The 113,481-nt window shown below is 31.6% G+C and overlaps 5 protein-coding genes across 17 annotated transcripts; 3 read left to right on the forward strand and 2 right to left on the reverse strand.

The window, feature by feature from the left end:
• Nucleotides 1-276: 276 nt before the first annotated feature.
• LOC134722203 (kinesin-like protein KIF28) lies at nt 277-76,004 on the reverse strand. 12 transcript variants are annotated; one of them, XM_063585799.1, is made up of 29 exons: nt 75,837-75,996; nt 71,779-71,817; nt 71,329-71,405; nt 70,574-70,590; nt 69,175-69,197; nt 60,582-60,709; nt 43,380-43,458; nt 36,226-36,292; nt 34,781-34,967; nt 33,810-34,063; nt 33,204-33,304; nt 32,531-32,681; nt 31,156-31,231; nt 30,592-30,692; nt 27,805-27,919; nt 27,420-27,501; nt 26,043-26,188; nt 24,743-24,889; nt 24,287-24,446; nt 23,113-23,133; nt 19,509-19,596; nt 18,909-19,202; nt 17,513-17,788; nt 14,186-14,353; nt 13,625-13,753; nt 13,014-13,064; nt 10,719-10,799; nt 9,150-9,191; nt 277-2,377 (listed from the first exon to the last, which is right to left on the reverse strand). In XM_063585799.1, the coding sequence occupies exons 1-29, from the start codon at nt 75,848-75,850 to the stop codon at nt 2,285-2,287; spliced, it is 3,207 nt and encodes a 1,068-aa protein (XP_063441869.1). In that variant the 5' UTR covers nt 75,851-75,996; the 3' UTR covers nt 277-2,284. The 12 variants fall into 12 exon arrangements, with proteins under 12 accessions (XP_063441869.1, XP_063441866.1, XP_063441872.1 ...); XM_063585796.1 differs by lacking the exons at nt 9,150-9,191; nt 10,719-10,799; nt 13,014-13,064 and adding exons at nt 6,830-6,964; nt 7,409-7,582 and having other exon boundaries at nt 75,837-76,004; XM_063585802.1 differs by lacking the exon at nt 13,014-13,064.
• A 5,258-nt stretch (nt 76,005-81,262) lies between these two features.
• LOC134722205 (isonocardicin synthase-like) lies at nt 81,263-83,497 on the forward strand. Of its 2 annotated transcripts, none has more exons than XM_063585809.1 (2): nt 81,263-81,371; nt 81,965-83,497. In XM_063585809.1, the coding sequence occupies exon 2, from the start codon at nt 82,166-82,168 to the stop codon at nt 83,378-83,380; it is 1,215 nt and encodes a 404-aa protein (XP_063441879.1). In that variant the 5' UTR covers nt 81,263-81,371; nt 81,965-82,165; the 3' UTR covers nt 83,381-83,497. The 2 variants fall into 2 exon arrangements, with proteins under 2 accessions (XP_063441879.1, XP_063441880.1); XM_063585810.1 differs by having other exon boundaries at nt 81,264-81,371; nt 81,971-83,497.
• A 2,452-nt stretch (nt 83,498-85,949) lies between these two features.
• On the forward strand, nt 85,950-87,756 carry LOC134723125 (short-chain collagen C4-like; the record flags this gene model as incomplete). The annotated part of the gene is made up of 3 exons (XM_063586765.1): nt 85,950-86,142; nt 86,622-86,693; nt 87,236-87,756. Coding segments are annotated over 3 exons (729 nt in total), but the record flags the coding sequence as incomplete, so codon positions are not given.
• A 1,368-nt stretch (nt 87,757-89,124) lies between these two features.
• Nucleotides 89,125-101,463, reverse strand: LOC134722207 (neuroguidin-like). The gene is made up of 14 exons (XM_063585811.1): nt 101,321-101,463; nt 99,754-99,836; nt 98,838-98,962; nt 98,078-98,215; nt 96,522-96,606; nt 96,182-96,234; nt 95,564-95,666; nt 94,054-94,178; nt 93,534-93,589; nt 93,207-93,255; nt 92,371-92,466; nt 90,887-90,925; nt 90,113-90,134; nt 89,125-89,191 (listed from the first exon to the last, which is right to left on the reverse strand). Exons 3-14 carry the CDS (start codon nt 98,958-98,960, stop codon nt 89,169-89,171), a joined length of 912 nt encoding a protein of 303 aa, XP_063441881.1. The 5' UTR covers nt 98,961-98,962; nt 99,754-99,836; nt 101,321-101,463; the 3' UTR covers nt 89,125-89,168.
• Nucleotides 101,457-107,167, forward strand: LOC134722208 (uncharacterized). The gene is made up of 5 exons (XM_063585812.1): nt 101,457-101,804; nt 102,339-102,472; nt 102,811-102,948; nt 104,581-104,693; nt 105,542-107,167. Coding segments are annotated over exons 1-5 (690 nt in total). The 5' UTR covers nt 101,457-101,802; the 3' UTR covers nt 105,845-107,167.
• The last annotated feature ends 6,314 nt before the right edge of the window (nt 107,168-113,481 follow it).

Raw genomic sequence — 113,481 nt, forward strand, 5'->3', positions numbered from 1 at the left:
TGTAAGTTTGAATGTCTTTATGTGGACATTGATTTTTAAAAAGACCTGAACCACCCTGACCTACTATCCTGCAAAGACACTTCTAATTCAAATACTTTCAACACAGTTACAGATCAATGCTCTTCAACTTCGTACTTGTTTGGCTTTATAAATATTTTGATATGAGCGTCACTGATGAGTCTTATGTAGACGAAACGCGTGTTTGGCGTACTAAATTATAATCCTGTTACCTTTGATATCTATTCGGTCCCTATTTACATACAAGACTAACTCTAAAAGAATTGTAACATTTTATTGTATGAAAATAGTATACAAGAAAATAATAGAGTCTGAATAAACATCATTCATAATATATCACAGATCTTTATATCAACAAGTTATGTTAAATGATTTCATACATTTATACATGGCTTTCTGTGGACGGATCATGTAAATCAACAAGATATGTATGGTTTCATACATTAAAAAATGGCGTTTAAAATTCTGGGGACAGATCATGTATATAAATTTAACAAACAGTAACAAAATACAACATATGAATACAGTTTGGATGGAATATCTAAGCTTGTTTTTATGCGAAAATTGTTTCTGTCTTTTCAAGATACCGGAGATAGTTCTTTTATGAAAAAAAAAGTGTTGCCTTTGTTCATTACTTTTCTCAAGACAACTTGATGGGAAAACACATAAAACAGTTATCAAAATCTGTATCAAAAATTATAAAAAAAGTGTTTTAATTATTTTCAAAATATCAAATAAATGTTTGGAATTTTCTCTGATGTTTTAATTTAAGGTGTGGTAACAACTATTCCTTTTCGAGGTTTTAACAAGTTTTACAATTGTTTTGTTTTTCTCAATGATTTGTATACCCTAACATTTTAACAATAAAACAAGATGGTGAATAAAAGTTACAACAAACATTTCAAATGTGTGTATGTATGTGTGTGTGTGTGTTAATGAAATTTAAGACAAATGTAAACAAGAAGGAAACAATAACAATGACAAATTGCAAAAAAGGAGGTAAATATAAGTAAACAATATCTGATTTGAAATACATGGGCCAAAAAGCACCATCTAGATAAAACAAGGAAAATTGCACACATTATACAATAAAATGGCACATATTTATGCTTTTGTAGTGGATAGGAATATTAACACTAGGCTATCGAAATTGTGCTTTTATTAGATTCATTTGTAGTAATTCATCCAGGATTTGTCCTAGCTCATTTATAAACAAAAATTAATTAACTAAATGACAAATAGATTATTTTTCAATTCTTTTTTAAATGGCTAAGACGATATTTTCTTCTCAAAAAATATTTTGAATATAATTATGTCATACATAAAAATCATGCATTCATTCAGAGATCTTTGTGTTAGATACTATTCAAACGTGGCATATTTACATAGTAAACAGGATTTTGTGGAAATTATACTTCAATTATTCTTTTAAATTTTTAAAGTTATTTCCAATTGATTTTGACTACAAAAGCATAACCAAGCCTTAAGAGTATATTTTTGATTACAAAATAAGTATATTGCAAACTGAATATAATGCTTGATATGTGTACACTTAAACTAATATTCTACAACATTTGTAATGTTAGGAAATTCTGAAAATTTTCAAGACAAAAATATTAATTTTCATGTACAAGTTTTATTTTTGAAATTAAGTCCTGTTTTATCAAACAGATGTTTTATGGTTATGTTGACACATAAACTGACCATTCAAGATGTATAATGAATAAAGAAAAGCAAAATATGTCTCAAATGAAAAGATCATCAGTTAAGATTATTATCAGATTAATAAAATATGTTAGTTTCAAGAAATAATAGAACAATAGAATTACAAATAGACAATTGGTATTTTACATTACAGAGTATTTTTTCACAGAATGACATATGTAATAAACATTGTTGACTGTATTTAAAGACTGTAGTTGACCTCTAAAGCTTTTGTACATTTTAAGGTACAACCTCAAATCTTTATATTAAAAATAGTATAGGGTGAAAGTGTGTATTAATTTCCATATTTTGTAAGGATTCAGGGAACTAAAATGACAGTTTTTAAACCTCCCTCTACCATACAAAAATAAATACATGCATGAAAGTAATAAATAGAAAATATATAAAACATATAAAACATATTAATTCATATGAATTATAATACATGTATGTAGCTATTCATAACTCCATATTATATTCATATAAGTCTTTTTAGCAAATAATTTAATTGTAATCAGAAAATGAGAATTATTTTCTGAATCTATAGTTGCCATAGTAACAGTTATTGTAAAGTACAAGCAGAACTCCCATCCTTTGGTTTTCCGTCAGCAGAATTGATCCTTCTTTTCTGTTTATCTTTATTTCCATTGGTACTCTATAAAAAAATAATAGGAAAACTTCTATAAATAATATTCATATATACATACATTAGCTGGTACCATTTTTTACTTTGAATGAAATTTCATTTAAAAGCAGAAATTCAATTGATAAATCTTTAAAACTGCATAAAAAAATGATAAGTATTGATAATCTTTTAAATCTTGTGTATTGTTTAAGAGGATGAAATAACTCCAGTTTATTTGATCTGATGAAAAAGTCATTTAATAATACCAATAAAGTTCGTAATAACTAGATGAAAATATCAAATTTCATACTTTTACTTATAGAACAAAACAATTTGAATCCTTATATTAAAGCTCCTAAGGCATTCTACTACTGTAAATAATTGAGTTATAATTAATGATTGTTGTTTCTCACCTGGACATAAAATACATGCAAATACAAGAAGAACTAGAGGCTCTAAAGAGCCTGTGTCGCTCACCTTGGTCTATGTGCATATTAAACAAAGGACACAAATGGATTCATGACAAAATTGTATTTTGGTGATGGTGATGTGTTTGAAGTTCTTACTTTACTGAACGATTTTGCTTCTTACAATTATATCTATCATGAACTTTGCCCATTAGTAACAGAGAACTATATTTGGTAAAAATTTACATAAATTTACCAAATTAATGAAAATTGTTAAAAATTGACTATAAAGGGCAATAACTCCTTCAGGGGTCAATTGACCATTTAGGTCATGTTGACTTATTTGTAGATCTTACTTTGCTGAACATTATTGCTGTTTACAGTTTATCTCTATCTATAATAATATTCAAGATAATAACCAAAAACAGCAAAATTTCCTCAAAATTACCAATTCAGGGGCAGCAACCCAACAACCGATTGACCGATTCATCTGAAAATTTCAGGGCAGATAGATCTTGACCTGATAAACATTTTTATCCCATGTCAGATTTCCTCGAAATGCTTTGGTTTTTGAGTTATAAGCCAAAAACTGCATTTTACCCCTTTGTTCTATTTTTAGCCGTGGCGGCCATCTTGGTTGGTTGACCAGGTCACGCCACACATTTTTTAAACTAGATACCCCAAAGATGAATGTGGCCAAGTTTGGATTAATTTGGCCAAGTAGTTTCAGAGGAGAAGATTTTTGTAAAAGATTACTTTAATTAACGAAAAATGGTTAAAAATTGACTATAAAGGGCAATAACTCCTAAACGGGTCAACTGACCATTTTGGTCATGTTGACTTATTTGTAGATCTTACTTTGCTGAACATTATTGCTGTTTACAGTTTATCTCTAACTATAATAATATTCAAGATAATAACCAAAAACAGCAAAATTTCTTTCAAAATTACCAATTCAGGGGCAGCAACCCAACAACCGATTGACCGATTCATCTGAAAATTTCAGGGCAGATAGATCTTGACCTGATAAACATTTTTACATCATGTCAGATTTGCTCTAAATGCTTTGGTTTTTGAGTTATAAGCCAAAAACTGCATTTTACCCCTATGTTCTATTTTTAGCCGTGGCGGCCATCTTGGTTGGTTGACCGGGTCACGCCACACAATTTTTAAACTAGATACCCCAATGATGATTGTGGCCAAGTTTGGTACAATTTGGCCCAGTAGTTTCAGAGGAGAAGATTTTTGTAAAAGTTAACAACGACGACGGACGCCGGACGACGGACGACGACGGACGCCGGACGCAAAGTGATGGGAAAAGCTCACTTGGCCCTTCGGGCCAGGTGAGCTAAAAATACACTAAAGCATGCATTAGTAAACTAGGAATAACAAAAAGTGCAGAAATTATATACTGAAGACAATTTTTAATAGATCAGTTTTATCATACAAATAACTTCTTCATGTAGATGTACCTGTTGATTACATTGTTTCTCTTGAAGTGTGAAGCAATGCAAAGTAAACAATTCATTACTATATAACTGTTCCTACCTTGAAAATGCTGTAGTATTTCATTTTAAGATTATTTCCTTAATAATATGCATTTTTATTAATATGAGGCAGGAATTACTTGTGAATGGGGACGAAGTCTATAATTTTTTTAATCAACAATGTTATAAAGAGAAACGGAAATACCCTAACGTTTCCAATTTTGGTTCTGTTGTTCGGGATTCTAGTTGTGACGTTATTTAAGTTATGACGTCATATTCAATGTAAACAAAGAAATGCTCTCATCAGATTACGTTTTTTAATAACAAACATTTTTTTTAAAATGAATAAGTATAAGTTCCTTTCTTGATAAATATACATGTTATTCAAAGTCTCATGAAAACAAGACCGGAAACGGAAGTAGATTTAATAAATTTCATTATGAATTCAGACCCTTTAGGAACTACTACAAAACGTGAAGCATTAACATCCCAGTTTTCCACTTGCATTGTGTACTGTTAGATTACTTCAGATTATTTTACTTATGTTTTTCTTCCAACATAAAGATCTTTGTGTCAGACTATTTTTTTTAGATTGAATTTTAAAAAAGTATGTTCGTGTCTGGGTCAACATTTTGAACAATTTACAAGGTATTTTGCAAGATTCGTGGAGTTCTGTCTCAACCTTTTACATAAAAAGAAAATGATATTAGCAATAAAGCATGGGAAAAGATTGGTAAAAAGTCCCTAGACAAAAGTATAAGCCAATTCATTCCTCTCTTTTATTACCTAGACTTAATTATAACTGTTTAGTTTAATGTTGATAAATATCTTTATACATACTTCAGAGATGTTTTAAGCTATAGATAAATTACTCAACTGCCCTGGTCACACTGACCACTATGCTTTGTTTCTTTTGAGATATCTTAATATGGCCCTGGACATGGTCACTTGTGGACAATTATGTTTTGACATCACCAAAACAAAAACGCAGTGATCACAAGTACTCTAAATATTGGACAGTTTAAATATTAGTTTATAATTGTTCTAATATATTTATGTATTATTCGGAATGCTAAGAAATTTGTTTCAATTGCAAGGTAAGATCAGACAGAGGAGGGACGAAAGATACCAAAGGGACAGTCAAACTCATAAATCTAAAACAAACTGACAACGCCATGGCTAAAAATGAAAAAGACAAACAGAAAAACAATAGTACACATGACACAACATAGAAAACTAAAGAATAAACAACACGAACCCCACCAAAAACTAGGGGTGATCTCAGGTGCTCCGGAAGGGTAAGTTCAGACAAATTAGACATTGACAATATCATTAGATACAAACTTCTAACACATTGATAATAACTTCAATCAATTCTAACAGTCTACGATTTTCTATGATATCTAGAAAAATATAATTTAACATGTTGCTGTTTACATACATGTAAAAAAAAAAGTGTGGAAACTATCACATTTTTCATTATATGAATATTGCTGGAGAGTATTTAATGTTGTTTAATATTATAAGTTAAAGACACCAAGGCAGCAAAATTACAATATAAACCCTTGTAATGAATGTCAAAGCTGGGATATTGCAGTCGACAATCACATCAATGCATGTCATGTGTGGTTATTTAAAATCTAATTCTATTGATGGGGAAAAAAAGAATGACAAATTATATTAGCACAGTTTGATTTTTCCAAGCTTTAACCCAAAAATGCATTTGCAGTGACTACGGAAGCTCAAGATATGGTATATAAGAAATAGAATATTCAATGATAATAAAAAAAAACGTTAATATGGGCTTAATTTTGTATCTATGTTATACAACCATGGCTCTAACGCCTTACTGAAGATTCCCATACATGTTTTACTTTCTTTAAAATGTCAGAATCATAACTGTTTTCAAACCTTTTCCTTTTAATGCATTAAACTATGTATCTTCATAATTTGTTTTTTGTCATCTGATTCATCTTATTATGTATTGTTTATAATAACTGTTATAGTTGTTCCATTTACCTGGCTAGACATTATCTCTATTTTGACCATTCCCCTGTCTATCTTTGGTGAAAATTGTTGTTCAAATAAGAGTCAATTAAACATATCAATTAAGAGGAGTTTATTTTCCAAAATCTGACACAACTGTATCCATTAAAATTTGGACAAAATTCACAAATAATCTAGTTTAAAAGTCAGTGCAGTTAATGAAATTGTATAGTGTGTCAGCAAAATAATACTAAACAAATTCATTCTCTATCAGATAATATCAAAAATCAAAGGGCTTGTGAAAAAGAAGTATACCATGTTGCCTGTCTACACAAATTAAGCAACACTCTGTATTGAAATAAAATGGATGGAAAACAAAACTGGAAAAACAAATAACTTATTTAACAAAATGCTTTGCAAGAAATTAAATACATTTTTTTAAATGATGGCATGTGCAGACAAAGGGTGTCACCATTCATAATGTCAAAATAGCGGGACACTGAACTACATGTCTACTTAATTAAAATGTGTGGAAAACAAAATCTGACATAAGGGAGTGCAGACAAAATGAATAGCTACCATTTTTGAAAGTAAGAACTCACAACACTCTCTGAGGATTTGTATCGTCTGTGACTATCATTTCTTCCTTTGTTTAAGGCAGATTTATTTAACCCCATGAAGGGTGCAAGGTCAACTGAGGCCAAGGAATCAGCATCACCGTACTGATCAAAATCCGGCTGCATTCAAAAATAAAATGTATTACTTATCATTGTACAACTCATCCAGGAAAGGGGGAAAATATGTAAATGCAATTTGCTATCTATGCTTTCTGAGATTCGTTTAAAAATCATGTATCAAGAATATATAAGACAAATAAAACAAAACAAAAATGAAACAAACAAAGAAAGAAAGAAAAGAAGAAAAAAACAAATATTATAGCGACTTATGTGTCTAATTTTATGTACCTTTGTAGGCAACAATTTATTTCTTTCCATTTTACAAAATTACAACAAAACTACATGTGATATTATACATCACATTGATTTACAAACTTTCATGCAACTTCACAACATGTGGCCAAACAAACATTCAAAAGAATCAGACAAGGAAGAAACTTAAGTTTAAAACAACCAATCAAAATCAAGATAACAAACAAAGCAGACACAACCTAGTTGCCTTACTTGATTCTGATGTCCATTAGAAAGGGGTAAATCCCTGTAGTGGTGATTAGCAACCATATGATAAGAAACAACGCCATTATTTTTATCAGCCTCAGCTGCTAAAACAGGCTCATCCTCACCAAATATATACAAGCTGACTAGATCATCTTCATTGTGAGAGTTATGTTTCTTTCCCTGGAATAAAATGATGTGTAGGATGATGGTTTTAGTGGGTCACATGCTTTATTAGGTCTCATGATATTATATTAGGACACATGATGTTATATTAGGACACATGCTATATGTCATTGTTATGTGTTGGGGTATACAAGTTCTAATAATATGGTTAAGAGTGGATGATATTTTTGAAATGATGGAAAGTACATATACCAAACTCCTAGTTGGAACATAAAACCATTTATAATCTCCAGAAATCTATTTCTCAGTTTTTTTAAACATATTTTGTGCTGTAAATTGTCATTAGAACTTAGCAGCTCAATTATTTGATAGGAATAAAAGCATCCTTATACAAAAGATGTTCAATATGTTAGACTCTACATTGCCAAAAGTATAGAAAGGTATATGTAGAAAAAAAATGGAATTTCATCAAGCAAAATATTAGATTAAAACTAATTAATTTATTCATTCACATGCAAACCTTATTAATTATTAGTAGATAAAAACATTAAACTACTTTCTTCTACACAAAAAACATTCTAAAGAAACAAAAATTCTGTTAGATTGTTCTTAGAATTAAAGTTGACAAAGAAGTTAGAAATTTAAAAGACACTTTCAGTTGGAGTATGACTAAATAAATACTCTTCTGTAATATATCATGTATAATAATCATTTTAAATTACTGCAAGAAATAAATGTATCATTTTTCAATTTCAGTTTTTTTTTTAAAGATTTTTTTTGGACAGATTTAATTTGGAAAAGAGACTTTTCTGTTTCCACATAATTTTAATGTTAATATGCACTTTCAATCATAACAAAATTAATGACATGACATTAACCAGCCTTATCTTACTCAGTGTCTCTTGTCACCTTTTTCTACCCAAATATTCCTCCAGATTACATATTTATCTTTATTTCCTCCTTTCCTATCCCAAGAATTCATCCAGATATCCTATCAGTTCTTCCACTTTTCCCCACCCCCAAGAATCCACCGGAATAATCATACTACTTCTGGTTAAATATTTATTCATGAGCATTTTTATTTTTTGGTGAATTGGGGAAATCTTGCATCTTTACGAATTTTCGTAACCAACAAATTAGTATCAATCTGTAGAATTTTCTTTTCTAATCTTAGGGTAAACTTTAAACAAACGAAATTGATTACAGTGATCGCAGAAAAAATAATTTTTAAAGCTTATATATACCAAATTCAGGATACATCATTCAGATTGATTCAGAATGACAGATTAATCTTTGCTTGTGTTTAGGTATAGAGAGAAAAGGGCACAATATATTTAATTATAGAATTTACAACACTGGGATAATAAATCAGAGAGAGAGTTGTCAGTTCTTAACAAAATATTCAAATGATAAAAAAATCAAAGGGGTATGAAAGTCTAACATGAACTAACGTGCAACAGTCATACAAAATGTCAAATACGTAAAGATAAAACAAATAACTGATTAGACTGATTAAACAAATAACTGATTAGACTGATTAAACAAACAACTGATAAGACTGATTAATGCAAGGCTGAGAAAAGATGAAATATGTTATAAAGTCATTAGTAATATTGGTTCTTACTCCATTTTGTGAATCTCGCACAAATTTTTGACCCTGCAAAACCTGAAAATTGGAAAGTTAGATTGAGAGATTAATAGAAAGACAAAAATTGTGATATCTAATATAATAAAGCAATATATGATTAACACCAATTCTGTTGAGAAAGTGTACTTACTATTAATATATCAAAACATTCCATTTTATTGAAAAGTTAAACAATATTTGTTAAACTGATAAAAATACATCACACTGAGTTAAAAATGTCCCAGACAAAATGAGAAATGTTTAAAGGACCCTTTCTACGAATTAGGCATATCCAAAATCTGTAATAGCTTTAGCTACTTTTGTTTATAGCAAACACTCTTTTATACATAGTGCTCTCTGACTAAAACAGAGATACCAAAGGGACATTGAAACTCAATAGTCAAAAATAATCTAGCTATTGCATGGTAAAAATAAGAAAGAGACCAACAGACAAATAACAGAATACAAAACATAACATAGAAAACTAAAAAGTGTGCAACAAAAACAAGAACTGGTCACTAAAAACCTGGGTTGATCTCAGTTGATCCTGAAGTTAGCTGATTAGGCCTTCAAACTCATTAATGTTTTGATTTACAAGTTTGCCCATGTGAAATGTTTGCATGTTTGACATACTAAATTATAGCCTGGTATCTATGATGAGTGTTTTTTTTTAATACAGAATATTCTAGCACATACTCAATTCATTAAACAGCAAATAGTAATTTTAAATAAACAAAAAGAGATGTGTTGTATCATGTTCATTAGACAACTTTCAATTAACACAAATATTTACAGAAGGAATTAGCTAAATTAAATAAGATTGACCCTGTTACTACATCCAATCATTCAACAATAATATGAAATCAAGTATAAAGGTACCTTATAGACCCAATAAACACAAGACTTTGTTAACTGAAATGTCACAACAAAACATACGACACATTGTGTGGACCCAGTTTACCAAGTGTGATGACAGAAATTCATTTCACAACATTAAAATAACAACATTAGTGTTAAACATTATAATCTGTTCTTCTGTATATCAGGCAAAATAGGTTTTGTTTTCTAAATTCTAATCTAAAGGTTAAAATACAACTTTCTCAAACAGAGGCTAATATAAAACTGTGTAAAAGTCATCTGTATATATCATTCCCCAATCACAGCAACTATAAACACACTGTTAATATAGTTATTATCACAAACCATTGGAATATAAGCTGTTTACCTCAAATATTAAGATTGAAATTAAACCTGTGGTATAAACTAAACCAGGACAAATAAATCAGTCAATGGACTTAGTTTAACCAGGACAAAAACATCCAATCTGTGTCCACACTGAATCAGGTTTAGTATGATTGTAAGAACTTATATATATACTAGTACATGTATACCTTTATCAAAGGGAGATAATTTTTGAAAATTACAAATCTAGTTTCTATCAGTGTCTAAAAGCATTATTATGAGCTCAGGGGTGAAGCAAGCAAAAGAAAACAATGGTTTGTGATTTTGATTTAGCTGCCATTAGTATGCACAGGAGAACAGTGGTATAAACACACTAAGACATACTAAATGTGACAAATCAGTTGTCTGTCTCGATAATTTCTCCGCTTGTCTCAGCTGAGGACTAGTTTTTGATACATGCAACATCTAAAAATCAAATAATAATAGAAATGTATACTGCACAAATGAATGTGTACTCATTATCATTACCAGGGTTACAATTTTCATGGATTTTTTGTTAACTTTTAAAATAACCTAAAACTTTCAAAAAATAAAAGTACAAATTTTACATATTTTCATGTATTTTACATATCCATGTTAAATTTTAAAATGGTAACCTTGAAAAATTTATGAATCAACAGTTTCATATAAATAGACTATAAAAAATCCCAACAAAAAAGTTATTGATAATTGAAAAGTCTCATTTAACATTTAAGGAAACACATTATATAAAACACTATTAACAATATCTTACAACTATATCAACATTATTTACAAAAGTAAACTACATTAGTCTTCAGGATTTTATTGTTGAAAAATTTCTTTAACTGTCTAATAAAATATTTCATGTATGGGAAAATATGTGCTTTTCCTTGTTAGCATTTTAAACACAAAAACGTTAGAAAAATTAGAAAAAATTGATTGCTGTAGGATTGCCTAGAAAGGGTTAAATAAAGTAACAAAAAAAGTAAATTAGTTCACAGAATCAGATATGGTGCAAAATTATAAAGGACTTTTCATTGTGAATTTCTCTTAGAGTTTGGTATTTCTGTCATTTTAATTTGTCATGAACATACAAATTAGTAATTAATTATTATATAATTACATCAAAATAGGACTTTGAAATCATGGTGACAAATATCAAGATGACAGAGTGAAATTTGAACAGTTAATCCCTTTAAAATTCACTGTCCACAAATTACAAGGAATCTAATTGGATATGACAGTGATAATCCAAGAGACATAGACACAATATTTTTACAATATTTGTACAATTCTCATTTTCTGATTATCAATCTCATCCTGAATAGCGATTATCTTTGATCAATGTAATAAGAATGTAACTGGTAAGGAAACATCATTCAGGGAAACAAGAAAAAAGTAAAATCACAAAAATACTGAACTCAGAGGAAAATCAATACGGAAAGTCCATAATCACATGGCAATATCAAATAACAAAACGCATCAAAAACGAATAGACAAGAACTGTCATATTCCTGACTTGGTACAGGCATTTTCAAATGTAGAAAATGGTGGATTAAACCTGGTTCTATAGCGCTAAAAAGATGACAGGCCCATGAATCAGTTGGATCAAATTAAGATAGTGTTGTTCAGGGAATGTATCAAATTATCAAACTAACACTGTGTGCTTCTTTATATCTACCCATAATCAAGGACAATATATGTATTTTCTAACTACATCATGCATTTATTATAAGTATGTAGGAATACTTTGGATTCATTATTATTCGTTGGATACCAATTTTCGTGGATTTCGTGGGCACAGTCAAACCACCAAATTAAATATTCAACGAATGATAATTTTTCTATAGATTTGTATGAAGACTTCAGCAAAACCACAAAATTAAATATCCATGAATATGCAAGTTTTTCTTGATCCATGAAAATTGGTACCCACGAAAATAAATGAATCCACAGTAAATAATTTGTGAAAGTCCATTTATTTTAAGATACCAGTATTTAGTTGTGCATGCCTATTATCTTATAATGTCAGAAACATTAGAGTACACACAAAACCTTATTAATGATCACAAAGATATTGAGGGTCTATCAGGGATAGTTCTGAATACTTCAAAACCATGTTTTGTCAGAAATCAACAAAGATGGGAAAACTATAATTTGCAGTAAAAGGTTTATGAAATGCTTGGGGAAAGTATGCTCTATCATAAGGCAGTACTAAGTATATAGAACAAAATACAAGGAAAAAATTACATTCTTTATTATGTATTATATGCACTATTCACTGACACATTATTTATGGGGGAAAGATCATTATATGTATGGTAAATCTGCGCTTTTCCTAGGTAGCATTGAAATACATGGAATAATCTTGTTGCTCTGTTCACTAATATCATTTATTATACTTCATTGGGAAACTATGTTTTTTTACATAAGCTTAAAAACTATCATAATCAAACTATGAAATGAAAAAAAAATTAAAATCAACATCACAATACTGTATTCTTTCCCTCACTTTTTCAAAAATAAAAAAAATGTAATGAAATAAAATCATGTTGAACATATAAATACATCAACAAATATTGTATGGGTATTTGATAGATTCCCTGACAAACCCTCTCTATGTTAAACTGATGCCATTAAACCTCAAACCAATCTTACATTTGGATTATTAGATGTTTTGTCTTTAGATGATTGTTGTAAGCGAAGAACCTGTAACACAACTCATGTCTACATGGAACATTTAAAACATTACACATTGTTTTCATTCATCTATTTGTTATTTTATCATTTGGAAACATAGCATTTTCAAGAATGTAACTTCTATACAATATGTTGGGAATGGCATACACTAGTGATATTTTATTTTTTTCTCTCCTATAAATGATTGATATCTAAGGTCCAAAAGAGAAAAGTTCTAGATATACTACAGCTGAATAAAAAAAGATTTATTTCATATCAATTTGTATTCATTTCTGAAATAAAAATTGTGAGTTTACACAATTATTGTTTAAGAATATTTAACAAATGGGAGATAACTATTACAAAATAAGACCCAAAATACAAGATAGATGGCTGTTAAACATCCAGAGCTAAATTTTCAGGATGAAACAGAAGTATGAACCATACCTCGTGTATCTAGAGCCATGTTTTGATCACACTAGTTCAAAAATTATAATCATTTGATTTTCATTAACAATAGAAAGGTCAATGATCTCATAAAAACCTTGTATTGCTAGCTGTTTGATTTGCAGATAAAGTTTTATAATTACCGAGTTGAGAAGCTGTACTCTGGTTCTTAATCGGGTACCAGTACTATAGGCTACTGCTGATACCGTTCGGTAAAAAGGCTCAAATTGTTTCTCTTCCTCTGGCTTGTTTTTCCAGTCTTCACATATTTGCTAAGAACACACAATAAATGATGTATATAATTTGTGTAATATTCAAACAATTGATAGATATACTGATGCATGGTTATACACTGATTATTCATATGATTGTTTACACTTAATTCTTTATATTCTCAAATTTTCTCTAGAAGAAAGAACTTTCTAAGCAAACAAATCTTCATTAAGATTTTATTTTGTTATTTTGGGCCAAATCATACTTCTGTCACTACACTTTTTTTTATCTTACTTCATTATCTTTGTTATGAAAATTCATGACAACATACCGGGGTAATTTAGAATAAACTTGAATGACATATACCCCACACCTCTGTTTATTCATATAGATTTTGTTAGTATGTAAGACTATTGTTTACACAATATAAAATGTGTTAAAAACCTATTTTGTACCTAAACAAAAACATTCAAATTTCTGTTTATTAATACCTGCATTCTTCTTTCCTTCTGTTGAAGTCGCTCATATTTGCGTTGTAGAAGTACCACTTCTGTTTTCAGATGAGACTGATCAGACATAGTCTCAGCACTAAATATAGTATTCCTCCGTACAGAATTCTGAGGATTACCATGCTCCATAGAGTCCATCTGTCGTAATTCCTGAAGACAAAAATAATACTCATTCTTTGGTTCTTAAAAGAATTTACAAACTTTTAAGATTTCAGATATATGCATTGATAAGCCCAAACCCTGTATTGATTTTGTTTGTGTAATGTGTGTAAAAAAAAAATATTTTTAAAAGAAACTTGATTCATTCATGTTGCTGCTAGAATCAAAAAAAAAATTTCATGTAAAAAAAATCAATAATTCTCATTATTAAACTCTTTACATTGTGAGCAATGACTTTTTCAAAGTTCCTACATGGTATGATTTTTTTTTCAAAACTGTACATTGTGTGCAATACTTTTTCAAAGTTTCTACATTGTGTGCAATTATAAACATTGTGTGTAATAATCATAAACATTCATTAAATCTCACTTCATTTAGTGTATAAATATTTTACTTTTCTTAACAGGATGGTTAAGATGCAATAAAATAAAACTGACTGTTAAATCAGCAATTATTTACAAGTTTACATTATAAGTTATGCATTTCATTCATCTTTAACAGTACTATAAACCCACAATCTTAAAACACACCAAGGATTATTTATTTTACAAATCCACTCATTAATTGCAGCAGTTTTGGTAAGTTATTGGTAGTTGCTGTTAGTTATTCACAACTGATAACGACCAAGGAGGATTTAAAGATTAACATGAGGTGTGTGAAGACATCTTTCTTTGATGCTGGGTTACTGTCTAATTGACATACATGAACATTTATATTAAATCTACTTTCATAATCGTAAGTAAATTATTCCATAAGTTGAATCCAAAGGAGCCTCTTTGACCAGTATAATGTTGAAATTCAGAAATTTTGGGATTTTGGGAAAATATGAAAATATGAAATTTGGAAATTTGGGAAAATATGAAAATATGAAATTCAGAAATTAGGGAAATTTGGGAAAATATTAAAATATGAAATTCAGAAATTTCAAATTTAGATATTTTCCCAAATACATTTTTTGTGTAATGTCAATACAGAAATTATTCAATCAGAAATTTAACATAAAATTGTTGTATTGTACAGGAATTAAACATATTGGAGATAAAACACAGAAGGAGTTATCTAACAGTAAGATTACATACACTAGTGATGCAATATAATGGCTGTGAAGTAAGAAAAAAGAAATTAAAGTGCAAAAATCGAAACACAATAGAATGACCAAGCTAACTTTTACATAATAATAAAAAATAGAAAGGACAGTTGGTGTCACAGATAAAACAGTAAAACCGATATCAATAATTCATCCATTTAAAATGTTACAGAGAACTCTCCCTTTATCACTTATGAGGTATGATTATCAATGAGACAACTCTCCACCTTCAAGTTCAATTGATATGCAACAAAAGGGCACTATACATTGTTGAACAATGAGAAAAACCCATATCATATAGTCAAGTCTTTTGGGGAAAAAGGGAAATAATTAAGGCCCTGTTTTATAGATTTCACAACTGTTACAAGTGTGTTGTGATATGTCTCCAATCGAGACAGTTGAATTTCAATATAAAAAGTGTGAGGCTTGCTGAGCTTAAAGCAAGAAAATATGACAATATAATTAAATTTCTACCAATAATTTGCTGAGAACAGATTATGTCTCAATAGTGAGGAGAAATATTTGTTTCTTAAACAGATCAAGCAATGTGAAAATAGCACAAAAATTGAAGAAGGTTATTTAAAAAAAACAACAAAATTCTCGAAAAGAGGTTGGTTGTAGGTCAAGGCCTCCAAAATTTTGAAAAGAGCAGAATTTAATCTTTTGCAATAGAAAAAAAATTGGGAAGATCTACAGATTTCCTTCAAGGACCACCAGTGAAAAAAGATTTCAAAAAAAGTCTGAAATAAGCAAGACTGATATCATAAATACTTTTTAAAATCTGGGTAGCAAATGTTCACTTATTCATAGAAGTAATATTGTTTCTACTTTGTTTATGAAAAGGGAGAAAAAAACGGCAGGGCAAAATATTTTGTCACTTAAAGCAGTCAGACATTTATATTGAAGTCCTTCCTGATCATTTAGCTATAAATCTTGGTTGAAGCATTCAGTGAAGCAGTTTATAAATAAATGTTTAATGCACGACAGTGTGTACACACAAACTAAAAAAAGCTTGCCAATTGTCTCATCTCCTGAAAACATACACAAGTGCAAAAGTTATTTTATTACTTATTCACTAGTCAAGAGATTTGTATACCTACATTATTTTCACAATGCCCTTTGCTTTGATAGGTATTTTTATTTTCATATCATTCATGTACAATTACTGTTTGTTCAATCTTATTATTTTTACCCAAAAAACACACTAAATAAACCAGCAGTCAATGATTTAAAATTTTAAAGAAATCCCATTTCATTTAAACTTATGAAACAGAAATGAAAATTATTTATTTTTCCACCTTTAAAATTTCCCTGATTAGTATTTAAAAAAATTATATATGTCACCACTCCATTGCTATATAACCACACACACTATTTCAGCAAGCAAACAGTGATTGACAAATTTAAAGAAATCCCATTTTATTAACTTATTAACCAGAAATCCAAATTATATATTCCCCTTATTTATATGCTAGCACTCCATTGTTATGTAACCACAATCATCAACCAGTGCCCAATTATGTTACCTCGTATTTTAACTGGGAAGGATTTTCCTTATGTATATGATTCAGATCCTGTAAATTCATGGTAAAACTTCTAATAGATCATCTCCCTTTGATTTCCATATCAGGTGGAATGTACATTCATTTCACTGTTATTTTCTTGTATCTATTATTTCTGTCATTTTCTAATATCTATTTGTCTTCTCTTGTTTTTTCAATGTTTGTAGGGGAAGTAACACATAAATATGTCTCACACCAACAGTGTAATTTGTTTCCTACAGATGCATTTGGCCCATATCACAATATCAAATTAAAAGAAGAAAATCTCTCTGTTCCCTTGCCTACTTGTTAGCTTCCCTCCTGTCCTTAATTGTAAATTAGGTATGTAAAAAAACAACATTATTTGGTTGTAGTGGCTGTATATATTTTACATTAATATTATATTTTGTGTTTAAAAGACCCTTTTGCTAAATGTTTATGGTATATTTATAAATTTACAATGTATAATTCTATCTAACAAGAATAAAAATTTGATTACCAAATTTTGTATAATATACTTACTCTGGTTGTGAGCTTGAGAAGTTTGGGGTCAGGAACTGTGTCTTCTTGTGTCCCATAAACATGAAAACAAATCGATTTAGTCTCAAAAAATTCTAAATGTTTCTTCTTTAACTTAGTTATTTGAATGACTTTAAAATGTTTGAACTCTGGAGTCAATGTATTTTTCATTGTAGGTGTTTCCACACTGTCTCCCTTACTTTCCACTTTGACAGAATATTTTACATTGATTCCTTTAGAAAAACGAACTTTGTTGATCTCGGCCTTGTTGACTGTCACCTACAAACAGAAAAACATAAATATTGGCCATAACATTATACACATTGTAAACTAAATATGAAAAGTACAATGAGATATTGAATAGAAGCCTCCGACTGGGTGCAGGAGTTTCTCGCTACACTGAAGACCCATTGGTGGCCTTCAGCTGTTGTCTGCTCTATGGTCAGGTTGTTGTGCTTTGACACATTCCCCATTTCCTTTCTAAATTTTACATTGTAAATTGAATAATTATAATAATGTACACATTGTAAACTAAATTATGACAATGTACACATTGTAAACTAAATTATGACAATGTACACATTGTAAACTAAATTATGACAATGTACACATTATACTTAATAGACAACTTTTGAGTTGGATGCATTTCTGTCAAAAACTCTGGTTTTAGTGAACATCATTTGTGCGTTTAGGGGCATAGACACTTCCATTCCAATGTCGAGCGAGTGGTGTATGAATTATTCGGCAAATTGAATTATCAAAATTGACAATCAACACTACTGTCATTAGGGAATTGTCAATAAGTACCTACAGAACAACCCTTATTTCTAGTTTATCCTGCACAATGACGATCACTAAGACGCATGATGAACGTTAATAGTGCAGGGATACAGGCAATTCCCTCTATCTGGTAAATGAGGTCATAAAGGCGTGTATAATGGACGAGTTTTTTCCAGTGACGGATGAACTGGAAAGTGGTCTAATTATGATAACTTACACATAAGATTAAGAGATGAAGATTATCACATATCAATATAAAGTAACTACAACTGGGTCTCAATATAATGGATTTTAAGCAACTATCATACAAGTGAGAGGTTTAGCTAGCTATAAAACCAGGTTTAATTTCTATTTTCTACATTTGAATATGCCTATACCAAGTTAGGAATACTTGTCGTCAGTTTTGAATTTTCCTCAGAGTTCAGTTGTTTTTTAATTTTACTATTTTCTTCATTTCTATTAAAATGTGTCCCATTTCTTTTTAATAGACAAGATGATTCAGACCTTGAGATATATGGTATAAACACGTCTATAATAGAAACTGGATTTCCTCTTGAAGTCTTTTAGTTGATTTTATTTTATTGGGTTGCTGTCTAAATCTCCTTTCATTTATTATTACCTTAAAATTATACGGTTTACTCAAGAGATCTTTTGGATCTTCTACAAATGATTCTTCATCTAATGGCTTCCCATTGGCTGCACAGGGGGTCACATGAACATATAAATAACCTTCTTCTTGACCTTTATAGTCTGTTATCAACACTTTGTCGTCAAAATCTAAAGCATAACAAAGTGATTGTAAGAACACATTAGCAGTCCCTATTAGTACGTCTTCTGTCGGCTCCCAGAATGGATCTTCTTCTTTGGGTACTTTAGATACATCTTCTCCATCCAAGAAACGCTGATATAACTCCTGTAAATGTTAAAACATACAAATAAGTAGGTATACATTTCTTTTGTAGATATAAAGATTTGGCTTGGAAGTTTGACTATTTCTAGTGTAACTAATTACAAACAGGATATCATATCCTTTTTTTGTATGATGATGCTGTTTTAAAAGAAAGAATATTTAAATACCATCCATGTAAGCTTATCCATCATTTTATTTTTATTTAGGTCATCCATTTAACATCGTGATTAGGTATTTGAATATTGTTTTTATCAGTAATAACATTGAATTTGTAAAGTTGTAGAATTACCCTGAACACATGGCACATACCTGTATCAAATATCTCCTGTTCATAAATTTACCACGTTCCCATAACCAAGTGTTACCATTCAATAAATTCTTCATTTTTACCATCACTCTGAATAACAAAATAACAATGAACCTAAATCACTACATTGTATTGAATTCTAAATATAAAGACATTCTTGGGATCCATACATATATGCAAAAAAACTTTATTTCAAATGTTTGAAGATGCCAAAATGACTAAAAACAGTTGGTTAGAGCAAGTTAACTTAAATTTTTGTTAGAACTGGGTAATCAATATAAATTATCATATTGCATTATCATCTGATTATCTGTAAAAGACTGTATGATTATCTCTTAAAATGTTTTTAGGGTACAAGTTTTTTTAGATGCCCCATTTAATCATATCTCTACAAAAACAAATACTGCAGCAGCACATTTACACAAATACAGATATAGTGTCTATCTTTTAGTCATCAGTGTCATTGTGTTTTTCTTTTTTCAATGGAAATTAATTTCTACACAATGTACATTGTGAAACATGTTACATATGTTAAATTTCAAGCTTTTTCATGTAAAAACTGTGTCTTCCATCCTCTCCATTATACTTAATATCAAATTGAACAAAAATTTATGATAAAGCATGATGCATTTCTTTATTTTCTAAGGATATATATATATAATATGTATGTAAAATTATATATTCAAGCATCTTAAACATTTCTGTACTAAATATAATTTCTAACAATAAGAATGATAAATTTCATTTTTAAACCTATATTTTAACTAAAATTATTCATAATGCATATATACGAAACTGTATGTGTATAACAACAATCAAGATTCAAATAAACCAGTGAACTAAATAAGGAAAGCATGCAACTACATAAACAGATTCACATATTGCACAACCATTTAAATAAGGGTCATGTTTTCATTCTAATATAATTTCATTCCTTTTTTACCTCCACAAAATGTTGTAGCAACTGAAACTATATCACGATATATCTGTAATTATTAGGTAAACAGACTCTTTTATATCAGTAAACATGCAGGCCAGGCCGTTAGTTCTCTCATTTGAATTGTTTTACATTGTCATATCGGGGCCTTTTATAGCTGACTATGTGGTATGCTCATGCTCATTTTTGAAGGCCGTATAGTGACCTATAGTTCTTAATGTCTGTATCAATTGGTCTCTTGTGGACAGTTGTCTCATTGGCAATCATACCACATTTTCTTTTTTATATATAGTGACCATTCTTGTATATTTTTCAAGAATTAAGAGAATAAAATTTTTAACCATCACAAAGATTTCAAATTATCTAAAATATAACAATAAGAAGATGTGGTATGACTGTCAATGAGACAATTCTTCATTAGAGACCATAAAAAGTACAAAAGGCCTTTTGGCATTGTTATAGTTTTTAAGGAATGAACATATATTAATATTCCACATTGTGATATAATTTTAGATTCTTATCTGTCAGATTTAGAAAAGGAAAGAGTACAAGGCTGGTTGTGCTCTTTCCTTTTCCAAAAATGATATTGGTGCTAACTAGATATCATTGAGATGGAAGCCATCTCTGTGGGCCCCGCTGTCAATAACGTGGGGTAATAGTGATAGTACTATTTCATAGTATAATAGTGATATGACTGCATGATGTGAACTAATTGTTGACTACTCTAAGGAGTCTCATGTGTGATTTCAATCTAAGATTTTAAGTTAAAACTGATAAATATTCTCATCTTACTTTCATAGTATAATAGTGATATGACTGCATGATGTGAACTAATTGTTGACTACTCTAAGGTGACTTCTGGATGTATGGATTGATGTTTGAACAATATGTTTAAAGGTGCTGCCCAATTGATATTTGTCACATATTTTTAGAATTATGCCTTCAATATATTATGACCCACCAAGTATAAAGTATGAAATATTAACGGTTCTCGAGAGGTAGAGCGGACACAATTTGTTAAGAACAACAAACGGATGGACAGACTGACAGACTGACCTTAGACCTAGGATGCATACATTATGACACATTCTCTGGTGTTGCTTTATATATATGTTAAGTTGAAAATGTTTGTCAGGTATAAAGTATGAAATAATAACAGCTGTCCTCTCAAAATATAGTGTGGATCAAATTTGTTAGCGATGGACAGATCAACAGACAGACAGACAGACCTTTGACCTAGGAAGTGGTACATACATCATGACACACCCTCTGGTGTTGGTTAAAATGGATGTCAAGTATAATATTTGAAATCATAATGGTTCTCAAGATATAGAGCGGACACAATCTTCACCACAGGACACAGGATTGTCAACTGAAACCAAAGTTTTTTTGACGTTGACCTTTGACCTAGGAAGTTGTACATACATCATGACACGCCCTCTGGTGGTGGTTAAAATGGATGTCAAGTATAAACTTTGAAATCATAACGGTTATCTAGATTTGGAGCGGACACAATCCCACAGGATACGGGGTTGTCAACTCTAAACCAAAGTTTTTGACCTTGACCTTTGACCTAGGAAGTTGAACATACATCATGACACGCCCTCTGGTGGTTGTTAAAATGGATGTCAAGTATAAACTTTGAAATCATAACCGTTATCTAGATTTGGAGCGGACACAATCCCACAGGACATGGGGTTGTCAACTCTAAACCAAAGTTTTTGACCTTGACCTTTGACCTAGGAAGTTGTACATACATCATGACACGCCCTCTGGTGGTTGTTGAAATGGATGTCAAGTATAAACTTTGAAATCATAACGGTTATCTAGATATGGAGCGGACACGATCTTCACCACAGGACAGGGGGTTGTCAACTAAAACCAAATTTTTTGACCGTGACCTTTGACCTAGAAAGTTGTACATACAACATGACACACCCTCTGGTGTTGGTTGATAATCATGTTAAGTATTAAGTATGAAATCATAATGGTTCTCTAGATATGGAGCGGACACGAAAGTGTTACGGACGGACGGACGGACGGACGGACGGACGGACAGACAGACTGATCACTATAGGGCGACCCGCCTTAGTCGGCGAGGCCCTAATTAAGAAAAACAATGATTACAACACAAAAATTGCACAACAAATATAACGAAATCAAGTAAACATTAAATACTAATTCTAAATGTATATAAGAGATTTAATCCAAATAAAATGGTTAAAGACTTCCTCTAAATTCTAAAGAATACACATGAAAACACACAACATGTATTTTACAGCATGTAACACTTAGAAGATGGCTGTGCTATCTCCAATGATTGATTGATTGTTTACCACTTTATACAAGAAACAAGTTAACAGAATATTAAAAGGCACTAGCCCATTGAGTTCAGCTATTTTTTGTTTGATTAGGGAGGCAGGAAGGGGTAGGTTCTGCCTAATGACATGTTAAACTAATAATTTAACCATATAAAAGCAATCACGTCTATAAAACAAGAAAAACACATTGTCTAAACTGAAAATATATTCTTATTATGAAGTAAACACATCTTATAAATAAACACTGAATCCTGTTTGCCAAAATGTGAAATAATATTGTATAAGATGTATTTAATATATAATAAATTATTGTTCACACAAAAATATTTTCTAAACAGAGTTATATACCTGACATTTTGATCAGCATTCCTTTTGTTTTAATAATATAAAGAAAAATAGTAAATAAACAATATTGGTATATAAAAGTGGAATGAGAAAATAATAAATTGGGAATGAGTCCAAGAGAGACACAAAAGATGCCTGGACTGCATTTAACATTATAAAGGGACATAACTCAAGAACTGTAACAGTGACACTGCCAAAATTTGTACCTGAGATCTGAGCTCTGTGCTAATAAACATTGTTAATTGTTAATAAGTTTCATAGCATTTAGTTGAGGCAAACTTTAGTTAGAAGGGAAACGAAAAATTCAGCAATTTTTCAATTTGTAAAAGGACATAACTCTAGAACTGTAAAAAGATGCGCCATAAAAATTTGAAAATGATCTGTGTTTTGTGGTAATTAAGATTGTGCTTATGTTTCATAACATTTAGGTCGAGCAAACTAAAGTTAGAGAACAGAAACAAATATCTCAGTATTTGTTTCAATTTTGTAAAGGGGTAAAACTCTGGAACAGTAAAAGTGACGCCACAAAATTTCAATTTTGATCTGTTTTTTTTTGGTAATTAGCATTGCGCATAAGTTTTATAACATTTGGTTGATGCAATCTCAGTTAGAGAACGGAAATTTAAAGTATAACAATTTTTCCATTTGTTAAGGATCATAACCTCTAAAAGTGTAAAAGTGACACCACAAAAATTCAAACTTGATCTATGTTTTGTAGTAATAAGAAAGTTTCATAATATTTGGTTGAGGCAAACTAAAGTTAGAGAATGGAAACCAATTTTGGGACGCACATACATACGTACAGACGGACAAGGTTAAATAATATAAATGCCCACTCCGCTACAGCGGGGGCATAAAAAAGCATATTGACTATTTATTTTGGTTTTTTTAATCAAGGCATATGACTTTTGAGTTAATGATTTTTCAGTTCACATCCAAATAAATACTTCAATGATCAGAAGTTAATGTTGCCCTAGCTTACAAAAAAAAGAAATTTTATACTTTTTAAAGAGAGAAAATTTCAATACAACAATAAATTTGTGAGTTCATACAGTGAAGTTATGAAATAAATAATACTTAAAAGAAAAATCTAATTTGGTTGATGAATCAAAGATAAGATTAAATTATTTGTTCAGTAGAAAAGTTTCATTTCATGACTGTCTATCGTTGTACTTACTTTGTGCCTTGGTTATTAGATAGATCTGATCCATCTGTAGCTGCCGTGGCGATCAACACCACTTCAAATGATTTATGTTTATCTAATTCCTCTGACACAGCATTCACTTCTGATACCATAGGTAGAATTTCTAATACTTGTTCTTGGGCAATTTGTTGATCTGAAGAAAAAATCAAAGCACTCTTAGTGCTAAAAGACATTTGATACTAAACTCAACAGTTATGAAGCATTTTACCCCGTTTTCTATATTAGTGCAGACAATAAAACATTATATCAAAGGTATACACACTTGTTGTCACTTAAAAGAAACCTCTTGACCTGCAAATATTTTTCTGAGAAAATTCCATTAGAATTTGTATGTAAACTAAGGACAGTACTGCTGACAAGAGCAAAGATTTTAAACTCATTAGCAATTTCCTAGTTCTGAGCAAATTCCTAAGTAATATATAAACCAACCTTTGGTCAGTCCAGCTGATCCAGTAGCAAATCCTTTAACCTGAGCAATTTCCTTCTGAGCAAATTCCCAAGTGATTTCTGTCGGCAGATCGTCTCCAGCTTCACTCTTCTTCATTGGGTTGATGAACACATACATATGATTGGAACCTTAAAAAAAAAAATCAAATTCTTTTACATTATTACCCTGTGCATTTTTGTGTGATGTTTTGGCTTAAGTAGAAACACATGATATTCTTAAGAACCCTGTATTTTTTTGCTATACACTGTTTTCAGTTTTATTTTCATGTCACCAGAATTTGTTATTCTAACCAAAACTTGTTTATTGAAATGACAACAGTTATCTCCCCTGAAACTATAAACTCCTTTTCATCTGTATCACCTATGCATTTGAGGATACCTTATTAATGTAATGTGAAGATACCCTGATTTTTACAAGACAAAAATGTACAGTTATTTTATGTATTATTGTCATTTTGTTTATTTTCTTTGGTTACATCTTCTGACATCAGACTCAGACTTCTCTTGAACTGAATTTTAATGTGCGTATTGTTATGTGTTTACTTTTCTGCATTGGCTAGAGGTATAAGGGGAGGGTTGAGATCTCATAAACATGTTTAACCCCGCAGCATTTTTGCGCCTGTCCCAAGTCAGGAGCCTCTGACCTTTGTTAGTCTTGTATTATTTTAACTTTTAGTTTCTTGTGTACAATTTGGAGTTTAGTATGGCATTCATTATCACTGAACTAGTATATATATTTGTTTAGGGGCCAGCTGAAGGACACCTCCAGGTGCGGGAATTTCTCGCTGCATTGAAGACCTGTTGGTGGCCTTCTGCTGTTGTCTGCTCTATGTTCGGGTTGTTGTCTCTTTGACACATTCCCCATTTCCATTCAAAATTTAACAGTTAAATTTTTCAAATCAGCAAACCTCACAAGAAATTAGTCAACTAGAAAAACAGTCATCCCTCTTGAATCTTTCTCTGAGTCGAACAACCTGCTCCTGTACTCCTATGTTCTTGTATAACAGAGAATCACCAATAGCAGTTTAAAGTCTTTGGTATGAGGCAATCATAGATAAAACACATTCAATGCTTACACAAATTAGGTAATTTGCCTATGGTAGATATAGTTGAAGTATACAATATACTTCATAACTTGTATTAAATCTTTACAGCAAAAACTTTTTTTTATTTAGGAAATAATGTCAGTACCAAAGCAAGGACAACCAGATGGATGTCTTTACAACATCCATGTTTCTTGCCTCTTCATGGTTTATCTCAGTGTTAGACCCTGCATACTTACCAAACAGAACTCGGTCTTTATGACATAAAACTTTTTTTCCCTGTAGTGGTATACCATTGACCTTCGTTTTTGAGCCTGTACCAGCCACTGACTCTACTTCCACAGTTCCATTACTGTTATATATCACAGAATGCTGCTTTTGTATACTGAAATGAAAATCAAATAATTTGATGGTAACAGTATCAATTGGTTGGTATTATTATACAGTTATTAAACTCATAGATGCAGAGAGATATTTGTGATATAAGTTCCATTTATTGTTAGAAAATGTACATAGATGTGTTTTGTTTGTAAACAAGATAAAATCATAGATATCGAGCCATATATCAAGTAAAAACGTTGGTAAAATAGGTTAAAACAATTTAACACTATTAAATATTATAATAGATTCTAACATGAATCCTTCAAATGCTTTGAGTACACACCCGTGGTAAAATATGAATATATTGCATTGGCTGTTCTGATCGTACTCCCACGTCACATATTTTTTTATGAATGAAGTACCCAACGTCATAGAATGATGACGTAATAATTTAAGCATTTTAAGGGGAAAATACACGCTTCTGATACCGAAAATCATCACAACAAGGAAACGTAAACAAACGATGCTAAAATGTGGTATAAGCCCATTTTTTTTATACATAGAAGACATATAAGTAAATTATCATTAAAATTCATCCAAATCTATCTAAATACATTATTGTAAATAGTTTGAGCATGTCACTTATTCTGTTTGCTCCGTTCTTTTACACCAATCTAAAAGTGTGTTAATTTGTGGGAATGGCAAATATTTGCCTCCACCTAGAGCGCTTCGATCCAAAAGAATTGCCGTATTTGTCCTATTAGAATAGAAATAATTCATGGGGGCTTGAATATATCTAGATTTGACCAAGGGTTGTCCCTTTAAGCTGATATTTTACCCCTTGCTATTGCTCAGGGTAAAATCATGATATATTCAAGCCCCCATGAATTATTTCTTAAATATCTCATGGTTTATGACAATATGGATATATGGATGAAATATTTGCCACTGGAAATAATGCAAACAAAAAATAAAGAAAATACAGAAAATCATAATCTTGGCTCTTAATTGTTATGTCCTGAGGTATGTGATAAACTCTTACTTAAATGACCAGCAAATAATAGATAATAAGAATCTTTTGTTACACAACACATATGATACAACTTCAGAAGCTTTTATCTTATGCCTTGAAATAACACAGGATATAACTCAAACATTGACATTTATCTTAATTCACTAAGATATATAGTGGGACAATAACAACCTCTGGCTGTTGACACTTTCCTTAATCCACAAAGACAGATGCTCGGATCAGGCCTGATAAAGGGAAAATAACCTTGACCTTTGACCATTACCTTAAACCACTAAGACATATACTAGGTACAGGTTTAGCATCTTTCCGTCCTATTGTAGTCTCTTTCTGAGACAGGAAATAACCTTGACCTTTGATACTAACCTTAAACCACTAAGACATATACTAGGTACAGGTTTAGCATCTTTCCGTCCTATTGTAGTCTCTTTCTGAGACAGGAAATAACCTTGACCTTTGACACTAACCTTAAACCACTAAGACATATACTAGGTACAGGTTTAGCATCTTTCCGTCCTATTGTAGTCTCTTTCTGAGACAGGAAATAACCTTGACCTTTGACACTAACCTTAAACCACTAAGACATATACTAGGTACAGGTTTAGCATCTTTTCTTCCTATTGTAGTCTCTTTCTGAGACAGGAAATGACATATGACCCCAGATAACATAGGATCCTCGTTTAGATTGATCAGATGTGGTTCCTTAGCCTTCCTAGCAGATGTATTGTCTGTGATGTTCTCTGTCTCAGTTCTCGCTACTGCTAGCTGTAATTATAACAATAATAATTTGTAATAATTTTAATTTATTTTTGATTTCATGAGGAATATAATTGTGAAACATTAGAAAATTCCAGATTAGGACTATGACAACCAATTGTTAACATGCTTTCTTCCCATGAGGAAGGTGTACATATTTTCCAAAAGTAAGGCAGTATATATAATGACAAAAATGTAGTGAATGTGACTTTTTATTGAATTTACCTGAGCAATACCACATGTGAAGGAACTGCCTACTATACTACTTTTATATGGTTTGTGTTCCACATGTGAAGGAACTGCCTTCTATACTACTTTTATATGGTTTGTGTTCCACATGTGAAGGAACTGCCTACTATACTACTTTTATATGGTTTGTGTTCCACATGTGAAGGAACTGCCTTCTATACTACTTTTATATGGTTTGTGTTCCACATGTGAAGGAACTGCCTACTATACTACTTTTATATGGTTTGTGTTCCACATGTGAAGGAACTGCCTTCTATACTACTTTTATATGGTTTGTGTTCCACATGTGAAGGAACTGCCTACTATACTACTTTTATATGGTTTGTGTTCCACATGTGAAGGAACTGCCTACTATACTACTTTTATATGGTTTGTGTTCCACATGTGAAGGAACTGCCTTCTATACTACTTTTATATGGTTTGTGTTCCACATGTGAAGGAACTGCCTTCTATACTACTTTTATATGGTTTGTGTTCCACATGTGAAGGAACTGCCTTCTATACTACTTTTATATGGTTTGTGTTCCACATGTGAAGGAACTGCCTTCTATACTACTTTTATATGGTTTGTGTTCCACATGTGAAGGAACTGCCTTCTATACTACTTTTATATGGTTTGTGTTCCACATGTGAAGGAACTGCCTACTATACTACTTTTATATGGTTTGTGTTCCACATGTGAAGGAACTGCCTTCTATACTACTTTTATATGGTTTGTGTTCCACATGTGAAGGAACTGCCTTCTATACTACTTTTATATGGTTTGTGTTCCACATGTGAAGGAACTGCCTTCTATACTACTTTTATATGGTTTGTGTTCCACATGTGAAGGAACTGCCTACTATACTACTTTTATATGGTTTGTGTTCCACATGTGAAGGAACTGCCTTCTATACTACTTTTATATGGTTTGTGTTCCACATGTGAAGGAACTGCCTACTATACTACTTTTATATGGTTTGTGTTCCACATGTGAAGGAACTGCCTTCTATACTACTTTTATATGGTTTGTGTTCCACATGTGAAGGAACTGCCTTCTATACTACTTTTATATGGTTTGTGTTCCACATGTGAAGGAACTGCCTTCTATACTACTTTTATATGGTTTGTGTTCCACATGTGAAGGAACTGCCTTCTATACTACTTTTATATGGTTTGTGTTCCACATGTGAAGGAACTGCCTTCTATACTACTTTTATATGGTTTGTGTTCCACATGTGAAGGAACTGCCTTCTATACTACTTTTATATGGTTTGTGTTCCACATGTGAAGGAACTGCCTACTATACTACTTTTATATGGTTTGTGTTCCACATGTGAAGGAACTGCCTTCTATACTACTTTTATATGGTTTGTGTTCCACATGTGAAGGAACTGCCTACTATACTACTTTTATATGGTTTGTGTTCCACATGTGAAGGAACTGCCTTCTATACTACTTTTATATGGTTTGTGTTCCACATGTGAAGGAACTGCCTTCTATACTACTTTTATATGGTTTGTGTTCCACATGTGAAGGAACTGCCTACTATACTACTTTTATATGGTTTGTGTTCCACATGTGAAGGAACTGCCTTCTATACTACTTTTATATGGTTTGTGTTCCACATGTGAAGGAACTGCCTTCTATACTACTTTTATATGGTTTGTGTTCCACATGTGAAGGAACTGCCTTCTATACTACTTTTATATGGTTTGTGTTCCACATGTGAAGGAACTGCCTACTATACTACTTTTATATGGTTTGTGTTCCACATGTGAAGGAACTGCCTACTATACTACTTTTATATGGTTTGTGTTCCACATGTGAAGGAACTGCCTACTATACTACTTTTATATGGTTTGTGTTCCACATGTGAAGGAACTGCCTTCTATACTACTTTTATATGGTTTGTGTTCCACATGTGAAGGAACTGCCTTCTATACTACTTTTATATGGTTTGTGTTCCACATGTGAAGGAACTGCCTTCTATACTACTTTTATATGGTTTGTGTTCCACATGTGAAGGAACTGCCTTCTATACTACTTTTATATGGTTTGTGTTCCACATGTGAAGGAACTGCCTACTATACTACTTTTATATGGTTTGTGTTCCACATGTGAAGGAACTGCCTTCTATACTACTTTTATATGGTTTGTGTTCCACATGTGAAGGAACTGCCTACTATACTACTTTTATATGGTTTGTGTTCCACATGTGAAGGAACTGCCTACTATACTACTTTTATATGGTTTGTGTTACACATGTGAAGGAACTGCCTTCTATACTACTTTTACACGGTTTGTGTTGCTCAATTCCTAGTTTTGTGTGTAGTATTTTGTGATTTGTTTTTTTCATTAATGGATTTGTTTTTTGTTTTTTCATCAATCTGGTTTTTTCATTGTCACCTTGGTATTTTATCCCTGTTTCAGTGAATAGGTGCTGTACTAACCTGTTCTTCCCAGCTCTGTGTATTTTGTGCCAACATTTCCTGGTTAGCAAATAACTGTGCTCGGATTTCTTCTTCCATTTGTTTTCTCATTTTTTCCACTTCTGTTAAATAAAGACTCAAATATGATGTTTTTCCTCCTTGTATACAAAAAAGTTCTAATCTCAACAAAACATAAATGTGCACAAGCTAGGATAACAATTTGAAATGCTAGTTGCACATAAAAGGGTGCTGGGGATCAAAATGAATATTATTTTGGGAGCTGTTCTCTGTTAAAACTATCCAATAATAATTAAGGCTACATATATCTGTACATTGAAAATTGTGTCACACTATGGATTAAAAATAAATACAGTGACCTATAGTTTCCGTGTAATTTTGGTCTCTTGTGGAGAGTGGTCTCATTGGCAATCATACCGTATCTTCTTTTTTTATATTCATCAAATTAAATTTCTACCTTTTTGACACATCTTACAAGTTAGCTTTAAATGTGTTTTGTGTATCATTAAGACAGAAACCTAAAAATACGAAAAATAAAATTAAGAAGTCATATTGTGGTAATCTTACCCTCAGGTGTCATCCCCATATCATGTCCAATAAGACCACCTCCTTCCATAGACTTCTTTAATCTCTCATTTTCTTCCTGCAAATAATTTGTTTATTCCTTTATTATATGTTGACAACCCCCTTAATTTACCATAAAACGATGCTAGTTATAGTACATTTCAATAGATACAATGAGCTAAAAAAGTTTGAACGCTACATTAAACAATACTTTACTCTAAAAAAAAATTTATTCCAAGCTTAAGCTTTCAATGTGTAGGCAATAATTCAAAAGTTATTTTGAAAATAGTATGAATATATTTTCCTATATGAAAATTATATATAAACATTTTACCATTCTAATGTCATCTTATAATCATTAGGCCAGGATTTTTTAATTTGTTGGTTTACGGATCCGCCGACCCGATTTTGCCAATTTCCAAAATAAAAATAAAATCGAATTTTCAGGCTTTTTTTTATTCTCGCCGACCCTAACAAATGCATTATCCCTGAAAAATAATTAAAATATCCTTTTTTATAAAATGAAATGCATTAATCACTAACAGAAGTGATGACACTTTCTGTTGTTGTTCTAAAAATAGACAAATCAATTATTAATGACCTTGAAATGTCGTTTGCACAAATAATTTTGCGGAACGAAACCTGTGTTTAAAACCAATTAAACAATAAGTTCGTTTCCCTTATTTGTCACCAGTCCGTAAGATGCATGTTCTCATATAAATAGACTTGTCCAAATGTGGACAGGTGGCAGTTCAAGACATCAAGTTAAAATACTGAATTTTAACAAATCATTTGATATTTTCTTGTTTAAAAGATAATGAAAAAATATCGTCCATTTGGATAAAAAACGGGAATGCATGACAACAGATTATTTAACCTGATATTCTTGTTTTTCCAGTGGACGAGTCTATTACGTTTTTGACACGTGTGTTAAAACTTATTTACGTACGACGTTTTTACTTTTTTTTTCTTTATCAGTTTTCACCAAGTTTTGTCAAATAACTGACGTGAATCTGTTTTTCTTGTGAAATGACGATTTAATTTCGTCTTTGTCAGTGTACCCCCCCTTTTTTTACGGGAAATTATTAGACAATGTCATGCGATGTAATGTTTACAGCTGAGCAATTATATTTCATCAAACTAAAATTTAAGAACGATGATAAATAGTATGACAAACAAATTAGAAAGGTGAAATATATTTTTATTTTGCATATCAGTTTTCTGTCTTGAAAGATCTTTTTTTTTCTTTTTTTTTCCGACCGACCGACTCGACTTTTTTATGGAGAAAATCCGTAAACCAACAAATTAAAAAACCGTGGCCTTACACAAAAAAATAAATATCATCTCTCTACTGAACCTCAAGCAATATAAACATTACCTTAAGTTCCCTGATGAGTTTATCCATAGGATTTTCATTTATAACAGCTTTGTTTTTAATCTTTTTTGCTCTGTCAGCATATCGTAACGTAGAAAGTGTTTCATCATAATTAATATCAGCAGGCGATAATGCAGCTATCATTATTGTTTTACTGAAATATAAAAATAATAGTTTAATACAAAACTCGACCATTATTGCTATCAAAATATCATCACTTATGGTCCTGCATATAACTAATTTAACCTATAATACTTATATTTTGACATTACAAATGTTAATAGTTATAAAAAGATCACAGTGGTATGAGTGCCAATGGGACAAGTCTCAACAGCCAAGTCACAATTAGTAAAAAGTAAACCATTATAGGTCAAAGAACAGCCTTCAAAACACGCATTCTGAAACTTCTTGTTAGGACTTATACTAGAAATATATGAGCACCAACTGATAATAGTTATCAAAGGTACCAGGATTATAATTAAGTACGCCAGACACGCGTTTCGTCTACATAAGACTCATCAGTGACGCTCATATAAATTGATAAATTATTCTTAGAAAACATTGTCATTTTATTGTTGAACATGTTTTTTACATTTAATTAGTTTTTTAAGTTAATAAAAGTGAAAATTATCTCCCTTTTACTAAGAAATTATTGTTGAGGATTATCTTCCCTTACCTGTTACCACCTAAGGCATTCTGTAAAAGTTTGGTTAATACTGAATCTCTATAAGGAACTACTATTTTCTTCTTTGTCCCCATTGATAAGTCTGCTAAAGCCTGAAATAAATTGTTCCAAAAAATTTATAACTGACTAATAGTTTACAGAACGTTTTAACATGTAACACACAAAAAAAGACGAAAAGACATCAGAGGGACATTCAAACTTATAAGTCGAAAATAAACTGACAACAACATGGCTAAAAAATATGGGCATCACATTAGCATGACTAGAATTCTTATTGTAATACAATGATTTTTTTTCAAGTTTCTAGTCATTCTATTATATGATGTTTAGTCTTCCTTTTTTTTGTAACTGTACTATAATTCAACCACTAAATTGAAAAGTTTACATGGTATGCTCTAACCCTAACCTATACTTTATATTGCATATATAAGAAGTATGTTTTGGCATTATTTGGATTATTTGGATTATTTGGATTATTTGGATTATTTGGATTATTTGGATTATTTGGATTATTTGGATTATTTGGGTTGTTTGGGTGCTGTCTCATTTATTATAATGTAATAATTTTTTCGAATGATATTGAAAACTATTACATACAGAAATAACATTTCCCAGCGCTGACAGTGATTTGTTGATATTAGCCCCCTCCTTCAGTCTGTCCCCCACGGCACCAGTACTATCAGCTCTCTCAGATCCTGCTAAATCAACAAGGTTCATCACACTACTTTTCTTTGTTTCTGATCCTGAATCTGAATCTTTGATGATCTGGTCAAAGGTTATCGTTACTACAGTATGGGCTCTACTGCTGGTGGCATTCATATTGGTAGATGCCACAGTTCTACTGGCAGTACCTAGAATACAATTAGTTTATATCATGTTACTGCAATGATGTCATAACTGCTAATGCAACTTATAAATGTTAATATAACATTCTTAGTGGCAGTTTTGTAAATGAATATTCTATAATTTTACAGTGTTGGTTGGCACTACAGCTTGTGGCATTCATATTTATCTATACCATATTCTAACTGGCAGTAAGTGTAAACACAGTGGCAGCTATTTAGTAGTCCTTATTCATATTTGCAAGTCACTGGTAACTGTCAGACTGGCATTAACAGTTAATAAATATATCTAATAACTAGATTGTAATTTTCATATTTATTGATTCCAAAGTCCTATAACAGGACTATAAAGTTAGTTTTAATTGTAACATATTTATTGATTCCAAAGTCCTATAACAGGACTATAAAGTTAGTTTTAATTGTAACATATTTCAACATTTTAATGCATTTCTTTATTACTGTTGAGTTATATTAGTTTTTCACCATTTTCAAATGTGTGGTTTAAGAGTATGGACTATACACTTAAGGTTTTGCTCATATTGAAGGCTGAACAGTGACCTATAATTGTACAAATCCATGTCAATTTGATACTGTTTTATATATGACTTATTGGCCAACATACCACAACTCCTTATTTTGCATTCATAATAAATTAAGAATGCTAAAAATCAAAATAACCATAACAGCTTCAACTTGACTCAACCTGCAATTTTTTTCACCAATTACCTTGTTCCATTCTTTTTTCTATTTCCTTATAACTCCCCACAGGGACCTTTTTTAAATTTTCTACATAAAAGTATCCCATTTTAGGATTTTGTCTGACTTGGAGGCCACCTTTGGGGTTATCTTTAGACAGGAGATCTCTAACTTGTTCATTATATATTTCCAACATGGAAAATGTTATTTCAAATCTCTGAAAAAGAAAAATAGGTTTCAGATTAGTAATGTAAGTTAACATACCCTTTTCTGTATATCATAACAAAATCTCATTTATAGACAATTTATTTTTACATTCATTAGTCTTATTCCCTACTTTTCTTGACATTGAGGTAGTTTAGAGATAGAAAATTGACTCCTGTCTGCTGAAGACCTTCTGCTCATCAATGAATTAGGGTCTTGTTCTAAAAATAATTATGTGCATGTTTATTGCTATTGTTGTGTACTGCATCATTGACATATGCCCACATCTCCTTTGGCTTCTAAGGTGTCATTGACATATGCCCACATCTCCTTTGGCTTCTATGGTGTCATTGACATATGCCCACATCTCCTTTGGCTTCTATGGTGTCATTGACATATGCCCACATCTCCTTTGGCTTCTATGGTGTCATTGACATATGCCCACATCTCCTTTGGCTTCTATGGTGTCATTGACATATGCCCACATCTCCTTTGGCTTCTATGGTGTCATTGACATATGCCCACATCTCCTTTGGCTTCTATGGTGTCATTGACATATGCCCACATCTCCTTTGGCTTCTATGGTGTCATTGACATATGCCCACATCTCCTTTGGCTTCTATGGTGTCATTGACATATGCCCACATCTCCTTTGGCTTCTATGGTGTCATTGACATATGCCCACATCTCCTTTGGCTTCTATGGTGTAGATAATATTGAATAACTACTTTCAGAAAGACAATTTTACTCTAGTAACAAATTCTAGTTATCAAGGACAATAAGTGGACTGTTCACAGTGGCGGATCCAGAACTTTTCCTAAGGGGGGGCCCGCCGACTGACCTAAGGGGGGGGGGGCGCTCCAGTCATGCGTCAATGATTCCCTATGTAATCAACCAAATTTTTCCCACAAAAGGGGGGGCCCGGCCCCCCAGGATCCGCCTATGGTTCATTTTTATTTTTTACAATTTCTTGTTTATTAAAGGTCTACTCATTGTAATACACCTTCCGGCAACAGTCACGGTGAGGATTAACAATAAAAGCACGGTTCATATGATAGGTTGTTATTTCCTACTAATGAGTATTTCATTTTTTCCCTATTGTCTTTTGTGCATCTTTGTCAATTCCTATCTTCTCCAACGGAATGTTTATTTTGACAACTATTGTCTGGTGACATACGTACATCTATTATTAATTTCCTTTTTAAAACATATTTAAAGGAATATTGATTTTGGTGAGATTTTTATTTCTCCAGACTATAAATTATACAAACCCTATTAGTATCACTATTGTTTTCTACTGTTTGGAATAATTCATCACAAGTTATTGGCACTATCCCCCTGAAATATAAAACATTAATGTAGACAGACAGAAAATTTCATTTTTAGTGTCACATACAAATATAAAATGATATCATACATCATTATACAAGTAAATTCCTAGAACACAGATGCCCCTTGAACTATCATTTTCTATGTTCATATGACCGTGAAATTGGGGGAAAACTCTAATTTGGGATTAAAATTAGAAAGATTATATCATGTACTAAGTTTCAAGTTGATTGGTCTTCAACTTCATCAAAAACTACCTGAACTCAAAACTTTAACCTGAAGAGGGACAGATGGACAAATGAACGGATGGACAAATCATCAAACTGATGCACAGACCAGAAAACGAAATGCTCCTCTACTATCTTAGGTGGGGCATAAAAATTTAAAAAAAAATCTAAATTGAAGATGAAATATCAGTACATAACCACAACTGACTGATAAGATTCTTTCAATTAAAGATTTATTTTAAACATTCGTTAAGACTGAATACATAATGAAGAGTAATTGTTTAAGTTACAGCATCATGATAATTGTAGCAATCAATTAGGATATCAAACAGAATATTAATTGGACTTTATATGATAAGATTTACTATTTAAGGATGTTTCTATTTTCGTAAGCCTATGTTTTAATCTTATCAAACATCTTAGTGTACAAGGGTTGGATAACTCACTTGTCCTGTAAATAGAACAATAACAATAACAAGAAGGTGCCAATAAAACATATTCAGAAATCTTAGTAATTTTGCTACAGCTCATCAAAGTAAATGTTGGCATAAATTTTTGAGCATACCATTTTGTATCTGAGTTTTCATTAACCTTTCTGAAAAGGGACAAGGTTTTGTTAACACCCTGTTGAATATTTGACTTTTGTAGCTATATTTTTTTACTCTTGTAAAATATCTGTGTAAATACTAGAATTCCGATACATGTTTCAAAACTTAACTGTTTCAGGTTTCAGAGAAAACTTTTTATAGTAAACAGATTTAATTAAAATTCAATACAAGACAATTTAAATATTTAATTAAACATTAGATTTGTTTAAATTCACTTAATCAAAATTTAGATTATGTGATCTAATTCAAACAAAAAAGACTTTGGTGGGGTTTGTGTTGTTTATTCTTTAGTTTTCTATGTTGTGTCATGTGTAATATTGTTTGTCTGTTTGTCTTTTTCATTTTTAGCCATACCATTGTCAGTTTATTTTAGATTTATGAGTTTGACTGTCCCTTTGGTATCTTTTTTCCCTCTTTTACAAGAAACAAAACATAGCAGCTGGAAATTGTTCATCATGCTGTTTATTTACTTGCTATGACAATTTAATTAAAATTTCCAAATAACATCTTAGTTTATAACATGTTGTTGTCATTTTTTCAAAAATATGTCTAAATACTAACACAATAAAGTGTACTAGAAAAATCAAAATAATGTTTGTTTTCAATTTATAAGTTCTAATATCTCTTTGCTTAAAATTCTTCTTTTCATTATTACTCATTAAATTAATATGTATAGATAAGTCCATTTCATCCTCTCTGTTTTTTAAACATGTTAATTAAGAGACAACACATATGTATGTGGTGTAGGATTAAATAAGGCTTAACAAATCATTTCCATGTGAAGCAGGATCTTCTTACCCTTCCAGAGCACCTTAGACCCCCCCCCCCCCCCACACACACACACACACATCAAAAACGGATGGACAAGATCTGTCATATTCTAAGATGTCGTGTTTTGTTCACTGGGTTGTCTTTTCTTCTAATTTTTTTTTCTTTTCTTTGGTGTATTCCATAGCTTTCTATTTCAGATACAGATTTTGAGACATTTCAAACAATCCATTATGTAACCTTGTGGTATTGAACATTATACTTAATGACATCAGAATTTGATGGCAGTATTTTTTTATATTCTCTAATCGAAGACATGATGTAATATTTATCTAAGATAGTTTACTCAGATCTTACTAGATGACACTGGTATAGATGATAAATGTTTTAATCAACATGATATTAACATCAATGTAATTATTGATAAATGTACACAAGTATTACATGACGTCAGCATTTTAATCCACCAGTTTCCTAATGTAAGATCCTAAGTTACCATTGACTAGAGTAAATATGTTGTAACATTGTCACTCAACAGACAATTATAGTCCTGAGTTAGTTTTACATTAATTATTCAGTCAATATTTAACATGAACAATAGCTAATATATATATAGCTTGAATTACAAAGAGTTTGCAGTAGAAGTATTGAAATAGTTTTTATAATCTATAGTATATCTCTTAGGTTAACTTTTACTTGATATTTCCAATTTATATAAATCTCTAGAAAATGGTAATAGTTTTGTGTAGTCTTATGTAGACGAGTCTTATGTAGACGAAACGCGCGTCTGGCGTATAAAATTATAATCCTGGTACTTTTGATAACTATTTACACCACTGGGTCAATGCCACTGCTGGTGGACGTTTCGTCCCCGAGGGTATCACCAGCCCAGTAGTCAGCACTTCGGTGTTGACATGAATATCAATTATATGGTCATTTTTATAAATTTTCTGTTTACAAAACTTTGAATTATTCGAAAAACTAAGGATTTTCTTACCCCAGGAGTAGATTACCTTAGCCGTATTTGGCACAACTTTTTGGAATTTTGGGTCCTCAATGCTCTTCAACTTTGTATTTGTTTGGCTTTTTAACTATTTTGATCTGAGCGTCACTGATGAGTCTTATGTAGACGAAACGCGCGTCTGGCGTATAAAATTATAATCCTGGTACTTTTGATAACTATTTACACCACTGGGTCAATGCCACTGCTGGTGGACGTTTCGTCCCCGAGGGTATCACCAGCCCAGTAGTCAGCACTTCGGTGTTGACATGAATATCAATTATATGGGCATTTTTATAAATTTTCTGTTTACAAAACTTTGAATTATTCGAAAAACTAAGGATTTTCTTACCCCAGGAGTAGATTACCTTAGCCGTATTTGGCACAACTTTTTGGAATTTTGGGTCCTCAATGCTCTTCAACTTTGTATTTGTTTGGCTTTTTAACTATTTTGATCTGAGCGTCACTAATGAGTCTTATGTAGACGAAACGCGCGTCTGGCGTATAAAATTATAATCCTGGTACTTTTGATAACTATTTGTGAATTTGCTGTTGTTAACTTGATAGAGTTACTGACTTTGACTGTTATATTTCCTCAGTTGTAATGATCATAGAATGATACTTATTACCCTACTTATATTTATCATGATTAAAACCAAGGGTACCACATGTGGTGCACGATCTGTTTACCAATTTCCTTAAGACCTTAGGGATTCAGTTGGGTTTGTGTTGCTTATAGTCGTTAATTTTCTATTTATAGTGTCTTATTGACTGATGTTAGTCTTTTTGTTGTTATTTTTTGACAAGTTTTGTATCTATATATAAATTTGTTTGTCAATATGTCAAAATCATAACTAATGAATTGATATAGCATGAAAATTTAAAGACACATTGTACCATTAAATACTTTAGATTAATTTTCTTATGAGTATTACTTATGATTACATTGTATATTGTAATATCAAAGAACTTTTAATAAACTTGTTATCGACAAAAATAATAGCTAATTTTTGTGAAAATCATGTTTTTTATATAAATTTATTCATCTTATTAATAATATAAACTAGGAGCAGTGCAATATCAATGATGTGCAAGATGATAGATAAGACATAAATTTTCAAATAACTTAAAAACATGAACAAATAATAAAAAAATAATTACATATTTTAATTGTCTATGGGGATACAATTGACATATTACATAAATATGTTTTTACCGGTATAATCACTACTTCAATATTTTTGACAAACAAAGGTACGATCTTCATGACCTTGGGTATTAAAAATTAATTGTCTTAATTGCAATATAAAAATTCATAAGTAGTTTATATTCATAATGTACATAATTGTTTTAAATAACTATAGTTAGAAAGCACATATTAAATTATTTATAGAATTCAAAATGTTAACAAATTGTTAAAGAATAAAATTTCAATGAATAATTTAGAAGGCTCCATTATGTTGATCATCAAATTAAAAATAAATGGAACAGAATTCCCTTAATAGTCTATGCTATTGAATTTTCTATAGTTATAACAAAATATTGTTTAAACTAAATTGAAACATTTGGAAAGGTAAATTTCTTTAGAAAACTGTTTACAAAATAAATCACACTTTTGAATGAAAATTTTAAGACAAATAATCTTCCGGAGCACTTGAGATCATCTCCAATTTTTGGTGGGGTTCGTGTTGTTTAGTCTTTAATTTTCTATGTTGTGTCATGTGTACTATTGTTTGTCTGTTTGTCTTTTTATTTTAATCCATGGCGTTGTCAGTTTATTTATGAGTTTGACTGTCCCTCTTGTATCGTGTCCTATTTTTTAACACTACATGTCCAACTTGGTTATACTAAACTTGTTATATGAAACATATGATCAATCATAGTGAATACTATTTTAATTATTTTGGTTTATTTTATTATTACTATTTCCATTAGTTATCAATATTAATATAATTTAAAGTAATCAGAAATTGCATGATTACTGATAAGTTCAGATTATATTTTAAAATGTAATTGATAACAGCTAATTACCACTATCTCTGATGATGATGATGCCTGGTCATGAATAATAGTTATCAAAGGTACCAAGATTATTATTTAGTACCCCAGACGCGCATTTCGTCTACATAAGACTCATCAGTGAAGCTCATATCAAAATATTTATAAAGCCAAACAAGTACAAAGTTGAAGAGCATTGAGGATCCAAAATTCCAAAAAACTTGTGCTAAATACTACTAAGGTAATCTATGCCTGGAATAAAAAAAAACTTAGTTTTTCAAAAGTTTCAAAGTTTGGTAAACAGGAAATTTATAAAAATGACCAAATTATTGATATTCATGTCAACACCGAAGTGTTGACTACTGGGCTGGTGATACCCTCGGGGACGAAACGTCCACCAGCAGTGGCATCGACCCAGTGGTGTAAATAGTTATCAAAGGTACCAGGATTATAAATTAGTATGCCAGACGCCTGTTTTTCAAAAATTTCAAAGTTATCATTGTATATGCATGGAAAGCCATGTTCTATCAAAATTAGAAGGGATTAAAACACTGATTTCCCATTGGACAAGAAGTGGTGAGTATGTTCTAATATAGAAATGTAAGGTCTTTAAGCTTTTATGTTGAAATTCAATGTCAAATTTACCTGTTAGGTCCATACCCCACCATCAAGTAAGACTTCCCTGATCCAGTCTGTCCATAGGCAAACAATGTTAAAATTCAATGTCAAATTTACCTGTTAGGTCCATACCCCACCATCGAGTAAGACTTCCCTGACCCAGTCTGTCTATAGGCAAACAATGTTAAAATTCAATGTAAAATTTACCTGTTAGGTCCATATCCCACCATTGAGTAAGACTTCCCTGACCCAGTCTGTCCATAGGCAAACAATGTTAAAATTCAATGTCAAATTTACCTGTTAGGTCCATACCCCACCATCGAGTAAGACTTCCCTGACCCAGTCTGTCTATAGGCAAACAATGTTAAAATTCAATGTAAAATTTACCTGTTAGGTCCATATCCCACCATTGAGTAAGACTTCCCTGACCCAGTCTGTCCATAGGCAAACAATGTTAAAATTCAATGTCAAATTTACCTGTTAGGTCCATATCCCACCATGGAGTAAGACTTCCCTGAACCAGTCTGTCCATAGGCAAACAATGTTAAAATTCAATGTCAAATTTACCTGTTAGGTCCATACCCCACCATGGAGTAAGACTTCCCTGATCCAGTCTGTCCATAGACAAACAATGTTAAAATTCAATGTCAAATTTACCTGTCAGGTCCATATCCCACCATCGAGTAAGACTTCCCTGACCTAGTCTGTCCATAGGCAAACAATGTTAAAATTCAATGTCAAATTTACCTGTTAGGTCCATAACCCACCATCGAGTAAGACTTCCCTGACCCTGTCTGTCCATAGGCAAACAATGTTAAAATTCAATGTCAAATTTACCTGTTAGGTCCATACCCCACCATGGAGTAAGACTTCCCTGACCCTGTCTGTCCATAGACAAACAATGTTAAAATTCAATGTCAAATTTACCTGTCAGGTCCATATCCCACCATCGAGTAAGACTTCCCTGACCCAGTCTGTCCATAGGCAAACAATGTTAAAATTCAATGTCAAATTTACCTGTTAGGTCCATAACCCACCATCGAGTAAGACTTCCCTGACCCTGTCTGTCCATAGGCAAACAACGTTAAAATTCAATGTCAAATTTACCTGTTAGGCCCATACCCCACCATTGAATAAGACTTCCCTGACCCTGTCTGTCCATAGGCAAACAATGTTAAAATTCAATGTCAAATTTACCTATTAGGTCCATATCCCACCATCAAGTAAGACTTCCCTGACCCTGTCTGTCCATAGGCAAGCAATGTTAAAATTCAATGTCAAATTTACCTGTTAGGTCCATAACCCACCATCGAGTAAGACTTCCCTGACCCTGTCTGTCCATAGGCAAACAATGTTAAAATTCAATGTCAAATTTACCTGACCCTGTCTGTCCATAGGCAAACAATGTTAAAATTCAATGTCAAATTTACCTGTTAGGTCCATATCCCACCATCGAGTAAGACTTCCCTGACCCAGTCTGTCCTTAGGCAAACAATGTTAAAATTCAATGTCAAATTTACCTGTTAGGTCCATACCCCACCATCGAGTAAGACTTCCCTGACCCAGTCTGTCCATAGGCAAACAATGTTAAAATTCAATGTCAAATTTACCTGTTAGGTCCATATCCCACCATCGAATAAGACTTCCCTGACCCAGTCTGTCCATAGGCAAACAATGTTAAAATTCAATGCAAATTTACCTGTTAGGTCCATATCCCACCATTGAGTAAGACTTCCCTGACCCAGTCTGTCCATAGGCAAACAATGTTAAAATTCAATGCAAATTTACCTGTTAGGTCCATATCCCACCATTGAGTAAGACTTCCCTGACCCAGTCTGTCCATAGGCAAACAATGTTAAAATTCAATGCAAATTTACCTGTTAGGTCCATATCCCACCATTGAGTAAGACTTCCCTGACCCAGTCTGTCCATAGGCAAACAATGAACAGTTGTAACCTACAAAACAACAAATAAATCTTTATTTTATGTATCACATGAATAAACAAAAAAGAGGAGTACTTTTAGACCTCATTTCTAGTACCCATGGGAGAGCATATTGAACTAAACAAAATTGAAAACAACACCTTTATAGTTTCTTGCGTCCGAAGCGCTTTTCTGATTTACCTTCATCAGGAACACTCAGAGCCAAACATTTAAAATCCGAGGGATGTATAAGTACCGAAACCGTTGAAGAGCTGTATGTCAAAAATACCTAAAGTAAATAGCCAAATTCATCTAAAGTCAACTTGGCATGAGGGAGTTGAAACCTTAGTTCCTTAATAATTTCAAAATAGTTTTGATCATGTTAAGAAAATGTAGGTCAAAGTGACCACCTTTAGTTTGGAGTCGGTGGTTCTTCCCCATATGATTTATTACTACAAATTAAATTTGAGAATGAAATTTTATGTTTTTGATTTTTTCAGAATGTACTTATCTAAACTCTGACCAGCAATTAATTGTATAATGCAGACACTGTAGGTCTTCCTGAGATTTTTGCATGAAGGGAGAATTTGTTAAATTCTCCAGATTAAATTCATGTAATAAAGTAACCCAAAGTTACATGACAGCATATTTATAAGATTCAGAGACATACATATATACACATATGTATATATGTCTCTGTAAGATTTAAGAAACTGAACCTAATGAATTATAGCATTGGCTATCAAGTCTTGACAAACAGATATACTTAACAACACAAAATACCTATTAATTGTCTGTTTTGTTCACACACTAATGTGACAACATAATAGATTTGTATGTTAGAGGTTTAGCTAGCTATAAACCAGGTTTAATTCACCAATCTTCTACATAAGAAAATGCCTTTGCCAAGTCAGGAATATGACAGTTGCTATCCATTCGCTTGATGTGTTTGAGCTTTTGATTTTGCCATTTGATTAGGTACTTTCAGTTTGAATTTTCCTCAGAGTTTGGTATATTTTTTTATCTTACTTTTTGCAGCATCTCATTCTACAGACATATATTTATGACTCTGATCAGTTGAGAGATACTATCATTAATTGGAGACTAATATTGTCTCAATTGTTTATTTCTTACAATGGAAAGGTTATTCCTTTGTTTCATTTGCTTTATTCTTTCTCTCAAACAACTTCATGTTCATATGACAATAAATATATTAGAAACTTTCAATGGAAAATAGTGCTACTGTTGATAGCATCCAAACCTTCAAAAGCAAATTCTACTTAAGGGCATACAATACAGTTACAGGGGGAGGTAATGACGTTGATAACGTAAAATGTTATTTTCACGATGTCAAACTGTGACATATTGGGAAAAGATGCATTTTTCGACTGATTTCTATCATTCAAACTGATTTAATTTGAAAACGAGTTCATGGACCCCTATTTTTCAAAACAGCAATTTGTTTCATTTTGCAGGGAGATTATGTGACCCAAATTTTATAAAACTGTAAATAGAGGATTTTTTTTAATTTTGATTAACATGCAGAAAAAAATGACATATTTTCCTAAATTCATGAACATTTGATGAATATGAGTTACTTCTGAATAAAAAATGCATTTTTTTTTATGATACTTATAAAATACATAAATTACCTATTATTTAACAAAAAACATTTTGTGTTTATCTTTTATAACAAAAAAGTTATGTCTTTCTTTAAATGAAATTACGGCCACAAATCTGAATTTTGAGCAAATATACAAAATTTCGACCTTATTTTACTCAAAAAGTAGCACATGAAGGTATATTTTTTATTACATATTTGATTTAATCAGGTAAAAAATAGCCTATATGCAAATTTTCACGAAACTTGTAAATACAGGATCAAAACTGTATCGTATGCCCTTAAAACAGACTACTGGTAACCTTACATTATTTTTTGTCTTTATCTTTGGAAGTACTCAGCTTTGAAAACCCTTTGATTGGAAATTTCATAATAGGTATCAGTCTGTACTATGTATTAGTAACAGGAGTGTTTAGATGTAATACCACAAAATCATGGTACGTCACATCCGGTTGTATACAAAAATAGGTAAGAAAAAAATATTCCCTTCGAATTTGACAGTTGTAGGTAATTAATTCTTCATTTTAATGCAGTAAAAGATTTCTGTGTCATAAACATATGTCTTGGGTATTTCAAAGCACCCTTATTTTTTTATTTGGGATTTCTATAGAATATTTTGTAATCTTGAGGTAACATGGTGACTGAACCTTGTACACAGATAAAATAAGGGGAGAAATTTGATTGCTTAACTTCCAGTGATGGTTATTTTCTTATATGCAATGAAATGTTATGTGAATTTTTTTCTATAGTACTGGACAGGATAAAACTTTACTCATGCCAAGTATTTCTTTATTTGAAACAAAGATAAATTCTACACTGCAAATTTAACAAAGACTAATAGGGGGAAATCAATGGTTGTATCACACCTCTATTGCATTGAGTTTAGTTAAAGGTAAATTCAGCCTGTCAGATACATAAAATGTTGTTTTAAAACACTGCTGAACAAAAAAAACAAGTCCTGACAAGGTTCTGAATCTGGGACAGATATGGTTAAACAACACACATATAATATCATCCCATCTGTACCATGTAAGGACATATTATCTTAAATTATCTATATCAGCATGTTATTAGACAAATATATATTATCAACAATGTTTTTGTTTGACTTAATTTACAAAAGTGTAAAATTAACATAAACTCAGTTAACTCAGACATTGATCATCATATCATGGCTAATGTATCTGCAGAAGATGCACAGACTTTTTCTGTTTGTGAATTTTGTAAAGAATCTTCTGAAATTAAATGGAAGTGTATCAACTGTAATTTGTTTCTCTGTAAACTTTGTAATTCTAGAATTCATACAAATATTGCACTATTAAAAGACCATATAGCTATTAATCTGGAAGACTGTGGCAGTGATTATGATTTCGAAACCAGTCGTAAATTGGACTTATTCAAACAATGTTGTACAATACACAGTGAAGAGAAATGTGTATTATATTGTAATGACTGTGATAGGTCTGTGTGTTCTGATTGTATGATTCAAGATCATAAAAATCATGATTATCATGATTTTTGTAAAATGAATCATGTTTATGATAACAAACTGAAAATGATTAAGGATATGAAACAAGAAATTAAATCCGGCATTCTGTTTTTCCAAAGTAAGGAGGAAAACCTGGAACAGGCTTTAGCTGATGGAAACAAACAATATACAGAAAACAGAGAGAAAATAATAGAAATCAAAGAGAAAACTATAGAATTTAAAGATGATGTTGTAAAGTATGCCGATGGCCTTTTATCAGATCTAGACAAGCAGTGGATACCCACAGAGGACACTATTAAGAAGGAATTGGACTCTGTGAAACAAAGAAAAGATGGATTGGAGGAGAGGAATAGTCAGTTGGAACAATCACTGAAATCCCATTATGCTATTGATATTTTTGTAACCAGTAATTGTCTAGATAAATCAATGCCAGATAAAACTTTTGCACCTATAGAATTATATCAAAGAAAATTCATACCAGGAAAATGTACATATCAACCAATCAGTGTTCTCTTTGGATCTGTTTTCAAAGTTCCAGATTTTCAATTGGTGCAAAGCTACCATACAAATTTGGATGTCTGCAGTAACTTTATAAAGTGTGAGGACAATACTGCCTTCATAGGAAGTTTTGGAAGGAAATTTTTACAGAAAGTTCCAGTAGAGAAGGACAGAATGAAGCAAGAACATGGTGAAAAAGAAGTAAAACTACCATTGTTTGACATGACATTGATGGACAATGGAGATATACTGATATCATCCATGGAACAGGATTTAAAACTGTATACCAAAGATGGTCAAATGAAGACTTATAAGTGTTTCTCTACTTTATATACACTAGGCGTTCATGTAAATAAACAAAATGAAATATTTGTAGGATTAGGTGAATCAGGAGATATGACAAATCCTACAGAAGATAGTGTCAGAAAAGTTGTTCAGATAAACAAGAAAGGAATTCAGCTACACACTTATGATTATGGTACAGACAATAAGAGGCTGTTCACATGGCCAACCAGAATCTGTACTAACAATCAATACATATATGTAGTAGATTATATAGGTGTTTTAGATTATCTAAGTTATATTTGGCATCGATCAGGGAGAGTGGTGGTAATAGATAAAGGGGGACAACTCCAAGGGATTTATAATAGTAGTTTTAAAAAGTTTCATCCCAGTGATATAGCAGTCACCTCTACAGATATGGTGATAGTTACTGACTCGATCAATCATGCTCTACATGTATTAAGTCCTACAGGAGAGTTAATTGTTTGTAAGGTAGTCAAAGATATAGGTATAAACCAGCCTTACAGTATAAGTATGGGTAAGGATGACGAAATATGGATTGCAACTTGGAACTCAAAGATTCATGCTTTAAAACTGAGATATTGATCATGTTGATAGTTCTGTAAATTTTAATTTAAAAAATTTGGCAAAACTTTGTTTTCTTGTTTTACTCATACTTTGAAAACAAGGACATGTACCATACTAAGAAGTTGAAAGTTAAAAAAACAGGATTCATGCTTTAAAGCTGACATACTAAATGTTATCAGTAAAAATCTTTAATGTAATACTTTTTGTTTTATTTATGTTTTGTAAATACCAACAAAACAAATCTTGAACCAATCCCCCCTAAAATTAACCAGCTTTTATCATTTAGCCTATTTCATTACTTTTCTTATTCTTAAACTGAGAGATAATCAGATGAGTTGTTTTTCTTTTTTCAATTTGACGCTTTTGTTGTTCTTATATACTGTGGATTCATTTATTTTCGTGGGTATCAATTTTCGTGGATTGCTGAAAACTTGCATAATCATGGATATTTGATTTCATGGTTTTGTAGATCTGTGTAAAGAAAGCCTATTGAAAATAGGATATTCGTTGAACATTGGAATTCATGGTCCACCTTTACCCACAAAACCCACGAAAATTGGTATCCAACGAATAATAATGAATCAACAGTACATCATACCAAAAGAAGAATGATAGATATCACAATAACAAAAGGAATCAACTGAAAATGTGTCCATGGGACTACAATGATTTCCCTGCTTGAATATAATGTTATAAAGGCATGTTGCTACAGGTTATTCTTCATGTAATTATTCATTCTAAATGAAGTATGTATGTGATACATCCTCTGAAGCATTTTTACTCTAAGTTAGATTTGTTAGGGCATAGAAAACATTTTAAACTGAACTCCAACAAACAAAGGAAAATGAAATGTTCATATTTAATGTCAACAAAGGCATTACAGCGGTATACTTCTGTTCAATAGTCACAAATCAACTAACAGAAAACAAATACAGGACACAAACCAAAACTGGGGTAAACACATTAATTATAAGAGGAGAACAACAGAACAGAAACATTGAACTGTAAAAAAAACAAACGAACACATTAACTATAAGAGGAAAACAACAGAACAGAACATTGAACTGTAACAAAAACAAACGCATAGAAAGGGACTAGTTGATGACATAACACTTTTAATGACAGTTGATGTGGGCACATTGAGATGTCTAAGGATTCTGAGTAACATTAATTGTATGCTGAAGAACCACTTCTTAGGAGGAGCGGCAGAGTGTAATCTCCATTTCACGAAAAAACAAACTTTCCCATATCTTGAAACATTGATCACTTATTTCCATAAAAACAAAATTCACACAGACAAAGTGATCTAATCCTAATGTCCTGAAAGAGGTACTCCTACCTCCCACTTCTAGTGTTTAAAGAACAAAAAGATAATTTCGACAAAAGTACATCAGGTGATATTTTGTTGTTAGGTTGCAGAATTTGACATTGAATCATTCTTTTAACATATAAATAAATGATGATAACCAATATTATCAAATCAGATTATCACAACCTATATACCTTTAATCATTATATATGTATGAGGTCAAGGCAGTATGATCTCATGATCATAATATATATTTATTCCATAATGTCTTTACATGAAATCTTTAACATGTCAAGTTTGATCCTATTAAACATGTTAAAAGAAGGTTAATGAATACCCCTTTAAGATAATTGAATGCTATGATAATTTGCATTAACCATAAAATTATAGTTACTGACTCGACCAACCATGCTCTACATGTATTAAGTCCTACAGGGGAGTTAATTGTTTGTAAGGTAGTCACAGATATAGGTATAACCAAGCCTTTCAGAATTAGTATTAGTAAGGATGATAAAATATGGATTGAAACTTGGAACTTGGAACTCAAATTATCATGCTTTAAAACTGAGATATTGACAGTTCTGTATATTGTAAGAACAAAAACTTACTGTTATCTGTTTTACTCATACTTTGAGAAAAAAAGCAAGCAAATATGTAGTATCCAAAAATAAACATTTTCTAATGATTTTGTGAAATATTTAGTTGGACTTTAACATCATTATTCATGCTTTGAAGCTTACATAATATAAGTTTGATATATTTATTTATTTGGAAATTAGTATTCATTATCACTGAACTAGTATATATATTTGTTTAGGGGCGGGAATTTCTCGCTACATTGAAGACCTGCTGGTGACCTTCTGCTGTTGTTTTTTTATTTGGTCGGGTTGTTGTCTCTTTGACACATTCCCCATTTCCATTCTCATATATATACTTAACATTTTTAAAAATTATTAAATTATTAAATAGTTATCAAAAGTACTGTGAAAGTACTTTTATTCGTGGGGTACCAATTTTCGTGGTTTTTTGTGGATGACTGTATCCACGAATTTAAGTGTCCAACGAAATAAAACAACCATTGAGCAAATCAAGAAATGGGGAGATCCCCATCGGTAGGTTTGATTACTGATATGATCTAGAGAATATATTGAATAACGCCAAATCTAAGAATTCTTTAATAGCAGTCGTAGAACAACAACAGCATGCATGATTATACCCATTTAATCTTTAATACCTAAACTGTACAACTTTTGATCTTTTACTTCTCTCAAAAATATTTCAAATAAGTCAAATTTCCAGTATTGATATGCTAGTATGATAAAGTGCTCATTTAATATCATTGTAGTTCTCGTACATATGGGAAATTATAATTTCATACTTGGTTTGATTTGGTAAGAATTATTTGTCAATTCAAGAAAAGTTTATAGCATTAATTTTGTTTATGTTACTGTTTTCTTTAGGTGACATGTTTATGGCCTAATTAACACCTTCAATGGTCTTTAATCTGTTGATCACTTTATCATGGGTTAATTAGTGTTATCACTTCAATTTACAGGATCAATGTTTACTTTGCAATTTCCTTAATCCAGACTATTTGTAACCTGGATTTAATTTCATTTATTTTTTATTTTTAAAAAACTAAAATCCACGAATTTAAAAACCCATGAACATGTAAATTTTCCTCAAACCATAAAAATTGATACCCACGAATTAAAGTACTTTCACAGTACCAGGATTATAATTTAGTACGCCAGATGCGCATTTCGTCTTCATTAGACTCATCAGTTCCTGAGTTAGGACACAACATGTAATTTCAAACACAACGTCAACATGTCAACAGCAGACTTTCAATTACAAACACATATCAACAGCAGATAACTGGGCAAACTAGTCAACATTTGGAGTGGAACAGGTAGATACTATATGACTTAATCATTCATGTATAAATAGGATCATAAGGGCCAAGAATCTAGAACAGTTTGTTCTTCTGTTATGCTGTTACACCCAGTCCATGGTGTGAGGAGGGTTGAGTGCTCACACATGACTTTAACACTGCCACTTTCAGTATTGTGCCAGTCTCATGTCAGGAGCCTGTAATTCAGTAGCTTTTGTTGGTTCATGTCTGCATTGTAATTGTTTAATTGTATTAAGTCCATTAGTTTTCTTATTAGATTTGTATTTCATATTTGATGGCTGACTTTTAATGCTGGATTTACAAGGTATGAGACTATGGGTTTTCTCATTATTAATGGCCATATGATGACCTTCATCAATTCACTTCATTTGAACTCGGGTTTATTATAAAGTTGTTTCATTGGAAATCATAACATCACCTTATGTTTACCTAAATATTATCTTTGGACTTTATCATCATTTCACTTTGTACAACTTTATATAAGTATGAATAGGCCATAACAATGTAAATCCTAAGTTATTCAATTTGGACAGGGATTTAATAAAATGATTTTATTTTTGATTTTGTGTTTGAACGCCTCTTTTAAGCTTACTGTAGCCATATTGGCATAACTTTTTGGAATTTTGGGTACTCAATGCTCTTCAACTTTGTACTTGTTTGGCTTTTTAACTGTTTTGATCTGAGCGTCACTGATGAGTCTTATATAGACGAAACATGTGTCTGGCGTATTAAATTATAATCCTGGTACCTTTGATAACTATTAAGCACCACTTCAACATAATTAATGTAGTCATTCATCTGATGCTTTAATGATATCATATTCAGAAGATTGAGAGTTTTGACTTTTTTTTTTTAAAGTTTCCTGAATTTCTATGATTACAATTGAAACAAATCTAAAATGGACACATAAAAAAACAGAAACTATTAACCTAGCATGGCCTTAAATTATCTATATCAGACTTTTACTAATCAAATTTATAATTTTGACAATTTATGTTTCAAATTCACTATACCACTCATGGATAGATGATGGCCAACTTTTCTGATTCTTTACACAAAGCACAGACTGTTTCCATTTGTCAATTTTGTGAGGAATCTTCTATTGAATGGAAATGTATTAACTGTAATTTATTTCTGTGTCAACTTTGTAATTCACGGATTCATTCAAAAATAACATTGTCAAATAAACATCATGTTATTAATCTGTCAGACTGTGGCAGTGAAGATGCTGTAGAAGCCAGTCGTAAAGTGGACTTAGATAAACTGACCTGTACACTACATAGTGAACAGAAATGTGTATTGTATTGTAAAAACTGTGAAAGGTCAGTGTGTTCTGATTGTTTGGTCAAAGATCATAAAAATCATGATTTTTGTAAACTGGATAAAGTTTATGATGAGAAACTGAAAATAATAAAAGATACACGTCACAAAATTGAATCAGACATTCCTCATTTCAGGGAGAAGGAAGAAGATTTGCAAAAGATGCTGACTGAAGGAAATAAACAATATTCAGAAAATAGACAGAAAATTATAAAAATTAAAGATAACATTGTAAAATATGCTGATGGTCTTTTATCAGATCTAGATAAACAGTGGAAACCCACAGAGGACCAAATCAATACAGAGTTAACCTCTGTGCGACAAAGAAAAGATGGACTAGAGCAGAGGAAAAGTCAGCTGGACCAAACTCTAAGTTCTTCATCTGCTTCTGGTATTTTTATTACCAGTAATTCTCTAGACAAATCAATGCTAGATAAAACAGTTAAAAATATAGAAATAAAGAGAAGGAAATTCATACCAGGAAGACTATCAAACAAACCTACCAGTGATCTTTTTGGAAAGCTTTATGACATTCCAATTTTACAACTTGTTCAAAACTATAAACTTGAAACTCCTTTCCCAGGTTCTGATTTTAAATTAATAAAGTGTGATGAAAATGATGCTTTCATGGGAAATATCAGTGTCTTACTAAACATAACATTAGAGAAAGACAAATTCACAATCAAAAGAAGAGTAGAATTGCCCGTATATGACATGACATTGATGGACAATGGAGATTTATTGATATCTTCAATGAAACAGGATTTAAAACTTTATACCCAAGATGGTCAACTGAAGACTTATAAGTCATTTGCTCCATTAGATACATTAGGTATTCATGTCAGTAAACAAAATGAAATATTTGTAGGATTAAGTGATGATTCAGGATATAGGATTACAAATGACAATGAAGGAAAAGTTGTACAGATAAACCAGAAGGGAGTCATACTACATACCTATGAGTATGATACAGACAATCAGAGGCTGTTCACATGGCCAGCCAAAATCTGTTCTAACAATAAATACATATATGTAGTAGACTACTTAAATTACGTAAATTATGTTTTTGATGGTCAAGCCAGAGTGGTAGGGATAAATAAAGGGGGACAGCTCAAATGGATTTATAATGGTAGTTTTGATAAGTTTTATCCCAGTGATATAGCAGTAACCTCTACAGATATGGTGATAGTTACTGACTCAATCAATCATGCTCTACATGTATTAAGTCCTACAGGGGAGTTAATTATATGTAAGGTAGTTACAGATATAGGTATTATCCGCCCTTACAGTCTTAGTATTGATAAAAACAATAAACTGTGGATTAGGACTTTGAACTCTGATATGATTCATGCTTTAAAGCTAACATAAAGTTAGCCATACATATACATTTTGTACTTAAAATCTTATCAATAAAAAAGTATAATAAATAATTTGGTCACTGTGTTTTATTTATATTTGAAAACTCAAACTAAGCAAATTTAGATACCCAAAATGAACTAAAAGTTTTATTTTCTAGTCATTTGTAAAAAATAATAATATGTAGCTTTTTTCTAACTTGATGGTTTTAAATGTACAGTAAACAACATTCTGTATCATACCAAATGATAACACTTCATAAATTTCAAGCAACGCTTTTATAGATCTACATTCTTTAGAATTGCTAAAGCCGAAACATTTGGAAGCACATACATGTATTTAAACATTTGTAGAAAAGTTTCTTTCGTAGCAATCTAAATATGATTCTATTTTAATGTTTATATGAAAATGAAAAACTATTTTACCAGGGTAAGCAAAGAAAACCATCAGCTGATGAAAGATAGAAAAACAATGAAAAGAAAAAAGAAAATAAAGAAATGGTGAATGTGTCTGTTGGACACAGATGATGCCCTAACTTGATTAATATCATAAAGGAATGTATACTACCCAAATTAGATCTTGATCTATAATATTTAAAGTATTGTGTATAAGTTTTATAACATTTTGTAAAGGAAAACTAAAGTTAGGGAACAGAAAAAAAATTAGGGATGTATGGACAGACATATGCTATGAAAGAAACTTTTGTACAAATTTATACATAGATATAGGAAGATGTGGTGTGAGTGCCAATGAGACAACTCTCCATCCAAATAACAATTAAAAAAAGAAAATCATTATAGGTCAATGTACAGCCTAACTCAGTATCACAAAATTTTGAATAATAAAACTCCAGAGTATTTAAGAGACTTATTACCTGATTCAGTAGGCACTAGGCATGATCATAATACAAGACAGAGAAATAATATTTCACAAGTCAACACACGGACCCGTTTATATTCTGAATATTTCATCCCTGCAACAACAAAACTATGGAACACTCTTAACTTAAACATAAGAAAATGTGAATCTCTATCATTATTCATAAACAAATTAGTACCCAAAATAGTAAGATCCCAGCGTATTATTATATAGGACATCGTTTTGGTCAAATTCTTCATGCTCGCTTAAGAATGGATTCAAGTTCATTGAATTCTCACTTTTTCCTTCGTAACTTAGTAGACTCTCCAAATTGTCGTTGTGGTGATGTAGAAACAAATTCTCACTTCCTGTTATCTTGCCCTTTATATACTAATTTAAGACAAGAACTATTAGATTCTGTTTCAGTTCTTCCTGTCCAAGTTAACACAACAACTTTGCTTTTTGGATCAACGGTACTCTCAGATGAGCAAAATAGTCTTTTATTTAGTTTGGTGCAGAAATATATTTTTAAAAGTAAACGTTTTAACCCTTGATGTTAATGCTTCGTCACTCATTAGGAACCAAAGCATTTCACACTGTATACAGTACAATAATTCATGTTTATTTTTATTTATTTTTTATTTTTTTCTCAATAATTTTTTTTTCTTCTTATTCTTCTTTCACCTTTTTCATCTTCATATATTTATTACAGAGCATGCCAGTTATATATTTTATGTATTGTTCAATAAGTGTATTATTTTTGTAAAGGAGACAGATTTGTAAAAGCAAATTGCTTGTTTCTGAATCCTGAATATATTTGTATTATATCGTATCATGATGAATTTATCTGAATAAATATTGTTTAAACTAATGTACAGCCTTCAACATGACGCCTTGACTCACACCGAACAACGAGCTATATAGGGCCCAAAATTACTAGTGTAAAACCATTAAAACGGGAAAACCATGTATTTTTGTCTATCTAATGAGTAAAGCCTTTTTCAACTGATTTTTATAGTTCGTTCTTATGTTGTACTGTTATACCACTGTCTCAGGTTAGGGGAGGGTTGGGATCCCACTAACATGTTTAACCCTGCCACATTATTTATGTATGTGCCTTTCCGAAGTCAGGAGCCTGTAATTCAGTGGTTGTCGTTTGTTTATGTGTTACATATTTGTTTTTCATTAATTTTTTTACTTAATTAAGGCTGTTAGTTTTCTCGTTTGAATTGTTTTACATTGTCTTATTGGGGCCTTTTATAGCTGACTATGCAGTATGGGCTTTGCTCATTGTTGAAGGCCGTACGGTGACCTATAGTTGTTAATGTTTGTGTTATTTTTGGTCTTTTGTGGATAGTTGTCTCATTGGCAATCATACCACATCTTCTATTTTATATGTAGCTTTATACAAATGTTTAACCCCATGGCAAATTTGCACCTGCCCCAAGTCGGGAGCCTCTGGCCTTTGTAAGTCTTTTATGATTTTTAATTTTAGTTTCTTGTGTATAATTCCGGAGTTTAGTATGACATCCATCCATTACCTTAGCTGTATTTGGCGAAACTTTTAGGAATTTTGGTTCTCAATGCTCTTCAACTTCATACTTTATTTGGCCTTTTTAACTTTTTTGGATTCGAGCATCGCTGATGAGTCTTTTGTAGACGAAAAACGTGTCTGGCGTATATTCTAAAGTTAGTACTGGTATTTATGATGAGTTTAATTATCACTTTACCAGTATACATATTTTTGAAGGACGCTTACGGGTGAGGGAGTTTCTCCCTACATTAAAGACCCATTGGTGGCCTTCAGCTGTTGTTTGCACTATGGTTGGGTTTTTGTGGCTTTGACACATTCCCCATTTCCTTTCTCAATTTTATATGGACATAAAGATAGAACAAGGTTAACACAAGCCCCTCTGCTAGGATAGTGTGATAAATAAGCAGGGTGACCTCATGTGCTCCTGAAGGGTCAACAGTTCCTGCTCATTCAGTGATACCCATGTTACTTCTGCTAATGCAACATTTCTGTGTATAGGTTTCAAATAACAGCGTTAGTATAGCATTTAATGAAAATGGGTGAAAATCTCTGATTTGGCATTGAAATTAGAAAATTCATATCATAAGAAACATGTGTACTAAGTTTCAAGTTGATTGGACTTCAACTTCATCAAAAACTACCTTGACCAAAAACTTTAACCTGAAGCGGGATGAGCGGAAGGACGAACGGATGGACAAATTGACCCACAGACCAGGAAACATAATGCCCATAAATGGGTCATAAAAAGATCTGTTAACAGAAGACATATAATCACAAAAAAAGTCAACAGGTCTACAGCAGAGCAATGTTTACAAACAACAGAGCACATGTAAAATGGTAAAAAGCAGTATCACAAAAATATTGAGCTCAAACACATCAAAATAATGGATGACAACTGTTATATTCCTGGCTTAGTAAAGGCATCTTAATTAGCTTATGAAACAAAAGTCACATAACAGATTGAATTTGCTACCTATATCATCTACACCATTTCTAAATAAAACCAAGAAATGGGAAAAAATTTGATTGATAATAGAATTTCCTTGTTTTGTATCCTTAAAAGTTTCAATTTTGATATTCAATACTACTGACATTTCAACAGTGAGATATAACTACCATCGTAACAACAACAATAAACAACTCAGCTGGAAAAGATATTGAAAGAGCTTTCCCTAACATACTCTCTATTGTCTAACTAAAGCTGTTCAGTTTAAAAATCAATGCTGTTTCAGACAACAAAAATATATTTTAATGAAATCAATGAGGAATGAATTCTATGATAATTTAAAGCCAATATTTAAATGTGAAAAACCTGTCGGTCTGAAATATCAGCTGAGGTCCCAGTTATAGATTTTTATGAAGGATTAAGATATTGATTGGTATTTCACACCAGTAAATGAGAATTAATTAATAATTAACAATGTTTATTAGTATTACTAAGGAAGATATAATTCTTAAGAATCAAAACACTATAAAGTGCTTCCATAAAACACTGTCTTACAATGACAATAGAGTAAGGTAGGGAGTATAAACCTGAAGGAAATATCAACTGGAGCAGAAAGTTTGAAAATAGTCAACAAATCTATAGACACATTGTATCCAAATAAAACACTGCCTAACAATGACAATAAACTTGAAGGAAATATCAACAAGGGTAAAAAGTGGGAAAAACGGAAAATATAAAAAGGCTGTATCAAAGGATTTTTAATGGACTTATATCCTTATGGTAACAATGAAAACCAGATGCTCCGCAGGGCGCAGCTTTATACAACCGCAGAGGTTGAACCCTGAACGGTTGGGGCAAGTATGGACACAACATTCAAGCTGGATTCAGCTCTAAATTTGGATTATGATTAAATAGTTGACACAGCATAGGTTTCTGACACAGAATGAATGTTGTCTAATGAACTTAAAAAAAAATTTTGCCTTTGAGCAATTCACTATGCTGTTATATTAATCCTCTCAAAAAAATGTTTGAAGAAATTTTCTTTTTATTTATGAAATCTGAAATGAAAAAAATTTACGCCCCAATTTTTTTTTCACATCCCACTTTCCCTTATTTCAAAACTGATCTCAATTCAAATTTCTAATGAAGTTTGCAACAATAACTACTCATTTAAATACATCATAAAATATTAAAATGTAAAAAAAGTGCTTGTTATCACTGTAAAGATTGTTTTAATCTATCAGTTGGTAGTAAAAGTGAATATACATTGTATATTGTATAAAACAATGATTTAAGTTGATTCAACTACTATTCTGGACAAAGAGAGATAACTCCAATTGAAATCCAATTGGAATTTCTTGCTATTGCACAATATTGTGCAATTAGATATTTCTTGCTATTGTGCAATACTGTGCAATTGAAAATATTTGCTATTGCACAACACTGTGCAATTAAAGATTTTTTGCTATTGCTGAATACTGTGCAATTGAAAATTTCTTGCTATTGCACAATACTTCATATAATAATTTTGGATCCTGATTTGGACCAACTTGAAAACTGGGCCCATAATCAAAAATCTAAGTACATGTTTAGATTCAGCATATCAAAGAGGCCCAAGAATTCAATTTTTGTTAAAATCAAACTTAGTTTAATTTTGGACCCTTTGGACTTTAATGTAGACCAATTTTAAAACGGGACCAAAAATTAAGAATCTACATACACAGTTAGATTTGGCATATCAAAGAACCCCAATTATTCAATTTTTGATGAAATCAAACAAAGTTTAATTTTGGACCCCGATTTGGACCAACTTGAAAACTGGGCCAATAATAAAAAATCTAAGTACATTTTTAGATTCAGCATATCAAAGAACTCCATGGTTATAATTTTTGTTAAAATCAAACTAATTTTAATTTTGGACCCTTTGGACCTTAATGTAGACCAATTTGAAAACGGGACCAAAAATTAAGAATCTACATACACAGTTAGATTCGGCATATCAAGGAACCCCAATTATTCAATTTTGATGAAATCAAACAAAGTTTAATTTGGACCCTTTGGGCCCTTTATTCCTAAACTGTTGGGACCAAAACTCCCAAAATCAATACTAACCTTCCTTTTATGGTCATAAACCTTGTGTTTAAATTTCATAGATTTCTTTTTACTTATACTAAAGTTATGGTGCGAAAACCAAGAAAAATGCTTATTTGGGTCCCTTTTTGGCCCCTAATTCCTAAACTGTTGGGACCTAAACTCCCAAAATCAATACCAACCTTCCTTTTGTGGTCATAAACATTGTGTTTAAATTTCATTGATTTCTATTTACTTAAACTTAAGTTATTGTGCGAAAACCAAGAATTATGCTTATTTGGGCCCTTTTTTGGCCCCTAATTCCTAAACTGTTGGAACCAAAACTCCCAAAATCAATCCTAACCTTTCTTTTGTGGTCATAAACCTTGTGTCAAAATTTCATAGATTTCTATTTACTTTAACTAAAGTTATAGTGCGAAAACCAAGAAAATGCTTATTTGGGCCCTTTTTGGCCCCTAATTCCTAAAATGTTGGGACCAAAACTCCCAAAATCAATCCCAACCTTCCTTTTGTGGTCATAAACTTTGATTTAAAATTTCATAGATTTCTATTCACTTTTACTAAAGTTAGAGTGCGAAAACTAAAAGTATTCGGACGACGACGACGACGACGCAGACAACGACGCCAACGTGATAGCAATATACGACGAAAATTTTTTCAAATTTTGAGGTCGTATAAAAATTGATAACAACATGTTCAATAATTTCTTGCGTCCGAAGCGCTTTTCTGGATTTCCCTTCATCAGGCACGCTCAAAGCCAAACATTTGAAATCCGAAAAGAATAAATACTGAAAATCGTTGAAGAGCTATATATCAAAAATACCTAAAATAAATAGCCAAATTCATCCAAAGCCAACTTTGCCTGAGGAAGTTCAAACCTTAGTTTCACAATAATTTCAAAATGTGTGGAGTAAACCTGAACTATGGTAGAAAAGCTTGCAAATTATATTAAAAGATTTATATTATGACTGTTATTTGCTCTAAGTCTTAAATTATTGAGAAGAATCCGCATAGAAAAAAATATATATCCATATTCCACTTCAGAATATAAAAAAATATGATAAGAGAATAACAAACAAACCCAAACACATAAAGATAGACAAGATGCAAAACAATAATTAAAAATATAGCAATCTCCATCACTCATAGGAAACAAAGCTGATGAACTTTTTCACTACCTCCGTCAAATGAAGCACTGCCTTAGTTAAGCTTTGCTGCATATCTTTTGTATTATCTAGGAATTTATAGTAATCAGTCATAACATATATATTGCAATACTTCATGCTAAGAGTAAATTAGTTAGAGCTTAATTTTTTTAGGTTGTGCTTACATCGATCATTAATTCTTACCTTCAAAGGCATTGTCTAATACTCCTTGTCCGAGATCTTCAAACACACGTCGTTGACTAGCATACTTAGAACCTGCTTTATCAACCAGTAAATTACCAGCAGAATCTTCCGTAAAGCCATCGTGAGACCTAAAATTTATAACAGAATAACACTTAGAACCTGCTTCATCTACCAGTAAATTACCAGCAGAATCTTCTGTAAAGCCATCGTGAGACCTAAAATTTATAACAGAATAACTCTTAGAACCTAGTTTATCAACCAGTAAATTACCAGCAGAATCTTCCGTATAGCCATCGTGAGACCTAAAATTTATAACAGAATAACTCTTAGAACCTAGTTTATCAACCAGTAAATTACCAGCAGAATCTTCCGTATAGCCATCGTGAGACCTAAAATTTATAACAGAATAACTCTTAGAACCTAGTTTATCAACCAGTAAATTACCAGCAGAATCTTCCGTATAGCCATCGTGAGACCTAAAATTTATAACAGAATAACTCTTAGAACATGGTTTAATTATCAACCAGTTTACCTGCAGAATAATATGTAAAGCCATCCCAATACATAAAATGTATAACAGAATAAAATGTGTGGAGAGGATATCAAACTAGATGTGTCAAAGTGACACGAATGGCCCCATCTCAAAAAGTTGAAAAATCGGCAATTTCAATAACACATGTGAACACAAACATGATGGTGGTCTCACAAAAATCAGCTCAAAATCAGTTAATCTGGAGGTGTATAGAAAAAAGTCTGTATAACTGACTTTCAACAATTTTCAAAGTTTTAAATCCTTAATTTTGGCAAAAATTAGGGGAGCGGAACAAAACTTAACCTTGATCTGTAACTTATCATGGTTAACTCACATACCAAAAATCAGCCCATTATCTGAAAGCATTTAGAAAAAAAATCTGTATAACTGTGATTTTCAATAATTTATCAGAGTCCAAATGCTGTAATTTCGGCAAAAATAAGCCGAGCAAAACAAAACTAAAACCATATCTGAAACTTATCATGGTTAACTCACATACCAAACAAAGTCCAAAGCCTGTAATTTCGGCAAAAATTAGCGGAGTGGAACAAACTCACAAACTTTGTTGCAGACCATAATAAAATGGTTACCATCAAATAAAGAATTATTGCCAAGAATAAAGATACCAAAGTCATTTGTAAAGCAAGTTTACTATTCTTTGTATACATGCTATAAGAAGTAGAATATTTCTACTATTCCATGTATACATGCTATAAGAAGTAGAATATTTTAACATACTTATTACTTTGGTCAAAACAGTGATTTGTTATTTAGTGATAAATACAATTATATAACTTATCACAATTATGTTACTTTTAAAATGGTTCATAGAGATTGCATAAATGCTTCAAATAGTGAAAAACAACACAACAAAAAATATTGCTTTGGCCTAATAGACAGTGAAATTAAACTGGTCCACATAATACTATGCAACTCATTATATTTCCTTTAGGCCTTTAATACAGATAAATATTTAATTAGGATTGTGGGATTTTTTATCAATACATATATAATTAGTTAAGGCTATTTTTTGGCTTTGAAAATTCAAGACAAAACATGATTTTAAACGTTAAACCAAGATATAATTGCCTTTGCCTTTTTTTAAGATTAAATGAAGCAAACTGTGTAACATTACAAATAGAAACAAACATCAACAAACCAAAAACAGTCAGATAATTTATAACATTGATTTTACAATTTCTCTGTCATAGTGCACTTCAAACTTCAGCTATAATGCAAATTATAGATACAATTATTTTATTTCTTTATATCTCAATACGTCAATACTTTATTGAGGAGAATGAAATAGAAAAGATTCATGAGACAAAATCACAACAGGCTCATAAAAATACAAAAGCAAAAAAACAGACTTTTACTTCAGCCATCCATGAATAGAGAATGAAGTACAAAATTTTATGTTCATGATGGTTAAAATATCTTTTTTTCAAAAACAGAATGTATGATTATCAAAGGTTACCAAATATATACCAGATGAAAAAAATATAATTACATTTAGTATGAACCATCAGCAACCTCAAGAAGTTAGCTTCATATAGTATTAATAAAGTGGAGTACTGCAGAATTATCTAGCAACTTTATCTTCTTTTGTAAGCATTGGCAATGATACATCTTCTTGTGGATTCATTTTTTTTCATAGGTAACGCTTTTTGTGCATTTAGGAAAACTTGCATTTTGTGGATATTTGTTTTTTTGGTTATGCAAATATTTAGTGCACACAAAACCAAGGCAAAACTTTAATTTGTTGAACATTTGAATTTGTGGTTTACATGTACCTACGAAACCCACAGTAATTGGTATCCAGCGAATAATAATGAATCCACAGTATTCTTTTCAAGATCATAATATAGAAATGTGTCTTAATTATTAGACTTCTTCCGTTCATTGAAATCATCTAATTAATCCATTTGTTAATGCTTGGTCTTAATTAAAACAATATGTACATGTTGGTGGCCTTGTGCTGTTTTCTGCTCTTTGGTCGGGTTGTTGTATCTTTGACACATTCCTCATTTCCCTTGTCAATTCTATGCACCTTATCTCACCTCTTAGGTAAAAAATTTATAAGGTGAATAAAAGAGAAACTTCAAAATGAAGAGATAATGATCTCACCTCAACCCTAGGTAAAAACTTTATAAGGTGAATAAAAGAGAAATTTCAAAATGAAGAGATAATGATCTAAGACATGTAAGAGAAAGTTTTATATGACTTTAACATGTGTAACCTGACTTAACATTACTTAAATGACATCAATAAATAAATAAAGCATCATGCCATGTATAAAAGTCTTGGATCAATAAAGTGTGTTTGATAATATAGCCTGTTTAACATTAAGTAAATATCTTACATGGATTATATTGAACTAAATTACACAAATTTACTTACGACAATAAAAGGAGACCTTGTCAAGCCCTTAAGTTTAAAAGTAAACACTCACAAGTCATTTAAAACTCCAAACAAATGAAAATCTTTTTAAAACTTTATTAAAGTTTTTATAAAGAGTCATTATGATTCAACTCTAATATAGAATCCACAAAAATAAGTCAGACACAATAATTTAATTCATTCTCAATTATTTTAATTGCCCTCTGGTGATTTTTTTTCCAAAATGAGGAATAATATTTTTTTTTATCCTGCAATTGTGTGTCCTACTATACAGATACAGCCCTACAGATATCGCTATGCTGTATCTGTATACTATACAGATATCGCTTCTAAGCTCAGCCCACTGCCGGACTGAGTATTGTTTGAACCTGTGTGACCTCAGAATGTGTATTCCACTTGCATTCCAATGACGATGACAATTGTCGATTTCAAAACTTGAATGTGTATGATTGTGTAACAAAATCATGCAGCCATGTCAATTTATTTGGTGCAATTTCAGCATGCATGTCTAGTGAAAGTCAAGTCTGAAGCGTAGGACAACTCGAACACTTCTGCTTCAAATTGGACAATGTTTTGTTTTTAATTTTTACTGTTGAAATTAGTTGTTATGTTAAAATAGATATTTATTCACCTTGAGCGATGTATTATTATTGACCATTCGAGATTCTTTTTTTGCGAATCCATCTTCAGCGTAATGTGTGATTTTGATATTACTACGCGGGCCTCAAGGGATTACAAATCGAAACTAAATGCTAAATATGAAAGTTTTTGTGTTTTTCAAAACACAAACAATTTACAGAATTAATTGCAGGATAAAGACAATAACTGTTTAGTGTCTTTAAATATCAGCTGTATTTGTACTCGACTCGAAACAGGTGTAGTAGCTCGCTAAAAGCTCGCATACACCTTGTTTCCTAGCCTCGTACAAATACAGCTGATATTTAAAGACACTAAACAGTTATTGTCTATATAATCGTTTGTTAATGATTTATAAATTTCAATATCATGGTCATGATGGTATCAAATTGCAATATTCTCAAAATATGCCAATTACATGATACATACAGATAGCCCAATTGCCAGCATAACAAAACTTATTGTGTTTTGGTTCAGGATACTTTAACCATAGATAAACATGCCACCTCCTATAGCAAACTACCCTAAAAGTCTTGTTAAAGGTTGTATCATATCTAAGACTCTCACAACTACCTGCATACCAAACATTAAAATGTATATCTACTTCCATAAATTACCAAAAATCTTCCAGCCTTTTATACAAATACTGTGAGGAAAATCTTATATATAAAAGGGCTGACTTAACATTGTAATCCTATAATTGTTTAGATTTTTGATAGTAATAATAAAGATAGCAGGGATAATACATGATATAGATATGGACAAAATTACAAGGTCATCAGTGGTCAAAATTGTATAGATCAATTTAAAAAAGGTGATTTACCAAAATATATAACATTTAACAAGCACAATCCATGGGTAGCTGTCTTAATTGTAAAGATAAATGACACTAGAGTGAACATGCTGAAATGTCATGCATGTTATACTTATTACTGATTGTATGTTGAAAGTCTGTAAAACCAAAGATTTCCTCTATTAAAATATCATATACCCAATGATGTAGACCTTGCAATCATTCAATACTCACAAAATGTTGATCCTATTGCTTGCAGTAGTGACAGTCCTTAGAAATATATCTAACTACAAAATCTTAACATTGACCATGAACCATTACAATGAGGTCAAGTTCATATGAAAACAGCCAGACAGACATGTACACTTTACAATCATTCCATACACATACAACGGTAAAACTGTATGCCCCATCCGCTACGGCAGGGGTATAAATATAGTTAAAACTATGAAAATTCAACATTGACCTATGAACTATGAGGCCCCTCATGGGGGGTCCTAGTAATCACATAATCACCATTTTTTTGCCAATATAATCACATAATCATTAAATATTTGCTTATCTTTAGTAATCAAATAATCATAAACTAAAAATACAGTCCTAGGTAATCAAATAATCATGAAATATTTGGCTTAATAATCAAATAATCATTAAAAAAACGGCCAAGTAATCACATAATCAAAAACCCCATGAGGGCCCTCAACTATGAAAAGGAGGTCATGGTCATATGAAACCAGCCAGAGAAGACATTTACACTTTTTAATCATTCAATACACCTAAATACAATTGATCTATTGACAATACAAAACACATAAACAGAACAAATATAAAGCCAGCATGAAAGGTATGAAGGACAATTTAGTTATATATATATAATATGGACATAAGAAAAACGAAAAGTAAGGATACAAAAAGTCATTATGCAGGACCATGCAGTAACTCAATATACAAAGGTCAGATAGCAAAAAGGAGAACAGACAGTCAGACAGATAAAACAATATGCACCCTAACTTTCAGGAAATAAAAAGAAGACATGCTGTGTGATTACTAACAGAATTGAATGAAGCAGATGTAAACAACTATATTAGGACGCAGGAACAATTAAACCTAAAGCTGTTAAATATTATACTACAACAATAGTTCCGTTATTTTAACTAAAACAAGTCGTATTTAGTTGCATTAATCTAACAATAAACAGTAACATTATCCTTCGGCACATAATTTGAAAACCTAATCACAATATTCAATCTTATTTTACAATATTCAATCGTATTTCACAATGAAATTTAACGTTGTGAGTATAGCTATCAATATACAACCAATCAAAAGATATAATCTGAGGCGACAATAAAGTCTGTTTTCTCGGTGGACAATCTCTTTACTTTAATCTTTATTGTTTACATAAAATTCTAATTATATCTGTAAACTTCCGTAATATTATAGATTTGCATAACTATTGTTTGTTTACAGAGAATTATAGTCACGTAAGCCGGTCCTGATTTAATTTCAATATGTTTAGGCCAATAGTTACAAGTGTTTTATCTTGGAAAATTGTTATGGAAAACTAACTAACAGACTTATAATTTAAATATTAATTTCAATTTAAAAACCAATTAAAGTTGTAACATTTTATCATTTTTATAATATTGAAATAGTTGAATAAATAATCAAATGGATTTGTAATAATTATATTTTAAATGTACAAAACTTCAATTCATATCTCACAATTTTAACTTATTTAGCTATTATCAACAGTACGCTGTTGAAATACGGGAAAATCTGTGATGCCTATCTCAAAAAAAATCATAAGAATTACAAAATAGTTCAGCACAAATGTAGGAATGGCTCAAGTCCTGAAATCACCTCCCTTGTCTGCTTGTCTCAATTCCATACCAAAAACAATATTTTCATTAAAAAGTATATGAAAAATATCCCTTTTTTCCCTGCATTTCCCAACTTCACAGGTCACTGCTTAATATGGTTTTTGTGGTGCTGCTTAGATGCAATACACAATTGTCCAAGCTGCTGCACCGTAGATCATGATCGTATTGAGGACAACTCATGACAAAATTATTTTCACAAACCTCTTTACTATCAACGCCTTGATGATTTTGAGGTCATGAGTGATAGAAGTTTCTTCAGGAATATGACTGTTTTTTTCATTCCATAGATGTGCTTGAGCTTTTGATTTTGCCATTTTATAAAAGACTTTCTGTTTTGAATTTCCCTTGGGGTTCTGTTGTTCTGTTATTTTACTTTTTTCTATCCTTGGAAGGGTCAAAACAATGAATTTAAAGATTTAAGATATTTTCTACTTCTATGCCGATTACGTAAATTATATTATTATTTATTATTTACAATATTTATATAGCGCATTATCTAATTAAAAATTACTCTAAGCGCTTAACATAAAACAATCAATGCAGTTAAAATAAAAAAGGTGTTAAACATTAAAACAATCAATGCAATAAGAATGAAATAAAATTTTGAAACACATATAAAAATTTAAAAAAAAAAAAAAAATCTACAGAAAAGTTAAAAATAAATAATTATCATGATTAAAAGGCATATTATACTACAACGAAAAGAACAAAGTTAAAAAGTCATTGTCAGTATAAAAAGTTACATGTAATCACTTAAAGCGAGTCTAAAATAATGGGTTTTCAAATTTTTCTTAAAAAGTTCGATTGAGTGTTCATGAATGTCTTAGATGGTTAGGAAGATTATAGGTGGAACCAAAGCCTGAATGACTTGTAGTCAGAAGAATATGTTTGAGAAAAGTCTTACTATGGCATAATAATAACATTACCAAGTGCCATATAAGAAATCTGACCCAGTGTCCATGATATACATGTAATATTTTGTTCCTGGACATTAAACAACCACCAATTAATCAATTATTTATATCTTGTCAACAGTTAAATCAACATGATTATAATATGATCTTCCCCAAGATCATAAGTTTGTAAGCACACTTGGTGTCATGTATGTAGGCTACAAATATTGACACACCATATTTATCCAATCAATCAGTAAAGGTATAAAGGCCTCCAAGTCAATTATAACTTAAACTACAAACATGACAAACACTTTATGTAATTGATCAGTGTTATAATAAAATAAAACTTCAAAAGAAGAGAGAAAGTCAAGATAGTACCGTTTGTTTTTATAGTCCAAATAATTTTTATAACCCCAATGTAACTTGAAAGTGTTGTGCAATTATTTCATAACTTTTAGGTTTTAAATTGAGAAACCACATTTATCAAACAATTCTCCAAAGAGCTTATACATGTTCATGCTTCATACTGACAATTCTTTCAAAAAATATTATGATGTAATGAATAAAATAAAGTACTGGATATTTCTCTTTGAACGCTAAGTAATTGTAACAATCCCTAATGAAGTTAATAGATTCAAACTAATCAACAACTGCATGAACTTTATGAATATAACAATGAACTGATGAAGGATTAGGAATATTTCTTTTGAAATGGTAGATTATCAATTTCTTTACACAACATGACATGTCTTTATCTGATCTTGACACTAAGTCTTATATCGACATGATGTAAAAGAGGTCTGATATTGTTAAAGAAGAAGTTTCTGAAAGAGTAAAACCAGGAATTGATTTTTAAAGCACTCAAAATAACCTTCATACATGTGAAATGATGAAGAAATTCATTGTGGCCAAAAGGGCCACGGTTTTAAACTGGCTCTTAAGACGTTGTGCAAGCAGGATCATTTAGTTTAAAAAATTTAAGACCATGAGTTGCTGGTCACTGTGATTATAAGAATAACATATCATGTATGATGTGGCAGTTGTTTTCTGTTTGAACTTTTGAATTTGCAAACTTTCAGTTTTGAAATTTCCTTGAAGTTGGACATTTTCTATATTCTTAGAGAGATTATTCAGAATCTCAATTTATAATAAAACATTCTCATTTTACTTTCTTTTTATATATGCATAGATCTGTTTTATAAATTATTTATTAATATCTATAATCTCTGGAAGTATAAATGCGCCACATATCATTTTTTATCAATTTTTAAATGTTCCTGATACAATCAGAGCCTGTTTATACTTAAAAGTCTTGGAAGTATTTAACCAATGTAAATTTCATCTACTGAAAGCTTGGTCATTTCAAACATAACTTTTACCCTTGTCATATCGTATAGTTTTGCTTAACTTTACCTTACACCCAGGTTTCTAAAAATCAAGTGTTTGTACTTACCAATAGGAGTAATCAAAGGAAAACTGAAATAGACAAAAATAAAATAGTCATTAAAAAGTAAGATGTAAGTAGATTAAACAGGATACATTTCACCATCGTTGAATTAAATCTACAGATTTTATTCAATAAATTCTAAACAAGTGTGCACACACTGATTCACCTTCTTTACTAATCATTGATATTTATGATGTTGCCACATGTGGAGCAGGATCTGCCTACCCTTCCGGAGCACCTGAGATCACTCCTAGTTTTTGGTGGGGTTTGTGTTGTTTATTCTTTAGTTTTCTATGTTGTGTCATATGTACTATTGTTTGTCTGTTTGTCTTTTTCATTTTTAGCCATGGCGTTGTCAGTTTGTTTTAGATTTATGAGTTTGACTGTCCCTTTGGTATCTTTCGTCCCTCTTTGATAGTCCTAAGAATAAAGCTTTATTATAACTGTCACATAAACTTAACATTAACCCAGATAGCTAAACAAAGACCAATGAACCATGAAAATGAGGTCAATGTCATATTAACCATACCAGGCAGACATGAACAGCTAACAATGCTTCCATACAACAAATATAGTTGACCTATTTTTTATAGTTTTAAAAAAAAATAGACCAAAACACAAAAACTTAACTAAAACCACTGAACCATGAAAATGAGGACAAGGTCAAATGGCACCTGCCAGTTGGACATGTACACCTTACAGTCCTTCCATACACCAAATATACTCGCCCTATTGCTTATAGTATCTGAGATATAGACTTGACCACCAAAACTTAACCTTGTTCACTGATCCATGAAATGAGGTCGAGGTCAAGTGAAAACTGTCTGACTGGCATGAGGACCTTGCACATTTTGCACATACCAAATATAGTTATCCTATTACTTATAATAAGAGAGAATTCAACATTACATAAAATTTGAACTTTTTTTTCAAGTGGTCACTGAACCATGAAAATGAGGTCAAGGACATTGGACATGTGACTGACAGAAACTTCGTAAAATGAAGCATCTACATACAAAGTTAGTATGAAGCATCCAGGTCTTCCACCTTCTAAAATATAAAGCTTTTAAGAAGTTAGCTATGCCGCCGTCACCACCAGATCACTATCCCTATGTCAAGCTTGCAGGCTCGACAAAAGTACAAATGACAAGCAAATTTCTGAGACAAGCGCCCTTGTATAAAAGTAAACGTTTCCATCACGATGAACATGTTTATAAAGTTGATGTGACCAAGTATTCACAGAAATAAAGAAAAACTTTAACCTCCCATTTCATGCTGCCAAAATCTGGTGAGTTGACACACAGGATAAAAATAAAACTTTATACATTTGTTGTGTCTGTAGTGCTTTTAATGATAAGTGTTTAATAAGTAAAATTAATGGTCATCAATTAAAATGATATCATACCTTTTTTGGTTCTTCATCTGAAAAATAGAAAAAAAACAATTTTAAAATGTGTAAATGTTGTTTATTCTTTAGTAAATTTTATTGAACAATCATACACATTTGTTCCCCAAATAGTTGAGGGTAATTTAGCTCTGATGTTTAAAGGTTTGGTTTAAGACAACCATAGACCTTAGACTCCAAAGAGCCTATATTGCTCACCTGGGTTGTGTTCAATATCGTAGCAGCTATGTCGTGCTACATAGATTTTGACTATTGAATGTGTAGCTATAGACCAGTTATTACATAGATATTGATAGCAGCTACATAGCCGCTACGATATTGAACTCAACCCTGGTAAATATTTTGTCATTTTGATATTTATCTTTCCATGTACTGCAATCACTGAACTTTGCTTATTTGTAAATCTCGCTTACCTGGTAGTGACATTTTCTTAGATCTTGTATTGATGTATATTTTAACTGTTTACACTGGGTTTTTTAAATGAATTTGTAAATATAATGCTTTGCTGAGCACAGCCTGATACGACCTCAGAGGTCAAGCCCTGAAGAGTTGGGGCAAATTTGGGCACATTGTTGAAAGCTGTACGGTGACCTATATTTGTTAATTTGTGTGTTATTTTGGTCTCTTGTGGAGAGTTGTCTCATTGGCAATCATACCACATCTTCTTTTTTTTATATCATGAGCTTTAACTTGAAAAGTACTCCTGAGAAAACTATATAAATACATGAAATAGATCTGATTATATTACAACTTACTTGGAGTTTCAGGATTGGCTATTGTTGTCATTTGGTCCTGCATCTTAATGATGAGCTTTGACGTCCGGTCCTTCTCCCTGAAAGACAAATTAACAGGGTCATTTATCATAATCATACATTTTGCATACAGATGATATGTACATTGTATGTTGTGTTGTTTTAGGAAATGGGTGTCCATCTTTGATTTGTGGTCCAAAGCTCGTCATTGTCTATTTTGACTGGGTATGGATTCACATAGTGGGTGATGTATGCAGAGCAGGAGATACCTATCCTGATGAGTCAACCAATCTGGGTCTTTTAATTTTTTTGCTTTTGTTTGTAACCTTAATTTAATGATACATGTATATGACTTTTGAACATTGGTAAATTTCTGTTGCCTATAAATTATAGCAATTTGAAAACAAACCAACAAGTTTTCTTTTTAAAAAAGCAATGATCATTTGAACTTACCTTTGATTAAAGGGACGGACCCTGACAGCCACTTTGACACTGAAAAATAAAACGCAAAATATTACATTATGGTTAACATTAATTATGACATGTATGAAAATGACAGTGTTTTACATGACCTGTAATAAGAAATTTGTAGCATTTCAATGTTTGCAATTCATCAAGTCTATAAAATGTCAAGAAACTTAAATTTCAGTTTTTATACTAATTATTTAATTCACAGGTTTCAGAGTTCTCCTCAGTATTTTCAAATTGTCCCATTGGATTTTCAAAAACAGAAACATTTATAACATTACAAACTTTTCTTTCCAATTCCAATAAGATTCTTCTCTAAACATCTTAATGATCCAAAAAACTAAACAACTCTAAATTGTGAAAATATTTTTGTCTAGAAGGGGAGATAACTTATCATTTTTTGTTACATGGGGTCTGACAAGGATCTAATATATAACAGCATATTCAGCTTCTAGAGAATATGTCATCTTTCAGAATCTGTAAAGTTATTGTTAGTTTAGAAATGAATTATGAAATTTGTCCTTCAAACAATATTTTTGTCCTTTATCATGTTTATTATGAAACCAAATATAATCAGTAACTTAAGTTCCTGCCCTAAACACTGGCCCTCTTCATCATTTTCCATTTTCAAATGACAGACCAATCAGAGAGGTTTTAACTTTTGTTGTCACAGAAATGAAACTGTTTACATATAAATGCTATTAGTTATCAATCCCAAAAGATATTTTTTGTTAAATATTAACCAAACAATTTGATAAAATCTGCTTTTGGCAATAAGTTATCCATCATCTCTGCTAACCATGACACTCAGTCTAGCAGCTAAATGTAGTATCATTCAATCTAAGGAGAGAGTCACATCACCTGGTAAAAGCACACTGCTTTAGATTCAACTGTGGTTCATCATGTATTAAGTTTTGATACTATTTCAAAAGCTTTTATTTAACAAATTATTATGGTCAGCTGAGAACTTATCCAACCTGACTGGCTTAAATTCCAATGAAAATGGATGGACTATTTCATTATGTAACTTAATTGATAAAAAAATCAACCACAAGGTCTTACATGGATTTTAACAGCTCTGACTTACATGTACTTGCAATGCATTTTGTTTCGGAAAATATGAACAAAATGACAGAATTGATTTAAAATGTGTCATATATATATCTACTGTTTTCAAGATTTGTCAGATGTACAAAAATTCTTCAAAGACACATACACTGTACATGTATATATTTAAATGTAATATTAGAGATGGAGAAGGCATGTGAAAAAAGGATTGTCTTCAATAATGGAATGGCCTCATCTTAACCAACAAAATCATTATGCAACAATACAATAACCTTAGAAAAAAAACCAATAAGGAGACGTCTGAAAAACTTATATGTATATGTATACCAAGAAACAGACTTCTGACATCAAATGGTAAGAGTTTTGTCTTTTTCTTAACATGCAGTGAGAAACTGTTTTCAAAATTTTTAAATCTCAAAAAAAAGGTTGTTCCCTTTACAACATGTACAATTTGTTTTCCATTTTTGATGGATATATATATAGGCAAGTTTTTAGTATGTTCAAATAAATTATTTAATATAATACAGGCAAATGGCAATGACATGTATAGTGTATCATCATGTTAATTCATGTGGTCTGTATCTTATAAATTAAGTACAAATGTAGAATTATCAGTTAAATACTATACTATACATTTACCTACCAGACAGACATGTACATTGTACACTGTACAATCATTCCAAAAACCAAATATAATATACTTTTAGCTTATAGTATCTGAGAAACAGACAAACCACTTATCCAATGAACCATAAAAAGAGGTTAAGGTCAGATAAAACCTGCCAGTTGGACATGTACATCTTATATACATTTCATTCATGTACCAAATATATAGTTGACCAGTGCTTTTAGATTCTGAGAAACAGACTTGACCACATAATTTTAACCTTAATAATTGATCCATGAAATGAGGTTCAGGTCAGGTGAACTCTCTCTGGTGGACATCAAGATGTTGCAAAAAACTTATATATACCAAATAAATTTATCCTGTTACTCATAATAATTGAGCATTTCTCTTGATAAATATAACCTGTATTTTTTGTAAGCAAGCAGTCACTGAACATCTGAAACAAGAAAATGAGGTCAAGGACAATGGACATTTGACAGACTGAAACTTCACAACATAATACAAAGCTTTATACAAATTCAGTTTATGACGTCACCACTGTGGCTGTATTGTTATATCTCTATGTCTCGCATTCTTTTGTTTGATGTGAAACAATAAAACCATGACAACAAAAAGTTACATATGGCATAAAAAAAATCATCCTACATATAGGAGCATACATTAACTTTTTACTGTTTAATATTAGATACATGTACCAAGAGAGAAATAATAAGAAACAATTAAAACCTCCACTTCATTTTACACAAAGGTTTCACAACTCAATCTCACAAAATATCTCCAGATCTAGTCAGGTGGATGGGAAAATTGGAGTTCAAGAATTTTCATCAATTATAAAGTTTCCTGAATTTTATGACATTTATCATTATAATGTTTATGACACAATCTATCAGAGTCTCACTATTGTATTACTGAAGTTGGGAATTAAACTATAAGATTATGAATATCCCTTCATGTAACATTCACTTTTAAATTTATATACTTATATATATATATATATGTGTCAATGCATTATATGACATTTTAATTCAAAATTGATAATATTCATGAAATTAATTTCCCCAAACTTTTTCAATTCTAACATGACCAACAAAGATAAAACATTTTTAAACACATGAAATCAGGGGATTTCTTATGCATCTTTCTGCAGATCTTTAATTAAATGTCCTATGTATGTCCACCTACTTGTTGTGAACATAGTGAACATTAAGGATAAAACAAATATCATGAAATGTATTTTTGAAATATAAAGCCAAATTATTGAAGCTGAAAGATGACCCAACAATGCAAAAAAAATTTAAGCAAAAACTTGAGCAGTTACATGCAACTTTAAAAACACAATAGCGCACCATAATACCAATTAACTTTTATCATTAAAATGTTTACCAGAATACAGTGTGTTTCGTCACCTATATGGTATATATAATTTTATTAAAGCTTAGATGATGATGATCTAATGGTAGTATGATTCTTGAATCAATCTTGACTTTTGTCAAAGATAGGTAATAATAAAAACTCATCCATACATATGACAGTACTGAGTTGTGATTTTATTAAATCTTGTCACCTGTATTACAATGTCTTCTGACATTTCAGTGGCTGATCCAGAACTTTTCATAAAGGGGGGCCTGCTGACTGACCTAAGGGGGGGCCACTCCAGTCGTGCTTCAGTGATTCTCTATGTAATCATCCAAATGTTTCCTACAAAAGGGGGGAGGGACCCAGGCCCCTTATGGATCCGCCTATGCATATTGTACCATCAAATTTCTGTCTCATTGACATCCCACCTGTGGATCCCACCTGCATCCACAGGTACAAGAAAACATCTGTTTTGAATGTATGTATAAAGTATATTCAGTGTATTCAGTAAATATATTTAAATATTCCTTATGGAACCTGTACCTGCCTCCCCCTTTTTTTATAATCTTTTATAATTATACAAAATGTACAATGGGTTAAAATAAATTACTTTGCAACTAAGTTTTAAAGCTTTCAAGATTAGGGGGAAATGTGTATCAGTCCTAGTCCAACTAAACACAACTCATCGATCATACTTATTACAAGTGCCATCTCTCCTATTTCAAAGAGAGATAACTCGTGTTAATCCAATTCATCGTTGGAAAGCAATTCTTTTTACGGGAACCAAAGCTGCTTATTAACAGAGTTACTCCACTTTGTATTCTTGAAGTCTCCAGTGATGTAATTTCCATTTGCAATACAAAATAGCTTCCTCACTTTTGAATAAAAACAAACACATCAGAAACAAATCAAATGTCAAATAAACTAATAGACCCATAATAGAGTACACCAAAATATTAGGTATCTGGAAGATCACCAAAACTATACTCACGCTTCATCTGGCATTCTGTACTCCCTTTATAATGCTAAATATTTATTTCCATTTAGAATTGAGGAATTTAATTCATTTTTTAAAACACATGTAAATCCACTAACAGTTAAATGTTTACGGGACTGCTAACTGGATATTGAATTCCCACACACAGGTAAAATGTTATAGTCCGTTTCTAAGTTCCCAAGAATCCGATTAATTTTGATCATTGGACCGAAAACAATCAGCATTGTTAGAGATCGATTGAAAGTGTCAGTGATGATGTTATTGTTAAATTTGTCGATTGCAGTTTTAAGATTTTTAATAAGTAATTTATTCAATTGGAAATGAAAATCAAACTTTTTTTCTTGCCAGTCCGAAGCATTTAAATTTAGACCCCCCCCCTAAAAATATCAGAAAATTTGATTAATCGATTTCAACTATGACTTTATAATGTGTTGGAATCTTAGTTTCTAACTATTCATGCTTCATATCGGACTAAAAAGACGCATTTAAATTGTTAACTGTTGTAAAGTGTATTCTTTCAGTAAATTTCAATCTTTTAATGGTATGTAATGGTATGTCTATCTTTCATATTTCAGGAAAAAGTTCTGTGACGTGCCAGAGACATATAAGACGTGCTGACTTTGTATGGAAAATCTGACACATGCTTTAAAAAATAAAAAAAAAACATGTACTTTATAAATTTCACGCGGATTTACCTTCACCAGGAAAGCCCAAAGCCAAATATGTGAAAGCGGCCTGCAAGGATCATTAAGGATGCGGAAAGTCCAAAGCCGAATTATGTGAAAGCCATGCCGTGAAGGATGAGGAAAGTCCAAAGCCGAATATGTGAAAGCGGCCTGCAAGGATCATTAAGGATGCGGAAAGTCCAAAGCCGAATTATGTGAAAGCCATGCCGTGAAGGATGAGGAAAGTCCAAAGCCGAATATGTGAAAGCGGCCTGCAAGGATCATTAAGGATGCGGAAAGTCCAAAGCCGAATTATGTGAAAGCCATGCCGTGAAGGATGAGGAAAGTCCAAAGCCGAATATGTGAAAGCGGCCTGCAAGGATCATTAAGGATGCGGAAAGTCCAAAGCCGAATTATGTGAAAGCCATGCCGTGAAGGATGAGGAAAGTCCAAAGCCGAATATGTGAAAGCCATGCCGTGAAGGATGAGGAAAGTACAAAGCCGAATATGTGAAAGCCATGCCGTGAAGGATGAGGAAAGTCCAAAGCCGAATATGTGAAAGCCATGCCGTGAAGGATGAGGAAAGTACAAAGCCGAATATGTGAAAGCCATGCCGTGAAGGATGAGGAAAGTACAAAGCCGAATATGTGGTAGCGGCATGCAAGGATCATTAAGGATGAGGAAAGTACAAAGCCGAATATGTGGTAGCGGCCTGCAAGGATCATTAAGGATGAGGAAAGTCCAAAGCCGAATATGTGAAAGCCATGCCGTGAAGGATGAGGAAAGTCCAAAGCCGAATATGTGAAAGCCATGCCGTGAAGGATGAGGAAAGTACAAAGCCGAATATGTGAAAGCCATGCCGTGAAGGATGAGGAAAGTACAAAGCCGAATATGTGGTAGCGGCATGCAAGGATCATTAAGGATGAGGAAAGTCCAAAGCCGAATATGTGAAAGCCATGCAAGGATGATCAAGGATTGGCAACGTACAAAGCAAAATGTGTGAAAGCCATACAAGGATGATCAAGTATTGGGAACGTACAAAGCCAAATGTGTGAAAGACATACAAGGATGATCAAGGATTGGGGACGTCTAAAGCCGAATATTATGCGAAAGCCATACAAGGATGATCAAGGATTGGGAACGTACAAAGCCGAATATTATGTGAAAGCCATACAAGGATGGTCAAGGATTGGGGACGTCCAAAGCCGAATATTATGTGAAAGCCATACAAGGATGATCAAGGATTGGGGACGTCCAAAGCCGAATATCATGTGAAAGCCATACAAGGATGATCAAGGATTGGGTGCGTCCAAGGCCGAATATTATGTGAAAGCCATACAAGGATGATCAAGGATTGGGGACGTCCAAAGCCGAATATTATGTGAAAGCCATGACAAGGATGATCAAGGATTGGGAACGTCCAAAGCCGTATATTATGTGAAAGCCATACAAGGATGATCAAGGATTGGGTGCGTCCAAGGCCGAATATTATGTGAAAGCCATACAAGGATGATCAAGGATTGGGGACGTCCAAAGCCGAATATTATGTGAAAGCCATGACAAGGATGATCAAGGATTGGGAACGTCCAAAGCCGTATATTATGTGAAAGCCATACAAGGATGATCCAGGATTGGGGACGTCCAAAGCCGAATATTATGTGAAAGCCATACAAGGATGATCAAGGATTGGGGACGTCCAAAGCCGAATATTATGTGAAAGCCATACAAGGATGGTCAAGGATTGGGGACGTCCAAAGCCGAATATTATGTGAAAGCCATACAAGTATGATCAATGATTGGGAACGTCCAAAGCCGAATATGTAAAAGCCAAGGATGTACAAGAACCGAACAGTTAAAGAGCTATATATGACCAAAATTTCCTCATAATTGAATTTAGCCACTTCAGAGACATAATATGTGTTTCTCTGGTCAAATCCACTGAGGGAGTTGAAACCTGAGTTTTTTTTAAATATTTCTTTTTATATAAACTAGTAATTTAAGAAAGGTTTACTATAAATCATATCTACCACACCAAACTACCGTGAACACTGAGTTGAAGCAAGGATGTGTATATAATATAAAAAAAGAAGATGTGGTATGATTGACATGCTGAGACAACTCTCCACAAGAAACCAAATGACACAGCAATTTAACACAACTATAGGTCACCGTACGGCCTTCAACAACGGACAAAGTCCATACCGCATATATAGTCAAGCTATCATGAAAAGGCCCCGAAATGACACATGTAAAACGTTTCAAGCGAGAAAACTAACGGCCTAATTTATATACAAAATATAAACGAAAAACAAATACGTAACACAAAACAAAAGCCAACCGACTGAATAACAGGCTCTTGGCCTTTGACAGGAAAATATATACACACACGGAATGTGGCGGAGCTATAAACATATAAGCCTTACATACAATTTTTTTCGGAGTTTCTCGATGCATTGAAGACCCATTGGTGGCCTTCGGCTGTTGTCTGCTCTATGGTTGGGTTGTCGTCTCTTTGACAAATTCCCCATTTCCATTCTCAATTTTACTTAGCTGATGATACCCTTGGAGATTCGACGAAGTTTGCTGCGTCATATGCATCTCTACATATGTATAGGGGTATAGTACACCAAATAACTTGGCAGGCAAATCACTGTGTGCATGTGTTGGACCGGACCACACTGGGCACCAAATGACAGGCACCTCACTATGTGTGTGTTTAGTGTATGTGTTGTACCTAATAACTGACAAGTTACTAGGTAACATATAGCGGAGTGGCATTACAGTAAATTATACTGCATTAATGAGATGCATATTCAAATGTACCAACTGTCATGATATTATGGAATCAAATAGAAGCAAACGGACAGTAAGACATGGACAAGACGGCTTGCAGTCATTAAATCGGACGGTATAGTTCAGACAGACATATCAATTCATATAAAAAGTATTAAGTCGGACAATACCAAAGTTTAAATATCGACCCAAACATTGTACTTAATGATTGTATTCAAATTCAAATGAATTATTGACCACTTCTGTTTCGTTGCCAATACATTTAATAATTTGTTTATATCGCCTTTTAATAGTCAATGTTTTATAGTCTGTTTCATTTTTTGTAGTTCTTTTCACTTAATTGATCTACTTGTAATTCCTTGTAATTATATACACGGAAGCCGGATCATAATAAGGACATGGAAAATATAAACTTTAATTATTCATAGTCAAATGTTTATTTGTATTTCATAATATTTAAACAAATCTTAAAAATCTTGATAATTTGTACTTTTAACTGACATTTTGTTACTTTTGATTATTATCGGACAGCGAAATTTTGACTTTTCAAAAGTCAACATTTCACCGGGTTAAATCTTAAAAGTTTCACATTTTTGACGTTTTTTAACTCGTAAAAAGTCAAAATTTAAAATTATGGTAAAAAAAATTTGAAAAGTTAAATTTTTGTGTTTTACAGCAGAAAGTACCATACATATAACTTCTGAAAATCGGAACAGTGTGCCTAAGTAAGGCGATATGACATCACATGAACCTTGTTACGGCTAGTATGTTAAAATCTAACTCGGTGTGTCGAACTAGTACAAAGTATAGGGTATATTAATTTATCATTTACATGTAATTGTGTTTGCAACTGTGTGTTAAGAAGCCTCAAATTAATAGAGTTTTCAAAGGAAACAAAGTATCAGTGTCATTTTACACAGCAAAACTATTGATTTTTGTATCTTTTGTTTTTGAGTCAACAGCTATATACCACTTGTATTGAGGTCCTGGAACTCGTTTCTATCGAGAGGGGTGGTAACTGTTGCTCTGTATAGTGTATAACTAAGCCCTATACCATGGAGCCATGGAAAGAAAATCATAAATACACGTCATAATGAATGAAAAAATAAACTGTTAAAAACAAATCAAACACTTAGTTTTATATTATTTGTCATTTACAGTTTATTCATCTCATTCATTATGACGTTTGGCCCCATATACTCAAGGTTAAAATTTAAAAAAAAGTACTTACCTTAATGAATAAAAAAAAATGTCGTAAGCTTGCTAATGAATATACATATATGAATAGTGATACAAAATCTCATCACAGACCAAAGGATCACAGTGAAACTTCTTATTGCTCAGTTTAGTTTTCTGGGATAATTGTTGTTTACAAGTGTTTTTTCTTCGTTTTTCATTTATTTCCTATGGCATTGTCAGTTTGATTTCGACTCGTGAATTTAAAGTGTCCTTTTGGGATCTCTTGCCTCTTTTTTCAGTAGCCTTGGACCAAAGTACGGCCTTCAACAGCAAACATCAACTCTAAAGTAAACACCTTCAGTTAAAACTCGGACAGTTTATACTGTTACAAGAGGCAGATATGCATAATATACAGCTTGACAGAAGTGGTATAATAACAGAACAAAATTGAATTTAAAAATATATATACAGGTCGATTTGATATGAGCCATCGAACACACCGTCAATTTTCGGCTCTCCCTTGACATCATTTGCGAGTATGGTCTTGAAGAAACGATGATAGTCCGTCGGAAGGGGACGATAAATGGCTGACCCGTGTTAAGAGAGAGCCATATCTCTTGCACGTTAAAGACACCCTTGTAGATTTCGAAAAAGAGTAGGCCAGTGCCGCTACAAGGCAGCACTCGCAAAGTGGAAAGGGATTAATATAAGTTGCAAAACTTGTTTCCCAATCCACTATAAATAAATATGTTTAAACTAACACACCGTCACATACGCTTGTTAATTGACACGTGGATTAAACGATCTAAACAAATACACATATCGTGACAAAAGTCACATTATATTATCATATCATATGAGCAAGATGCTTGTAACAAACAACTTAAATTAGGTAAGTACTAAACAGTTTCTTTTATTAAAAATTAAAATGATTTTTTTGCAAAAACAATACGCCATTATTGAGCACTCTAATATTACAAAATAGTATAGCAAACCAAATAACTTGTCCTCTGTTGGGTTAAAAATAATATTGTGGTATATGTATTTTTCTAATTCTTTCAATATTCGGGTTACAACATACTACCAGATAATGAAATTCATTTTCTATCATTATTCATTAAAAATAAACAAGAGAGAAATTAAAAAAACAAAATTCTCTGAAAAGTCCGGATTTTGTCTTTGGGGCACGTGTTGGTATAATCTATATTTTTAAGCGTCTAAAGTCTAGTCGCCACTGTATAACTAAACAGAGGAGGATTTAAGGGGAAGGGGGCCCGGTCCCCATTTTCTTGGAGAAAAATTGGTCTATTATATATGGAATCAACGAAGTATGACCAGAGCGGGCCCCCTCTTAGGCAGTCAGTGGGCTCCCACTTAAGAACATTTCTAGATCCGCCACTGCTAGGCAATAGTTACTCTGGTATAGTACTGTACATACGTAGAACAGTGAACTTATGTATAGAGACTACTATCAAACGTTTTTAGTTACAGTTGATGACCTTTGGAACGATATTCTGGACATGTCAGATGATAACAAGAATTATCTAATCTTCCCTCAGCAAGTACAATCTGGACTGGTTACTAAAACATTTAGGGATGTACGTGTAATATTTACTTCTAAGTGACACATTTATATCTAAAGACGACTTTTTAAGAAAAAAAACAGTTGGGGAAGCAGCGAGAAAAATGAGTGACATGAAAAGAAGTGGTTCTCTGCCCACGGCAACAGATGGACATGACACGTTTAATTTTGACGGAGTTTTTCGTGACGTCAATAACAAGCAGACAAGAGAACGTCTGTACGCAGCACAAAAATTAGTTTCTGAAGGAAAGTGGCAAAATGCAAAGGATGCGTTAAATGTGTTGATATCAGAAGTGACGGACAAACATGATAATAGAAATTTACGAATGATTCTGAAAGAAATCAATCTGTACCAAGAAAGACATATCGATGATTCCGTTGAACGTCACGAAGCTGTGAATTGGAAAACCGTATGTGAGCGCAGACCTACGAGGTATTCCGAACGATGGGATGAACTACCTCAAAGTATTTTTCTTTTGAAATCTTGGAAAATGGAAGATGGATCTCTTCGTGTTTTAGTAGGAAGACGAATCCTTTCTCACCAATGGATTGCAAACAAAATCCGTGAATTACACTGTAGTCATATTCGTGGTAGCATGCTCCTTGGCGTTTTTGTAGATCTTAGGATACAAGACGATGGCGTTGTTGTACTATATAGACAATTAACTGGATCTGAAAAGAAAACTATCATGCACGACATAGTTCACAAACATTTACAGGAAATGGAATTGGTATTTCCTTTCCCAGCCTTGCAGACGGAGTATAAAACTGAAATTCATTGCCCGGATGAAGGATGGGAAATAGATGAAACATTAGCTCTTCAGCTTGGGGAAGGTGAAGTCTTTCTTAGAGATTTTTCAATTCAATTTTTAAAAACTTTGGGAAAAGAAGACTTGTTCTTGTATGACCCTGCCTGTTCAACTGGTCAGTTTTTGGCAACCATGAAAGAGGCATTCCCAAATAGTTATACAGCTGGACAAGACCTTAGCTACCAGATGACACTGTTTGCAGGAAAACGACTAGATGAAGTTCACCATGGTAACGCCGCCGAACCGAAAATTGCAGACGATATTGCGGATGTAGTATTTGTAAGGTTTATTAATTCCGAAGTAATGAAAGCTTCCGATGCACGTTTAATGGTTCATCCTCTTGTCCGTGTTTTGAAGAAAGGTGGCCATCTTATAATTTTTGGTCATACTCCTGTTTTAGTGTCGTCTGCCGACTTACTGATGGACGAAGGACTTGAAGTACTGCAGTGTATTGGAGGAGACGCTAAATGGGACGGTGTTTTCCAATACTATGTCTGTAAAAAACTTTGACACTTGAATGTTCAAAATGTTATACGGGTTTTAGATATGTGCTTTTGTTGGCTTGTAATGATGGAAGTTGTGACTTAGCGGCAATATATAAATAAAAAGATAGATGGTTTCAAGACTAATAAAACACACTTATACTTTTGCAAAATGTAGAATAAATATCATACATGTACGTATTTCTTTTCCTGACAAGCCATTCATATAAAAAGGATGTACGTCAACAGCATGCAGTAATTAATGACTTTGCTTAGTTTGGATAAATACAAGTGTTTAATTTTGTGGTAACTTTAATGAAGTTTCGTATGCAGTTGTTTTGCATTGGCACATATCGTTTATATGGAGATCTCAATTGATAGTTGTCTCATTGACTTTCATTTAAAAAAATCAATCTATTTTAATTAGATTGTTAAAAAAATCTAATTTCTATATAATCCAGAAGCCTTGAGTGCCTGTACCTGGACCACGCGTTGTCCTTATTTATACTTTTAATATCATGAAGTAGTGGGTTGTTAGTGGTTGTTGTGGTCTGTTGTATTTTACCAATATCTTTACCAAAAATGTACTTATCGTCTTGTAATTTGTGAACATAAACGTATCTTTTTATTTGTGCCTTAAGATTCATTTACGGAAAGATAGAAATAAAGAGATAATTGCTATCTCCTAAACTTTTATCACATTTCTTTTATTTGTAGTATCAGTTTTTGTTAACCTATAGATTGTGTTGAATATCCAATTGCTTTACATACGTACAGACGTGACAGGTTAGCTTCAGTGTTAAACGTGCAATCAAAGACAAAAATTGTCAGTTATAAAAGATTCGGGTTTTTCTTCAAAAATCGTGCAACGAAACAAAATATATTCATAAATCAGCATTCAAGTTTTTTGATAAGTTATATATGGCAGTCATCTTAGTTGGTGGACTAGCGTCTAATTTGAGGTTGGGACTAAAAGTCAGTTTCTGAATATCCTGGAATAGTCTTTGGTGCCATTCAGTGCAATTCTATTAAATATTTTCAACAAGAATATGTCCATAGTACACGGATGCCCCACTCGCACTATAATTTTCTATGTTCAGTCAAAGACATGTAAACTTCATGTCTCTGGTTCAGTGGACCGTGAAATTTGGGGGCAAAACTCTAAATTTTGCACTATATTTAGAAAGTTCATATCATAGAGAACATGTGTATTAAGTTTCAAGATGATTGGACTTCAACTTCATCAAAAACTAACTTGACCAAAAACTTTAACATGAAGCGGAACAAACGATCGGACTATTGGTTATTATGGTATCATGTATGGACTATAATTGTAACATTAATAGAATCCTGATTTCTATGGTTTCATGCATGTGGGGTATACGGGTTACAATGATTGTATGCACGGAACACCCTGGTTACCATGATTCCATGCAAGGGCATGTGAAACAAAACAAGATTACTTAAATTAATTTGGTTCAGATTTTGTGACATATCTATAAAATAAAGAGCTAAATCATTTCTTATCTATTCTTATCATCTCCGAGACCTGAATGTTGTATCTTATTTATTCTAATTCGAGTGAGGGGCTTACCTAATTTGTAATGTTCATACAAATCAGAAAATAAAATTGCAAGTGTTTATCTCATTTTAAGAAAACAAGTAAATTTATATTTATAACTCTGGTTGAATGTTAAAAAAAAGTGTTTTTTTTTTGGAAAATGCTTTTGTTAATGGAAAAACAAATTTCCATTAAAAAAATCATCAATTTACAAAAAAGACGTTTTTGCTCCAGTAATTACAACATTTTGAATTTTTCAAACATCAAGAAATATAACTAAGATCAACTAAGGTAAAGCAAAAATGTATGTAAACGACGAAAATTGAACCCGTCTAAACAGTGTTAAGTGGTTCAAAACGTTCGATTTATTTTCATTTGCTATCAGTCTAAAGTGGCACTGGTCCTCTATTTGTTATTTGAAAACCACAGAATGAGATTTTGTGTCATGATTACAACAACCAAGAAACATATCTCGAGAATGGTAAAAGTAAAAAGAAACGAAAGTCAAACTCATCTTGGTTTTATGGTTAAATATATTATTTCATCAAAATGATATTAATTTTTTTAACGGGCTGTTTTTTTTTTCTGGTTACTATGGATATACTGGTTATAGGGGTTACATGCAATGGGGAAATTGGATATTTACAATTGTTACATGCATGAGCCCAGACTCAAGGTTACAAGTTACATGGTTACCTAAGACATGCATAGGGAATCGGGGTTAATGAATCCAAGTAACGATGTCTGGATGCATCAAATATATTGGTTACTATGGTATCATGTATGGACTATAATGGTTTCATTATGTATATGCAAAATAGAATCCTGATTTTTATGGTTACATGCTTGTGGGGAATAAGGGTACAATGGTTGTATGCACGGGACATTTCAATTATTCCAGACAAGGGCATGTGAAACAAAACAAGATTACTTAATTAATTTGGTTCAGATTTTGTGACCAATCTATAAAATAAAGAGTTAAATCATTTCTTATCTACTCTTATCAAAATTGTCTACATACTATGTATCAACTTTTTACCTGGGATTTCTTTCTTATTCAGAGTGTACTCTTCAGAATAAACGTTTGCTTCTGAATGATGGAGATGTTGTTAATCAGCTTGAACAAAAGATTCAAGACTTGTCTGCTCGTCTTGACGCGATAACGACTACAACATCACAACAAATACAAACATTAACGGCATCAGTACAGCTGCTACAGTCTGCTCAAAGTAAGTTTTATAGCTAGTGGTGGCTCTTCCTTGAAAAGCGTCTTAAATGGTTAAAAGTGTACTGATGATATTTGGAATTTTAACAGATTAATGGAAAACAATTATTCAGTGTTTTTAATTGGCTTTTGCTATGCACATTTTGACAAAGTTAGTTTAACTAAATCCATATTTCAACTACCTTAGGAAAAGATTACCATAGATTATCCTGGTGTTTGATGCCTTAGTTTTTCTAGATTGTTTGGAACAGAGCGTGTTGAAAATGTATCAATGAATGCATTTTGACCTCAATGTGGACCAATGTGATAACAGGACCCAGATTCCAAAATCTATATACAATGTTGGATTCAGCAGATATCAAAGAACTCCAAGAATTCGATTTTTGTTGAAATCAAACGAAGTTTAATGCTAATGCAAAAATTTTGCAGTCATATATTAATGATTGCAACAATGAAGCTAACATTTTTATTTTTAAATTGTAGATTTTGGTTCTACATATGTCAGGTGGGGACGAAAACACTGTAGTCATAATAACACAGAAGTAGTGTACACAGGTAAGAGATGGCCTCCTGTTACTCACAATACCACATAACGTTCATCACATAGCCTGGTCTCCTGCATCACTGCCATCAGATTCCATCATGAATTTCAAAAGAGCTAAGGTATCAGCTCTCATTGATTTCGTGTAAAAATTAAAAAAACACACACAATGGACAAGAGCATTCTTTATTTTCGAATAAAATTTACCTCTGTTTTATACATAAAACTAACAAGATAATGGTAGAAAATCAATAATCAAAAAAACGTAGCAAAATTGGCCAAAATATCTAAATAAACTAATAAAATGAAAGAAACAACACAATAAAATATATCATTTAATGCAATATCTGATTTTGTTTTAAGGTCAGTGAACAATCAAAATGTTGTACATGTCAAAATTACATAGAACAGACTGACATTTTCTTCAAAGCAAATTTGAATAATGAATGTTTATTTGGTGGACAATTATGATGTTATAAGACTATTATTCAAATACAAATACTTTGTTCTACAAAGTTATAGACATAAAGATTTCAGAAAATTAATTTATTACTAGGTTATGCTGCTGGAGCCTGGTATGGTCACAGTGGGTCAGCGGCAAACCCTGTATGTCTACCAGAGGATCCAAACATTTCAATCTTACAAAGAACCAATGACTCAGATTATGCCAACATCTATGGAGCCGAGTATGAAGGACATTTCAAGGACGAACATAACAAAAATGTACCATGCAGTGTGTGTAGAGCCAAACAAACCACAGACAGTATCATGATACCAGGCAGAAATACTTGCTATCCTGGATGGAAAATGGAATATCATGGTTTTCTTGCTGGAGGTCTACCATCTCATCCTGCGGCTTCTACATATGTCTGTATGGACAATAGTCCAGAATATCTACCAGGTGGAACCTCAAATCAAGATGGCTACTTGTTTTATACAACCCTAGCACAATGTGGTTCACTATACTGTCCTCCATACAAACACGACACACCAATAACATGTGTGGTCTGCTCTCAATAAACTTAAATAATCTTAGAACATTTCAACAGTATATTTGATTCCTTATAATTATATTTAGTCCAGATGTCAGAGACAAAATGACAATTAACAAAAACTAATTTAAATAAAAGAAAAAATAACTTTATCCTTCAAATATTTTATTGATGCGGTTGCAAGGGATTGTATACTATTGAAGAGCCTAAATACACAAAGTGGGACATATAATATTGTTACAAAAACAAGAACTGTAAATTAAGTAATTTAGGTGAGTTTTGTATTACTGTGGATACTGCACCTCCTTGCATGTTGCAATTGTAAGAACTCACATTCTGATATATGATGCAAACATATATGTATGATGCTTTTCCTAAAATCTAAGATTGTATCTAGTAAAATTACAACATGGTTTCAAATAGAAAAGAAAGAATATCATAATTCATGACACAAAAACACTCAAATGATTAACAAAATCCAAATCCATTAATCAGTCCAATAATTGCAGTGCTTCATCTCACTTATAGATTGGCCTGTTGAATGATTGTATTAATGAATGAAACAGTTTCTTTTTGTCCATATCTTATTTCAGGGAAAACATTCTGAATTCTGTAATAACATTGTAAGGGGGGAAAACTAAAAAAATTGTAGAAGCTATCAGGTGAATTTATATTTCTTTTCACTCTAGTATCCATGTCGAAGTAGATGGATATTTGTTAATAATCAGGGAATCACTTGGTTTAGATAAATAGGCAGATTGAACAACAAATTGGTAAATATATCCTCATATGGAAAATAAAAATCTTTATTATGAATGTACTGATATAGTTGTTAATGTTTGGTCTTTTGTGGATAGTTGTCTCATTGGCAATAATACCACATATTCTTTTTTATATTTCATAATTAAATCCTGTTACTAATATTTCAACTGGTAAATGAATTACATAAGAATGTTCATTTTAACTATAAAGTACTTTGTTATGTATTAGATATGTATTTAGATGACAACAAATCTTCAATATTATTTTCTTTCTATTATTTGGTTTTTAGTCTTTATTTTAAGTGCCAGTCTGCATAAGAATCAGACAGTGGTGAAAACATGACTAAAAAACCCCACCCAATTTGACATTGATTTCAGTTAATAATATGTAGTTATGCATAAAAATAAAATTCATTTCAATTTTCTGTTCTGGTAATAGAAGATACAATTTGGTTGAAATGCACTAGAAATTAACAAATAAGGGGAGATAACTCTGTAATTTGCTATCATTCTAACCAATTTTCGAACCAAGTTATTTGATATTACCAGATACACACAAATGAAAGACTAATACTTTTTCACTCAGGATGATGGTTAGTATTAAATAGCATGATTAGCTCGGTGTTTTTTTTTCTAATCGTGTTTAAATTTTTACCTAAATTGCCTGATTCTTACAAAGACTGGCACTTTAAAAATACATGAACATAAATTAATTTTCATAATTTTATTGTATAAATCATCTCCTCTTCTTCTTAAATCCTGCAATAGAAAAAAAGAAACACTGAAAAATCAAGTTACAACACGATGAGGGGATCATCCAAAGAATTATATTTGTTTGATATAACAAATACATTTCTAAAGGGAGACAATTATATGAAATTATCTCCCCAATTCTAGAACTCCCCAATTCTAGAACAGTGTACATAACATAAACCTACTTCACATTCAAGTTCTTATATAACCTGGGAGTACATGATTTATTTCTTAGAAGTTACTGGCTTTGAAGCAACATTCAGTAATTGTGTGTTTTCTAAGATGTGTACTTTGTTCATTGTTTTTCTACATCAGTCATCAGATGATTTTGTGCTTCTTGCCCATCGAATAAGTCAAGACAACTGAATTTTAATTTTTTTTTCATTTTGTGCTGTTACACCAAAATCATGTTTAACACTGTAGCATTCCTGAACCTGTAATCAGTGGTTGTCGTTGTGTGTTATATTTATTTCGAGCTTATTTGACATAAACAAGACTGTTGGTTTTGTTTGTTTGAATTGTTTCACGTTTTGTCATGTTGGGGCCTTATAAATCTGATGAGCCAGTATGGATTTTCTTCATTATTGAAGGCAGATCAGTATTTGTTTTTTTAATGACCTATAAGTGCTTTTATCTTTGTCATTTGGAATCTATCATATACTTGTCTCATTTGCAATCATACCACATCTCCTTTATTTATAAGGGGACAATTTTAAAATAAGTAATTTTTAAATACATGAAGAGAGTTATCGTAAACAGCAGTCAGAGTTTAAATTGATAAAGAGTATAATACGAAATTCATTTTTTTGATGGAGTATTTTTGGCTGAGTTTTAATAATTTTTTGTTGAAAGTTCTGTGGTATCAATTTTTCATTGAAATATGTCTCTAAGAATGGTTGATTTGTTTAAGATGTGAAAACTAATTACCTCCTTTCTTTCCTTTCTTGCCCTGTAAAAGAAACATTATATATTATTACAAAATATATTTATAATTATACTTAAGAGTCAATAATGACAATTTAATGATGTGTATTTTGTTAACCATTAGCAAGTTGTAAAAATAACAGTTAGATTTTATGAGTCCTTTCTTTTTGTCAAAATGTAAAACTTGCAAATGCAAAATATGTAATCATTATTCATTAAAATATATTTTGATGGGAAGGAAGGGACTTTAAAATCCCCTCATAACCAACAAACTTGGAGTAATTTACATACAGCTAGTGGAAAACAACAATTTAATGATCCATGACCAGTATTTCAAAACAAATCTCCTTTTCCTTCTTTCTCACATTCATTTTATTTCACTTAATATTTTCCATGCATTTTGTAAGTTTTTCAATATCTCTAATATCAGACTGTATGTAATTATCTCCCCTGTTTGTTCTACTAGTGATTTCCCTGTATATCATTGTGATGAGAATCATGAGATATTTGTGGATAACAAATATACTAAGACTGTCATTTAGTTCTATAAACTTCAACTCATTGTTTTCGATTGGCAAATTTCTTTAAAACAAATTTTCAAATTTCAGATATATTACATGACCATAGTTAAAATATCTGAAATGTTATACTAGGACGACATTCATAAGTGTGAAAAATTCCAGTAATATCTGAAAAGTGCACAGGACTTTTGACTAGACCCATATAATATCTTCATAGCTTCCCATAGTTTATATAATCAGTACAGATATATCTTACCTTGCTGTTAAATTTTCTTTTCTTCCCTTTTTCCATAGACTACAAATAGAAAGACAAACTATTGACATTTCATTTATACTTTTATGTTTAAAAATACACAAATTTTCTGTAAAATAGCAGATATAATTTATATGAATTGACTTTTCTACCATTTAGAATATTTTAAATTGTTATCCAAACAACACTAAGGGGAGATAATAAGTAATATACCATTTTTTCAATGTGTTTTGCCATGTTCATGATGTTTGACATTGAAAATGATTTCTCTTTTGAAATTGCCATGCTTTTAGGACAATTCTATATAACTTTTTGTGCTGTTGAAAGCTTCAAAAGAAAAGATATACTAGTTTTTCTAAACTTGTTTTTCTTGAAGACATTTTATCAAAGTTTTTGTTCTGCCCTTTTGTTTACTTAGGGGTCCCAAACCTTATAGATCTATGCTTAATAATTCATCATCTAAAACCCTTACCTATTCATAATCGTTACATAAGCTCTTGTCCTTACACTAAAACCAACCCAACCCTAGACCTAAAATAAAATAAGTTTTTATGCCCCACCTACGATAGTAGAGGGGCATTATGTTTTCTGGTCTGTGCGTTCGTTTGTCCGTTAGTTCGTTCGTCCGTCTGTCCCGCTTTAGGTTAAGTCAAGGTAGTTTTTGATGAAGCTGAAGTCCAATCAACTTGAAACTTAGTACACATGTTCCTTTTGATATGATCTTTCAAATTTTAAAGCCAAATTAGACTTTTTACCCCAATTTCACAGTCCACTGAACATAGAAAATGACAGTGTTAGTTTCAGGTTAAAGTTTTTGGTCAAGGTAGTTTTTGATGATGTTGAAGTCCAATCAACTTGAAGCTTAGTACACAAGTTCCCTATGGTATGATCTTTCTAATTTTAATGCCACACTAGACTTTTTACCCAATTTCAGGGTCCATTGAACATGGAAAATTATAGTGAGAGTGGGGCATCCGTGAACTTTGGACACATTCTTGTTTTTTTATGTTTTTAAACCCCACCTACGATAGTATAGGGGCATTATGTTTTCTGGTCTTTACTTTCCTTCTTCTGGCTGTCTGTTCGTTCGTCTGTTCATCCTGCTTCAGGTTAGAGTTTTTGGTCAAGGTAGTTTTTGAGGAAGTTGAAGTTCAATCAACTTGACACTTATTACACATGTTCCTTATGATATGATCTTTCTAATTTTAATACCAAATAAGAGTTATGACTCCAATTTCACGGTCCACTGAACATAGAAACTGATAGTGCCAGTGGGGCATCCATGTACTTAGGACACATTTTGTTTATTTAAGAAATCTTAAAATCCTAATAAGGCATCACAGAAGCAGTAGAGATGTATGGTCATATCATATCCCAATGGTTTATGTTGAGTACTTATACCATGGTCATTATTAGGCATAGGCAATGGGAGGAATACAAATAAACAGAAAGACTAACAATACATCTATAGTACACTGAATACATACAAATTCTCCTTGTCTTTCATCATCTAATATACTGATGTCATCAAACTGGGTCAGGTTATTTAAAGATGATAAAGTTCCCAATTTTCTCATAGCATTCTAAAAATAGAAACATTTATAAATTGCATTATTGTATTAGAAATGACGTTACATTCTATAAATAATTACATATAAAAGAATTTATAAATAGAATTTGCTGTATAATGTCAGAGTGTTTGAAACATTAGTTATTTTTTTTAAAGTTGTTTGAATATGTTCATACATAAACTTATTGTTGGTTAAGAGTGGTTTGTTGTACTGTCTTATAGTTTTCATAATTCTGATTCCTTTTCACTGAACATTAATAGTTAATTGATTATTTGTGATAAGGACAACTTTCAGCACTATTGACTCTATTAATTTCTTTCGATCAGGCATACAACAAATATAAGTGCATATAATGAAGTAATCTTGTATGTACTAATATGTAATCATTATTGCTTTCCTTCATTATGATGGCCTTTATTTTATAATACAAACTATATCAAGATTGTTGTTTATTACTTTCATGATAAAATGTGAGTTGATTTTTATTTTTTGTGTTTTGAACCCCACTTTTAAGCACATCTTTTGGTCTTTTTGTGACGGCCAGTTTTGATAAGTGGATGAACCACAGACATTGGATAGGAAAATTGACATTTCTAGTCAATTAAGATTGGAGTTGAAAGCACCTGCAATAGTGGGGTTCGAACTCGCAACCTCAGTGTTAACTGGCTAATGATTACAGTAGTAACTACTTAGACTACTCAGCCACCGAGGTCCCTCATAATAACATGTGTTTATAAGTTAGACAATCTTACCTTATCTTTCTTTGATATGGACATTCTCATCATTCTTTCTTCTTCATATCTGAAATCAATTGTTAAAAGTATAAAATTTTGAGGATAATCAAATTGTGCACAGACCATTGATTTTTCTGTGCCAACAAAGCATTCATGTTTGGTAACATTTTAAATACAAAAAGAGAAATTTAATGATATCTTTTTGATTATATTCTTGACAAAATAATAATAAATGATTGAAATTAATAAGATTTTCTTTGAGTTTTCATGAAACATATATTATTCTAGTATTTTGTTTGACTAAAGTGATTAGCATACTAATTTCTACTTTAATTAACTACATACTCTGTCCTTTCTTTAGCTTTCTTGTTGGCTTTAAATCTGTGTAAGTCAATACTTTCCTACAATATAAACAACATTAAACAGTTTGTTAATACACTACTGGGTTTAACATTAAAAACTCACTCTTAAATACCACATAATGCATATGTTGTGTACAAGTTGTGATTTTGTACAAAAAATAATGTGCCTTCTTTTGTTTTTGATTATTGTTCTTTGTTTTAATAAATTTCAATTGTATATGTATATTCTGCTTAATTATTATTTTTCAAATTTTGTACAGGTTAAAATAATTTTTAAGCAATATTTTGTATATGATATTACATGTAAGAGGTACTTTTGTACATCTTGTTACAGTTAATTCAGATACAGTGTCACTTGCAAGTTATGAAGTAAAATCAAATACATATTTTGACAGGTCTAGGATTTCTTTAAGCTTTTATTTGACATCCATTTTTAAGAATAAAGAAATTGTGGGGTAAGCATCAAAGAGGAAGTCATGAAAACTCAAGTAAATGATTTTAACCTTGACTTCTTCTGGTCCTTCGTAATATTCGTCTCTCAGTTCTTTCAGTATACTACTACTTAAAGCTCTCTTCTTTGCTCTCTCTATTGCCTTACTTTCTTTATCTTTAACCGTCTCATCCAAATCTGTTAAATAAATAATCACAAAGGGTCATAACTCTTGTAAAACATATGGTAATTTTTATCTTGTACTGTCTCATCCAAATCTGTTAAAATAAATAAACATAAAGGATCATAACTCTTATAAACATAAGCTCAACTTAAACTTTTACTGTCTAATTCATGTCTGTTAAAATGGTTAAAAAAAGGTGTTAAAATTGCCTTTTAAGGACAAATAAAGGCAACAGTAGTATACCGCTGTTCAAAACTCATAAATCCATGGACAAAAAACAAAATCGGGGTAACAAACCAAAACCGAGCGAAACACATTAAATATAAGAGGAGAACAACGACACAACACCGAAACGCAACACACACAGAAACGGACTAAGCATCAGACAAAACACCATGAGAATAACAAATATAACATGAAAACCAAACACATGAATTTGGGATAGACAAGTACCGTGCCACATCTTATCTCAATATCTCAAAAATAAGAGGAAACACAAACGACTCAACGTTAAAATGCAACACACAGAGAAACGAACAATAATATAACAATGACCATCTTCCTGACTTGGTACAGGACACTTTTAAAGGGGAATAAAAGTGGTTGGTTGAACCTGGTTTTATGGCATGCCAAACCTCGCACTTTAATGGCAAAGTTAAATATAACATTGAAATGACAACATAATATTACAGGACTACAATACAAATAAATAGGAGAACATATTAGACAAAGAAAAACATGATTAATAGATAACAAAAAGCTCATACAGAATTAAAAACCATTTCATCTATGATGGCTGATTTGTAGATCATGTTTTGGTGATCTTATTTGTTTACAGTTTAAGTATAGTAAATTAAGTTCCCACAAATAAAAGCGCTGAATATTCCAACTTGATATTTATGTTTACATATTTGTAACTCCTATTTATTTGAATTTTGTAGATCAGGTTTTGATGACCATATTTACAATTTATCTATATCTATACATATCATCATTTTAGGGACGTTACTCTAAAACAATGTGTTCCCAAAATCTTGGACAACACATGTTGTAAACAGAACATGACATTCTGAACATTTCCAACTTGACAGATTTTCATTTTTGTATAACAAGTTTAAAAAGATAATGAAAATACTTGCTTGTCATCCCCCCTCCTTGTTCTATTTTTAGTCTAGGCAGCCATGTTGGTTGTCAAGCAGGATCAATGAAGCAATTTTTTAGACTGCATAACCCAAAGATGACTGTGGTTTAGTTTGGTTTCAGAGAAGATTTTTTGTAAAAGTTAACAAATGACCACAGACAAGTTTAACAGATGACTGAAGCCAGGTGATGATAAAAACTCATCAATCCTGTTGGACAATGTGAGCTGAAAAGGGTATTTAACTTATTATAGAATTACCATAATGTACAGGTGTAAGTCTTGGTGGGACATAAACTTTTGATTTGTTGGTAGATTTTGTTTCGTTGTCCTCATCTGTTCCCGATTCATCTTCATCCTCTAACTACAAAATAATAAATTATCTTAGAGCTATATTAATTTGCATAGTTTTGGCTGTTAATCATTTTTGATTGGTGGCTTGTTTATATTCTAAAATATCAAACATATCATACAAGTTAATATGCAAAATCACTAAAATATCTGTTACTAGCTACTATAAGATAGTATTAGAAGTCCATAGCAATCATTCATAGTGTGAGATCTTCATCTGATATTGGATAGTAACCATGTGATAATCATCAGTGTGAGAATCCATAGCAACCATCTGATAGCTAGGGAAGTCCATAGCAACCATGTAATAAAGAGTTATAAAAATTGTTTCACATTGTCATTTCCAGGCATTTGATAGCTGACTATGCAGTATGGGCTTTGTTCATCGTTGAAGGCCATACGGTGACCTATAGTTGTTAATTTATGTGTCATTTTGATCTCTTGTGGAGAGTAGTCTAATTGGCAATCAAACGGTAAAACACATATTTTTTTTATATTGTATACAAATTATATTAGAAGAAAGATTACCTTGTTAGTGAAATTATTTGGATTGGCTTTAAATCTGAGTGGATCTGCCTCATCTAAAAATAAAACAATAATGGATTTAGATTTATGTTTGAATGTAATTTACATCATGAATTCGCTCTTGTAAATAACCAAAGATATATATATGCTGGATTATGTTGATCTATAGATTATGGTACAGAGAATAAAAAAAGAAAATGTCTTATATTGTCATGGTCATTCTGGGTGTTTGAACCATTCTGGGATGTACCTGACAATTATAGCAGAAAATTAATTATTTGTTAAATTTCCATAAAAAAAATATTCCAAAATTATCACTCCAATGGTAGCTTGTTACATATACCTGTTCCTCCTGTGGTCGCTGTTTTAATCACTTTATCTATCTGATACTTGAGTTTCTGATCTATTGGTCTCATCTTCTCCAATACCTTAAACAATCAAGAATAAACCAAGTAATATAGATTTTCCAAAAAAGTAGTCACATTTTGTACAAAAATTAGAACACCATGTAATGTTAAAGGAAAATCTTTTGATCATCTTTTAATAATTTATATTCAGTTTTGCCATTGTTCTTTGAGAGTGGGCAGATGATTTTGTAATACCGTAGTTTAGGGAAAGGTTGATCACCCACAAACATATACAATCCTGACACATTCTGTATGTGCCTATCTCAGGCATGTAACCCAGTGGTTGTTGTATATGCATGTCAGTCATATTTGTTTATAGTAAAAAGTTTTATCAATTAGTTTTCTTATTTAAAATATTTCACATTTTTCATGTCTGAGCATTTTATAGCTGACTGTATACCATGCAAAACAGTATGTGTTTTTCATATTGTTGAAGGCTGAACAGGGGCCTATAATGGTAGACTTTGACTTCCTTTTAACTCTGGTGGATAGATGTCTCATTGGCAATCATACCATATCTCTTCATTTTTATATTAATAACAATAATGTATATCTCCTTTGTAAATAAATATATTGTCTTAAAATACATCCAATTTTTTATGGAAATATTCTTTATAAAGCACAAAAATGTCAGTATTCACCCCAGAAACTAACAAAACCTTTAAATAGACTTATCAAGAAGGGATATAGTTATGATACTGTTGTCAGGTCATTAAAGATTGCTTATTTTGGCGTTAATATTGATTTACTTATAGTGTCTCTGCATCGGAACTAAACACATTTATTCAAAAAACAGTTGTTGGCATGACACGGGTTATGTTCTTCTCATATATGTTATGATGGTATGATACTAAACCCCTAACGGGAAGGATTGTGCCTGATATTCATATGATGAAATCATAATCTTTCAATCAGTTTAACTGAAGTCTGGAGCTGGCATGTCAGTTAACTGCTAGTAGTCTGTTGTTATTTATGTATTATTGTCATTTTGTTTATTTTCTTTGGTTACATCTTCTGACATCAGACTCGGACTTCTCTTGAATTGAATTTTAAATGTGCGTATTGTTATGCATTTACTTTTCTACATTGGCTAGAGGTATAGGGGGAGGGTTGAGATCTCATAAAGATGTTTAACCCCGCCACATTTTTGCACCTGTCCCAAGTCAGGAGCCTCTGGCCTTTGTTTGTCTTGTATTTTTTAAATTTTAGTTTCTTGTGTACAATTTGGAAATTAGTATGGCGTTCATTATCACTGAACTAGTATATATTTTTAAGGGGCCAGCTGAGGGACGCCTCCGGGTGCGGGGGTTTCTCGCTACATTGGAGACCTGTTGGTGACCTTCTGCTGTTGTTTTTTATATGGTCGGGTTGTTGTCTCTGACATATTCCCCATTTCTATTTTCAATTTTATGCTACATTAATTGATATGATGAGGTTAATATTGCTAGTTTTAAGTCAAGTGGTTATCTAAATGTATATTGATTGAACATACAGTACGAATCTCTACAAGTCGTTCTATAGAAGGATCCCCACTGATGGACTGGCTGCTTGTCTTCTTGTGGAATAGGAATGTTGAGTCAATCAAATAACTTAGTAACAACTGGTACTTGGTCTCAAGAAAACTGATTCCCTAAAACAGAAATTATACTCTTTAGATGAAACAGGAATATCTATTTGGCTGTCATCTTTATAAAATTTGTATAAAATTAAAACAAAACTGATCATCAACTTATATTTTCTTGAATATAAGATTGCATAAACCAGTCTTTCATAAAAATACATGAGAATTACAGAATTATTTGATCATGAACAGAGAAGATATTTGTATAATTCAAGGGAGATAATTAAGATGTGGCATTAGAGCCTTCCTTGAAATACTGTCTGATTAATGATATCTGGTATTAAGCTCTATTTACCTTCATGACCTTTGACATATCAAACTGTCCTTCCTTGGCCTTCTTTAAATATTGACTGATTAATGATATCTGGTATTTAGCTCTATTTACCTTTGATGTATCATATTGTCCTTCTTTGGCCTTTTTTATAATGTTGTCTGATTAATGATATCTGGAATTTAGCTTTATTTACCTTTGACGTATCATACTGTCCTTCTTTGGCCTTTTTTATAATGCTGTCTGATTAATGATATCTGGAATTTAGCTTTATTTACCTTTGACGTATCATACTGTCCTTCTTTGGCCTTTTTTATAATGCTGTCTGATTAATGATATCTGGTATTTAGCTCTATTTACCTTTGACGTATCATATTGTCCTTCCTTGGCCTTCTTTAAAATGTTGTCTGTATGGTTAATAACATCTTGTGTTTTACTTCTCAGATCAGACATTAATTCTAATGCCTTTGGTACTTCAGTCATAACTTTTAATAATAAAAAAAAATTATTAGGACATTTCAATACAAAGTCACTTCAAGAGGCTGCATAGATATAAGTAGAGGTGGTATGAGTGCCAATGAGATCGCTAACCATCCAAGTCACAATTTGAAAAAGTAAACCATTAAAGGTCAAATTACACTACAGTATTCCACACGGAGCCTTGGCTCACATAGAACAGCAAGGTGTGTTTATGTGTAGGAAGATGGGATAATACTTGTAAACTTGTATAGGGGACATTTGGAGAACACGTTTCTAATTGAAAAAGAGCACTTGAACTTTCAATTCATAAATGGAAAAAATTTGTAACTGATGTTAAATTTCTTATCTCATGTTTTATCAGATTAAATGATTTATCAAAACTTTTGTTTTTTTTTAACAACTTCTTGCCTAACAAATTATGTAAGGCCATGGAAATATGAATGATGGATTCCCAATACATGTGGAAAATATTGAGGCCTGTCAAACAGGAAATATTTTTTTGTGAAACATCAGTGTCGCCCAACCATGTCTACAGAAAATGTTTTTGTTAACCTGACAGCAAAACCTTGTTTAACATTCTATATTGTGGTATAATGTGAAAATAAAGGAATGATAATTGAGAAATGTTAACATACTTTTAAGAGATAACATGGATATAATAAGACAATTTAAAACAACTTGAAATTAATAATTGTCGAAAGAAACCAGAGCAACAATATTTTTTTCATTCACAAAATAAAAGAAAAATATAATAAGAGCGGTTAAGGGAAATTACAACCACTTTGTATGGCCTTACTTGTGGATCCAAGGTATTCTTGTCACCAAACTATTATTTTCAGCTCTATGTCCTAGGACCACAACTTCTGTTACATCACTCAACTGGAAAAAAACTCAAACTTAATTTTTATCTATAAAGGACAAAATAAAAATAAATGTAAGGCCAAACGTGACAATGAACATGTACATGATGTATCTGATCCAACTGATTCATAGTTTGGTTAAAATCTTGCTATTCCTCTTGAATATAATGGGTTTGTTTTTCAAAAGTGTGTTGATGATATCAATATACATATAACATGTATAATCATGATAATTGGTAGATTAGGTTTTTGTTTAGTCTACACTATCAAGAAGTTAGCTACCATCTCCATTCTAGGGCTGATTTTTAAGGATTTTTTTCTTTTTCATTATAAAGAAGCACACCATTCTTCAAATTTTGAATCTGATTACTCCAAAGGGAGCATATAACTTCCTAGCACTAATAGATACAACATAGTTAATCATTTGATGTGACATATGTGTAATGCCTTCCTAAAACATGATATTGCCAAACAATTATTTTTCAGTTGGATCGTGTAATGTTTACAAACATTCATGGCACCAAATGATGCAAATTTTGATGAACCCAAGAATTTCCATATAATATAGACCAAATGATCCTGAAATTCTGGTCGTTCAAATTTAACAGAGTTAAGTGCAAAATGCATTTGATATTCTTGATAATTGAAGAATGTTAAAGAATCTTGTGAAATCAGCGCAACCATTTAAAACCATTTAAACAATATCCAATAGGTCAACTTCATACCTCGGATGGATTTGTCACATACATATGTATTTTTATCTTTACTTTTGAACATTTTGCACAAACAAATAAAAAACAAGAATGTGTCCACAGTACACGGATGCCCCACACGCACTATCATTTTCTATGTTTAGTGGACTGTGAAATTGGAATAAATTCTCTTAATTTGGCATTAAAATTAGAATGATCTTATCAAAGGGAACATGTATACTAAGTTTTAAGTTGATTGGACTTCTACTTTATCAAAAACTACATTGACCAAAAACTTTAACCTGAAACTTGCACTATCATTTTCTATGTTCAGTGAACCGTAAAATTGGGGTCAAAACTCTAACTTGGCATTTACATTAAAAAGATCATATCATAGGGCACATGTATACTAAGTTTCAAGTTGATTGGACTTCAACTTCATCAAAAACTACCTTGACCAAACCCTTTAACCTGAAGCGGGACGAACGGACGAACAGACAAACGGACGGACAAACAGACAAACGGACGAACAGACGAACGGACAAACGGAAGCACACACCAGAAAACATAATGCCCCTCTACTATCGTACATTTGTAGGTGGGGCATAAAATAAACACAATAAAGAAGAAATAGAGGCACATTTGTATATTTCTGTCTACAATGTGTACTTTAACCTTCCATAAGTGGTTGAAATTGGTATTTTTTTTAAACATATATGATATAAAAATGATATTTTTCAATTCAAATATATAGTTTTCTGTCAATTAACAGCAACAACATTTTATGATTACTTGAATAACACAAATATACCTTTTCTGTTATGGTTATATCGTTAGGTAGACGAATTTTGTGGATAATAGGATGCAAATTATGTTGAAAACAAAGTCCAGGGAAATAATTTGGTAATTTGTAAACCGGAAATCGTGTTTAGATTGTAATAAAATAAACAAGTTCGGATGTTTTTGTGTTATTTTTTTTACAGCAATTTCGAACTGTGACATTTAAAGGGAGATTTCATATGTATAAAACAGCCAAGCCACCATATATCTCTTAATTATACCAAAAGACAATAGAAAAGTGATAATATTCCCCAAAAGAATGGTCCCGGAGAACATGGACCGAAGTTGGTTTGGATATTTCGCAGATGACTAAAAAATAAAGAGAAAGAAGAGAGTGGAGTGCTCAAAAAAGGAACTTGTACGAGCAAATTAAAGCTTCAGTATGGCCTAAAATTAATCTAGATAATACTTTGAAGTTACGATAAATAATACTGATATGTATTAACGTAATAAATGTAAGTGTCAATCATTTTTGTATCGTGTACACCCACGTTGTTTATTTCTCATTTGTTTTTAAATGACTTTGAGAACGATGAGGAGTGGGAACAAGACGTTTCGGCCATGCAGACAGTTCGGCCTTAGTTTATTCGGCCATGTACTCAGAGTATTTACCGCATCATACCTTTGTTTGATCCTGATCCTGATTATTTACATGATTTAGATTAAAAGAAATTGTGTTATATATATATATATAACTTTTATTTATTTACCATGTTTACCTTTTATAACTTTCGAAAATAAGAAGTATTTGAAAGTTTGTTAGTACAGCCGTCAACAATGAGGAAAATAATACTGCATAGTCAACTATAACAATCTCCTAAATGGCGACTGTGACATTTTCCGTATTCTTCGTTAATCCATTATACTTATCTTTCATATCGCATATACACAGAAATAATTACTTATTACTTTTGTTTTTTTAAACATTGATAGAACATTTAGAAAAAATGTATAATTTCATAATTAATTTTTTTTAAACTATTTTTCAGGTTAGGAAAACATTTTAGATTTAAAAACATGACCACCATAACTGTGCCAAAAGAACCTGAGTACCGCTCATGTGAGCTTTCAGGGGAGAAAACTTGTAATGATGGAAGATGTATTTCAAAGATAGATCTGTGTCGTAAGTTCTTCTTGGATTGAAACAGAAAATTTCATTCAATATTTATCATGTTTATTGACATATCATTCACTGTTAATCTCAAGATTAATTTGACTATTTACACAAAAGAAAAAAAAAGGAAATGATGTTTGATGTGATTAAAGTTTCCCTTCTGACCCTAATTTAGAGAATTAACAAAGAATGTCAGCAACCTGTCTCATCTGAGCATTGATGATATTAGGACATAATAATGTTAAATAGCTCTTACCCTCTAGTTATAACTCAAATACAACTGACCTCTTTCAAAATGCTAAGTGGACATTATTAATAGTTTTGTTGTAAATTTGATGTGATTTCAGCTGAGGAACAGTTGATGAATCAGAACACGATACTAATTATGATCGTAGTGGGAATAGCTGTGGTGATTTTCCTTATTGTGTTATACTGTTTTCAACAAAGACAAAGAAATGCTTCAAGGTCAAGGTTAAGAAATCAGAGTGAGTACTGTAGTAATGTGCTGTCACAGTTGGTTCACACAAACAAGATCAAGGTAACGAAATCAGAGTAAGTTATGTAGTAAAATACTGTTGGTTCACACAAACAAGGTCAAGGTTATGTAATCAGAGAAAGTACTGTAGTAATGTATCATTGATTCTCAAAAACAAGGTCAAGGTTAAGAAATCAAAGTAAGTACTGTAGTACCATTAATTTTCACAAAAAAGGTCAAGGTCAAGCCATCAGAGAAAGTATGGTATTAGCTTTAATTCTCAACAAGGTCAAGGTTAATAAATCAGAGTAAGTACTGTAGTAATGTAAAATTGGTTCACACAATCAAGGTCAGAGTTAGGAACTCAGAGCTAGTACTGTATTACCATTGATTCTCACAAACAAGGTCAAGGTCAAGACATCAGAGAAAGAATGCCAGTATCATTGGTTCTCACAAACAAATGTCAAGTCATCAGAGTAAGTATGGCAGTACCATTAGTTCTCACAAACAAGGTCAAGGTCAAGACATCAGAGTAAGTATGGCAGTACCATTGATTCTCACAAACAAGGTCAAGGTAAATAAATCAGAGTAGGTTCTGAAGTACCATTGATTCTCACAAAAAAGATCAAGGTCAAGATATCAAAGTAAGTATGGTAGTACAATTGATTCTCACAAACAAGGTCAAGGTTAAGAAATCAAAGTAGGTACTGTAGAACTATTGATTCTCACAAACAAGGTAAAGGTCAAGACATCAGAATAAGTATGTTAGTAGCTTTGATTCGCAACAAGGTCAAAGTTAATAAATCAGAGAAAGTAATGTAGTACCATTAATTCTCACAAACAAGGTTAAGGTCAAGACATCAGAATAAGTATGGCAGTAGCTTTGATTCTCAACATGGTGAAGTTCAATAAATCAGAGAAAGTACTGTAGTACCATTGATTCTCACAAACAAGTTCAAGGTCAAGACAACAGAGTAAGTATGGTAGTACCATTGATTCTCACAAACAAGGTCAAGGTCAAGACAACAGAGAAAGTATGGCAGTACCATTGATTCTCATAAACAAGGTCAAGGTTAGGAAATCAGAGTAAATACTGATGTACATGTCATTGATACTATATACATATATAAATGTGGAAAGTTTTCACTTCTCTTTTCCAGCTACGAAATTGAGGGATACTATCTTAACCCTCATATAAGTCTTGTTATATGTAGGGGTTCTATTTGAACCCTTATAAAAGTCTGTTATTTATTTGAGCATTTATCTATAATGTATGTATCTAAAACAGTAAACAGTAGCTGTTGATGCTAATCATTTGTGAACACATTCAAAATCATGAAAATGTAAAGAGTTTTAAGTGTTATGATACATACCAGTACATTGAAGTATTTTAGAAATGAACACTTGAATATTGCATATTGTTATCCTTCCTGACATTGTTGTGTCATTCACCTAATTTAGTTCGTTGAAGTTTGGGTTTTATGAAATATGTTTAAAGGAATATCTATTTCCTTGTCACACTTTTTACTAGACCAGCTATGTTCATGTTAAGCTATATTTATCTTGTAGCATCAATAGATAATGACAGCAATGTTCATGTTAAGCTATATTTATCTTGTGTTAAGCTATATTTATCTTGTAGCCTCAATAGATAACGACATGGATCCAGAAAGATCGTCTTTATTTGAGCCTCCTCCAGCCTATAATGAGGCCATAGACACAAGATTGTACCCTCCCACACCACAGATGCTCAGAGTGAGTAAAAAAAGTATAATTGTCCTGCTATACATTCATGACATTTAAGATTCAATTTCTAAGAATTCATTAAAATCCTGCTGTATTTTTATGTTGGAGAGATTTATAAGAAAAAGGCTAATGTGTAGGTATCAAAACCTATACATTGGTACACTATTCCTGGGCCTTTTATCATTGACTGTACAGTATTGGGTTACATTGTTGAAGGCTAAATGAAGACCAATAGTTGCTTACAGTTATGATATTTTAGTCTCCTTATTGTTATGTGAATTAGGAGATAGCTGTATTGTATTTAAGCTTGGCTGTCCTAAAACGTAGCTTTTACTGTCACAAATTCAGTTTACTTAGGGATGTGTAGCGGAGCTAGGTAAAGGGATATTTGCAACAGTAAAAACAAGTTTTATGATATCCAAGCTTTAAATACAATAAAGTAATCTCCATTCTAATGCCACATATTAGAATATATTCCATTTAATAAATATTTGAGCTTAAAATGCCCTAAATGAAAAAGTCCCTGAAACTGTTGCATTGTCTTTGGTAGGGTAAACAATGTGAAGTCATATGTATAATCCCAATGCCAAACATAAATACTAAACAAAGTTATAATTTTTGTATGCTTCTGAATAGTTTCAACGTTGACAAAATGAAGATTTTGAGGCAAAAATGACTTGCTTGCTTGTTTTTTTTAGAGAAATTACATACAGGTACCCACAACAAAACTTCAAAATATTTGTCCAAGTCCAATGAAAATTGTTGTTACAAAGGAATTTTCACAAAAGTTATACCTTTAATAAGTTGTAGATGGAAAGAATCAGATATATTGTAATTTTTCTTCCTATTTGTTTTAGGACCGAGCATTAAGACCCCCATCAGAGGACCAGCCACCAATGACACCACCTCCAAATTATGACACAGCTTTACAAATTCTAGCAAGAAGTCATGAATCAGTTTTAGGCAAGCCTCCATTATTACGACGGCAGTCATCAACAACATCGTCATTTAGACGTAGCTTTTCTTTTGATTTGCTCAATAATCAGACTGTAACAACAAACACTTTAGTGCCATTGACAGAGACAAATAATCAGGATAAACCTGAGGGTAGGGGAGACAACTCTAGGAACAGTGATCTGACGCTACAAATCATCAGCTGATAAATAGAATCTCTGTGTCTTGTCCGTTCAAAATATTGTCATGAGATTATGTTAACATTTATTTATATTTTTGAGATCTTTGTGATATTGTACATTTTTGTATAGATTTTCAACATTTCCCGGTAGTGTGTAGTACTTCTCAAGTAGTCAGAAGGTCATGTGACAAAGGTCACGTGCTATGTTACAAAGGTCACATGCTATGTTACAAAGGTCACGTGCATATTCAGTAATCAATACTTTAAGATTTGTATTATTTATTAGTCAGGGCATGTACTTAACTTCACATACATTAGTTTTTTCCAGCAGTTCCTTTAAGCGTAGGGTGCAGTTTAACTATGCAAGTTTATAAACTGTTAATTCTACATCAGAATTCACTGATTTTATCATTTGATATACTTTGCCCCTGTAACGTCAACACAGATTAACTAGAAATCAACTTAAATTAAGATGAATGAATTTGAATGAAGTCTGTTTCTTATAGATATGCTAAAAGCAGAATCTATTGATCTGAAAAATAGAAAAATCTTTAAAAACTTGGGATGAACTTAACTCAGAAAGAAGGATATTTAGGGAAAATATTTGATGTAGACTGATTCATATTGATTAGGTTAATTGTCAAAGTTAAATTGAACAGGAAGTATTGAAAGAAGGAAATCATTTTAGATAATTGATTATTATTAAGGAAGTCATAGGAAAATCTTAAGAATTGCTTATATTTGAGAGCAAAGTTCAAGTTTACCTTTTAAGTATGGTGCTATTTACCAAAGAAATGTTCACTAAATACTTTATACATTTGTCTTTATGATTTAAAACAGGAAATAGTTTGTCAAGATTTTACTCACAAAACTTGTGTATACTGATCTATCATAGTTGATACAATCACTGCCATTTTATGTGAAGGATTGAAGGTCAGCAGCTTCACAACTTGGTTGTGATTATTGTTTTTTTTTGCTAAATTTAATCAAGTGTTTGTGAATGGAAATGTTTTTTACATTTACATAGTGTTAAACAATTATATCCAAATTTAATGAGTATCTTATTAACAAAGTTATATTACTATAAATATGGGAAGCTGGAATGTGTTATCCTTGTGTCCTTGTGATTTAGCTCAAGGTCATAAGCCAAAGTTTTGTTTTATGTCAGGCAATTATAAACAGTGTTTATTTATAGATTTCCCTACAGAAGGTCGGTGGTTATCTCTGGGGACTCCGCCTTCCTCCACCAATATAAACTGACCAACACAAAATAGAACATTTGTGCTGAAAGTGGTGTTACACACCAATCAAATTATTAATAGATATTTTCTCATCTTCTCCATGTAAAGATTTTTGCCAAGCTACATTTAACATCTAGTGCTAAAGATACAATTTTTTTTATATTTTCTTGTTTCTAAAGGCAAGGTCAATTTTGGCCTTAATTTGATCTAACCAATTAAGTGTATATGTCCATCAGGTTTCTTGCTTTGGTCAAATTATCTGCTATTAACTTTTCATGTCAACTATGTGTGTTCTATAAATATGTATGTATGATACAGATTTTAATTCATAAGGTGCACATGTCTATCTGACTGGGAGCATCCTTTAGTTTTGTGCTCAGGTCAGTTTTTTGGTTTAAAAGTACTGAAAAGTATACCAAAGGGTTAGACTACAGCTATAGGTAAAAACAAATGGAATTACTACGACAGAAATTAATATGAAATTCTTAGTTATTTAAAATAAATTGTAACTCTTTAGAAGATAACTGAGTTGTAATGATCATTTTCTTTTGGTGTATAATTTATAAGATTATGTTAATATGTTGTTGAACAATGTCATAAGTGCTTTTATTTTATGCATAATATAAATGTTATGTAAATGTGATTTGTTTGTAAAGTCTGAAAATAGTGTGTTTATTTATTTCTACAACTTTAAGGCAACTGACAAGAATGTGTTAGGATTAGGAAAAGAAATGGTTGTTTTATTTATCTCCAAAATGATTCCATAATAGTAGTATAAATTCAGTCTAAACAATTTGGGAAAACACTATATTTCATCAAAGGAAAATTAACTCTTCTCTCTGACAGGTCAGGAATTTTCTTTAAGGATCTCTAGACCCCTAAATTTATATATTTTTTTTACCTTTTCCATAACAATATAATAGTAGATGGAAATAGGGAATATGTCAAAGAGACAACACCCTGACCTAAGAGCCACCAAAGGCCACCAAATCTTCACTGACTTTTGTATTTATTATTTATTTAGTGTGTAGGCAAATTTTTACATATGGTAAATACTTGTCTTATTGTCAATCATACCACATCTTCTTTTTTTGTATTTCTATACATATTTTTCAACTTTTTGTTATGTCTAGATTTTCCATAAATAATGTCATTATTTGGTTACAGTATACTATGTACAGTATATGTCCATTCATTGATCTTATACCATTCATTGTCCTTGCTCAATTCTATGCTTTGTAAACATTATTCTCAGAAGTATGACAAGCTTTTTATAATTGAAAAATTATTTTTATATGAATATTGTATATTGTCATTAATCAGATTGTGCCATTTTAATATATACCATAAGGTCATTAATTAACCAGAGCTTTTATTAGTGCTAATTGAATGGTTTACTTTTATTAGTGCTAATTGAATGGTTTACTTTTATTAGTGCTAATTGAATGGTTTACTTTTAGCACATTTATAAATCTCTACATTTACAATGCTTTAAAACATACAATGCATATTAATAAGCTGTTAGCTTCCTTAGTAAGGCGAAACAAACTTATTTCTAGATTTTCATAATACCAAAGGGAAGTCATTATTTATACAGAGTTTTTTTTGTTTTTTTTTTCAATGTGCTTATAACAGAATCATGGTCTGTTCTATTGTATGAAAAAATAATGTTTTATATCACAAGAAATGAAAAAAAAAAAAAAGCTACCCAGCCTGCCCAAATTGAAAGCTAGATGAGAATTTAGGAATTGACATAGTTTGGTCACATAAACTCAAAATCTGGGTAAAAAGGCCAAGATGAATAGTTATTAGATTCCCTCTAAACTAAATAATATTTTGAATAACATTGTAAGTCATATATTTTATATTTAAGTGTTCACAGTGAAAACGTTGGAGAAAATTATAGGCGCTTTGTCTTGTTTGCAAATATTGAGAAGGCAAGATGGTGTTATTGTGTTGTCAGTATTTAGGTTCAATTTGTGTTTAAAGATCTTTTTATGACATCAATAATTTTATTAAACATTGATGGAAATTTGGGAAACATGGAGAGAACTTTCTTCCTGAACAATGATAAAGAATATGCAACTTGCAAAATATTTTGGAGAACATTTTTTTATTTTTCATTCTGTATTTTACCAATTAAAGGAAAGGGATTTAGTTTTGAAATTATCACTCACCTTTCAATTCTTCTTGGATTTTAGAAGCATATAACAATTTTTTTATAATCAAGAAAAAAGTTTGATTTTTCTGCCAATAGCAGTAATTTACTATCATATGGGTACAGTCTGTTGTTAAAGATTTTAAAAACTTGAACATCCTCATGAAAGCTTCATGGAATTTAATAAATTTGGAAAAAATGCTTCTTCAAATTCACGGGATAGCACCCTGAGCAAACTAATTTATTTTGTATTTTACTGATTTTAATCAACTTATTTTTTTTGGCAGTCAACCTTATAACAACATCACTCACAGGTGATACATCCAATAAATGGCATTATAAATTAAAGGGAAATTCTGCGATTTTTTACTTATCTAATTATGTTCATCTTAACATAAAAAACACATTTGCAAAGTTTTAAATTTATATTCCTTCTAATGACAGAGAAAATCAAGTATTTGTAATTTTTTTGGTTGACCTTCTCGAGTGGGTTGTGACGTTTTAGCCCGATTTGTTGAATTCTGGGAAAAAATAAAATCTGTTTAACTCTTATAGCTTATCGACAATATACATAATTAAGGGCATACGATACAGTTACAGGGAAGGTAATGACGTTGCTAACGTAATTTGTTATTTTCGCGACGTCAAACTGTGACATATCGGGAAAAGATGCATTTTTCGACCGATTTTTATCATTCAAACTTATTTAATTTGAAAACGAGTTCATAGACCCCTATTTGTCAAAACGGCATTTGGTTTCATTTTGCAGGGAGATTATGTGACCCAAATTTTATAAAACTGTAAATAGAGGATTTTTTTTAATTGTGATAAACATGCAGTAAAAAAATACGTTTTTTCCTCATTCATGAACATTTGATAACTATGAGTTATTTCTGAATACAAAATTGCATATTTTTTAAGGATATTTATAAAATACAGAAATTACCGATTATTTAACAAAAAACAATTTGTTTTTATCTTTTATAACAAAAAAGTTATGTCTTTCTTTCGGAAAAGAAATTACGGCCACAAATCTGAATTTCGAGCAATTATACAAAATTTCAACCTCATTTTACTCAAAAAGTAGCACATGAAGGTATATTTTTTATTACATATTTGATTTAATCAGGTAAAAAATAGCCTATATGCAAATTTTCATGAACTTGTAAATACAGGATCAAAACTGTATCGTATGCCCTTAAAAGCGCACAGCTGACAAATGGTCGTAGTTGTTAACCACAATATAATAATGAACGAAAATGAATATGCGTATACCGTTTTGTATTGATTGAATTAAACTTCCTTTAAAAACAACCGTACAATTGACAAGATATCGACACACAATTACGACTACATAAGGTTACTGTAGTTTTGGTCCTTTGTGGTTCATAGACATATTGTGGTTTTCTAATCGGACAAGATGGCAAAATGGCGGCACGCATTGAATTGATACTTTAAGTTTAAAATCGATTGTTATCTCTTATCTAGCAAAATAAAACTTTAATATCCATGAATTTGAGCATTGTTTTTATAGAATGGACATAATATCAATTTTTGATTTTTTTGCGGAGTTTCCCTTTAATGTTACTAAATGTTTAAAATTTATAATTAAAACCTTTACATCGAAAATAAATATTAACTAATCCAATAAAGTAAAACTTAAGTGAGGCTTAAAGAATCTCCAAAACTATATAAAAACTTGCCTTATAATTTGTCAGTCCAGTCAAGGGCAGCATAAGTGTAATGGTTGTGAATACAAGGGAACAAACTCTTACATTATACTAGGTCTAGTCAATTCACATTTTTAGTTTCTTTCACTTTTCATTATTTTTATATATAGCTGAAAATGAGTTTCATATTTAATGTTAAAAGTACAGTTGTTGTCAGTATTTAGTTGGTAAACTGATAACAAAGATTTTAAAAGTGAGTTGTTTCCCCTTTAATTATCTTAATATAACAGTTTTTATTAAGGCAGATAATGAAATGACTTGTTTTCTTTCATTGTCACATCCATATGAAATATTAATACTATATATTTATACTGAACTCTAAATTGCTTATATAGTAAATATTTAGATTTTGGCATCAAGTTTATAATTATTCTTTTTCTTACTATGGAAGCAATGGAAGAAGATTTGTTCAACTATAAAGATGGTGCTAAACAACTTCTAATTATTATGTTTTTATCTCACATTTTTTTCCCCAGAAATAATTATATATTTTTGAATGAATTGTCTCAGGGAGTTGTCTCCCTTTCTCCTGTTGTTTAAAGTGTATACTATCAAACATTAACATAATAAACAATGATAATGGGTTGTTACTTATGTTATAAACAAACATCTTTAAATTGAATATCCTAAGGTGTTTTGGTTGAGGTTTTACCCAAGGTTGTTTATAAACTGCCACCATTATGTGTCTGATTAAACAGTATGAAATTTTAATCATTAAAACATTTAAATATGCTTTGAATCTCTTAAATAACAAATATTATAAGCATGTCATTATAAAATATAAAGCACATGTTATGTTATTCAATATTAAGCAATATCATTTATACAATATTAAGCACATGTTATAATATATTTAATATTAAGCAAAATTTAATGTCATGGTATTTTTAACTGTGCACATCAATTGTTTTATTGGAAAATTATATATTTATACAAGGGGAGATAACTACAAAACTGACAGGTTGTTTAAATCTTTTAAAAATGGTTATTTTGTAGCATTTTTTTCTCACTTAGCATTTAGATATACATGTATTCTAACCCTTTTTGTGCTATAAGAAATTTAATAGTGGAAGATTTGAATAAGATCTCACCATGGCCATATTTAGTAATCAGGTTAGATAATACCTCTTTCACCAACTTTTTTTAGGAATATATTGTATAAGTGCCTTCATTTTTACAGGGAATGTATCACAGTTGAAATTTAAAAAAAATCAATATTGACAAAAATGAAATATGAGACTTGTGCAACAGGTCTAGACAGTTGTTTTTCATCTAGATCTATATTTAGAGATCACTTTGTCTCTTTGAAGACTTTGAGACTTTTTTTGAAAGGGTGTAGTAACTTTTTGACATCTATATATTTTTATAGGTCATTTTCCACCTGTTATGACCTTGCCTTTCATTTTTATTAGCTATTCCAAAAAAGTGTTTTTTTAACTAGGGAATAGTGATCTTTATTTATTGTAGGGTGGTGATTTTTAAATCTGAACTTTGACCTCTAGATGACTTTGGGTTGTTAGTGTAGTTAGGTTGCTGTCTCTTTGAAATACACCAAATTTTCTTATAAAAGTATACTTTGGCATTCTGACCCAAGTACTTATTTAAGACTTTATTGGAGAAATGAATCACAATTGAGACCTATACATTACCTGAAGAATGGGAGTATGTCTTGAAAAAGTATTTAAAGATATCTGAAAATTGAGATATTTAATGCATTTGTACAAACTTTGTATAGTAATATTGATTATGAAATATGATTGTGATGTGATTTTTTGTGATGATATAAAATTGTGCAATATTTTAATAATGTATATTTCATCATTTTGTACTATTGATGAAATGAATTTATAATGAAAAAAAGTTGTTGAATATCGTCCAAGAAATCAGAAAATAAAAGAAATATAAATATTTATTGTTTTGAAGTTGATTAATAACAATAGTGTCCAATATATCGAAATGTTTGACAAAAGTTAAAGTTTTTTTTATATTGGTTGCAATGAAATACATTGATTTCCCAGTCAAATATTCTTATTTTATGTTCATTTTTATACATGAAATGTGCTGATCGACTCCATTAAATAGTATCCTCTAGTTGTGATGTAATACATAAACATATTGACAGTGGAAATGTACAGCATTTTTTGTTGATCCTGCAACTTTTGTCGCACAAAGCTTGACATAGGAATAGTGATCCAGCGGCAGCAGCAGCTTTAGCTAAGTTTTGTAAAGCTTTATATATTAGAAAGTGGAAGACCTGAATGCTTCATACTTTGAATATAGATGCCTCATGTTAAGAAGTTTCCATAAGTCACATGTCCAATTTACTTGAACTCATTTTCATGGTTACGTGACTCCTCGAAATAGATTTTTTGTTATGCTAAATTCTCTCTTATTATAAGTTATAGGATAACTATATTTGGTAGATGCGTACCTTGCAAGGTCCTCATGCCAGTCCAAACAGTTTTCACTTGACCTTGACCTCATTTCATGGATAAGTGAACAAGATTAAGTTTTGAGGTCAAGTCCATATTTC

The sequence above is a fragment of the Mytilus trossulus genome, chromosome 6, assembly GCF_036588685.1.
Source record: "Mytilus trossulus isolate FHL-02 chromosome 6, PNRI_Mtr1.1.1.hap1, whole genome shotgun sequence".
Taxonomy (NCBI): domain Eukaryota; kingdom Metazoa; phylum Mollusca; class Bivalvia; order Mytilida; family Mytilidae; genus Mytilus; species Mytilus trossulus.

Coding starts and splice junctions, on each gene's coding strand:
- LOC134722207 (XM_063585811.1), bottom strand. CDS start 98,960: ATGACTGAAGTACCAAAGGCATTAGAATTAATGTCTGATCTGAGAAGT. Junction 93,256..93,533: donor AAAGCTAAAGAAAGGACAGA/GTATGTAGTTAA, acceptor AATTGATTTCAG/ATATGAAGAAGAAAGAATGA. Junction 89,192..90,112: donor CAAGAAAGGAAAGAAAGGAG/GTAATTAGTTTT, acceptor TTTCTATTGCAG/GATTTAAGAAGAAGAGGAGA.
- LOC134722205 (XM_063585809.1), top strand. CDS start 82,166: ATGAGTGACATGAAAAGAAGTGGTTCTCTGCCCACGGCAACAGATGGA.
- LOC134722208 (XM_063585812.1), top strand. Junction 102,473..102,810: donor TTCAAAGATAGATCTGTGTC/GTAAGTTCTTCT, acceptor ATGTGATTTCAG/CTGAGGAACAGTTGATGAAT. Junction 104,694..105,541: donor CCACACCACAGATGCTCAGA/GTGAGTAAAAAA, acceptor TATTTGTTTTAG/GACCGAGCATTAAGACCCCC.
- LOC134722203 (XM_063585796.1), bottom strand. Junction 24,447..24,742: donor ATCAGCTGGACTGACCAAAG/GTTGGTTTATAT, acceptor TTTTTTCTTCAG/ATCAACAAATTGCCCAAGAA. Junction 6,965..7,408: donor CTAATGGACATCAGAATCAA/GTAAGGCAACTA, acceptor TTTTGAATGCAG/CCGGATTTTGATCAGTACGG.